The following is a 144,179-nucleotide window of genomic DNA, read 5'->3' as shown; positions in this document are numbered from 1 at the left end:
GGAGCAAACATGCTTAACCTAGAACGCAATGTGTACAGTATTTGTGCAATAGCTCATACAGTAACACAGTGAAAACATCACAAAAAGACTCTGCATCAGGTTAGAAAAATAGGTTATGATTTTATCAATGTTAGGACCAGAAGAACAAAAATTCAATGTGTAGAAGTTGAGATATGAATTGTTAAATGATAAATGCAAAATAGCTTTTAGAATCAAATAGCACTTGTAGGGGTTACTTTATGATGCGCTGGACCGGGGCAAAGTCAAAGTTTAGGCTGACAGCGATGGAGCGCAGGCCGACTGCAGGACCCACACAGGCCCCAGGGAACAAAGTACTTTTCCTGGTTGCAATAGCAAGATGTGTGTGGAGATGCTTCGATCGGACCCTCTCAGGGATGGTGATGTATCAATCTGTCCCATGCAGTGATGGCGATGTGTCAGTTCTGAAGACAACAGCTGGGGCCGAGATGCGTTGGTTCTGAAGTGTGATGCAGCAGGTTTTCCCATGCAGTCGAAGTATGCATCTACCTCCTCAGACTGCTGTGACAGCGAAGCGCAATTCTAATGCGTTGGGCTCTCAAGGCAAAGCAGCGGTTCCAAGAGTGATGCACTGATTTTACTTTCGCAACTGGGTCGATGCGCAAGTTCTGCTACACACAGACAGGAGACGTGTTCATTTCTGTGCAAGATCTCTGGGCCCACTTCCAGGGAGCCATGAACAGGAGCAGGGATAGAAACTTTGATGTCCCTGAGTCTCAAGCAACAGGAGGCAAGCCAAAAAGGCCTTGGATATCACTTGTGGAGCAAGGCAGAGTTTAACTCTCCCTCAGCAGGGTCCAGAAGCAGCAGGGAGCAGGGCAGTACAGCAGAAAAGCAGTTCTTTCAGGTCAGCAGTTCAGTAAAGTAACAGTCCTTGTTGCAAGACAGCAGTTCTTCTGACAGAGTCAGAGAACTAATTCCTTTATTGGCAGTGGTGGAGGAACTCAGGAGCCTCTTGGATCTGGGCATCTCTGCTGCTATACTTTTGCTAGATCTCAGTGCTGCCTTCGATTCTGTAGACCATTCTATCCTCCTATTGAGGATTGTTAATATCGGTAGCAGGGGCAAAGCCTTGGACTGGCTCTCTTTCTTCTTGCAGAACCAGTCTTTTCAGGTCCAGGATCAGTCATTCCTTTCAGCAAGCCTTCTGGCTTGCTGTGGAATACCCCAGGTCTCCTCCCTGAGACCTACTTTATTTAACCTCTATCTTTACATGCGTGCTCACATTTTTCAAGCCCATGGGCTGTCGCTGGTCTCATATGCAGATAACACACAGCTGGTTATGTCAATTACCTCTCACCACAACTCTAGCAGCGCACCCTTGACCTCCTGTCTTTATGAAGTTGCCAAATGGATGGCAGGTTGTAAACTGAAAATCAATTAAAAAAAAACTGAGGTCATGCTGCTGGGCAACAACCTTAGCACTCCTGCCTTGAGCTTCCTCTTAGGCAGTCTCAGCGACCTTCCTACCCCAAAGAATAAAAAAAAAAGTCTCAGAATCTGGCTTCATTCCAGTCTCACTATGGACTCACAAGCAAAAAAAAAAATCACAGCCAGCTGCTATGGCATCTTGAAACCACTGCAGAAGGTCATCCATCTACTCCCTTTCATCACTTAATCGCTAACCGAATGGTCGTTCAGGCTCTTGTCTTAGCCACATTTAATTATGGGAACGCCCTATTCCTAGGCTCCCCTTGATGTGTCATCAGGAGGGTGCAGATAGTGCAGAACGCAGTCGCTCAAGAGGTTGCAGATATTACAGAACGCAGCCGCTCACCTCCTGATGAATGTTCCTAAACATATGTCAGCCTCTAAGGACCTGAGGGACTTGCACTGGCATCCGATGGAATGGCGAGTACAGTTTAAGTCTCCCTGGTATTATGCATAGGACAGTCAATAATAAAGGTCCTCTCTGCTAAGATCTTTATCCTGCCCTTATCAACTTGGTAGAGTTATTCTATCCTCATCTGCCATGCTGCTGAAAGTCCCTATGATATACAGGTCCCACTGAAAGGGCCGGACTACTTCTTTTCTAGCCCTCAAGCTCTGAAATACTCTTCCACTGGAACTGCGTCTTCTGGAAGGCTCTGAAGACTTGGCTTTATAATGCTTGATTCTCCTCCCCTGCTGTTAACATCAGTCATTTTGCATTGTCTGTACCAGCACTGAGAGGCCTCCTGGTAGGCATGCGCTATATAAGATTGCAAGAATAGAATAGAATTGAGTCTAGTGTTGGGCCAGAAGTGTCTGATTTGGTGGGGTCAGAGACCCAGTACTTATACCCAAATATGCCTTTGAAGTGGGGGAGAATTTAAAGAATGGCTTAGAAGTGCACCAGTATCCCTTTCAGCTCAGTCCTGTTCCCCAGGGTATCTGTGAGGGGTAATCAGTCCTCTGTGTGGGGTCAGGCCACAACCCTTTGAAGTGTAAGTCTGAGGCCCTTCCTCCCTTTCACACCTAGGAAGGGCCATCAGAATGCAGATGCATGTAAATGGGTACTCAGCCACATATGACTTTCCTGTGTTTGTGGCTGTCTGGAGGGAATGCACACAGCGTAACTGTCATCCAGCCCAGACGTGTATTGGAGCCAGACTGTAAGGCACACAGAGCAGTGAGAGCAGAGAAATGTCTACTTTCTAAAAGTGGCATTTCTAAAATAATAAAGTTAAATCCAACTTTCCAGTAAAGAGGATTTACTTGGTTGTTCGCCAAGCTTGGCATTTTGATTGCAAATGTTTCATCACCAGTCGGGGTGACATCATCAGTGCACGATTCATGCACGATGAAACGTTTGCAAGCAAAATGCCAAGCTCGGCGAACAACCGAACGTCTGAACCACCAACCTGAGCTACAAATACCACCAATATTCTGCATTATTTCCAAAGAGGATTTATCATTATCATTCCAAAGACATGAAACATGATGCAGCTACAAACTGTAATAAACAACTACTCCTTTCTAATTAGAAATTACAGCTTAAAGGTATTTAAAGAAATTGTTAGCCTATGAGAAGAGTGAGCCTCACACTACTGAAAAATGAGTTTGTGAGTTTTCACTACCAGGGCATGTAAAACTTAAAAGTACATGTTGACCCCAAAGTCTTACTCTTGCGGGAAATTTGCTCCTTGCTTTAACTGAGCTGGAGAGCTCCCTTCCTGCAGTGAACCAAGCACTCCAAGCCTTTGGGACAGTCTCTGGTCATAGGGTCAATATGTCCAATTCGCAAGTGCTCAACCTCACCATACCACAGTCCATGCTCCCGCACCTCCAGGTGCTTGCCCATTTCCATTGGGTGCTACATTCTATCCAGTATCTCGGCCTCACCATTACTAACCCCCTCAATACATGGATGTGGGCGAACTGGCCGCGCTACTGCAGGGCGATACTAGAGGACCTCTGACGATGGAGACCACTCCATATTTCTAAGATAGGTCGCATAAATGTAGTCAAAATTAATATCCTCCCTAAACTCCTCTATCTATTTAGTCCTTCCCCACACCTATCCCAAAAGAATACATCCAAAAAGTACAGGGGAACTTGTAAGGCTTCATATGGAAGGAGAAACGGCCCAGCATTTGTAATGTTTTATTCATGCTCTCTAGGAACTGAGGCAGCCTGGCATGCCCTAACCTCCAGGATTACCTCTGGACTGCCCATCTTTTCTTCATATCGGAATAGGTAGTTAGAGAAAGTGATAAACACTGGCTACACATGGATAGATTGGTGGCTTGCAGGCTGATGTGGGACCTGTCCTGGCTCCTGCGGCACCTAAGCCCACGAAGAGCCTGCATAGTTACCCCATCACAAAAATTATTAGAGATATGGGATAAACTTTAAATGAGAAGGATCCTAACCATGTTCCCCTCCCCAAATACCCCCATTGCGCACAACCTTGACTTTATGCCTGTGCTCACACGGGACACCTTCCCAGCGTAGGTCAAGGGTGAATGCAGAATACTGAAAGACCTCTTTAAGGGGCAATCTATTAAATCCTTCGAGCAATGTAAAACCAAATTCCAATTTCCTGAAACCACAAGGCACCCATACTTACAATTGTGTCACTAGGCACTACACCCTTCAAATGCATGAGCAGCTACTTGCACCCTTACGCACTTTGAAACATCAGTCTGCAATGTTGAGGGCACCTGGCAAACTTTAGTCCACAATTTTAGGGCACCCAAGGCTTGGTCTGCAAGACGTATGCAGTACTGTGGCAATCCCACTTGCTCCCAGTCACCTGTATCAGAGGGAGTTGGAACTCAATAGTGCCCAGGATATCATGGGGAAACAGTGGGAGCACCTGTGGCGCGACATCACAAGAAGCATCCCTCAACAGGAAACTGCCTATAAAGTCATGACACAGTTGTACTATTCCCCTGCCAGTTTGCATTCCATCAATCCAACAGCATCAACCGTCTGTTGGAGGTGTGGAGAACAGAAGGGAGACTTTCAACACATATGGTGGATGTGCCAACCCAGTGCTCTCTTTTGGAAATAAATCCTAAGCCACATTAAAAGTACACTGGGTTACCCGATCCTTGCGGACAACTGCACAGTTCTATTAGGGCTACGTCCCCTGACACGTACAGACTGGTACTTGACACAACATATGACAGGTGCAGCAAAGCAGCTACTAGCACTGGCCTGGAAGTCCCCCAATGCTCTGCCAACAGTATTCTGGATCACAAGGCTCTGGCATACCCTAGCAATGGAGCAACTGACTCACAAGCTGGCCAGCTCTGATGAAAAATTCACACACATCTGTCAAACCCTTATAGACTACATGTCCAGGCTGGAGCACCTGAGCTTCCAGCTGCTCAGACTCTGTGTTTTTCACCAGTTTGATTAACCAAGAAAGCGGGCTGTTGTGGTTTCCTACCCCTGCTATTGAATTACTTTACGGGGAGTGCTCTTGTCCCTGAGGTGAACCGTGCTTTCTACTGCCTCCCTTATCCCCCCACTACTTCAACCTCATCAGCACCACAGCTAAAAACTTGCAGGAAAAGTTACCCCTCCATCCCCTCTACTCCTGTTATACGTTCACTTGTTGGGCAAACCTTCTCTTCCCCATAGGCATACAGTGCAAGATCTATATCCCTCTCCTTCCCTCTTTTCCCCTCTGATTACTTGCCATATATCTCTAGCTCAAGGGCAACAAAAACATCAGCCCCTTCCCCTCCTGTGTGGAACGAACTACAGCAGCTGAACTTTTTATTGCTTTACCCTTCGACATGTCTAGCAGTATTATACAATGGCTACCGGTTTCAATTACCACTGCATATGATCCCAGCTATTTCTAATGATCTTCCTGTTATACTTCGCTTGTCTTATTGTTTCATAACCTGACTGCTTTGTTTACCTTGCCTTTCCTCTGTTGTTGCATTGTTTTCTGAAAATCCAATAAAAGAGATTTTGATCAACAAAAAGTACATGTCCTGCCTTTTACTTACACAGCACCTTGCCCTATGGGCTTCCTACGGCCTACCTTAGGAGTGTTGAGGGTTTCCTTTAGTGTTTAGATTGGGCACCCTTATTTTACCTCTAGGCCCGTAGCCTGTGCCCTTTTACACACATTTACTTTTTATTTGTTTATTCATTTTATTTTAGCACGGCTTGCTTTTCAGTTTGGTTGTTTTTATATTCAAATCAGTGGCCTTTCTGAGAAAGTGTTACTGTTTGTGTTTTATATTTTTCTGAGAAAGCATATTGTTCGTGCTTTATATTAACAGTCCTTTGCATGACATTTCACCCTGTGCCCTCAAGACTGTCATGATTGCACCAAACAGTTTTACCCAGTATTGCCGCTCCAAGAATTACAGAGTCAAACCTCAAATCCTAGACATATCACTACGTTAGTTCTGTTCTCAGAACACAACACATTTTGTTATATAAACATCGCATAGGCAAAATAGGTAGCGAGCATTCCAGCTATGGCACTTTGGAAATGTACATCCATCTATTTACAGCTCTGCAGATCCTGGCCTCGTCTTTCCAGCCCACCATGAGGATTGCCAGCAGACAACAGGCAGACCCTTGCCCACCTTTCAGGTGTTGGATCGGGCCTCCTTCCATAGACCGGGACAGGTAGAAGGGCTAACACAACTGTGATCTTAGGTTTAGACATTGGTGTGTAGATAAGTTTCACAAGAATGTATGATTAGATCAGGATATCAGGATGGTGGAACTATTTATATGTTTTACTCTAGTGGTCACAGTCATCACTGTGCAATGTTTCATCTGCCTAATAATCACAGCTCATGCTTTTTATCATCAGGTGCAATTGCTTTAATAAACATTGACACACACTCTGCTTCTCATTGCCTGCTTCAGCATGTGTGAGACTTTGTATAATGGAGAGTAAGGGGTACAATGTGTTCCACCATGACTTCCCCAAGGAGTCAGAGTGTCATGTTTGTAGGATGCCACAAATCACCTTTACTTACTAGGTGTGGGTGAGGTGCTGCTAGCTAGCTGATGAAGCCAGCCAACAGCTTCTAGTTGGTGTGGGACTGACTCAGTCATCCACACTCGGTGGTGCTGCTGCCCTAAACTTAGCAGTCTTACCCCCATGGTAAGAGTCCTATGACAGGGTGACTTGGTTGTAATAAAAGAGGAGTTTAAGGCATGGCAAAGGGTTTTAAATGCCAAATCGAAGTGGCAGTAAAACTGCAAACACAGGCTCTGAGACATGGTTAAGAGGCTGGTTTTGTGGGTGGCACAATCAGTGCTGCAGGCCAACTAGTAGCATTTAATTTACAGGCCCTGTGCACAGGTAGTGCATTTTACTAGGGACGTATAGGTAAATTAAATTTGCCAAATGGGTATGAACCAATATTACCATGTTTAGGGGAGAGAGCACAAGCACTTTAGCACTGGTCAACTGTGGTAAAGTGTGCAGTGTCCTAAAACCAGAGAAAATGAGGTCAGAAAAAGAGGAGGGGGTGACCCTTCAGAGAAGGCAATTTTCCAACAACCCACATTTGGTGGTGGACATGTAGTCAAGAGTTCATCTAATATATCATCACCCGAATCAGTATCCAAATCAAAATTTGTTTTAGTTTTCACTTCTTGATTTCCTTTAATCTTTATCCTTACGGACTCTGTGCTCTCTTTGTTCGTAAGAATGGGATATAATCTATTGCCTTCCACTAAACCCTTCTTTCACAACTGTGCTCTTTCATCCCAAACTGCATCTCCAGAACATCCCATTGCTCTCAGTTCATTTTTTAAATGTTTTTCTGCCTTTAATTTGTGCCATCTTGTCCCATTCACCAGGTGCTTCAAATTGTGTAGGCCTAGGAGGTGGCTTCATTTCATGAAAAACTCCTCACAATCTACCAATGATTCCTAAAATAAATGCCCCACATCTAGGAAAACTCAGTACCCCTTCTTTTTCAGTGATCTTGCACCATTGACGAAGCCAAACACGTGTATGTAACCCGTCTTCGATCATCATATGATATGCTGGGATACCCTGAGGAGGTGCATCCTCGCCCTTCTTAACTGGAACCATTACATCACCTCTCACTAGACTCCTTAAAGCATTGAAAACTTCATGGTTTTGGTTTTATTTCATTTCAACAAATTAAATAATCAAAATTACAAAGTCTCAATTTTTTTTAATTGTTCCATATACACCAGAACACAGAAGCCCTTTTATCAAATCACAATGCAGCTCAGTAATTCAATCAACCAATGACTTTGCTACCTTTGCAGAGATTCATTTAATCACAGTGCAGTATTACACCAACCGACCAATACCAGTACAAATCAATATAATGCAAAAACTCACCCCTTGCAGCGTTTATCCTCTTTTACAGTTTTCTCCTTCTTACAAACAAACGACAAAACTAATATCTAAGCAACATAAAATTACATCAATCTTTGTTTGCTTTTTGTAAAGAAAACCCATTGGCACAATTCAACAATCAGGACTAGGTTTTACACCTTCAAATTCCCAATCCAAAATAGTTTTTCACTCACAATGATGAGTTCTTGACCTGAGGGAAATCACATAATTAGTGGTGTGTCACCTTTATGCATCAAGCTCTACAAGCACCAATTAAAATTAGTACAATCACAACAGATTATGACGTCCCTCTGAGTATGCAAAGTTGACGATGTCTCAAGACTTACACTTCTCTTCAGCAGACAAGAAAACCTCTTATTTTCTCTGTATATCTTGGCCTCTATCCTGGGATCTTAGACTACTCTTTGTCCGATAACCTCTTTATCTCTTCAACAAAGCACATAAAACATAACCATAGCAATTGTAATTCAAAAATATCCTAAAAACATTTTAAGTATATAATACGAATCACAGGATCACAAAGCACACAATTCTGACGCATCATCCTATTAATACTCACTCCTTGTAGATTTTACCAGTTCTTAAACCGCAATCTGCAACTGCTTCAGAGACGACACCTCATCAGTCCTCGCAACCAAGTTCTGGGCAATTGGGCTTTATGTCAACTTGGGCACTTTTAATTACTGCAGCTTTATGTATCCTGCCATACTATCCTTACTTCTGCTACCAACTTGTTGGGAGTGCGGAGAATCCCAAATTTATACAATACTCCGCAACTCTTAGACACCCATGAGGGGATCTTGGGTATGGGCTAGAAATAAAAGCTGCAATTCTCTATTGCAATACATTGAATGTCTCTTTTCAGAAGTAAATAATAAGAGTTTTAGTTATAGTTTAAAGTTTTTATTTATCATAGGTTTTATTTTTAATTCTCTTCTTTATTAGTCAAATAAGGTTCACAGAACATTGCATACAGTGTGTCACAAAATCTATCCCTATTCTAGTATTCTAAATCAGCAAGAGTAAATCATTTTAGTCAGAAAATATCAAAAGAAACAAGATTTCAAGAGGAAGTCTAGCCAGCGTAGCTATCAGTACTCATAAAGAATACTGTAACAGGCTCTGATAGAAAAGAGTCTAGGCAGAGAGAAAAGCCTGTCTGAGTCTTGCAGAGAGAATGAGTGTGAATCTGGATCTAAGAGTGCATGCAGGCATGCTTTGCTATGCTTGCTTGCAACCTGTTCTTTCCCTGGGACAGTTTTTATAAGAAATACAACAATATACATTTTAGTACAAATGGTTTCAGCTAAAATATTGGACAGCTAATCACGAACAAGAAAATCTGCGAGACAGGAACAGTTTCTGCCCGGATGGTAACTTCTAACAAAGAACGTCCTAACCGTAGGATACATTTGTCAACAATTCTACATTGGTTGCAACTTTCAATTATTTTACCAGCCATCTTACTTTCTGAAAGAAAAGACACTCATATAGATGTTATGCACAAATAGTTTATATCATACTTATTCTCACATATTTTAACACTAAAGCCTATTCATAAAGAAGCAAGTTTCAGAATAGTTTATCAAGTTTTGAGATTCAATGAAGCGAGTCAAGCAAATACGGATCATGCAAAGTCTAGAAAGAAAAGGGCACGTTTAAAATGCAGGTTTTTGTTAAGCCTAGATTTCAATCATACGGGGCATCAATTAAATGGATTTTATTTCTAATAAAATCTCTAGCGAACCCATTTTCGGTGCCTGAAAGTGTAAAATATAAAGTAAGTTGAGCAAGCACAATTATAACACACTTGTCATACACACTCTGGAAGCTTCTATAAATTTCTTGTAAGGTCATGCAATATTTGGCAATCTTGAAGGCCATTTCGGATCCCAAAGGAATTAGAGACAAGTCTTTTAGCCACACCCTACTGAGCAATCTGCTATGCATAGAGAACCTGCCACTCGCCTTCCAGCTTACCCGAAGATCATTCCTGTTACCCAGTCCAGTTCTGGAACTCTGCCCAAGTCAACTTCTTCTCCTGTGCTTCTCCTGTGCTTCTTTCAACTCCTTGATGACGCTGAAACCCAGAGGTACCTATAAAAGAAAGAAGAAGAATTTAGGACAACATTTCAAAAGCCAAGCATGCGCATAATAAGGAAAAGAGACTTCTTAAAATAAGCTTATCCAAAGATAAGGCTCTTATTACACTCAAAAGTCCACAGAGTTAGAATAGACTTGATTGCAAATATCAAGGTACAAAGAGACATTGTTGTGAGCAAGAAAAGATGTTGTTGCTAGAACAGAGATATTGTTGTGAACTTGCTGCAGTTGCTAATTCAGACTTGTAAGGTAAATCCAGAGCTAAGACTCCAAGACATTGTTGCAAACTTGGGACGTGCCACAGCCATTGTTACGAACATTGTGCATGCCAGTGCTGATTATTCTGATCAAAGTCACACACATTAGAACTTAGAGAGAATGCCAAAGCATTCTTAAGGTATGCAAGGGTAGGATAAATGTTAAGATTAACAATTTGTAGTGTATAACACCTCACTTATACTGTATTTATTATTCAGGCCCATGACCCATGAGAAAGAATGAGATGGCTTAGTGGGTTCACTGACAAAATATCAAAACCCTGAATATCGTGATATTGTGACAAAAGTTTTGAGCACAAAAACATTGTTATCCTATACTTATAATTGAAAATACAAAAATATCGTTTTACACTAATATCGAAAAATGTATTCAGAAATATAGTTTTTAAGATATATATATCCACACATATATGTATATACTGACAAATAGTAAACATTAAATATATTAACATGTGACAGTAATATAATGTAAATTAAATATATTTAAATATTATAAAATATATATAAATATATACTTATTTAAACATACACATACATATGTATGTGTGATGTTTATTTACAGATATAATGTAAAACTATTACTAAAATAATAATTTTAATTTATATTATAATTTACTATTTGTAATTGAATAATACACCAAATATAAATATACACAATAAATTAAAAACCTTAACAAATACCTTGATTTTTTCAAATAAAACACACTAATTTAATTACACATAAAAAATAAACAATATAAAACATACATTTTACTAAAAATATATGATATATAACAAACAGTACTAATTAAAAAACAATAATTTAAAATACACAGAAATATGATTATAATAACAATATTAATACTAATAATAATAATAATAATAATAATAATAATAATAATAATAATAATAATAATAATAATTTGGGCGTCCAAAATGATTGATTGTTGTTTATCCAAACACACCTGGGCAATAAATTGCGACTCTTGTATGGCGGATATAACAGACTCAACATTTCTTATCTGTTCCTTTTCTTCTCTATGTCTATATGCACCAGATTAATTAGCCTCCCTTTATATAGGACTTATATGCATCCCAAACCACCTGTAGAACAGTAGCTCCATAGTTCATAGGAAAAGACTCTTAGGCATCTCGCTTTTAGCCCGCAACAATCAATTAGTCCAAAAACAAAACCCAGTTTACCATCCACCTAGCATTAGTGGTTGGTATATCGAGGTCAAGGTATAGTTTCACCGCTGAGTGGTCAGATAGATGTTCCAGGACGTGTCCCACATAATTAACTTTCCTGCATAAACTTCTATGCACTAAGAAAAAATCAATCCTGGAATGGGGGCCATATTTCTTATTGTACAAAGTGAATCTAGAACCTACTCCACCCTTCCAGCGCCAGATATCAACTGAACCCAGATCTTCCATTGCCTGTTTCACCCAAGTTCTTGTTTTAGGTGAATTCACTGTACCTCTAAGGATAGACTTGTCCAAGACTGGATCCAACAAAACATTAAAGTCGACCCCCAGTAGAACTGGATGTTTCAATGTTAAGATGTGGTTATATAAGGCCTGGAAGGGTGCCGGGTCATCTAGGTTGGGGTCATAGTACCCTGCTATTGTAAACCACGACCCGTATAATCTCGCTGCAACAGTCAACCATCTCCCTCTGGAGTCTGCAGTAACATTGCCCACAGTTGCCCTTACAGATTTTTTAAAAAGGATTGCGACTCCTTTGACCGCACAGGGTTGAGTATTTCTTACACATTGATCAACTCATTTCGTGTGGTTAACCCCCTCACTGCCAGACCTTTTCCCCCTCAGGTGGCAAGCCTTTTTTTGGCTACTTGGGGCAGTTCGTGCTTAGGCCCTCGTAACCTTTTGTCCACATAAACTACCCATGCCAAATTTGTGTCCTTTTTTCCAACATCCTAGGGATTCTAGAGGTACCCAGAGTTTGTAGGTTTGCCTGGAGCAGACCAAGAAATTAGCCAAAATACAGCACAAATTTCATTTTCTTTTTAAAATTGGGAATAAAGGGCTGCAGAATAAGGCTTGTTGTTTTTTCCCCTGAAAATGGCATCAACAAAAGAGTTTGCAGTGCTAAAATCACCATCTTCCCAGCTTTTAGTAATAGGCAGACTTGAATCAGAAAACCACATTTTTCAACACAATTTTGGCATTTTACTGGGACATACCCCATTTTTACTGTTTTGTGTGCTTTCAGCCTCCTTCCAGTTAGTGACAGAAATGGGTATGAAACCAGTGCTGGATCACGGAAAGCTAAAGATTTCTGAAAAGTAGACAACATTCCAAATTCACCAAGGGGTCATTTGTGTAGATTCTACAGAAAATAACAGTTGAAATAAAAATAAATTGAAATTGAGGTAAAAAAACATCACTTTTTCTCCACGATTTACTCTGTAACTTTTTCCTGCGATGTCAGATGTTTTAAATCAATATACCGTTATGTCTGCTGGACTCTTCTGACTGCGGGGATATATAGGGCTTGTAGGTTCATCAAGGTTCACAGAGCCAATAAATGAGCTGCACCTTGCAGTGGGTTTTCACTCTATACCGGGTACACAGCAATTCATTTGCTTAAATATAAAGAGTGAAAAATAGGTATCAAGAAAACCTTTGTATTTCCAAAATGGGCACAAGATAAGGTGTTGAGAAGCAGTAGTTATTTGCACATCTCTGAATTCCGGGGTCCCCATATTAGCATGTGTCTTTTGTTACACACTGTCTTACATTTGGAAGGAAATAATGTTGAGAAAGACAAGGGGCAAGAACACTTGTTCTTCTAATCTGTGTTCCCCCAAGTCTCGCAATAAAAATGGTCCCTCACTTGCGTGGGTAGGCCTAGTGCCTGCAACAGGAAACGCAACATGGACACGTCACATTTTTATATTGAAATCGGACATGTTTTTTGCAAAGTGTCTAGCTGTGGATTTTGGCCTCTAGCTCAGCCAGCACCTAAGGAGCCCTACCAAACCTGTGCATTTTTAAAACTAGATATCTAGGGGAATCCAGGATGGGGTGACTAGTGGGGCTCTCACCAAGTTCTGTTACCCAGAATCCTTTGCAGACCTCAACATTTGGCCAAAAAAAACCACTTTTTCCTCATATTTCGGTGACAGAAAGTTCTGGAATCTGAGAGGAGCCACACATTTCCTTCCACCCAGCATTCCCCCCCAGTCTCCCAATAAAAATGGTACCTCTCTTGTGTGGGTAGGCCTAGTGCCCGTGACTGGAAATGCACCAAAACACAATGTGGAAACATCACATTTTCCCAAAGAAAACATAGCTGTTTTTTGCAAGTGCCTAGCTGTGGATTGTGGCCTCTAGCTCAGTCGGCACCTAGGGAAACATACCAAACCTGTGCATTTTTTAAAACTAGATACCTAGGGGAATCCAAGACGGGGTGACTTGTGGACGTCTCATCGGGTTCTGTTACCCAGAATCCTTTGCAAACCTCAAAATTTGGCCAAAAAAACCCTTTTCCTCACATTTCGGTACCAGAAACTTCTGGAATCTGACAGGAGCCACACATATCCTTCTACCCAGCATTCCCCCAAGTCTCCCGATAAAAATGGTACCTCACATGTGTGGGTAGACCTAGTGTCCGCGAAAGGAAATGTCCCAAAACACTATGTGGACCCATCAAAATTATCAAATACAAAACTACCTGTTTTGTGGTGGGGGGGCACCTGCATTTGTGGTCCTGGGCTCAGCAGCCATATAGGGAAACCTACCAAACCCAAACATTTATGAAAACTAGACACCCAAGGTAGTCCAGGGAGGTGTGACATGTGTGGATCCCCCAGTGTTTTCTTACCCAGAATCCTCAGGAATCCTCAAATTTAGCTACAAAATCAAATTTTTCCCACATTTCTGTGTGGGATCATCACACCGCCACAAAATTTCCTACCACCCAACGTTCCCCTCAGTCTCCCAATAAAAATGATACCTCACTTGTGTAGGTGGGCCAAGTGCCTCTGACAGGGAAGAGCCAAAAACATGTCGAAAATGAGGGGGAACCAAAACGGGTCCAAAAGGGCAGTTTGAAAAAAAAGGTTTTTAGGCTGACAAGTGGGGCAGAACTTTTATCAGTATAGATGCAACAGTGCTGGGTGGTAGGAATTATGTGGATTCCCGAGGATTCTGGAAGGTTCCATCACAAAAAAGTGGCAAAAATGTGTGATTTCCAGAAAAGTTGGAGGTTTGCAGGGCATTGTGGGTAAGAAAATGGTGCAGGGTACATGTGAAGCACACCACCCTGGACTCACCCAGATGTTTAGTTTTCAGGTGTGTCTAGGAGATTTTTCTACATGGCAGCGACCCAAAGTCTAAAAAGTGCAGCCCTCACCATTCCAAGTGGGATGATTTTGAGAGTTAGACAAGCTCTCATGGCCCAAATGTAAAACCAAAACCCAAAATAATCGAAAGTCCTCTTGCTTGCCGTGGGATAAGATGTTTTAGCGTGCGGGGGAGAGTTGAGAGACTCTTAGCCACTTTAGTTCGGGTGGAGGCATAACCATGCAGATAATGGTTGGTAGCCACCACCCCAGTATTTCTTTTTTTTTTTTTATGCCCAGGCATCTAGTAAGCTTTCTACCCCCTGGGAGTAGATCCGGGGTAATTGCCATATCTGCCCACTGTTAGGCAGAACAACTTTGTCCCCATTTATTTGGGGTGAGGGTATGGCCATACCCCCATCCTCTTTTTTTTTAAACAAATCTTCCCTGGTGTCTGGTGGGGTTTCTGCACCCCTGGGAGGCAGATGAGCCTTACAAAAATAGGCCAATCTGCCCCCAAAGAAGGGAATAAATGGGCTAAAAAAAAATTGCCCCCCCCCCCCGGGGGAGCGACCCTTGCCTAAGGGGTCGTGACCCTTGCGTGAAATTGGCGCAAAAGAAAATCCCTGGTGTCTAGTGGTTTCTGTCCCCCTTGGGGGCAGATTGGCCTAAGAAAAATAGGCCGATCTGCCCCCAAGGTAGGCAGAAATGGCCTAAAATAAATTCGGACCCCAAAGGAACGACCCTTGCCTAAGGGGTCGCTCCCCATCTGTAAAAAACAAAAACAAAAGCAAAATCCCTGGTGCCTAGTGGTTTCTGCTCCCCTTGGGGACAGAAATGGCATACAATAAATTTGCCCCCCCCAGGGGATCGACCCTTGCCTAAGGGGTCGCTCCCCTTGCGTGAAACTGACCTAAAAATACTTTCCCTGGTGTCTAGTGGTTTCTGCCCCCCTTGGGGGCAGATAGGCCTAATCAAAATAGGCTGATCTGTCCCCCAAGGGGGGCAGAAATGGCCTAAAAACAGTTTTCCTCCCCAGGGGAGTGACCCTTGTCTAATGGGTCGCTCCCCTTGCGTGAAACTGACCTAAAAAAAATCCCTGGTGTCTAATCAAATCAAATCAAATCATAAGTATTTATAAAGCGCGCTACTCACCCGTGCGGGTCTCAAGGCGCTAGGGGGAAGGGGCTACTGCTGCTCGAAGAGCCAGGTCTTGAGTAATCTCCGGAAAGCGGAGTGGTCCTGGGTGGTCCTGAGGATGGTGGGGAGGGAGTTCCATGTCTTGGCCGCCAGGTAGGAGAAGGACCTCCCACCCGCCGTGGTGCGGCGGATGCGAGGGACGGCGGCGAGAGCGAGGTTGGCAGAGCGAAGAGGACGGGTGGGAGTGTAGAAGCTGAGGCGGCAGTTGAGGAGTTCGGGTCCCTTGTTGTGGAGGGCTTTGTGTGCGTGGGTGAGGAGTCGGAAGGTGATCCTTTTGTTGACGGGAAGCCAGTGCAGGTGTCTCAGGTGGTCGGAGATGTGGCTGTTGCGGGGTATGTTGAGGATGAGGCGGGCGGAGGCGTTTTGAATTCGTTGCAGACGTTTCTGGAGTTTAGCGGTGGTTCCTGCGTATAGTGTGTTGCCGTAGTCCAGGCGGCTCGTGACGAGGGCGTGGGTCACGGTCTTTCTGGTGTCGGCGGGGATCCAACGGAAGATCTTTCGGAGCATGCGGAGGGTGAGGAAGCAGGAGGATGATACGGCATTGACTTGTTTGGTCATGGTGAGAAGTGGGTCCAAGATGAAACCGAGGTTGCGTGCGTGGTCTGAGGGGGTTGGTGCGGTGCCAAGGGCCACCAGGAGTCGTCCCAGGCGGTCGGGGTGTTTCCGAGGATGAGGACTTCTGTTTTGTCTGAGTTCAGTTTCAGACGGCTGAGTTTCATCCAATCTGCGACGTCTTTCATTCCATCTTGCAGGTTGGTCTTGGCGCTGGTGGGGTCCTTGGTGAGGGAAAGTATCAGTTGAGTGTCGTCGGCGTAAGAGGTGATGATGATGCTGTGTTTGCGTACGATGTCGGCGAGAGGGCTCATGTAGACATTGAAGAGTCGGGCTGAGCAAGGAGCCTTGTGGGACGCCGCAGATGATCTCAGTGGGGTCTGAGCGAAAAGGTGGGAGGTAGACTCTTTGGGAGCGGTTGGAGAGGAAGGAGGTGATCCAGTCCAGGGCCTGTCCTTGGATCCCGGTGGATTGGAGGCGGGATATTAGGGTTCGGTGGCAGACGGTGTCAAAGGCAGCCGAGAGGTCGAGGAGGATAAGGGCGACTGTTTCTCCGTTGTCCATCAGGGTTCTGATGTCGTCTGTGACTGAGATGAGGGCGGTTTCTGTGCTGTGATTGGCTCGGAATCCGGACTGAGAGGGGTCGAGTAGGCTGTTGTCTTCAAGGAAGTTGGTAAGTTGCTTGTTGACGGTCTTCTCTATGACTTTGGTGGGGAATGGGAGGAGCGAGATGGGTCGGAAGTTCTTCAGGTCGCTTGGGTCCGCCGTGGGTTTTTTCAGTAGGGCGTTGACTTCAGCGTGTTTCCAGCTCTCGGGGAAGGTAGCAGACGAAAACGAGCTGTTGATGATGGTCTGGAGGTGCGGGGCGATGATGTTGTCGGCTTTGTTGAAGATGAAGTGTGGGCAGGGGTCCGAGGGGGCACCGGAGTGGATGGAGTTCATGGTGGCTTTGGTCTCTTCCGTGTTGATGTGAGTCCAGGCGTTGAGGGTGATGGCTGGGGTTGTAGGTTCTGTGGTGGTTGGCTGGGTCTGGTGTCCGAAGCTGTCATGTAGGTCGGTGATCTTACGATGGAAGAAGGTGGCGAGGGAGTTGCAGAGGTCTTGTGAGGGAGTGATGGCGTTGGCGTTGGGGTTGGAGAGCTCTTTGACAATGTTGAAGAGTTCTCTGCTGTTGTGGCTGTTTTTGTCCAGTCTTTCTGTGAAGAAATTTCTTTTGGCGGCGCGGATCAGTTGGTGGTGTTCGCGGGTAGCGTTCTTGAGGGCAGTCATGTTGTCTGCGGTGTGGTCCTTGTGCCAGGCTTTCTCGAGGGTGCAGCAGGTTTTCTTTGATTCCTTAAGGGTGTCGGTGAACCAGAGAGGTTTTTTGGTGTTGGTCTGTCTTGGGAGGCGTCTGAGGGGAGCGAGGTTGTCTGCGCAGTTGGTGATCCAATGTCTGGTTTCGCCCCCCTTGGGAGCAGATTGGCTTAAGAAAAATAGGCCGATCTGACCCCATGGTAGGCAGAAATGGCCTAAAATAAATTTGGCTCCCAAGGGAACGACCCTGGTCTAAGGGGTCGCTCCCCATCTGTAAAAAACAAAAGCAAAATTCCTGGTGGCTAGTGGTTTCTGCTCCCCTTGGGGGCAGAAATGGCCTAAAAACTATTTTCCTCCCCAGGGGAGCGACCCTTGTCTAATGGGTCGCTCTCCTTGCGTGAAACTGACCTAAAAAAAAATCCCTGGTGTCTAGTGGCTTCTGAGGCCTAATTAATATAGGCTGATCTCCCTGGGGGGGAGGGAGAAAAGGCCTGATAAAAAAATTGCCCTCTGGGGAGCAACCCTTGCCAAAGGGGTCGCTCCTCTTATGCCAATTTCATTAAAAAACAATCCCTGGTGTCTAGAGGCTTCTAACCCCCCGGGGGCAGATCGGCCTAATCAATATAGGCCGATCTGCCCCCGGGGGGGGGGCAGAAAAGGCATAATTAAATTATTGCCCTCTGGGGAGCGACCCTTGCCAAAGGGGTCGCTAACCCCTTATGCCAATTTCATAAAAATAAAAAAATAAAAGAATCCCTGGTGTCTAGTGGCTTCTGCCCCCTCTGGAGGCAGATCCGCCAAAACAATATACGACGATCTGCCCCCAGAGCAGCAGAAATGGCCTTAAAAAAAAGCCCCCATAGGGGAGCCCAAGGGGCAGCTCCCCTTTCATGCCAATAACACACAAACAAATCTGGTGTCTAGTGGGCATTTCTGCAGTCTGATCGCTTTACGCTTGGGCTTCAGAAATGCTCAGAAATGACATTAAAATAAAGGAAAAGCCTTTCCTTTCTTTTTAAGTCTCTGCCTGCCACCTCCTCCCGAGCAGAAGAAAAATACATAGCATTTCTCTTCTGCATAGCGCTGGAAGCATGCTTCCAGCGCAATGGGAGGCGACCTCTGATGAGGTCAGCGATTCCCCTTCCAGCCTAGCCTTGCGGCAGTGAGGGGGAGGCCCTCGGGGGGACCATTATGTCCATGGCGGGGAAGAGGTTAAGAATATCTTCTCACTCTTCCTGCAGTAGATGGGTCTTCTAGAGAATAATCACCTCATCATCTATTGCCTTCAAGAACTCCAGAATCTTCCTCCTTCGTCTCTTAAGCCTAAGACCATTTATGTTCCAGGATAAAACCTTCAACTGGGCGTGCTTATTTGTAGACATTAGGTAAAAGGGAAGCCCTGTAAACCCCCACCTAACCCGAGTGTTATGTGATCACCAACAGTACGCTCCATGAGGACTATTTTTTTTTTGTTTTCTCCATATGCTCCCACATCCTGTGAAGAAACAGCCAACCAATTTTTTTAGACCCCCATAACCCTCTCCCCTCCCCAGGAACTCTCCATTCTTTCATTGGGAGAAACATTAAGTTGTCCCCGTATGAGCTCTCCAGACATAATACGTAATTTAGCGTGATGCCTTGATCCTTTCCACAAAGGTATAAGCTTCATTGGCATCCCTGTTGTTATGCATCTTGTTATTCCAAAAAAATATTAGAGCAGCTGGAAACCTGATTTGAACTGTTTCCCCCAAAGACCTAAGCCCTTGAATATACTTCCCTCAGTTCCCATTGCCTATCCAACTTAGCCCTGGACACATCAGATCTTATACAATAGGACAAGCTTCCTCTCGAGAAGCTACCGATTTTAAGAGCTTCTGAGAGAATCCTCTCTTTAATGGAGTATGTTACAAAATGTATCAGTATTTTCCTGGGGGGTTTTCTAGCTGAGTTTTTCTGAACGGGGTCTCGATGAACTCTTTGGATATCTTCTTCTAGATTAAGATGTCCTAAAGTAGGAATGGAGTCTCTGATTGAGGATATTACATAACCTCTAATATCGTCCCCTTCCGCCCCCTCTCGAACATTCAGCAATCTAATATTATTTCTTCTCATATTGTTGTGCAAACTTTCTAGCTTATCCTGCATAACTTTCTCTCCAGCTTTCAGCTACAGAATGTCATGCCTATTTGAGAGTACCCATCTGTCTTGTTCATCAACAACCACTTCCAGTCTGCTCATCCTTTCCGTTAGTATATTTATCTTGCTCACCATAGCAAATGAAGAGGGCCAGAGCAGACCTTGAGGTTTTTTTAGAAATCAAAAATAGGAGAAGATGGGAAGTAGTCGGTTTGCACATTATGAGTATGGGGAAGGATGTAGTAAGCTCTTACCATGGAAAACCAAAATAGACCAGACAAGGAACTACATCACCTCTATTAGAAACGAGGTCACAGGGTGCTATTGCACAGAGGTGTCTGAGATAGAGGATGCTTTTACTTCTGTCTTCTGAAAGTTATATACAGAGGACTTAGAGGCATCGGAGGATCAGATCAGGGGCTTCATGGGTGATATTCACCTCACTGGGTTAGATGGAACATCACGCCCTAAATTGGAAGTAGAGATGGATATGGAAGAGATGCATGAGGCTATAAAGAGTTTAAAAAAGGGGAAAGCACATGGCCCCGACAACCTACCAAATTAATTTTACAGAATACTCAAAGATGAGTTGGCCCCAATCATGTTAGAGTTATTTAACAAAGTTTTCCTTGAGGGTACGGAGATGCCAAAATCGTGGGATGAGGCCACTATTAGCCTGATTATGAAACCTAAGAAAAATCCGTCACAGAGCGCGTCATATAGACCCATTTTACTACTGAACTCAGATTATGAAATGTATACACAAATTTTAACTAAGAGGCTTGAGAGGGTGGTTGGTATTTTGGTGCATGAAGATCAGACAGGCTTCATTAAAGGGAGACAGCTTCACGAATTAACACATAACTTTTTGGGTGCAATAGATCTTGCACTGCAGGATTATTCTCCTGTTATATGTGCTTTGAACTATACCATGGAACCTTTACTGTTTGAGGTTCCAATGGGAATGTTGAAGGAGAATGCTGGGTCAGTTATGGAGAGACGTTGAAGGAGGTGCGGTGGATGGGATGTTTTTCTTTTGAATTCCTCTCAACCAAAGCTTGAATAAAAAAGGAAGGTAAATCTTCTCATCTTTGCGTCCATTTAACACTGGTGATGAGTGGAAGGAATCTACGCAAATCAACATCCCAGCTCCGACACAGTATTTATTTATCTCAATCCTGTTGATATATACGTGCGTATTTAAAGACTTTCCCTAGATTGAGCGTCTGACTGTGTCCAGGTGTCGAAACTCCTGTTTCCTGGCAACGCGTCGTTTGCAGAAGACGTTTACTTCAGCTCACTCTTCAGTTGCCTAGCAATGATTCTCTTCTTCACAAAGACTCTTGTTCATTCTGCTACAAACCACGCTGAAGATTTATCTGCTAGCAACACAAACTTTGACACCTGCCTCGCACACAACTTAGTACTGTGCACAGATTTACTTGTATAAATAGTTTCTCGCTCATATTGGAATCTCGCCTATTGCTCTGCTGCATACTGCGATAGGCAGGCATGAAGGATGATTCCTCTAGAAAGAGATTTCTAGTTCTTGGCCTACCTACAGCGATAGGCACACTTAAAAACTCTTTTTGTGATGCTGTGTAGACAAAGTTCATATATTCATATATGTAGTTTTACTTTATTGGTGTTTTGGACAAGTTTAGTTACAAATTTAATATGCAGAATGTTACACCTCCACCATTCTTTCTTTCCATTCCTGGAGATCCACCTGTAAAATGGGGAAAATGGAAAAAAGGTTATTACTGCACTGTCTTGGAACGGAGGTTCAAGAGGTATTTGATCACCTTCCTGATATTCCTGACAATGAAGCTATCAACTTAAATGAATATGAAACCTGCATTAGGAAGTTAGATTTACATTATCTACCAAAAGTTAGTACCATTTTAGAAAGATAATATTTTGGTAAAAGAGTACAGTACGAGGGTGAATCTATTGAGAATTACATAACTGATCTAAGACGTTTAGCTTCTTCGTGCAAATTTGGTACATTACTTGATGAAAGAATTTGTGATCAGTTTATGTAGGGTTGCAATATTGACAAGGTATGGGATGAATTGTGGTTACTTGATGATCCTCACAAAGATTAAGTAATAGCTCTTGCTAAGAAAATTGAACACTCCATGAAGTGTGTTGAAGTGATGAAAGGAGAAGGTATCAAAGATGTCAGTGTAGTAAGGGAGGATAACACTAAATATAATAAGATCGTAAGCAAAGAGTCATTTTGCAAATGTAAAGATTTGCCCAGCTATCAATAGTTCTTACTTATATTGCAAAAAGAAAGGACACTTTTCATCAGTGTGTAAATTGAGAAAATCTTAGCAAACTGTGAATAAAATTGGTGATTGATCTTGTGAAGATGAAGTTGCTTCTGACTTTGTGTGTGGACAGATAGTTTTACAAGTTACCGACAATACTTTTAGTGGTCCATTAGATTATATTTATGTAGAAGGAAAAAGAAAAAGTACTATTTGATTCTGGCGCTAAGATCACTATAGTTTCCAATGCATTTTATGAGAAAGAACTTAAAGGAAAAATCAAATTGTTGAAACCTGACATTAGACCATGTGCTTATGGTGGTGAACCTACTGATCTATATTGTTATTTAATTGGTCTGATTGAATACGACCAACAGTATACTTCGGGAAAAATTTTTGTTTCAAAAAAGGGTGACAGTATCATAAGTTGGTGGCACCAAAAGGATCTAGTAGTAATGTTTGATCCTAATAGTTTTCCACCCATAATAGTAAAAGAACGACAATGTGTAAATAAGGTGGAAAATGTTGGGTCATCTTCTGTACTTCTGGCTGATTTATACAAAGAATACTTTAATATTTTCAGTGATAAGAAAGGGTGTATGAAAGGATATTCTCACAAAATTTGATTAGTCCCTGGAGCTGTACCTTTCTGTAGCAAGGTCCACAGTGTTCCGTTTGCAGTGAGGAGTGAGTTACAGTCTGAGTTAAAAAAATGAAGGAGTAAGGGGTGATTGAAGAAGTGGAATGAACAGAATGGTTGGCTCCGATTGTGACAGCGAAGAAACCAAATGGCAATATGAGATTATCTGTGGACCTCCGCAAACTTAACAAGAGTGTGTTGGTTGACAAATACCCTCTTCCAAATATTTCTGAATTATTATCTATGGTGTCAGGGGCCAAAATATTTTCTATGATTGATCTTACTTTGGCCTATCATCAGATAGAATTGGATGAGTCTTGCAGAAGTCTTCCAGCGTTCATAACACCTTTTGGCACATATAGGTTTGTCCAATTACCTTTTGGGTTGATTTCTGTGGCCTCAGTGTTCCAGCGTTGAATGGAAAGGATTTTGAGTGGAATTGATGGCGTATGTATTTATCAAGATGATATTTTAGTTTATGGTAAGGATATGGTTGAACGCAATGGAAGACTTAGGAAAGTACTGGAGAAAAATTCTGAGCACAACTTAACCATTAAAGCAGAGAAGTGCAAATTTGCTGTTGATACCATTGACTACTTAGGTCACACTATTACGGGTGTTGGTATAAAACCCAAAAAGGACTTAGTGAACTCTATTCAAGGTATGATTTCTCCCACAACAAAACAGGAACTGATGCGATTCCTGGGGATGGCTGAATATTACAATAAATTCATAAAGGATTTCGCTAGTTCCTGTTTTAACATGAGACGATTATTGAAGAAGGGAGTTGAGTTTGCATGGAGTGATGAATGTGAAAAAGAGTTTATAGAATTGAAGAAGAGTCCAGGTAAGGCTCCAAAATGAAAGAATTTTGACCCTAATTTGCAATCCACATTGACTACTGATGCTAGTGGCAGAGGCTTGGGTGCTGTGTTGCAACAAGGTGGGTTTGGACCTGAAAACACTGTTATTTGTATTTGCAGAAGCTTGAAAGGTGGAGAAACTAAATATTCAGTTATAGAGAGGGAAGCACTTGCAGTACATTGGGCTATCAAAAAATGAAGAAATTCTTATGGGGAGGTTCATTTGTTGTAAGGATGGATCATAAGCCATTGTGTGAGGTATTCAGTTCTGAGGGGATACAAGCAGTGTCAGGGAGGATCACTAAGTGGATAGTAAGCTTACAAGAATATGATTTTGTGGTGAAATATGTTCCAGGGGCGGACAACATCTCACCTGATGTCCTGTCAAGACTGGTGCCGGATTTGAGCAAACAGTGTGATGATGATTCAAGTGATGACTTAGAACATTATGAGAGTGTGTGTGAAATGGATTATGAAATCATATCCAAAGAGAAGTGGTGTGATGAAATTCAATCTGACAGTGTTCTAGTGGAAGTCATGGAATTATTACAGGTGAGTTGTAAGTATAAAGAACAAGGTAGTGTTGAGTATAGGAATTTTGGGGGAGTTAAAGATCAACTAGCAGTGGATCAAGACTTGTTACTCAGGGGGACGAGACTAATTCTCTCTAATAAAGTGAGAAGACTTTTGATAGACCATGAACATAATAGCCACATGGGCATTTCCAAAACTAAAGAAAGATTACATTCCTCTTACTGGTGGCCTGATATGGACATTCAAATTGAGAGGGTGGTGAGAGGTTGTATACAGTGTGCTATCAGTGAGAAAGCTATGAAACCCAAGGTAAAACCCATGGTAATTAGGAGTAGACCAGGGGGTCAATGGGAGGATATTGCGTTAGATATTTTGGGGCCCATTCATAGTGAGAATTCGGTGGAGTACATCATTGTTGTTGTGGCCATCTTTTCAAGATGGCTTGTAGTGTGTTTTACCAAGAACATTGAAATCAAGAATGTGATATTGTTTTTGAAAGAATTGATAGCTAGGGAAGGAATTCCTTTAACACTTCTCTACAACTTGTTTCTAAAGAAATGGAAGATTTCTTGAAAAGGGTGTGGTATAAAACACAAACGGGGTGTTTTATATCATCCAGACTGCAATGGAATGGTTGAGAGATTTTACCGTGTTAACAAGGAGACTATCACCATGGCAAAGAGCAGTCAATTAAACTGGAAACAAGAGGTGGTCAAGAAAGCAGGGGTATACAGGCATACTCCACACACAATCACAGGACAAACACCATTTGTTTTGTTTTGAGGTAGACTAGGCAATACAATTCTTGAGCCAGACTGGGTTAATAAACTTTTGAGTATCAGAGGGAAAAATGTTATAGATGGAAATTGGAAACATAAAGAGCAGGAAAAAATGATAGCAAGTAAACTGAATTTTGATAGAAAGAACTCGGTGAAAGAAACTGTGGTTTGTGTTGGGGATTGGGTTATGAAAACTATCTAATCCTATCAGGGTGTTGAAACTTTTCTCTAATGCAGTTAAAACTGATGATAACCGAATATGGAACTTTATTAGAGTGGTCACATTTCGTGGTAATGTAAAGGCATTGGAAAAGACTTGTACACATTCTGAAGAAAGATTTGAAACTGCAGAGAATACAGCTTTGAGGAGGTCGAACAGGAACGTCAAGATTCCGTCACATCTTAAGGACTACAAGTTAAAATGATGGATACAGGAATTTTTCTTGAGTTTAGTAACACACAATGTTACTCTGTAATTCTTTTTGTTAATTATTGTTTGGTGAACTTTGTAGGTATAAGTGTAAGAAAATGATTAAGTACTTCTTAGTCTGTTATGTGAGGGAGATGTGTTATATGTGCTTTGAACTATACCATGGAACCTTTACTCTTTGAGGTTCTAAAGGGAATGTCGAGGGAGAATGTTGGGTCAGTTACGGAGAGACGTTGAAGGAGGTGCGGTGGATGGGATGTTTTTCTTTTGAATTCCTCTCAACCAAAGCTTAAATAAAAAAGGAAGGTAAATCTTCTCATCTTTGCATCCATTTAACATCTCCCTTAGCGGTTCTTACTTTTGATGCAGGTAAAGCCTTAGATCAGGTCAGTTGGCCCTTTTTACAGACGGTTATGAAGCCTATAAGTCTGGGGACATCTTCTCCAGGGCAGTAAGAGCTTTAAACAAGAATTCAGTGGTTAGAATATTGATTAATGGTAATTTGTCACAACAACTTAAGATCGGGCAAAGGATTCTTCAGGGCTGCCTGCTTTCCCCTCTTCTTTTTAACCTGTATATTGAGCCCCTTGGCTATAATGATTAGAAGGAACAGTAATATTTTGCCTTTCCAAAGAAGAGGATGGTAGAAGAAAGTGGCATTGTATGTGGATGACTTAATGATATATACTAGAGACGTAGTTGGTTCCCTTCCCAGTATTCTACTTTCCCTAGAGGAATTTGGCAGGGTGTCAAGTTATTCTGTAAACCAGCAAAAAACTAAATTATGTGCTGGAATGTCACCTATAATAGCCCTTTAGTTAAACAAGAAGTAAAATATTTGGGGGAACAGATAACAGCCAATCTGGAGGAGGTTGCTCAAGTCAACTTTAAGAAGGCACAGGCGGATGCAAGGAAGCTCCTAAAGATATGGGTTTGGCCTCCCACTATCTCTGATTGGTACGTTGAATATTTTAAAGATGATTATTCTACCAAAGTTTACCTTCTTGCTTAATACAATCCCTTTAGAGTTTAAGTTGAGCTGGTTTAAAAGTTACCTAACCTCGTTTGTATGGGCATCAAGGGGAGTCCGTATTGCTTGGAAGAAGCTATGCAAGAAGAAAGAGCACATGGGGATCGGAACACCTGATTTCTATATGTTTATTGTCTTGCCTTCCAGTTAAACAATATAAGGGGGCTACTAAATGACAGACTTAGCTTTACCCTTCTCTGGAGGCAGGAGATCACTTCTTATATAAATTTGGCCACCCGAAATACTTCAAAAAGATTTGGTTAAAAAAGACTTCGACAGCAGCTTGTAGAATATGGATTCAAGTTTGGTGTGCCCTAGGGATACCATATTTTAGTAGCTTAGCTCCCATTTGGGATTCATCAGGCGCCCCTTAATGTCTCCAAGATAAACTATTGGCTCCCTTACGGAAAAAGGGGGTGGTAAAGTGTGGACAAAATATTAGAGGATTGCATTTTGTTATCCTGGTCCACATTTACCGAGAAAGTGAGGGGTTCGATCTCTAAATTTAAGTACCATCAGCTGGCAAGTTGGACAAGTACCCTGCACGAGGAAGGGACAGGGAAGAGTACCTGGAAGAAGAGACTGCTTCAGAGACCCGTTTACCATAAAGAAGTTACTTTACGGTATTGGATGCTAATAGAGGCAGGCAAAGAGTTCCCCTCCCTCCAGCAGAAGGGAGTGGGGAAAGGACTTACCAGCTCTGAATGTCATAAATTTCTTGCAAGTATCAATGTCTACACTCTGGTTTACAGTTAAATCTGCCTCTTTAAAGAAAAAAACATCTATTTATATTACATAGGGCTTATTGGTCGCTGGAGAAGCTAACAGCCCTGGGAAGGGCTTGGAAAAATTGTCCTCGCTGTGATGGAGAGGGTGAATTATCTCCATATGTTCTGGCAGTGCCCTAGGCTTGAAGAGTTCTGGAAAGATGCTAACCAAAAGGTCACAGTCCATGTAGGAAAAGAAGAAAACCACGGCAAATCAAACAGGATCAAGGTGAGAATGCTTTATTCCTTAGTGACAAATCAGGGCTGGACTCTTCTAGTGTCAAACAAACTAGATCCATTAGTGTAGGCACACAGTGCTTTCTTCAAGTTTGTATAACAACAGCCGACACGTGTTTCGTCATTCTAGACTTTTTCAAGGCTGTAAACATATACAAGTAGGACGTATCACAAGATTTGACAATGAATTACAATCATGTTGGAATATAATGTTCAGATATGAAAAACATCGTTGAGGTGAGTAAACTGTGATGAGAGGCCCATAGTTACAAGTCATAACATCAAAAAAGAGAAAAGTACCATCATCTACCAGTATGTAAAATCAACGCAGTAGTGGGTGACCGGATGAAACGAAACATGCAAGCACTAGAGTGCATGAAAGAAAAAGCATCAAAATCTAAGAACCTGACGGGACTCATGCAAAGGAAGAAATATTATTCCCGGTGTACTACAAATGATACTCAAGCCAAGGATGTAAAATAGAGTGAGGAGAAAGAAGGGTGCGCCCAGGGAATGGAACGTGCAAAAAGAAAGGAAATACCATCAAGGCGTACCTTACTAGTTATGAACTAAGAAGTTGAAATTGAAGAACTCCAAAATTTCAAGAAATGTACAGCAAGGTGTACATATAGTGGCATGGAAATGTTCACATGAAAAAGACCCTGATAAGTCTGTAGGAAACATAAAGGGATAACGATGTAAGGGAGAAAATCAATGATTCATGACCGGAGAGACATATGATTAATTATTGGACAGCTGGAACCAAAGCGCGAGTAATGTTGAACGTTAAAAAGAGAGCATATGTCTTACTGTGTAGCTCCTTGGTTGTAAATATATAAAAACTAAATGTGGAAAAGAAAAAACCAAACCAAGGACTTGACGTGTGGACACCTACTGCATATATAGATTATGTCGGTATGTTTATTTACAAACCGAACCAGCGACTAAGTAGGAGGCTGGGAATTCTAAATTACAGAGATCGCTCCCCCTGTTAACCAGCCCAAAGAGATGTGAATACGTACGGGGAAATCGTCTCTAAAAGGTACCATAACAAATACCCGAGTCTGACCCAGCGGTAAAAAACTCCATGCGCTCGGCCGTTTCTAAAGCATGAGTAATGATCACAAGATAAGCGCAAGCTGGGGGCGCTGGGGAGAAGGAAAATGATAGAAGGAAAACCAAAAATGGGGGGGTCGCGGGAGGCTCATCCCCGTCCAGGAGTTATACGGAGACGGAGTGTGGAGGTGCTCTTACCTGTAGAGCGTATGTGCGGTCAAGTACCGAGTGCAGTTAGCGTCGTCGTAAGACGTTCGCCATCTTGGGCAGGGCCATTTGTAGTGGATGAGTTGATGCCAGATATGATAGGTCTACCAGGGGGGAAAGGTGCTGGCTTATGAACCTTGGGAAGAATGTAAATGCATGGAGACATGGGCGTTGGATTAAAAAGATATTTACATTCAGAATTAGTTAGAAGGCCTCTGTCCATCCAAAAACCAAGTGTGGTCTCTATGTTATTGGTGATTTTGTCTATAGGGTTGGTAGGAAGCTTACAGTAGGCTCTCTGATCTTTAAGTTGTCTGTCTATTTCTCCAATATAATCACTGCGGTTCATAATGACAATATTACCACCCTTGTCTGCCTCCTTAATCACTATGTCTTTGATGTCATCCAGAGAACGCAGAGCCATAAGCTCTTGTGAGCTTAAATTGTGTGACCAGGATTTGCGACCCAAGGTGTATTGGTTCTCCAATTTGTAGAGATCATCAGTAACCAATCTATTGAAAACATCAATCGCATTATCTGATGAGAAGACAGGTGTAAATCTGGATCGTGGTCTAAGCCCACTGGTGCATGTAGTGGAGCTACTAAGTCCCAGGTCATTTGCGATGTCATTGCAGGAGGGTGTAAGTCCGCTGTCATCCGGATTTTCTAAGGAGAGTAGGGTCTGTATATCCCTAATATCTCCAATAGAAAAGTCACCAGTGATTGTGTTGACAGTATGTCTTTCGTCCGTCTGTTCTTTATGGTTAAAGTATTTCATTAGTTTGCACCTTCGTGTGAATTTAAAAAGATCTATGTGCATTGTTGTGAAGTCTGGAAAAGCCGTTGGGACAAAGCCCAAACCTTTTTTAAGAACACTCAATTGTTGTTCATCTAAAATGACGTCTGATAAATTCATCACACATAACTCATCATCATGAGTCATACAGTTGTCTAGTTCTTCAAGTTGCGTGTTACTGATCTTGTGGTAACCCCGGTCCTGTTGTTTGTTTGTTCCACCCTTTTTTCTCTTTCCCCTTCTGGTTCTCTTGGATAGGTGGCCTGTGTATTTCTGTTGTGTCTCTGCCCCCTGCGGAACCTTTCCATTTCTAATAAAAAAGTAGATTTAGTATGGGAGAGGCTACCCTGATCGTGTCTAGAGCAACTCGCCTCATCACTGGTAATGCTAGAACAACTTGATAATTCAGTGTCGCTAGATGTAATACTAGATACAGGTTGGGCTAGCGGTAGTGATGCCATATTAGTCCGATTGTCATTGTTGAAGTTGTCAAATTTGTGGGCAAAGGTGAAAACCCTGCCAGTGGCATAATCGTTGGCGTCTCGTCTTAATTTACGCATTTTTTTGTCTTTAATGTATATCTGATGTTGCTGGAGTACCTTGTTCAAGATGTCATAATTTTTAGTTATGCCCTCCTTGAGGTTTGTATCCTGAATCTCTTTTTCCAATAGCTCAATATCTACGAGTAAGCGGTCCCTCTTCTCCCTGGCATCCCTAATTAGTATATCCATGATGCCAAAAGATGAACTAATGAGTAGTTGTTCCCATTCTTGTAATAATAGTTTTTTACCGCTGGGTCAGACTCGGGTATTTGTTATGGTACCTTTTAGAGACGATTTCCCCGTACGTATTCACATCTCTTTGGGCTGGTTAACAGGGGGAGCGATCTCTGTAATTTAGAATTCCCAGCCTCCTACTTAGTCGCTGGTTCGGTTTGTAAATAAACATACCGACATAATCTATATATGCAGTAGGTGTCCACACGTCAAGTCCTTGGTTTGGTTTTGACGTTTTGTTTTTTTCTTTTCCACATTTATTTTTTATATATTTACAACCAAGGAGCTACACAGTAAGACATATGCTCTCTTTTTAACGTTCAACATTACTCGCGCTTTGGTTCCAGCTGTCCAATAATTAATCATATGTCTTATTTTTCTTTCTTGCACCGCCTTTGTCTTTTTTATCGGTAATGTGACATTGACTGTATTTTTACAATTGAGTGTATAGGCTACAAGATGATGTGATGTAAATCCTGTGCCTTCTGTAGCAGTAATCATCTTTGCCATTCTGTACATAGCACTATTCCATATAGATACCGATAACCTCCTTGTTCTATTCTGAATCTCAATACTTTCTAATTATATAACCCTAATGTTTTGGATTTTGTCAAATATGTTGCTGTTTTCAGCAGCTCATTTATTATAGTGACAATGTTACATGAAACTGTCTATTTATATAAACTGCCCTTGGCACATACACAACATTTGGTGATGGGCATAATATATCCTATTTTACTATGTCACCCTTCCTCGTTGTTTTTTCCGTCCTATCTCCGCCTTATGCACCACTATTGGTCTACTTCTCACACCTCTGACTCCATTCCAATATGGCGGTCCCCTCCCCTTTTGCGGGCTCTTCTAGTCCGTTTTTTATTTTGAATATCCACTACAAATGGCCCTGCCCAAGATGGCGAACGTCTTACGACGACGCTAACTGCACTCGGTACTTGACCGCACATACGCTCTACAGGTAAGAGCACCTCCACACTCCGTCTCCGTATAACTCCTGGACGGGGATGAGCCTCCCGCGACCCCCCCATTTTTGGTTTTCCTTCTATCATTTTCCTTCTCCCCAGCGCCCCCAGCTTGCGCTTATCTTGTGATCATTACTCATGCTTTAGAAACGGCCGAGCGCATGGAGTTTTTTACCGCTGGGTCAGACTCGGGTATTTGTTATGGTACCTTTTAGAGACGATTTCCCCGTACGTATTCACATCTCTTTGGGCTGGTTAACAGGGGGAGCGATCTCTGTAATTTAGAATTCCCAGCCTCCTACTTAGTCGCTGGTTCGGTTTGTAAATAAACATACCGACATAATCTATATATGCAGTAGGTGTCCACACGTCAAGTCCTTGGTTTGTTTTTTTCTTTTCCACATTTAGTTTTTATATATTTACAACCAAGGAGCTACACAGTAAGACATATGCTCTCTTTTTAACGTTCAACATTACTCGCGCTTTGGTTCCAGCTGTCCAATAATTAATCATATGTCTCTCCGGTCATGAATCATTGATTTTCTCCCTTACATCGTTATCCCTTTATGTTTCCTACAGACTTATCAGGGTCTTTTTCATGTGAACATTTCCATGCCACTATATGTACACCTTGCTGTACATTTCTTGAAATTTTGGAGTTCTTCAATTTCAACTTCTTAGTTCATAACTAGTAAGGTACGCCTTGATGGTATTTCCTTTCTTTTTGCACGTTCCATTCCCTGGGCGCACCCTTCTTTCTCCTCACTCTATTTTACATCCTTGGCTTGAGTATCATTTGTAGTATACCGGGAATAATATTTCTTCCTTTGCATGAGTCCCGTCAGGTTCTTAGATTTTGATGCTTTTTCTTTCATGCACTCTAGTGCTTGCATGTTTCGTTTCATCCGGTCACCCACTACTGCGTTCATTTTACATACTGGTAGATGATGGTACTTTTCTCTTTTTTGATGTTATGACTTGTAACTATGGGCCTCTCATCACAGTTTACTCACCTCAACGATGTTTTTCATATCTGAACATTATATTCCAACATGATTGTAATTCATTGTCAAATCTTGTGATACGTCCTACTTGTATATGTTTACAGCCTTGAAAAAGTCAAGAATGACAAAACACGTGTCGGCTGTTGTTATACAAACTTGAAGAAAGCACTGTGTGCCTACACTAATGGATCTAGTTTGTTTGATGACACTAGAAGAGTCCAGCCCTGATTTGTCACTAAGGAATAAAGCATTCTCACCTTGATCCTGTTTGATGTGCCGTGGTTTTCTTCTTTTCCAACATGGACTGTGACCTTTTGGTTAGCAGCATACCACACCCTGTGGCTGGGTGTACTACCACTTGAGCACTCCACTCTGTCTGAATTTGACACGCCTACATGAACTTTTATATCCAGGACAGTAGAAAATTTGGATGTGCGCACTGCCTATACACAGCCACAAATTGTCTGACAGTTCTGGAAAGATGTTGATAAGGTGCTTTAGGATGTAATTAGCCAAGGAGTTAAGGTAAGCCTCCCGATGATCATTTTTGGGGTGTTTGATGGAGAAACGCAAAGTAAGGAGCTTGCCAGACACCAAAGACACCTGCAGTTTTTGCTAATACTTTTCACCAGATTAGAAATCTGTTTAAAATTGGCTCTCCCTTTGGCTCCAACTGTACAGGAATGGCTGATAGCGATTAATAACCTGTGCTGTCTAGAACATAGCGGCCCGCCCAGCAAAAGAGACAAGTTCTGGTTACTTTGGGAAAATAGCTACCAAGAGAGAGGCCACTTTGGTTGGACTATGGGTTCTGTCGTAGGGGGAGAACCACTGAAGTTTGGGTTTTCTCATCTGCGCCGTATTTTTGTTGTCCCCTTAGCCTGGAGGAAAACTATGAGGACAAATAAATAAGTAAATAATAATAATAATAATAATAATTGTAAACAATATAGACAAAACTATAAATTTCTAGAAATAATATGTATATTATGCCCACTCCAGTCTGTGCAACAGTAGGAAAAGCATTGGACGCAAGAGGGATAAAATGTCATATTCCCACTCAAGTCTGTGTAACAGTAGGGAAAGTGTTGGTCTTGGGGGGTAAAATGTACTATTCCCGCTCCAGTATGTGCAACAGTAGGGAAAGCGTTGGACTCAGAAGGGGTTTAATTTACTATTCCCACTCCAGTAAGTGCAACTGTAGGGAAAGCATTGGACTTAGGAGGGATAATATTTACTATTCTCACTCCAGTATGTGCAATATTAGGGAAAGTATTTCACTTCAAACACATACCTTATTTTAATACAAGTATTAATTTCATAAAATTATAAAACTAGTAACAAAATTAAATATATACATTAAAAAAACAAACCATTAAAATAAATATCAATTTTTAAATAAATAATATAAGAAAATGTTTTATTTAATAATTATTTCATTGAATTCCCACACTATAGTAGCACACTAAACATATATCTACATTTAAAAATTATAATATTTACACAATTTACATAGTTAACAATTAATTAATTATGAATAAATAATGTATAATTAATCAATTATTGAATTAACTTCCCACCCTATACCCCTACAAACCCAACAAACCGCACTTAAAATGTAAATTAAATATTTATAATTACACAATTCATGTAATTAACAATTCATTCATTAATAATTTATAGATAATTATTCATTAACTTTCCACCCTGTACCCCTACAAAACTAACAACCCACACCCAAAATATAACTTTAATATTCGTTTAAAAAATATATAAATTAAGTTATCCGCCCCCATACAAACGTCACAACCCACTACAACACTATAAATTACTATTTTACAATTAAATTAAAAATATAAATAACGTGAAATTGCAAACTATATTTAGAAACATTAACAACAATTATACAAACAATATAAAACATAGACAATTAAAATATTATTTAAACACAAAGAAATTTAAACAATTATGGCCCTCCTTACAACCCTGGCGGACAGGGGAGAAGTGGCGGTAATACCGCCAACAGGCCGGCGGGAAAACAAATTGAATTATGACCATGGCGGTTACCGCCATGGTCATCTGCCACTTCTCCACTCCGACCGCTGGGCTGGAGACTTCGGTCTCCAGCCCGGCGGCCATCACCAGACCTGCTGGCGGTATCAGGATCCTGCATACCGCCATGGATTTCGGGTGGTTTGGAACCGCCACAAAATCCAGGGCGGTAGGCACTATCAGTGCCAGGGAATTCCTTCCCTGGCACTGATAGGGGTCTCCCACACCCCCTCCGCCACCCTCATCCTCCCCCCACACTACTCACAACCCTGTCACCCCCCAAAGGTGGCAGGACCCCCCAACATGCACATACACACACCCTCTCCCCACCCCCAACATGCACATACACACATCCCTACATGCACACATACACTACAACACATACCCGCACACATACAAACAGACATGCACACAGACCGACCCACACATTTCCCATACACACAACACCCCCGCATGCATACATGCACTTACACACCTCCTCTACATACTCACGCACACCCACATGCACTTACCTTGTCCGTTGATACTCCGGGAGGGGACGGAATCCATGGGGGCTGCTCCGCTGCCAGCACTCCGTCACCAAAACACTGCCACACCGAATCATGGGACGTGATTCGGTGGGCGGTGTTCTGATGACGGGGAGGTGGAGCAACCTCCACTTCCCCGCCGACCGCCAGTATGGCTGCTGGTGGCTCTCCACCCAAAAAAGGACGGAGGGCTGCCAGCAGTCATGATACGCCGCGCGGAAAACCTCCTGCACTGGCGGTCTTCAGTACGGCGGTACCTCAGCGGTCTTGAGAAAAGACCGCCGAGGTCGAAATGAGGGCCTATATATATTATTTTAAAACATTGATATGTTTGTCTACGATATCTTTGCACATGATATTTATGTATCACAATATTAACACAGTTAGAGTGCAGCAAAGCCACACAGGTGACAGATGCTCACTATACAAATGCCAGATAACACAACATAACCACACCTGACATAACATATCATAATCTACTGAGACCCATTAAGACTGTAAAAATGACTGACCACACCACACTGTCACACCTAATATAGCCTAGCAGGGTCTGCAAGACTGAAACACTCGCGTGAACTCCCTGTAGGAATAACACATAATCTAATACTCACTCCCCTGAGTCACACTAGAGAGCCACAAGATCTCTCTCCCCCACAGAGCATCACAAAAGTGAAACCCCTCACCATGCCAACCACATCACCGCACTGACTATGGCCAGGGGAATGTTGGATAACCCTCACATCTCAAAAAGATAAACCACATCTGGAAACATAAATCTGCAGACAAGAACCTTAAGTGCAAGGAACTACTGAATAATGTGCTATGTCAAAAATGTGTTACCCAAAAAAGTGCAGGATTAAGTAAATGCTTATTACATAAGGACTACATTGTGTGTATAGAGTATTTCTATAGAACAAACCTAGCCAAAAGATAGCAGAGTGTTGTACATGGTCCAAGAAATGCACTGCTAAGATGACCTTCAGTGGAAAGTAGACAAAGCATTTGGAAGAGACAGGGTAGCTTTCGGAGAGGGGTGTGTCAGCAGAAGAAACTATTTAATAGTTTTAGAAACTTTAAGATGTGTTTGGGGACAGTTTGCTTCAGACACTCGGGCTGTGGTAAACCTCATATGTGGATTAAGGGGAAATGTCCTTGGGGTTCTTTGTTAACTCTGATATACCTCTGGGCACTGGTAGGGTCACACTGAGGGATGATTTTACAGAAGGCCACGAGCCTCTGTCCAGGGCACCTTGGCCCTCGTTCTAAAGGCCCTAGTACTTTGATGCAGTAATATCACCCAGGGGAAATACCATTGCCGTGGGGGGGTTTTCTATGCACTCTGGTATCACCGCATTTGTAGGAGTTCCACAGACCAGAACTGGGGGTTTTCTAGGTGTTTTTTTTTTGTGTTGTGTTTTATTTATTCTTCTTGTTCTTGTGCCATCTATGTATAGCCCTGAAGAAGCAGATATTCCGCAAAACACGTGTTGGCAACTGCAACGGATGGCAACTTCAGCTACATCTTGTGGATGGATACATTTTTGCAACTATAATCAATATATGATGTACTAGCCATGAACATTATAGGTGCAATTATGATGTACATGTCATATTATTGGTGCATTTCACTGCTGAAAATGGTATATGGGAATCAATCCTCATGATCAGATAGATGATAGACTTAGTGATTTGTCTGGTCTTTTTGATACAATGAATTTGCATTAATTGAATAATATAATTATTTTTCAATGACTTAATACTTGTGGTGTATTTATTTTGTTTTTGTGTAAATGTTTCTAGTATTGAGTTTTTTTTCTCCCCACATTTCTGCAGTACACACATAAATGTGTATATATATATTCTAGTAATACTTTATTTCTGCCAGGCCATATTGCTACATTTCAAGTGAGAATAGTTCGCCCAGTTCCTCTGTTTTCTCTGCTTTCCGGTATTTGTATTTTTGCTTTTTCGCTAGTCATGCAAAACGGCAAGTCCCATGAAAGAAACAACTGCCTGATGAACTATTAACACAGGCTTGAGACTCTTTAATGCAACATTGACATCATCATAGGTGAAACCATCATTGTCTTTCAAGTCAGGAGTGGGTGTGATCCTCCATTACAAAGTCCCTTACCACTTGAACCTTAGTGAAACACCACATATCTACCCAAAATGAGCATTGTTCCATGTTGCTCAGGTCCGTAGCCAAAGTCACCATAGCAAGAGGGGAGTTGGCAATCAACCCAGCAGTATGGGCTGAATTAGCCAGGTTTTATTTTCTCCTAACTTGTTTGCAATTTCATTTCGCTGACCAGGATAGTCTAAGCCATGATTTGTGGTTCGCTAGGATCACAGTCACTGGAATTATGTGATGTACGGCATCTGCGTTTTATGTATAATTATGCATTTGCCACATAATCCATGTTCTGCAGCATAATCTGCAGCTTTCATCCTAAAATTGTTTTGACATCAAACCTATCAAAACCTACTAAAAACGTGATGCCATATGTTACCCCACAGTGGAAGGTTCTTTGCAAAATTGAACGATTATTCTGTTGCATACATACACCCCACATAAACCCACTCAATGCCCCTTAAAGAAATCCACATAAATACACTACACAATGCCACATAATTCCAATCAACATAATTTCACTGTATGCCACACAATTTCTTTCCACACCAAACCTCATATTTCCACTCCACAACACAATTCCACTCTACTCCACATACACCCAATCCACAGCACAGAATTCCAAATCATGCCACAAAATTCAACCCCACATAATTCCACTCCACGACACAATACCACTACACATAATTACATTCAATGGCATACAATCCCACTCCACATAATTCCAGTACACTCAATATCACATAATTACTATTCACACAATTCCACTAGACATAACTCCTCTCAAAACCACACATTTCCAGAACAAACAATTCCAATCCAACCTGCAGAATTCCACTACACACCACATACATTCACTCCACTCCATAACACACGGCTAAAGAAAATGAACAATGAAAATGCCAATAGCTCTTGGATTGCCAAGACAGATTGGCTTGAACAATGCTTGGGTTGTTGGGTGTGTGCAGATGTTCGCCAGTGGCACGTGAAGTAAGAGTATATATTGTTGCACCCCGGATAATGTGTTGCATGGCTAAATTCTCATAAGGTCCCAAAAGAGAGGTCCATTGGCTATGCCAATGCTTGTTCCCTTCATACTGCCGATTTAAATTACAAAAAATACCAAATGCAAGACAGCTGAGCACACAACATCTGGAAAGGTACTTTTCTGCTCTATGTGTCAGAAGCTGAACAGAGCTGCAATTGGCATTTGTCTGACTGGAGACTGTGGAAAGTCAGTCCTCTTCGTTTTGCTAACCAGTGTAATTGCTGCAATTGAGGTGGTAATCCTTTCTTCTTTACGGTTTGTTAGACCAGGGGGAGGTAGTGATATTAACAGAAAATAGATTCCTGCCTTCACTAAAAACATTTTACATTGTATGCATGCATCAAGTCAGATTGAATTTACGACATATTTGTATTTCTTGCACAGGGGGTGTTTCTTAAGGTTAAGAAATAATTGAACACAGCAGTCTCCTTTGCTAATAAAGGGATAGGAAAGGAGGTAGTTATGTAGCGAATACTCAGGAAAACTTGGATTCAATCTCAGCTTCTCCACTTGAACGAAGCATCTGATCCTAAACAACTCGCTTCACTTCACTGTGCCATATTTTATATGAACATCATCTGAGTCAACCTTGAAGAAATTCGCTTAAGGATACATGCTATATAAAAAATAAAAAAAACTCATTTAGGCATGGTTTAATAGGCATTGATGTTGCTCTACCTACAACAATATTGCCCAGACAGAGTGCACATGAAAACTGACATTCCGTGGTTCCCTCATGGCAATGATGGCAGGTATTCCAGATGTGAAAAATAAAGCTAGAAACTATTACTTTTCACAGATGCAAATACAGTGAATTAATATAATGAAATAAAGTGAAACACAAACGTTGAAGAAATAAACTACTTTCAATCTGATAGTGTTCATTATTATTATTTTTTTTTTTTAAACAGGACACTTCTGCATGATTTACATTTTGATTGATTGGCTTTAGATTTAACTCTAGAGCCAAACCAGAGTCAGCGCTGACTTGAACCTTCATATTAATGTCCGGGCTACGTGGACTATGCATGGCCTCACTTTTGCGTGTGTACAGGACGGTGTAGCTCCACCCGGCCTGTACACGCATCGATGCCGCCTGCCCACGCAGACATTCTCCGAAGATACATTCATGAAACAGGAAATCTTATTTTGTTTGAGCATGATTTTACAAACCGCGCGGTGGCAGTGTTGACTTTGTAATGAAGAGAGGTGCGCAAACCCAGCAATTCTCTCCCAGCAGCTGTGACAGACAGTTCCGGTTTGAGACAATTAAAGCCAGGATCACCGAATTATGTGCTGGGTCCGATTCCAGGACACATGAACTAGTTCGAACCTAAATGGCACGTGCAGCCCGTGGGCTATCCCTGCTTCATGAGTCCCTTGGGGGTATTTTAATTGTCTGGCCTGCATTATGTGGATGCCAGTAGAAAAGGCAGTGGAACTGATATTGTTCCCTTTTGAAATATAAACATAAAACATCAGACACGATGAAATCACTTAAAAATATTTGAAGGCTGTCCAAATTATCCCTCTAATGATTAATACGTGGGCCGGATGGATGATTATTATGTCACAAAAACAAAACTGACCATTTTGCACAAATTCTTTGGTGCCTTCGGAAATATCAAAATGTACACACATTTTCTGGTAAAGTGACAACCCAATCCATGGGTCAGATTTGGAATTGAAAAGACATGATTAGCACACCCTCCCAGGCCCCTGAACCACATCAGACAGATGTCGAACCCAGCACTGAACAAGTGCTAAGACAGGTTGTGTACTAGTTACACTGCCCAATGTGCAATAATGTTTCATCACACAGATCTACGCTACATGTTAATATAAATGTGTCATAGAGCACATCTTCATATACAAACTACATATGCATTTCAGTTTTTGGTCTGTCACTGCAAAGTAGTGAATGTTAGAGGCGTTGCGTGAATCTACGTTAAGAAAATTATGCATGCGTTTAGTTATTAAACTATACCAGTCATGCAATAAACTAGCTATTGTAACAAGCTATGCGCTCTAATCCGTGACTCTTTATATATGGTGCTCTTGAAACGGATGTCCTACATTCATCACATCAAACATGTATCAGTGTTCCCCAAGGTCTGTGATCAGGTTTCCTTTCCATTAATGTTCTGCGCGCTCTCAGAGTGAAGTCTCTTCATTGTGTGATGCGAATCTAAAAAGAAAAAATTAGACAGCCTCTCACAGAAATGTGACATGAGGGTCTACCTATTGTACAGTTACACACCCCTCAGCACAGTACAGGGTGGGACTATTTTCAAGCAACAGAAAGCAAAAGATCTTAAAACAGAGGGAAGAACTCTGGGGCTGGTATATTCCAAGGGGCCTGCTTTCAAGGACTAAAACAAATGTTTTGAGCGTATTCGTTTACGGTGCTGATGCTAATACGACCCTCATTAAGAGTGAAAGGCTAAAATCCAACCCGTACAAAGTGTTTACACATGGATTGGGATTACGAGCTGTTCTATAATTATTACTCTGTTTTACCCTGAAATTCTGTAAGGTTAATCCTGACAAAGTGATTTGGGGAATAGGCCCAGAAAAAAGGCAAAACAGAACTGTGCGGTAGAAACCTTTTCTACATGTTCGCCACCACTTTCCTTTTAAAAGCACAGAATTGAGAGGTATTGCGCACAAGTGGCAAATGCCCCACCCGGGAGTAATGTGGAAAACGCGCCAGCCTATTCCGACACACGCCGAATGAAGGCCAGAGTATGTAGGAAGAGCGAGTCTGCTCAGGGTGCACAAACATTCAAGGGCACCTTCTTCACTGCTCGCTTCTGTCCGCATCCATACATTAGCACTCACAGGAGCAGAACCTCCCTTTGCACATACTAATGCTTCTAAAGTTTGAAACTGCATTTGTCACGTTCTTCTTCTTCCAGACTGTTAAACCAATGGTATTCGATCACTGAGTGGCTGTTGTTACAAAGGCAACATGAACTGTAAACTAAACTTCGTACTTGTATAGCGCACTACTCACCCATTAGGGTCTCAAGGCGCTGTACGCATACCGCTGTGGAACCCCTCCTGGCTTTTCCCTGTGAGGTGCCCACTCCTGGACAACCTCCAAGGTGAAGCCAGGCATCCCAGCGCTGTTGGGGCCGTTGTGGAGATTAAGCAAGCTATTGCCCAGAGTTAGAGTGGGACCCATGAATTAGATTAGGCACCGATGCGAGAATTAACAGGTCCGAGGAAATTGAGCCCAGGACCCACCGAGGCAGCCAGATTTCTTCATCAGGGTCTGCTGCTCTAACCATTGAGCCACACTTCTCCACTGTAATGCCGAATACATTGAAAAACAATCCACAAATCAGTTTACAAGTAACATTTCATAACCTGCAGCCGATTGTATTTATGAAACATTTCACATGATTTTAAACTCCACCTAATGTTAAAAGGATATATATTTTTTTTTTAGCGATTACCAGTGGTTGAGGTTCATTCAAGCACTCCATCAATTTGTTTGGGGGTGTGGGGGGGGGGGGGGAAGCTAGGTATGTTGGATGTGGTGTTGAGATTGCAAAGTATCCAATAGCAGGCACAGTATGGACTGAGTTATGAGGCGGGACATTCAAGTGTACGCCATCATCTCCCCATCCATGCACTCATCACCAGAATCTCACAGCCACAATGCAGGAACTAAGACAACAAAAAAGCCGAAGGGAAAACACAATACATTCTGTTGTGGGTTCCCTTAAGCACTTCGATAGGGTTATCTTAGCTCCTTTTAGCCTCAGGCCTGTGGCCTTTTACCTATATACACATTTTATCTCGGCTTGCTTTTCAACAGGGTTGTTTTTATATTTTAAACAGCTCCTTTGCACAACATTTCAGTCTGTGCTGTGCTCAAGGCTGTCATTGCACACAATAGTTTACTTGGTATTGCTAGTCAAAAGTTACGGAGTCAGCCTTCTAACCATAGACACATTTTGATGTCAGGCCTGTTCTCAGAGGACAGCATGTTTTGCTATATAAACACCACAAGGGCAGAGGGGACATTCCAGCTAGCCCTATGCTGCGAGCCCCTGCTGACCTTGCCTCGCCTTCCCAGCCAACCAGGAAGACTGCCAGCAGACCAGCAGGCAGACCCCAGCTTTTCTCCAGGTATGGGATCAGGCGCTCATTTTATAGACTAGTACAGGAAGAAGGGCTAGAACTGCTATGTTTTCATGTTGGATGCTAGAAGTGTAGATGGGGATTCTTAGACTCAATTTTATGTCAGGATGTTCGGACAATTTTTTTTTTTTTACTCTAATGGTCACAATCATCACTGTTACGTTTCATCTTGCTAATATCTGCAGCTCATGCCTTTCATCATAGAACGCAGTTTATTCAATAAATTTAATGAAACTTATCCTGCATTTCTTGGTTTGAATTTACGTGTCAGACTTGTGCAAATGAGAGAAATGGGTAAAATCTGTTCCACCACAACTTCCCTGAGGAGTCAGAGTGCCATGTTTTTAAGCTACCACAAATCACCTTTACTTTTCTAGGTTTGGGTGAGAGGCTGCTAGCTAGTCAAGGTCAGGCAGACCGCTTCCAGTTATTGTGGGACTGACTCAGTCACCCAAATGCAGTGGTGCTGCCACCCGAAACCAAGCAGTCACCCCCCCCCCCCCCCCATGGTAAGAATGCTACAACAATCCCATAAGTCTGTTGGTTCAATGGGCACCAACTATTTCTCAAACCTGAGTAGTTGGCCGCACTGACATTGGTGACTACAACCCTTAAAGAAAATAAATGCAGTGACTGACTTCACCACCAAGTGATTCAGTCAGTGCTAAAAAAAAAACCTATGGTGAAAGCATGGACTGTTACCCCCTTCTTAGGTTAACCCCAAGATTAGTTCATCAGCCAATGCGGCTGCACTAAACTGCTCAGATTCATTTATATGAACAGTTTATGATCCCCAACCTTTACTTTATTATTTCCAGTTTGTTAGACACATCTCTGGTATTAGGCTCCGAGCAAAGTAAAACTGAGCCGTACAAAGCATTGTGCAGACTCCTTTTGATTAAAAGGTAATGAATGAAGACAGGCTGCCGGGTGGGGACAGTTTTTTTTTTTTTTTTTTACTTTCATAGGTTTTGCACAGAACCCGAGGAGTCTTAAACTGATTGCAGAGGAGTAAGTTAATGATTTGGACAGCAAAGTTAAATATTTTGTTACACAGTACTGTTGATAAGGAAAGGGAGATAATGGGCGAGATCAAAATCAGTTTATGAACAGCAGTGTGTGGACATAAAGGTGTTGGTCTTCATCCTGCGATATTACCACACTCCCTGGAGGCGAATATCACAGCAAATTAATTTGACATGGAGCCCCTGACTTGATATTCAGTAATATAGGTAAAAACTATGACTGCAGAGGAATGACAGCAAGAGTTCTACACATTACTCTTTACATTAATGTCGAGCTGGATGTAAATACCCTGTGTTGTGCGGTTTCTATTTTGGTAAGACTGCGTGTTTAGGGTGGCAGCGCCACAGCGTGTGGGTGACTTAGCCCCACACTGCCCGGAAGCTGTCAGCTTGATTGCCAACTAGCCTGCAGTTCCTTACCCACACCTAGAAAGTAAAGATGATTTGTGGCAACCTAAACAGGACACTGCCTCTTCAGGAAGTTGTGGTGAACAGATCATACTCCTTTCACTCAGTTAAAGACTTACACATGCCAAGGCAGAATAAGAAGCAAAATGGACTTCAATGCATTTATTGAAACAATTGCATCCTATTACCAAAAAGCATGGGCTACAATAAGGCAGATGAAACTTAAAACAGATCACCATTTCTATTGGGGTAAAGGAGATAAACAACCCCACCATGTTTGTATGATACTACACCCCATGTCTAAAATCTGAGCGCAAAGCAGTGGTAACCCTTTTGCCTACCCGGTCTAAGAGAAGGGCTCGACCCCATACCTGAAAAGGCTGGCAAGGGTCTGCCTGTCTGGATGGCAATCCTCTGTTGGCTGAAGAGTCGGCACCAGGATCAACGAAGCGGTCAATGCAATGGTGTATGTCCCAGGACTGCCATGACTGGATTGCCCATTGCCCCTTTTAGGCCTGTGTTGTGTTAATATAATACATCTTGCAATGTTCCAAGAACAGGCCTGATGTGCAATGTCTAAAAATTAGGGACTGGCTCATGGAGGGGCAGTGCAAGTTAAAATAGCATGTACCAAAAATTACAGCCTTGAACAGGGCAAAGTGAAATTCTTACTAAGGGCTGATAAAATGCAGCGCAAACTACTGTCTTTTCAGAAAGCAGCAGCTGATTAAAATATAAATACAATAAGGTAGATGCTAGCTTTGCTAAAAAATATATATATTATAGTTATTGGCTTCTAAATTGGTGGAACTAAACAATGCTCAGTGTTACATGGCATCCTCATTAGGCACCTGCGTGTGACGCACCCAAGAACCCACTCAGCTGGTTCTACTCCTTAATGGATAGAACACAAGCTGTCAGCCTGGCTCCTTGGAAGCCCACAAACCCATGTGTGGAGTGCCTCAAGGTTAATTGCTCAGTTCCACACTCCAACACATGCATGATCCTCTGGCGATCATGCATATCAACATTTCCTATGCACTACACCATCAGCCTCCAACTAGTGGCCAGGCTGAACTCAGACCCAAAGCCAAGCCAGGAACCTCAGAATAATCAACAGCAAACTGGAGCTGCTAATTGGATGAAACACAACTGTCTCAAGCTTAACAGTGGCCTCAGCATAATCATTAACAGAAAACTGGACATGACCACAAGTCAACGCTGTCACTGCATCCGGCTTCCACGCCCTGAGGATGCTGAGGAATATCTTCAAAATGCTACCACACAACACTACAAAAACTGAATCAGGCCTAGTCATGTGCAGGTTGGGCTATGGAAACACATTCTATTCTGGCATCAACACAGAGCTTGCAAGAATACTAACCATCCAGAACTCAGAAGCCAATCTCATCCTCAACTTCCCAAGCAGAACTATCACACCACACCTCAGGGAACTACACTGGCTCCACATACACAAACATGCTCAATTCAAACTCCTCATACACATTTGAGGAACCATACAACTCAGGCTCCTACCTGAACAATCATCTCCTACCAACCACCCAGAAACCTCCGCAGGACTCACATAGAAACTGATCAGGGGGACGGACAGTCCTATACTGCTCCTAAAGCAGTAAACAACCTCCCACTCCACATCAGAGCCACCTACCCTTCCTCTCTTAATGCCACAAGAAGCCAGACTTTTTTTTTTTTTTAATTAACCAACCTGGCAGAGGTAGGCACACATGCTTAGCACCAAGATACTGTTGCACGCGACAATACACTTTACAAATACATAATGCAGCTTTTGAATTAAATTACTTGACCACCAGTATGTACAAAACCCTGGTGGTCTGTAATTGTACCTAGAAGCAACCTGCTTGAGTTGACATTGTATTGTCAGTACTCTATCTGGATACCACATTATAAACAATTAGGAAAAATATTAGCAAATCTGCCATTTATATCCATAATGGTCCATACAGATCAAATGATTTTATACCAAAGCACAATACTTTTTTCAATATACTGTATAATACAGAGTGCATCAAAAATATCCAAACTCCGTTGTGCCTACATTATAAACTGAGAAAGCCTTTGGTTAGGGTGGAAAGCTTTGATTTATGTTAAAATTGGAATAGGGACTATGTGAAGATGCAAAATGTTCTACTCCAAGTTCACCTCCAGAGTTAGAACTGTGGAAATATTTGAGCAGTATGGCAGGTGTGCCCAATCTCCCTACTTTTATTTTGCCCTACGAATTAAACCCCTCCCCGCATTTCTGAAAACTAGCAGTAGATGGTGCATACTTTTAGGAAATGTTATCTATTCGATATCCCTCTGTGCTGATGACATGCTCCACTATGTAAAGGATGTCAGTATTTCACGTCCCCATTAAGGGTTTATAATTTTTTTTTTTTTTTTTTTTTTTTTTAAATGGAAACTCTTGCTGGCTTTAAAATAACTTTGATAAAACCCTGTTTTCCTTTATGTAAAAGGGGAACTAGTGTTTCATTTGCCTGTGGATTGCCGACCTGTGAACCCAACTATGTTCTGTTAATTGGGCATTAAAATATTCCATAAAGGCAAAAGATATTCATGGTGCCACAATCAGTTCGCTGAACACAGGCTTCTGGGGAGAAGAAAAAACTACCCATTTGCAATAATAGGCGGGTAGCAATCACCAAGATGTTGTTTTACCAGTCTTGGTCGAATTCTCAACACTGTGCTTTAAGGACTAATTACTCAGTGAATTACTATGTTGCCAGCAAAGAAGTGTAGTTCTTTTTAGACTGAAGCTGCCCATACAAAAAGCGGGTTTTGAGCGCATCATGCTTTGAATGATAGTCTTTTTAACTTAAAGAAAATTCAGACCACAAAGGCAGAACTCACATCAGATTCCGTGGTGGTGGGTTAGATCACTTGTTCATGTGGGGGAGGATGCATTATAGAGTTCGCATAGGAAAACATTGAAAGCATTTATTTTCATCCTGTAGGTTAGTTTTGAGTGATACACATCCTGTGTGTTATACAGCTTGCGTTACAGCATACCAGATTGGTTCCTGGAGGCTCCTATTTTTTTTAGATGTGTCAATTCCTGTGTCAGCGTCTGACAGTCTTCGATTCAGCGCTGATTTGTCTTACATGTACTTATGAGGTGTTGCTTCAAGCAGAGGGCCATTCAATTACATCTCTAAATGAATTCAATTCAGGCACCTTATTTGAAAGCTGGGCTATTAGCCAATAAAGCAGATTATGAAGCTTTTCCCTCTGGCGATAGCCCCAGTGACAGAACTGTACTGCTGCTATGGATCCCTTCCATCCATGAATGTCCAGTTTTGCTCTACACTCCGGCAAGTCGATTTTATAACTGAGTCCGTTTCAACACACAGGACATTGAGGGCTTGCCTGTGCATTAAAAGTTGTACATGTTCTAGGCAACATGCTAAAATGGTTTAGGCAAAATATGGCATTGCTAGACACCTTGAGTAGCAGTTGCAATGCCCTTCTCTGTCCTTAATTAGTTAGATTTCCCTCAAAAACCTCCAACCCATTTTTACTTTAAGGATAAGTATACGGTGTATATCTCATTTTGAAGACCTTTAAACAATATGGTTATGGGGTTTCTGCACATGGCTACATCTAACTGGTTATAGTTTTTGAATTGATGAAAAACTAGAATGCAGATTAATGTTAATTCTGCTAAACTTGGTTTGGGATAAGCTAGAAAATGTTTATTTTATTTATTAAAATCAATAGTGAAGTTGGATTTATGATAAATATTTTAAAAAGTTACCTTTCCCGTTCCTGAAGGTGTATTTGCATTAGCCCATCAGCAGCTGGCCTGATCAATGCTCAGCCACACTGAGGTGTGAAAACTGCATCCAGAGCAGAGACAATGCTTCGGTCTGGTGACTGGATAGGGTGAGGTATGAGACAGTCCGCCCAGGAAGAGCGGCTGAGAAGTTTCAGGATTTTAATTTACTTCAAAGAGACAAGGGCGAGACCTGTCCAGTCAGTCAAGTAAAAAAGGGGGCAGCCAGAGGAAGGGAAACCTTGATCTTCAGGCCATCTGGCGTAGATCTGACACCAGCCCAGTGGGCAGAGGAGCTGCTCCCAGAGTCACTTTGGTGCAGCTAAGGAAGAGGCTGTTCATTTGGCTAAACACCCCTGGCTAGCCCACATACTTCCTTTCACAGGCAAAACGCCTAGGCCATTCTGGATTTCCCTTATTGTAATGTGTGAAAACTGGCCTTCCTGCAAACAGGATGTGATGAAAGTGGGACAGGATGCCTGCAGGAATGTTGGTCATTGCTTTAGGAGTGTCCACGAGTCTCTCCCATCCTCTAGCTAGTGAAACAAAAATGGCACCTCACTCAGCAGAAAACATTGGACCTGGGGAAGACTACAAGGACTAGAACTTCTGTTTGAGACCTGTGTGGATATCTGAAGGGCTGGACTTGCTCCCCCTTGTACCCAAGACTGAGAAGAGTGAACTAAGTGTCAGCAAGTGGCTAAAGGTCAGGGACATAAGCTGCAAGAGGCAAAAAAAAGTTTTCTTAAGTGTTCAGCTGACCTGTAGCAAGTGCCCCCAAGACTGAAACCGGCTTGCAGTCTTTGCTGCGGTGAGTCCTGGCCCCCTAAAGTGATGTCTGAGGTCCTGGAAACCTTAGAAGTGACCAAATTTGGAAAACTAATTTAGATCACTTCAGAAATAAATTTTGCCAACTTGTTTCTAGTTTGTACAAACCAATGCGTGTGATAAGTGATGTGCAGAAACCTTCATGTTAGGAGCACTTCTTTAAAGTGTTAAATTAGTTGATCTTATTTTTGAATGTTTTAGTGATGCTTTGAAGAATTATACACCCTTACTCCAGGGTCAGCTACTACTCAACAGCAACAACTTTTAAATGCCTATAATCAAACATCACACACAAAGCGCAGATTAATGTTATTTGTAGATTATCAAATTCCACACACCAAAATAAATATTAATTACTTTATTGAAATATTATAAAATATTACATTTCAAAAATAGAGTAGTGCTTTAAAAATTCAGGTTACATATTCCAATAAAATAACTTTCTGTACAGAAGTTTCGATTATTTTTACACAGTACATATAGAAATTTCGTTAATGAACAAGTTGAATACATAATTAGGTGTCTGCATAAATTAAATACAATATAAAAATGTACAAAGTCGATAATTTTTTCCTAATTATTTTGGTTAAATATGGACTGAACTTTGCTAAAAGTGCTGAAAAAGCCATCTTCAAGATAAAAAGCAGTTCAATTGACCCAATCTACTCTGGGCGATCTTGTGCAGCCTCTTGGAGTGCCACAGCAGCAGTGCTTCTTGACAGGAGTAGACTTCAGCTCAGACCCCGCTCTACTAGCCAAAGAAAAGTAAATAGTTAAGATTGGACCATGATCTGTGGTTAAGTTAGGATTATCCGTGGTCAGTGTTAAACAAGCATGTTGGTACTCATAACAACGAATACAATCTAGTTCTATAAAAACAAAGAAAATAGTTGTCTCCGGTGCCCACAACCTCTGTCAGGTGGATAACCATTTGGGTACACGACAATTCAAATTAACATCTGTAATGTGTATACAATTGAAGTTAGACACTACATTGCACCCCCCTCCTTGTGCTCATCCCTGCCAAGCCCCTCGACCATCTAAGCACAAGCCACTTATCTAATTTGCGTTAGGAAGGTTGTGTAGTTGTGCACTATATGGACTAAGGTCATAAATTGACTATGCAGACTCCCCACTGGACCAGGGCACCCACTGCTACCACCCCACTCAAATGTGTACACACGCATTAAACATTCACAATCAGATTGCAATACATCTTTTGAAGAAAAAAAAAAAAAAACTCCAAAACAGAATGGCACGGTCGATTTTATGTAAAGTTCTCCCATCAGAAACATACCTCCACTTGATTCCTAAATCCAGCAAAGATTACTTGCAGCATATTTTTTAGAGCTTATTTTAGTATTTTAACTTGTGCTATAGGTTAAAAGTGAAATAACTGATATTTAAATGCAGAACTAATTTGGGTAGGTAGTTATTTATGCAAGCTCAATATTTTGTTCATTATGGAGATCTTTGAAAATATTTGTTATAGTCCGCTCTCATACCATCAAACAGATCACCTAAACGCATGCAGACACTGGCACAATGAATGACAAATATTCAACATCATGGCATGCATGCAGGGAGTGCAGGAAAAGAGACAAGAAACCAAAATAATCTTAAAACTAGAATTAAGGATGTATTCAAATAGTTTGATCCAGCACCAGATTCACCACTCATTCACCTGAATAGCCACAGCCCACCAACCACCTGCATCAGTGACTGCTGGTCATAGCCAAAGCTACCTGCAACATTTTTCATGTTCTCTGGATTACCACCTAAAAATTCATTTTAAACTAACAAGATAAGCAGGACTTCTAACAACCCTCCCCCCCCCCCCAAACGTATATATTGCTCACATGATTGATTCCACACAACCACGTTCAAACTTTACAAAAATTACTGAATGTTTGAACTCAAAAGGTTTGGATCATACTAGTTTTCCCTCAACTACTACAGGCCAGCAAATAAGTGTAAAACTGCTTCTTTTCAGATAAACTACAAGTACTACTTTAGGCTTCGTGCCAATGCTAGCATCTACAACATTTGATCAGATAACCATGCAGGGTTCAAGGTTTACCTCACTTCAGCTTGGACAGCCATTGAATTGTTCTGCTCAGACCTGGGATTAGACGGGAAATGGTCCCAGGTCACCATAAAAAGCCATTGATCGAGGCGTGAATCTGAAGTTTCGGGATAGAGGGCATTACTTTACCTGCTTATTAGTATCTAGACTGACAAGGCCACTTTGTGGAGCACAATCTTGGCTTTTACTACTCAAGTCAATGGGGAGCAGGTTAAGATGGAAGAACTGAAACTTTTTCAGAAGAAAATGTGGCACTTGGCAGAGGGATTTACCAAAATCTCTCTCGTGAGATGGTTGTATTGGTCTTTCGCAGTACTGCGAGTTCAGCCCTGCGCGACTGTAGACTATTGTACAGGTTTCCTTTCTAATGGTGCTTCAAACAGATCTACACTAATGGCCTGTACATAACACCTAGTTTTATTTAGGTGGGGATAGGGCTGTGAGTGTTCAATACCAACATTAACCAGAAAAGCAATGTTAATTGCAAACACCACAAGTACAAAACAAGCTTAAAATGTTCTAGTTTCTTTCCCCGTTACAAATCAACAATGTGCACATTCAAGTCGCCCGCCATTGCCAACAGTAAACAAACTGATGTGTAGTGAAGAACGAAGGCATATACGCGCCCCTATATCAGGTCCTGCTTTCTATTTTGCCCCCTATTAGTCGAGTCAGTCAGCACCTGATATGATGTCCCCGTTGTTTGAGGAAATGAAATCTGGTAAGGCCCCCGTGTTAGGCCATATCCCGGTGGACCTTTTTATTTCTGAACCAGTCATTTGGGCACCCTACCTTACTTGCGTGGTCAACGCCATTATGGCCAGTGCGGAAATAACGATTATTCACATTTACAAGAAAAGCTCCAAGTCAGACCAAGTGAATTCTTGGCCAACCAGCCGGATTGATTCTAGCCCAAAAAATATTCTGCAAGCCAATACTTGATTTGCTACCCTGGGTCAATGAAAACGAGATCTTGACCTCGTTTCAGGCTGGATTCCACTCTAAAACCAGTACAGTGGACCATGTTTTTATGTTCCAACTAATTAGATGGAAAAAATAGATCTAAATATGGGTAGCATAGAAGCATGTAGTATGCACACAGTGACATGTGGACACTATCCTCCCGTGGGATAGCACAGCCCTCCTGTTTAGTACAGTGCTGTGGAGAGGTTAGCCAAAGGAATTGGTCCCCCAAGATAAGTTCCTCCAGCACACCGGAAATGCTTCATAGATGCATCTACCAGTCCAGAATTGCTGAAGTGTCTGTATAGAGTAATGTCACCATTTAACCCATCCAGTTCCTAGAGTCATACATTTTACACTACACTGGGGATATCTTCGGGCCGTCACCGAACTCATTGCAGTGATCCGACAGCACCATTACATCTGCCTAATAAACGACTCAAGATTATATTAATATTTCAAGGAGGTGCTGGAGAATAAATCTATTCTGACCCTCATGCACCTTTGTCTGGAGGTAAGGCTGTAGGCGATTTTATAGTACCCAGCTAAGGAGTCTATTGTCCATGTTTAGCATTAACACTTACCTACACGAGGCCACACAATGCACCACTTCCACCCTCGATGGAATGGAGACTATTTACACCTCTCTAGAAGTGGCAGGTAGGGAGCCATGCTCTAATGTTGCAGTGCAAAGTTCAACCAACTTGGGTTGAAACTGAGCTATATAGTTCTGTAAAACTCAACCAGAAGCCCGTTGGTGCATGGTGTTTTTTTGCCCCATGCCAATTCTTTAATGAGTTTTTCATCTCGTGTCTCTAATCAGGCCACCCAGAATGTTGCTCTAGTCAGCTAGGCAAACCATGTGCTTAGAAACAAGTCTATTTCAGACTCCAGATTTGCACTCTGTACAGTTCCCTATGGTGCGGAGTCAACACCTTGCATTTTGTGGCAGTAAATATTACACTGCCCATTTCATGTTTCATTCAAGAGATCAGGCCATATCTGCCCATGGAGTGTATCAGCCAAGCCAGCAATCTGCCGACTCTACATGGATTGTGTTGCAACAGTAACTCCCAGTAAGTCAGGGTTCTTAGCTGTTCCATTATTGCCACATCTCTCATCCAGTAATCTGGGCTGCATCGCCAGCACCTCTGGGAGACCCCATTCCAGCTTGTGAACAGTAGCTTCTGCTCAGAGCAGATCATTCTCCAAAGTCCTGACAGCTTGACCCACATAGAAACCCCTCACCGCCAATTTAAAGGCATCCCATCCAGGGATGTGTCCAGCTAAGTAGCAGTTAAACTAAAAATATTCCAATATGCAGACTCACAGGGGTCCCCAAACTTGGGCTCAGGAAAATCTGGGATAGAGAGCCTTTGTGTGAGCTTCATAAGAAGTGGGTTATGGCTGGCGAGAGTACAGCCCAAATACTTCACATTTGTGATGGTTATTTAGCTCCAGAGCACACTCTCAAACAAGGGGATGTGCAATTTGTGTCCGGGGATGTGAAATAAGTATTTCCTGTGGCTCCCGTATCTTTTACGACAGACATCCTGCAATCCACTCCTTGAAGTCTGTTAAAAGTTTAACCATCAGGGAATCTGCTAGTGGCGACGAAGATTAATCAAGGTTAACACCAGCAATGCAGTTTAGAATCAACCCTCTTCCCCCATACCAGCAGTGTGAGTTGAAGGGGGGGGGGGGGGGGGGGAAAGCCAGGACTCCAGGAACTGCATGACTGGTGTTGGAGCATATATGCTGCCTATAGTGACTGGTACTCCATTCAGCCTAACCTGTATTGGAGCAGAACACCGGCCTGCATCAGCAGGAACTCCAGTGGGTTCCGATGAAACAGCTTTGACCCAAGGTAGGATTCAAGAGCATATGTTCTTGCTTTTTAGTGCTCTAACAAATCCCAGGTGCTTTTGGTATCCTCAAAAACGCATGTGTTCATCAACCCAATGTTTGAGCCAGGCAAAGGCCCCTTTAACGTTTCCACTTTCATCATGTAGTCAGGGAACGTTACTGCTGTGCTGTCAATGTGGATGCAGTCTGCAGACTGAGCACTGAAATATTTGGTCCGTTTCAATGACGCAGCAGGCATTCTACAACCAGGCATGGATAGGCACCAAGGGGAGGTGGGCTCGCCAGCACCTAAAGTGCCCTCTTCAAAGCAAAAAAGCTTGAAAGGCCTTGCAGCGCCTCATATGTGCAGCCAATTCTCCAAGAAAGACATGTCCGTTTTTCCAATGTTCTTTGGAAGACCTATGATAAGGAAACATTAGTAAGCTTTGGCCTTCAGAGTCCTCTGCCCTTTGGATGGGTGCCAAAATTGCCAAAACGCCTAAGTAGCTATAAGCTGGCTAAACTCTAAAATTAACACTCAGATGCCAGTGTTAATTTCCTTAGCACATCCTATTTTCAACAGATTAACACAATTACGTTTTGGGCAATAAAGCACCAACTCAAAAAATCTGCAGCATTATCTAAAATAAGGATATTGTATTGGTGTAAAGTATTACATGAACATGTGGCCTTTCAGTTTTGAAGAAATCAGATTTTCATTTGCTTGCCTATTGGGCATTTATTCTTAAAGGCTTGATTAGATACTGCCTCATGTTTTATTATTTAAATGAGCTAAGTTGATCGTCAATCACATTCACTTGGAGTTCAGCGTTAATCATTCTACAGAGAACTAGTGGACAGGAATGTGAAAGGTTTACAATGTGCAGTGCATTAGAGGGCTCTTTAAGGGCTTAATTTGTCAAGCAAGTGACATTGGTCCAATATTTGGGTCCAATCACTGGATTAATTTGATTCCTTAGAAAATCTGTGCCTTCCCCCAATGGAGGGTACAGCTTCCATTTTCTCCTCAAAATGCTCTACAAATGCATCATAACATTCTGCTTGCCCTCAAGACTGCCAATGTCTTGAGCTCAGAGAGCACCCTCACAACCCCCAGTTAAAACTGGTCTGAATAAATTGGAAGGCTCAAAGTAGATTAGCCTCCTTTAGTATGGCAGCATGCATTTCTAACTTAGTATTCCTCAAACTGCTTTCTTCTTGCTTACCTTTTTCATATATGTACCTTAAAGTAACTGTCCTTGGCTCTTGAATCTATGCCAGGTCAACTGGGGCACAAACTGACCAACACAGGGGCACTTGCCTAGACTGGTAGTGCCAACAGGTATTGTAGAGCAGTAAGCTTATCCTAATCAACAGTGCATTCATTCCGATGAGGCTCCAGGCCTCTTATGAGAAGAAAAGATAAAGTTCAAGTAAAGTTTTTTCTGAAGGTTACTCTTCCTACTGAAGATACACTTAATGTACCAGCTGACAAAGGGATTCTAGGGACTTGATTCAAATACCTTGACCACTGTGCAGAGTGTGTCATCAAAATACAGTTAACACTGAAGACTTCAACGGGTGCTTACTTCCATGGGAAAGGCCAGGAGAAAAAAAAAATGCAAAATAGAATCGAATTTGTAAAATAGCTATCAGGAAACCGCAGTAAAGGAAAAACTCAAACACAAAGCTGATGGTGGAAAGCTTGCAAACATTCTGTTACTAACAGCCTCTAGGTCACTGTCCAATTTGTTTTGCTGACTGAGTTACTGCAGATGCCCAAGGTGTCTTGAGGGCATTTTAAGATTAGGGAATGCTCCGATCGGAAGGCACGCCCAGACTGGTAATACCATAGCCTACTGCAGATTTACATGGGGGGGGGCATGTAATGAGTCACAGAAAAGGTAAGTAAGGCTTTTTTTTTTTTTTTTTTTTAAACGGTAAGCCAATGCAGATCTCAGACTTCAGACTAAGTTTCAGGAAGATACAGAATTAGTACAGTATTCATCTTGACACCCCCAATTTCTTGGAAGGTGATGGAAGAGACCCCCACGATCTTCACCCAAGAGTCATTGGCCCATTCTGAAGCAGAATACCCCAAAAAGCAAAATCTCACTTTTTGAAGCATTACACTATATAAAGTTCCTATTCATCCAGCCCGCCACCTCCAGCAGGCAGGCTTTAAATAAGGCCAGCTCATTCGGGACCACTTTCCCGAAGTAGAAAATAAATTTGGTGTCATCTGCGTACTAAACCCTTTAAATTCCAAACTTCTCCATGACAATAGCCAAGGGTGGGATGTACACATTGAACACTGGAGGGCTAAGAGAGGCGCTCCATACTTAATTTCTTTTGGTGCCGAAGGGTGAGGTTCCAGAGACACCCACTGCACTCAGATAAAACAGACTGCACCTAGCTCACAGCCGAGCCCCTCATTTCCAAAATCCGCAAGCCTCAGTAGCTAACGCTGATGGGAGGTTGCGTCAAAAAGACACTGACATTCACAAGATTGAGGTTGGCCATGTGACTGATCCAAGCGCGATTAGATTTCCTTGGCAACCTCGGGAAGAGCGGACTGCTGTACTTGAAGCGAAAGTTTGAGAAAGATGTGGAAGATTATCTTCCGAATACCTGCTCAGCTGTTGATTTATAAGTTTCCATGACCTTGGCTGCTACATGGAGCAGAGAAATCGGGTGATCATTTTCCGACTTTGCTGGGTCAGCTGCTGATTCTCAGTATAGGAATCTCCACAGTATTCCGGCATTTACTTTCTTGGCCACACTCCAAGGAAAATTATTTAAAAAAAAAAAAAAGATTAACAGGGCTGCAGTGCTTAATTTGTAAATAAAAACGTGCCAGTGCCCAGAGCTCTCCTCTTCAACACGCGGCTGCTGCATTTAAATGTGTGAGCACTGAATACGGAGGCAGCTAATCCTGAAGTCATCTCGGGTCCCTTTAATTATTTAAAGCCACTCCCTGCCCCTTCAGCTCACTCTTGCAGCTTTCTGCTTTCTCCCATTGTGACGCTTTTTCGTTTTTGTCTTCCTCCGTCTTTCCCATGTGTGTTCTTTTGCTCGAAGTAAATGATTGAGGCAGAAAAATATGCGCCGGCCCTGAAAAATAACTGCCGGTGCCGAGCACCGGAAACAACAAGCACAAATTAAGCACTGCAGGGCTGGTAACTTCAATTGCGCATGCAAGCGCACTGGACAGGCAGGCCTCAAAAGACTAGCCAGACTTCCAAGATAAAATCGCCTCCTGCAACGCTAAAGAAACTTGGTCAAAAAGTTAAAGAGTGAGTGGCATTGTGCCTAGGATCCATGTTCAAAGGGTCAGAGCCCCGTTTGGAAACTAGGTTTGAATATTCTCTATTTTTTTCAAAAAAGACGGTGGCAAGTTTATTGCAGAGTTCCTGGGATGCGGGAATTGTTGCACAACATGCTTTGCGATGAAAGTTTCACTTTCTTTCATGCCCAGGATGATCTGCCTTTTTGATCATTAACAAAAAAATTCAGCTTGCGCTAGCTTAATCTGGTATTCTTTTAGAGCTAGTTTGTAATTGCCGTATCATCCTCTCATCATCAATGCAACAGCTTTCAAGCCGTTTGCTATGTTCTTTCCTCTCCAGGGCAAGGGCGACGACAGCCAACGCTCTGATCTCGTTTTACAAGAAGCGTGCTAAGAACCAAAGGGGGGCGACAGATCTGCTGAAGCAGAGTCAATTGGCACCCGAGACCAAGCCTCATCCGATGGGCCCCTGAGATCCTAGTGGATCTTCAAAGCCAACACAATCCTGTTCAGTTGTCAACTGCTTGCCATCCTTACTTTAGCTTCATCTGTGGTCTTTTTGCCAGTCATGAAAAATTTGAAAGATGAGGAAATAAGGCGACCAAATCAAGGGGAACAGCAGACCCTCAGACAGGTTCGAGAAGACCAGTTCAATGATATGTCCAAGCCTTCTGTGCTTAGCAAGTGATAAGGAGTCCCGTGTCACACATACAACAGTTTCGTAAATATGGTGATCAGTGTAATTCGCGCCCCGTTAATGACCTTTGAGAAGGGGGGAAATAAAAACGATACACAATCTTTTAGTACCTTAGGAGGCTGAAAATCTGCTTTACAGGAATATTTCTAACTTTCTACATTAATACAATACGAGTGCTTAGCCAATGGTGGCTGTGATGATGAACGTGCAGCTGATAAAACAAGAGGCGATGACAAGGTTGTTTTTGTTGATGTCAACGGTATGGTAAGTCGATGGTGTGGTGATAGTCTATGTAGGCACCGACAGGTGTTGATCGAAGCTTTAGGTATCTGTCGACTGTAGACATGTGTAGCTGTCGTCGGCAGTTTGTGCCAGCGATTAAACCGTTGATGGTGGAGGGGAAAACACCCTATTGGTGACTCTTTGGCTGATTTCAATGGCACTGCCGACAATGAGGATCCAGATTTCCCAGGTTTTAAATTTTTTGGAAGGTCAGCCTCCGTAGGAAATAAATGTATTCCTTTGTGAGGGGTCACAGTGTCTTTGGGAAGCCTTTTTATGACCTTCCGGAGACTCAAGTGACCTCTCCCTATATGTTTTTCTAGAGCTTTGTGAGCTCACCATATACTCATTCTCAGACTTCAGATTTAGTTTTAAGTCTCTGTAACCATATTAGCAACCTACCCTCTGTCTTTTAGGGTTTTGGTTGAAAAGGTCCTATAAAGTTTGCAGTATTTGACCTTATATTCTGGGTACAAGGACTATATACAGTCTTTAGAGGGGATCCTCCTAGTGAAGTCTTACTGCAAGATCCACCCGATCTGAAGAGCATTTTTTTTTTTTTTTTTTTTTTTTTTTTTAATAGAAGTGTCCAAAATGATAAAGAAAGTTTTCTTCGCATCTGATTTTCAGGTGAGCAGAGCTCAGGGAGACTCCCTGCCCGACAATGTGCAGTAGAAAATCTGAGGAACTTAGCCTCTTGGGAATGTTCTTCGGGGTGCTGTCATCTGATTGGTTATAGCTCAAGTTATTGTTTAAAAAAAAAAAAAAAAATTAACAAAAGGATATGGATAGGCTATTGCAGTGGCTACCCATTGTATTTTAGCATATGGTTATACAGTTACTGCTTTTCTTGTGATACCGTGGAACTCCCACTTCAACGGCGGGGAAGACTCAAGCATGTGAATCTCTGAAAGATCCAATACTGAAGAAAGTGGTTTGCACTAGTGGGGGTCTCCAGCCTTTTCTGCAGTGAGCTACTTCTAATCCATGAAAATTATGAGCTACTAAAGACAGAGCAACTTGTGCATTATTCCCCAGAGAATGCCCCCCACCCCCTCCCCCCGAAACTTAATTGACTAGGGATGAAGATACATATTTAGTGTCTTTAATACATCGCACCTTCCCTCTGAAACTGTAGTAGTCTTAGCTGGTTGGTGCATAGGTCAGGAGAACAATCCTACAGACCTGTTGAGCAGTTAAGCTGCCAGCGTACTAAACCATAAACTGCACATCCGTCTCACACCTGGCCATTCACCACACTATGTTCTATAATTTGGTACCCACCCCTTGGTGGTCAAGCACAACAAGGAAACACTTCCCACATAGGATCCCAAAATAAACTCAACTCTCCAACCACACACTTGCTGGATTACCTTGCTGACCATGTAGGTAAGTGCGTCAGTGCCCAACATAAGGGTAGTAGGCATTGTATAAGTGCTGCAATACCATTATATTACATCATGCCTCATTTTAATACTTATCACACAACAGGACCTTGAAGTCAGAGTTCAGGGTGTGCATTATACAAAAAGCGTTATAATCAGGGATGGTGGAAGTCTATTATTTCATGTTCAAAAGCTATCACTTCTAAATATACCTCTCAATGTAGAGATATAATCAAATATTCTACACAAGTGCTTCTGCATGTAGGAAAAAAGTGATAAAAAAACTGATTCATCATATTTTTATATGACGAGTCACTATTTGCATTATTTTCAACTATATGCTCATGCAGGGATGGGGCCAAAGACCTAAGCTTGGCCAATTCTCACTTCTCCCTGTAAATTTGACCTAGTTTCGTCAGAAAAATACGGCCACTGCATGGTGAGGCAAATTTAAGATAAGTCCTTGTGGGGATTTAAAAAAAAAAAAAAAAAAAAAAAAAGGTGTAACATCTGCTATGCAACAGGTCAGTGTTACAGATGCCACACCCAGGCCACAAGCCGGTCCCATCGTCCAGCATAATCAAGTTTTGGAGAAAGCTGCCTGGCCACCAAAAATGACACTACTTCAGGAAGCATTCAACTGCTGTTCCACAATCTCCACGCATGGAGTTGTAGACTGAAGACCAGATACACACCCTCCCTTACTGCTTTAGCAGAAGATTCACTTGAAGCAGCAGCTTGATTGGAGGGAGACAGTACAGAGCTGAAAATGCAAACTATAACCTCCTTAAACGTCTCCATTTGTTGTGCTGTTGGACCCGGGAACGGAACACTGGGGGGGGGGGGGGGGGGGAGGGAATCTGCTCAATAGGTGACAGAGCAAGAGCACCAAGTACCTACACATACTCAATTTCGCAGAATGAGTTTGGAGAGGACGACTTGTGTGTTTTATTTACAAAAAAAAAAAGTACTTACCTGAAGCGAAGTAGTACGACAATGATTTGTTGGCTGCAGGAACAGGTCTGTGCTCTTAATTTCAAATGGGAACCGCCTTTATGTGACTTCAGTCAGTGCTCAGCAGTGTACAGCTTGGCTTTGGAGTCTTGAATGGACTTTGGTGTCATCAGGCAACACTCCCGCACAATCTGTATTCCTGGCACGACCTCATGTGCTAGAGTCTCATCAGACATTGGTTTATGACTGTCCCTACAAAGTTTAAAACCTGCAGTTCTAGTAATGGACATTCCCTTGAACACTGAAAATTGAAAGAAGAAAGCTCATCAACTGACAAGTAGGAGCTACTTCAGGATGAGCATTTGAAGGCACAGAAAGAAAGGAGCCAACGAGCTTTGGAGAGAAGTATGTAGGACTCCAATCGTCACTTCCAGTGTCGAGAGGAGTCTATGTGGAGCTGCACAGGCTATACAGAAAAATGTTCTGGATCTAGTCTGGTGATATTCTAAAGGTGATGAATCTGCAGCTGGATTATCCAGCAGAAAGGCTTTGGTGGCAGCCATGTATCAGGAATTCCGATTACCTCGAACCAACATTACTGAAGGTTATTAAGGTTAACCAAACAGTAAAACTCATGTTGCAAACTTAAACCACCTAGTCCTCTATTTCCAAGTAGTTGATGCAAGGAGTGATTCAAAAAAGTATACTCTGAAGGAATGCACTTTTCTGCCTGCATCTAAAGCATTCTAGGGGAATACAACTTCAGACAGGACAGTTTGTTGGTTTTAGGAGCATATCCCTTTACATCACAGGCAAGTTGATGGCAACAGTCTATAACAGTACAGGATTAGAACAAGCATTCTAGTTCCATTAAATATGCTCACTGTACCTTGGAAATTCATGAACATGTTTCTTCGTCACATTGTGTACAGGTTCTGGCACTGAAAGAATTAAGTGATTAAAACAAGGATGAGTTTACTTACAAGATACTAGCAATAATTCTGAAAATCATTTTAAAATGTGCACCATTGCTACTGACCCACATTCCACTAGTTGAACACAATTTAGAATGTGTACCTTTAAGGAGTGAACTTAAGTATTCATAAACCACAACAATTGAAACTTGCATTAAAAAAAGGTGATTGCGAGTGGGGGCTCTGAGGAAAGGATACAAATATTGGCCAATATTGTATGTTTAATCAAAGCTAACTTTTCAGCGTGAAGCGCAATGCCCAATCAAGACCGCCACTACAAGATTACGTTTTCTTAAGATTATATTAGGGGTTGTATTTAAGAATTACATTTGGACTTTAGGCTGCGCAAAAAGATAACAATTGGCTGATGTAGAGCAAGGGAGAAAAGGAAATCTAGAAGGTGAGATCTGGGTTAAGATTTTATTTCTAATTGAACAGCTCCTTGATGACATTCTAATACAAATGAAAGATTACATGGGAGTGAGTTAAAAGGAAATCTTAACAATCACAAATATAACAAGGCAGTCCCACCTTTTCACAGTAGGCAGCTGCAGAATTTAATTCACTTCGCTCAAAGCCTGGTCTGTGGAAGGGACAGAGGTATGGTACCTATCCAGGCAACATAACTGGCAGGCAAATTTCAATTTGGTTTAGGTGGCACAGTTTGGAGCTGATCAGCATGGTGATGACTGCTGCTTAGGTTCTATACATGGCATATACAACAAACTCTTAAATACATTTTATCAAAAATACAAGAATATGGAAAACCTTCAGCTGAAGCAAGACAATATAACGTTTTAAAAGCATGGAAAGTTTTTGCCTCTTCCTCCTCTAGTAGGAAGTGGTCTCTACAGTAGAGGGTGGGATGATCAGGTAATATCCACCCTTTACTTCACCAGGACACTCCCTAGATGCTCTCCAGTATGTCCCAGACATCAGCCTCCACCATATTGCATGATTTCCTCTCCACCTTCAGCACCATGCCTTGTGCAGCTGTCAAACTATCCCTACCCATCTTTCTCAATGTTTATTTGGCCTGTGTGGACCACTCTAAAGCAGTCCAATATTTGAAACTGCAAGCTAAGTTTACACTGAAAAGTAACCACTGTTTCTAATTTAGTTTTCTAGTAGGCCTACAGTTTCAAATACAACCCATATCCCCACGACTGCATTTATTTGTACAGCAGTAGCCATTAAAATGAATCTGTTTACCAAAATCGGAGTACGACAGACTGCTTTTAACTTAGTTTAAACTGAACTCTTAGGCACTCCCAGACCATGCAGACCAGGTAGCATTCCAATGACACCCCCCCTCCCCCCCCAATAAGGGTGTCATCACTTCATCTATGGTAAGTATGTTTGATTGAATGCCAATCAAGACTGTTTCCGTTTCTGTAAATCCTTCTTGGGTGGTTGGAGGAAAGGAGTGCCAGCATCAACTTCTAGCAACAATATATTACAATCAAATGTTTGTACGAGACTGGTCGCATATGTGTGCTACAACATTAACTAGGTCATAGGGGCTGCATTTAGATGCAGACTACTTTAGGACTCATCGCTTTTACTTTACTGTTCACAAACTATCAGAGGTGCCAGATAAAACAACAAAGCACAAATGTAATCCTGGATAAGATATTGGGCTCTGGGCACAACTAGGAAACAGTTGCTCGATGGCCCAAATGGATATTTGTCATTTGAGAACATTTTCTGGCTGTTAACCTAAAAATGGTCCCAATCAATCCAAACATGGTGTTTTTGGGTTCAAATAATATACATTTACAATGAACTACCACCACATCAGGACCCAGGCTAGAGAGAAGTTAAACAACTGGTCTCAGTATTTTTAAGGGGGCAGTTTAGCAGCGGGTAAGCAATCTGGGTAGTGCTTTGCAGTTCCAAAATTCATTCCTACATGAATAATTCTACCAGGTGCAATCAAGAGTCCACCTTCTCATCAAGACTTCACCAGTTCCACAAATCCAGTTTCATGTGGGGTGGATACCAACTGCAACCACAATACTCCCAGCGCCAATAACTGGCTAGAATGGCTGAAAGTTCTAAAATTAGAAATCCACCATGAGCCAATAGAACCAGACCCCTTCCCTCCGAACCAGTCTATTCAAGAGTAGAAAGTGGCTGATAGACCAGATTAAGTTGGCCACTAATTCAGCAGGTAATTTGGTATTGCTGGGCTGCTGGTACCTTGTGGTTCCATAGTCCTTACTCTAGGAGACCAGAACTGTCATAGGGACAATCACACTTGGCACCATGTGTGGTAATGTGTATATAGTTAAGGTTTCAATACATTTGTTTACTTCATTTTTCATAGGTTACCACGGTGAGCTCATTCACTGGGTGAGTTCTATGTAGAATGTTTAGGATTGAATAGGGAGAGAACTGGAGAGACAGTTGAAGATGCTGGTGAGATTACTGTGGCTGCTACAATAAATAAGATTTTATCTACTCTTGGACTTGTGTTTCTTCAAGAAGATACTACTACACTGGCAACGATTGGCTATGTATTTCACACGTTTAAAAAGAAACTTCAGCACAAATACAGCAACCTAGTTTTGAGCAAGTCCCTGCTATGACTCCCACCTTGTTTTTAGCCTCAAAGCCCTTTAATACTCCGTACATTCTACTACAAAGTGCTGTTGGATTCCTCGATTACAGGACTTAAGTGCTGTCCTTTGCAAGATTTATCACGGACTTCAGAAAACTGATCATTTAGCATCTTGTTTGTGCCATTTAAGTTTACAAGCTGTAGTATTGCCACAAACTGATGTGTAAGGGCTGCTTAACCTGTCAAACATACTTCGTTTTTTTGTCACTTTCATTTTATGGACAACTAGGCCATACACTTGTGATATTTACGACACTTGCATAGTTGCTTTAAGTCCTCTAAAACACTAAAGGCTTAAATTACATTTCTCTGAGCTTTGCTCACGATGCTGCCTTAAGGTGCTCATGTTCATTATCTTACAGTATTACTATATTTAGGTAATGCTGCTTACATATTTGGTGACCTTCATTTTAGTAATTATATCTTGTGTTATAAGGGAACACTTGATAGATGTATACAAATGTCCAATATGCAAAATATAAACACCATCTCCTTTCTTTCACCTGGGGGATCCTTCCCTAATTTGGTCAAAATGGGAACAAAAAAAAAAACAAACAAAAAAAAAAAAAAAAAAAAAGTGTTTATAAATGACTTAAGGTACGCGGACCAAATTTATCGCCAAAGAAGAAAACATCCATGTTAGTTCACAGTTTAGGGGCGGAAGGTCACAATGTAAATTAAAATTTACCAATTATCAGTGAGGCAGGGGATGAAGACATGTTAGATCAATTTTATACAGCCTTAAGAAAATTAGATCTACACTATTTACTGAAGTTTCCATAATTTTGCAAAGGTTTTTCTTTGGCAAAAGAAACCAAAATGAGGATGAATCCGTTTAAGATTTTGGAACTGCTCTTAGAAAATTAGATGCCCAATGTAATTTTGGTGAGACCATGGAGGAGCACATTCGGGATAAGTTTGTTAGAATGTAGCAGTGATAAGGTAAGAGGAGTTATGGGTAAAGAATGACCCTAGTCTTCAGGAGGTTTTAACGATTGCTAAGCAAGTTGAACATGCAATGCAATACATACAGGATTTGAAACAAAAAAGTGTTAAGCAAAATGCGGCAATCCAAATCACTTGGCAAATTCAGTAGAATGTCCAGCTGTACAAGTGACCTGCAGCGTGTGTGGTGGAAAGGGACATTTTGCCAAATTTTGTAAATCTTCAACAAAAAGGGGGAAGGTAATGAAATTAATATGAAAGAAGATTACATTGTGTTACAGATCTGATGTTAATTGTACAACAAGTATAAACAATACACATCTGATTTGGTTTGTGTAAATGGCAACCGTGACTATGGATGCCTGTGCAAGATTATCTCCAACATAGATATTGACAGTTATTTTAAAGGAAAGGTTGTTTTGACAGTACCAGAAGTAACCCCTTATAGTTATGGTGGTAAGCCAATGGATTGGATTGGTTATTTTGAAACAGTTTGCATTTCATGGAAATAAAGCCAAAAGTAAAGTATGTTCCTGTCAAAGGAGATTCCATTTTAAGTTGGCCACATCAAACTATTAAGAATATTCCTTGACCCTCTTATGTGCCCACCGGTGCAAGTGAGAAGATACCTTGGCAGAATAAATTTCCCAATGTGTTTTCTGACAAAGTAAGCTGTGTAAAAGGTTATGTAAAACAGAACAATTAAGCAGAGAGCTATCCCTGTTACATGTAAAGTGTGCAACGTTCCTTTAAGCCTACATGAAGCTGGACAGAAAAAAAAAAAAAGCTGCTCAAAGCAGAAGGAATAGAAGCTGTGGAAGCTTCAGAATGGTTGGCTCCTGTGGTGGTAGCTGCAAAATCTATTGGTGAGATTGGTGTGTGGATTTACATCACCTCAAAGAGGTGGTAAAGGATAAGTTTCCCCTTCCAAAATGTGAAGATTCCTTTTGGTTTATGTTCCACAGCAGCTGTGTTCCAAAGACTCATAAACAAATCTACTTAAGAATGAACATTTGTTGTGTGAAGATACGTTAATATTCAGGAGTAATTTGGTTGACCAGGTGCCTAACATTTTTAATGAGAAGGTAGGACTCTTAAAATCATTAAATGCAAGTTTACCCAATATCAAATAACTTATTTAGGGCATGTTATTTTATGCTAGGGGTTACCCCAAGGGCATCGCTTCTGAATACAATTTCCAATCTGCTGCCAAAAAAAAAAAAAAAAAAAAACTTTTTTTTTTTAAAGGAATGGCAGAGTATTCTACCTGATTTGCTCTAAATTTCAAAATTTTGCAAGTCACACTGTTGCTATCAGAAATCTTTAAAAAAGGGATTCGATGTGTTTGGACTGATTAGTGTCAGAATAAAATTTCAAATATCAAAATGGTTTTGTCCTCAGCTCAACACTTAAGTTTTGTTCCAGGTTTGCCTTTAGTGTTTACTAATGCTTGTGAAAAGAGACTTCGGGTTGTTCTCAAGCAAAGGCGCGGCAGAGACCTAACAATAGCTTTCGCATCCAGATCTTTGAAAGGGGCCGAAGTGAGGTATTCGACAATTGAGAGAAGCTCTTGCAGAATTTAGGGCATTAAGAAAGTTTTACCAATTCCTGTGGGGTGTGAAATTTAGGGTACATACAGATCATAAGCCTTTCCAGGAATTCTTTGAAAGGGAAGCACTTGACTGCTTTCCATCCAGGATATGCAAATGGATGGTTGGATTGCAGGATTTTAAGTTTGTAGTTTCCTATTTGCCAGGCACAGAGAATAGAGTTGCCAACTGCTCGTCAGGACTGTCAATTCAGAATCTAATGAAGGACTAGATTATTGGTAGAAAGATGAGATAAGTGTGCAGTGTAACTATGGGTTGGACAGAACCTCAAATGGCGTGAGGAGATGAATAATGATGCAGTGACAAAGTAAAATGCTCAGTTTTGTTCTGACAGATGTTCTGATGAGGCAGTAGATTAGTTCCACCTCAAGGCATCAGGAATCGCCTAGTTCAGTTGGGCCATGAAGGGCATGAGGTTATCAGTAAAACTAAAGAACGACTTGGGTGTATGTATTGGTGGCGTAGGATGGATGCTGTGAGAAAATGGTTTGAGGTTGTTTTGAGTGCAAAATGAGTGATAAGAGTTCGAAAGTGAGAACTCCCATGATTTGCTGAGCCATACCTGCTGAAGTATGGGATGAAGTTGCCTTTGATATAATGGACCTATCTGCATGAAAGGTGTTCCCAAGTATTTGTTGGTTGTTATGGATATGCATTCCAGGTGGCATGAAGTGAGGTTGGCAAATGAAATTAATACAGCGGCAGTTGTTTCTTACTGAGGTTTTCGGAGGGAAGGAAGTCCCAGAGGATACTGGCAGATAATGGGCTGCAACCTACTTCTAGAGAAGAAAGTTTCTTGGAAAGAGGGGTATCACAGCAAAAATGTGTCTTATACCACCCTGAAACAAATGGTATGTTGCAAAGGTTTAACAGTACGTTAAAGGAAACTATTCAGATTACCAAAAGCAACAAGGAATTTGTTTGAGGCAGTAAAAAAAAAAAAAAAAAAAAAAAAAAACACGTTGAAGAACATGTTTTCTCCCCACTCGTCTGGGTAAAAGTTTTGTTTAAAGTTAGACAAGGCAAACCTTACACTATTGTAGATGTCCCCTTCCCCCACACCTTGGATGAGTAAGTACAAGGATGGTACTGTAAATGTTGGAGAGAAGTAGGGCAAGAGAAGCAAAACTACAGAGTGATAGAAAGTTGAAGTATGATTGGCGAAAAGCTGTTAAACCTTTACTGACAAGTGTGGGATACTTGCTCAAAGTTAAATTTCCCCAAAAAATTAGGGGCTTTGAAATTCACTAGGTCTTACACCATGGTGAAAATACTTAAGGGGCTGCTAAGTTGGATCATGGTCGCATCTGGAATTTCAACTGTATAGTAGTTGTGAAAAAATAAATATGTTCCTTATGAATTGTGTTCGTTAGTCAGATTTTCTTTTATTTGTTCTTTTGTAAAGGAGTGAGGTATGTGGTAATGTGTATATAGCTGTTAGTCTCTATGCATTTGTTTACTTCATTGTTCATAGCTTATGGTGAGTTTCTCGATTGGGTGAGTTCTATGTAGAATGTATAGGACTGAGTAGAAAGAACTGAAGGGACAGTTGCAGATGCTGGTGACAACTGTGGCTGAGTTTCTCCTCCAATAAACAAGATTCTATCTACTCTTGGGTGCTTGCGTTTCTTCAAGAAGACACTACACAATGTTTTTTATTGCACCCCCCCCCCCTACATTTTATACACACGTTTACCAAGAAAATCACTTGCCCATATGGGTTAAGTCTGGAATTTTTCCAACCAGACCATCTAATCCTTACCATCTCCAGGATAATTGGCCACAAGTCATAGCTTAATACATGGTACCCAGTTCTTATCACTGCTTTGGTAACTTAGGCAACGAAAGGGTACTTTCCCATTTAAACACCAACTGGTCAAATGACACGAGCAATGGAAAACAAGGGGTAAACCCTTAACAGCCAAATTAAATATTGGCTGCCGAGCAAGAGAGTCCATGTTAGACCAACTCAGCTTCTTGACTTTCTTGGCCCGGTTCTGGAGTGAAGACAAGAACCGGTCCTGAAAAGTTTCAAACGCTGACAGAGGTCCAATAATCGGTTGAGTCACGCAAGTAGTAAGGATATGAAACACAACATTGATAAAATGATTAGCAAAAGACCCATGTTTCCCGAAAATTACAGCTACAACCTTACTAATTTGAAGTTGTCGAGAATGATAAAAGGCAAAACAACATTCAGATAAAACGATGGGAAGACAAACACAGGGGCTAGGAAGCACAACAAAAAGTATTTAGCAACAAAATATGAAACTCAAGTTAAACATTAACTCCATGCAGTTCTAGCAGAGGATTTAACTAATTTTATCAGGTCCTTATTTTTCCAATCATAACGCCATGGGAGGTCATCTCAACCAAGCATTTTAAAAGTTTCAGGCAAAATTGTAGCATAGGACCCATACCAACGGTCCATTTGGACCACCAGGAATTAATTGTTTTCCAATGAGTTTTGTCTGCTCACCATTGACTTACTGCATGCCTTCAACAAGTAACTGAAGTACGAGACGATCAGTGCTCCACTACCGTCAAAAAAGACCAGATGATCCTAAGAGCTATCGAAAAAAGAGACCTCCTAGACAGACTATAAACAATTCACAAAATTATCGGAAGTGGGGCTGGGTAAAGAACGTCAAACTATCGTTTTTTTCAGGCATTTAGAAAAAGGTATGAACCCATTGATAATATAGCTCTGCTAAACACGTTAACCTGGAGGGCATTTCAAAACACAAACTATGATCTGTGTATGTTTTCAGGATTTTAGTTAATTTGACAGTCCATCGAGGGATGTTGTTTGAGAAGCTAGTTAACTGGGGCATTGCAGACACAGCAGGGCTATTCGACACCTACAATAGAATACAGAGGTATCCGAAGGTAAGTGATCTTAACATATTGCATAAATGTAGCCTGCAGCAGGGGTGCATGCTAGCCACACTTCTGTTCAATGTATATACAGAGACTGGGCATCTGTGTACTACAATGCATACTTTAGCATAGGGGCTTGCTAGACACCCAACTTGGTTAGAAAATGTAAACTCAGCCTGGGCATGTCAATTAGTCTGCAATGTTCTCTTGACACTAAGAGTATACCCTGGTGTTCAGTAAAAAAAAAAAAAAAAAAAAAAAAAAAAAAAACTTGACTCATTGTAGAGCTACTGATTTAGAAACTGGGAACCTCGGTGTGATTGCCAGCATCTGCTCAGCATGCTGCATTTCAGAACACCTGGTTCACTTGTGAAGCACTACAATGCCTTTAAGAAAAGTAAGCCATAAAAAAAAACTAAAAAAAAACACAAGTGCTAAATTTGATGTTTTGTTTCCATTTTCCCATTAGCGGATATGCAGACCAGTTATAACTATAAAAAGCAGAGGCGCAGTAGGCTGTTGGATGATAAACCAAAGTATTTTACACAGGATCTACACCTGCCCATGATAATTAACCTACCAACACATTTTGCTGAGGCCCATTCGCTATAATTACAAATCAACAAAATAGAACAACTCAAGGATCGCGGTGTCGAAAGGCCAAATCGATCAGCATATAACTTGTTTAAGAATATTCGCTGATAGAGCCATTCACTTATTAGAAAATGCAGCTTCCCATCACACAATGTCCTGCAGTGACCTTGGGAGAGACTGGTGATGGATTTGGGCAGCTTCAGAAATATTCATGTAGCGCACTTAGGATTTTGCACAATCAGATGTTTTAAGTTCTAAAGCAGTGTAGTTGGGCTATATATCAAAGATCATTTATGTATTCTAGACAACTAATGCACACACGTTGATACTTGTAAGTCCATGGACATTTTAGGGATATGGAGAAACCAATACAAACTTTCAATGACCTTGGAGTAATTTTCAACTAGGGCAAGCAGCATTAGCAACATTTAAGTGAATGACATTTCTATTGTTGCTGTGTGATTTGTAGTGTTCTCTATAGCTTCAATCGAACAGTGGAATAATTTCAAATAATCTACAACAGAGTTGTCATTCTGCCCTCATCACACATTTGCACCACTTTAATGGTCAGTCCTGCTAACCTAAGGCTACAGTCAAAGGTCCGGCATCACAATGGAACCAATTTACCACTGCTATTTAGCATGCAAGTATCAGACAGATTGGTGTTGTCCACTGGTCATATAAACAGGAAACGTATGAAGAAAAGTCCAAGACAAGGCAATGAGGGTTGTTAGAAATCTATATGGTACACGCCCTAGTAACATGCAGATCAGCATTCAGAGTCCAATTACTCAACTGCAGCCCAAACTACGCCCACAAAGATAGGCAACATTGTCCTAGCTGAACATCTTGAGAATAGTAATGGATTCTTGAAACACCGCCACCTCACCGAACCCAGAGCTCTACATCATACCTCTTGAGAAAGTCATAGTTGTCCTCCTTGGCAAAGGCGGAGTGGCCGGGCACGGCCCGTGGCCATGTAGACTACATTTGGGCTTCTTGGTCTCTGTACTCGCTGTCTTTTCAGTGGAAGCCCAACGGGACAGCAGTGGGTTCTGTAGAAGGTCATGGACTGAAGGTCGCTCGCAAGCCTACAATACATACATGGAAATACTTAGAAATGAGCTGTAACAGGTTGTTTACCTTACACCATTTCAATGTTTCTGGTTAACCAGTACTACGAGTCATGTATTAGAAACACCTAAAATTTCTCTTAATCATTGAATTTCAGACCAATAATAAAAAAAAATAATAAAAAAAGTCAGTTGACAAGAGCCTACAACCAATTTTAAGATAAACTGGGCTATATTTTGGAAAAACAAACCACAAATCAAGGGGTTTGTGTGATACTCTACCAAAGCATTAACGTGATAATGGTAGGTGCAGTTTCCATTTAGGCCAGAGTCTCTTGGTTAGGCTACCTTGAATGCATGTTCAGGGAAGGCTGGAAAATTAAAAATTTGCTGTGCTCAAAATTTCCTCTGGGCAGTAGAAGGCCCAATATATATATATATTTTTTTTAAATATTCTTTCTAGTGCAAGCACTATAAATTACAGTCCAATCAATGATTTGTATAGTGCAACTTCTCACATGTGGGGTCTCAAGGTGCTGGCGAGGGGCACTCAGTGTAAGAGTCAGGTCTTGAGGTCCTTCCTTAACTGATTCAGCAAGCGGGACTGCCTGAGGTAGAGTGGCTGCAGATTCCAGGTCTGCATGGTGAGGTAGGTGAAGGATCTACCTCCTACTGTGTTCTTCCTGATCCTAGGGGTGGCTGCAAGGGCTAGTTAAGCAGAGAGGAGTTATAAGGGGGCAAAGAAGGATAGGTTGGTCCGATGTTGCGCTGGACCTTGTAAATGTGTCAGGAGTTTAAAGGTGATGTGTTTTATGGGGTGCCAGTGCATGTTTCAGAGGTGGGCGGAGATGTCCAGGATAGTCTGGCCGCAGTGTTCTCTAAAGTCATTTTTGGAGTTTCTTCATCATGACGGCATAGTGTGTCGACAGAGTTTGCAGCCAACAAGTGCGTGTGTCCCCATCTTTGTTTCGATTGGGATACCCTTTAAGATCTTCCAGAGCAGGCGTAGTGTGTGGCAGCACAATGACAGCGTTGACATGGAGGGACATGGACCGAGAGGAGACGAGAATGATGCCAAAGTTGCATGCATGGTTGGTGGGGAGCAGGGGCGGTTCCAAGGTCTTTTGGCTACCAGGATTTGTCCCAGGTGGTGGGTGTGAGGGACTAGGATGAGGATCTCAGTCTTGTAATTTTGAGCTTGAGTCCGACTTGAGTCGGAGTTGAGCCAAAGTCTTTATATTAAAAAAATACAAAGCTTCCCAAGACAAGTTCAGTATTGTTTCTACCATACTTTCAGAAACCATTTTTTCTAGTGATTAGCCCTGCACAAAAAACTCACAAGGCTTGAGCTAAAATTATGGATATGTTTAAAAAAAAAAAAAAAAAAAAAGTTACATGGTGTCAAAGCACATACTATATTCTATGTAGTACTACAGATCAATATTTGGACTGAAGAGGGTTGGTATTGTCCCTGATGGTGTCCTGTAACAAGCAGAAGTGACCCACCATTGTGATAAACTATTGCAAAATCCACAGGCAACTCTTCTGAGCACCTTGCACTCTGCTTTATCCCACTATAGCAGCACTTGGCTACACTTATGGATGCTATGTTAATTATTGGCTTCCTGGGGGCTTGAAAAGGCCCTTGCTGGCTGGCAGAACAATTGGAGTAATGCCACCAGATGCAGATGGTGGTGTCATGGTAACAAGTTGGTTTCTGCCAACTGGCATATCAATTGTAGCGGGACCACAAGGTAAGAGTGTTCAATGTTTGGGGCTCCCAAGCCCCATTTTTCTATTGGGAGCTGCAACTTCAGCAGTGTCACTATGGCCTTCACTGTGCCAGATAAGTTCTGAACAGGACACATAAGAGGGATGGGGGTGGGCACATTGACTTTCACCAGAAGGTATACTGGGAATCAAAAGGGTACAATAAACAGGGGAGCCGTGACCATTTTCAGAGAGAAATGCAGCCCATTACAAATAATGGTAATGTCCCCCAAAAAAAAAAAACACTACTATTGGCTATTGAGTGCAGTCAATGCTCTTAACACTGCCATCCAGCATGCCTTGCTCTCGGTGAAAAATGTTAATCCCTAAATACACAAATGTAGTACCCGGCCATCCTAAAGTTTATTAATGTTAGAATGCATTGTATTAGGTAGTAAGAGAAACCAAAATAAAATGCCCTAATTCATTTTCACACCCAACACCTCTATAAAAAGCACCCAATGTTGCTGCTATGGTATCTGGGAACTGCAGTGCCATCACATATATATTAATATTGTTGGCACATAGATGCAGGGGGCATCCAGTCTCATAGAGCTTTTACTCTGCTCTTGCCACCACATCACAACTGCTTGTGAGACAAGGATGGAGTGTGGCCAGCCCTACCTAGCGCCTGTGTAGCTATTTGGTCTGATGTTAGTTTACCAGTTTTGCCCCTAGCCATAAGAGCCCAGTAAAACCAACTAATCATATATAGTAAATGTCCACTAATCATGTATCTCTTCAACTCTTCAAGACGTTAGTTGCTGTCTAGTGAATCTAACGCCTTCTCAAGGTTAGAAACTTGCAAGACAAGCGTGGCCAGGAAATGGAGCAAATTATTTCTTCCTGAAGAACTGCCAAAGGTGAAGGGAAGTACTTCTTCCTAGTGCAAAGCCTTTTTTGGTAAACATGAATGAGCATGGGTAGAATACGAGCTGTCAGAATCTTACTAAAGATTTTGTGATCAGAACTATGGATTGCCAAAGTCCTAAAGGGAGGAAAAATCACTGGTATTGATACAAGGAGAGCAGCTCACTTAAGTGTCTTAGCTGTGATGGCTCTTTAGTATAGGCATTCTTGTTGGAGAATTAATAGATCTGGATACTTTATAGAATTCTGTTGGGGCCAGGAAATTCACCTGAGTCAAGGAAACATGACTTTCCCAATCTCAAATTGAAATATTGACACATCTAAAACTAGACGCTGTTCATGCATAACTAGGTCATACAAACATTCTGCGGATCACAAGTTGGTTGTATACCATAATGTTTGGGCTTGTTCAGATGTGTATTAGAGGGGAGCCTACTTGTTAGACGTATCAGCCAGGCCCCAAATTATCAGCCTCTGTGTACGTCCTTGCTGCATAGTCAGCAAAGTTCAAATGCTGAAGACGCTCAAGGAGCTCAGTACGTGCTTCCATGAGTTGTGCCCTGTGAGGAGTCTTAAATCCTGCCACTCCCATTGTGGGAGGGCATACCCGTGAGTTTTAAGCAAGGTGTAATGACCGTCTAGCTCTCACCACTGAGCAAATACAGTGACCTTGAATTGTAAACTTAAATGCCTCCCATTCCACTGCTGAGGAGGAAGCAGTATTCTTGTTTGGTCTGAATTAGGAGGCAATATTTTCATACAACGTGCTAAGCAATGCTTGGTCCTGCAATAAAGCAGATTGCAGGTGCCAAATTGGAATCAAGGAGTGGACAGCTCCCAGGCACAAACGCACCTTTAGTGGACCACTCCTAAGTATTCTGTGTATTGTACAGGGACATTAAGTGTTGAAGAGCAACCTATCTGGTCAGGAATGACATGAGGATCATTGGAATGAGGTGCGGTTATGAGATCGGAGTAAACCCTTATCCCAGGGTTATGTTGCTGCCAAACATCTAGTGACCGCCATCATCTACCACTCAGTGTCTGCAATTAAGTGTTGTGGGTGCCTATGAAGTGGAGGAAACCATCTATCCATAATAGCATCCAATACGCAATTAAAATCTCCACCTAGGAGCCCAGGGATACTTGCCTATTGTGCCAGACTGCCAGATTGTGTAAGCAAGCAGCTTGGTCTAAGTTGGGTGCATATATACAGCCAATTATTAAGGGGTTGACATCTAGGCTCCCATTAATGAGGACATACAGGCACCCTATCAATGGCTGGCATGGGACTGAATTGCAGCCTTAATGCATCTCTGGGAAAATGCTGATAAATTGGTGGAAATAAATTTGACCCCTCAACGGCTTTTAGAGGTGCACTGCTTCAATGAATGTAATGCGCATTTCCTGCAGAAATGCAATTTGAGTTCCTCTATACTTAAGATAGAATAAGCATTGCTTTGTCCACTGTTGGCATACTTTTATGTTAGGATCCATATCAAAGCGAAAATCACCTATTAAATGCATGCTATAGTGTATCACACAGTAATACAGATTAATGCTGCAATGTTGCGCTTCTACACCCTCCTTGTAACCCTCCATAGATGGTGCTAGGGATAAGTTGCTAGGCATATAAACCTTGGGATGAAGGGGTAACAAACTTTTCAATACTGCAAGAAATAGGGAAACAGCCCTTCATCCAAGCTTGTTAATGTGACAGTACATTGCGTAATGGGAGTAGGTAGACAGATGTGCATGGGGTAGTGCTGCCGTAAGCTTTGCTACCGCTATTTAGCGCTGGCACGACTCCAGGAACTTCAATTATCAACAGTGCGGACACTGAAATAATGGTATTAAGTTTAATGGTCCATGTCTAAGGGTGTAAAGTACTATTCTAACAGAAGGGGCATATGCCATCACCCATGCAACTGAAGGATAAGCAGTATTCCCATACAAACAGATCATCCTATATAGTGAACATTCACTGTGCATTACAGTATTTAATTGGCTGTCTGGGGTCACAGACAAATCAGTTAAGGAAATAGGCGACAAGGTAAGTTCCTCCACATTGGAGGAAAGTTAGTCCAGGTCAGATGGCATTTTGCCTTGCCGATATTTCCAGCGCAGCATGTCCGTCTCAGCTTGTTCAGCTGTTTGTATTGCTTCTGGAAATATGTACTTTGGTGTAATGCTAGTGTTCCTCCTGCACCAGCATCTGTGTCCAGCCAGTGAAAATGGTTGGTTGAATGATGGTCGATCCAGTCCCATGCTTCTGCTAGGGAAAAGATCAATTTAGGTTCAGTGCCTATTTTGAGCCTCAATGGAAATACTGCAGACCAAGCCCATACAACTTGTGTTTAACATTTGTAAACTGAGCACGATGTCATACTGCAATAATGTAATCTAGGAATAGCATTATCTGGTTACTGTTGATTCTCAAAGAGTCATCAGTGGGCTAATCGTATTTCATCCCTATCCTTATAATGGAGTTTAGCCACCAGTGGTCATGGGTAGGACACTAAGGGTAGCATCCACGCAGGCACTTGGTTACTATATGCCTTCTGCATTTTCTCTGAGAATTTATACTCAAGTCTGTCAAGCTTAAAGTTTTGTCCATCTGATGCTTGGTTTCTATTGCACTCCCTGTACTGGAGACAGTCAGTTTTCTGCGATAATCTCTGTAAATTACATTTAAAAGCCACTTTTGATTTCCAAGGTGTCCTTGAGTGTTCTATGGAAGCCAGAATAGGGTCGAGCTGCTTCTAGGCACCCAGCCAATTGCTGCAGACTTGTTGAAAGACTGGGAGCATTATGGGGCAGCCAGCAGATGAGTGGACCTTCCCCCATGGTATTCGGGTGTTGCATTGGTTAAGGTTGGGAATTGTAGCAGTGACTTGGATGCCCAGTGTAGTCTCTAGAATTGTGCCTCCCCCCCACCTTTTGCAGGTGCCAAGTACTTGTGGATTGAACAGCACCTGCAACACAAGCAGCCCCCAGTGTATGGCCTGCCAAGGTAATGAGGCGATTTTAATTAGGGATGCTCAGACAGGGTTCAGGTAATGGTTGCTAACAGGAGGATTAGCCGGGGAGAAAGACAGCCTGTTGCAGGCACTAACCAGAAGCATATTTAACTGACTGTTGTGTCACCAAGTCTCCGCTTGTGATTTCCAGCGTTATGGTGTGGTCCTGTAGTATCCTACATGGCCTCTGGTGTGTTCACTGTGGCCAGTAACTTCCCAGTTACACCCCAGGACCACTTGTGCCTGTGGTGAATGCTCAGACTTCTTTGACTGCAATTACTGTGACCTGCACCGTTTCAGTATATCACTCGCTCAAGTAGTACCTTTAGTGTGGCAATTAGAGGCACCATTTACATGCAGGAGCCTTCCCAGCATCCAGTTTGTCCTACATTCAGTGAGGTCAGGAAGGGAAGTTGTAGTTTAGGCCACTCAATGCATGCCCTTCAAGGGCACTGCGCGGTAAGATATGGTGGCAGCCCTCAACTCTGCAGACACCCACCATGTCTATATCCTTGAGAGCTGAAATCGCCTGGTGCAGCTCCTTTATGAGCACCGAAGACTACCTCTGCAGCTCAGCCAGAGTGCAGCGCCTGACTGCTCCAGCCTCCTCCCTCAGCAGCTCACAGCAGCCTTAAAAAACAGGCTCCAGCAGGCCTCAGTATGTTCTCCCAGATCCTGTACAGTCAGAAGTGGGATCAAAGGGTGCACTTTGCAGCTCCCTCTAAGTAGATTATGGACAGATGGCATCCACACATTAGAATTGATTTTTTTTTTGGGGGGGGGGGGGGGGGGGGTTAGGGCACAAGTATTGAGGGTTCACATGACCACCATGTTAGCTGCTGTAGCCACGCACAGGGAGTAAAAGCCCTTTGTTAGGATGTGGTAATTCTTGTTGTCAAATTGGACTTCAGAACAGATTTTCCCTCTAATGTTAGACATGCATTCATTCCTCTAAACAGAAAGGATCCCTATGAAAACAGTGAAGGCTCAAATTGAGTGGGTACCATAACGTGTAACTTAATGAGACCTGTAAGGGTCCCTGAACTAAAGGGAATTGGAAATCTTCTGGAAGGAGCTTTTGAGCAACCCTATACAACATTTCTCATGTGGAATACAGTTGGTAGACTAGACAGGATGTAGATTTTTAGCAACTTTTCTGTAGACCGAAGATCACCGCATGAGAATTTAAGTGTTATAAAATACACTTTTCTAAGGAGCCAAACACGTTTCTAACTAAATAACCATGTAAATGACAGTGTGATTGTATAGTTTTGAAACAGGAGCCTTTTTACCCATTTCAAAGAACTAGATAGAAAAAAAAAAATCCTTTTTTTTTCTCCACTTACTGAATGTTATATGATGTTTTGGAGCTACCAAACAGAACTTCTGCCAAGGGCAGTGAGGAAGATTAAACTTCAACACACCAATAGGCCATTTGGTCCAAGTTTGTACAAGTTGCCACCCAAACTTGCTTGACTATACAAGTGCCTGTGCGGGTTGGCGACTTAAATGATATACCTAACTTTTATAGACATTGGGTCCAACTTGCACAGATTTGGTTGCTTTTTACATTTATTTCTGCTACAGATCATGGTGGGGAGCTTTTTTGTTCACACCTAAAAACTCTGGCACTAATCCTTGCTTTGGAGAGACTCATTCTGAAGGCTGAGCAGGACACAAATTCTAGCAAAAAAGTTTTTGGGGTGGGTGGCTCAAGCACCTCTAAAACAGAGTAGCCCTTGTTTGCTGAATTTACTGCGGTTACATTTGGACAAACTAACCTAGCTTGGGTCAGCAAATCAATGGAGCATAGCAACCCAGTCTTAATCCAAAGAGCTCAAAATAAAGTGGGTGTACCAACCAAATACAAAGCTACAAAAGGAAGGAAGCTTGTGTGTATTTTCTGGCTCCAAGTCACACAACTGTACTTAATTTCTTCCACAGCGTGACGCCAGACTTTAAAAAAGTATTGGCAAAGCCAATAGGACTGGTATTGGCAGAGATAATTTAGCTTTGCCAATGTTTATTCTAGTAAGAAAAGTCTTTATGTAGAACTAGATTACAAAAAACATTGACTTGCAACCGTGTGCATTGACTTGCACACATGCATGTGCTGCACCCCATCACCTCCCACTCCTGATCTCTGAGTGGTTTTAAACCAGCTTAAAAGATGGATGCTGCTTGCAGTGCATCAGGGATCAGTTTTCTCCTGGGCCCTTCCAAAGTACAAACCCGGTCAAAGTTTAAAACCTATTCACTTAGAAGGAAACCAATGGCTGAAGTGGACTGACAACATGCTCCAGGTGGTGGGGGAAGAACAAACATGAATGACCAATAGATAAGTTCTAGATGAAGTTCTATACGTAAAATGTATGGCAGCTTTCAGCAATGACGACAATTTACTAAAATCCAAAGGTCTTGCCTAAAGCCAGACCTAAGCGGAAAACAGCACCAAATACTTTAGAGTTGTTTTTTGGGGCAGGTGTCTAATGGATAGAGGGCAAATATGTAAAGCAATAACTCAGTAAGTTCTAGGAGAGTTCAAATATCTTCAAGCTGAGGACTGACAAAAAGACTGGCAAAGCAAGGCTAACGGCGCTTGTCACACTAACTATTCTGATGAAGCTTCAGAATAAAAATTCTGATAGCTGAATAGATTAGTATTGGCAAGGAAAACCATATATTCATTATCCCCTCTCAGCAGACTGATACAGTTGATCTCCATTTAGGGCACTTGCACAACACTAAGCTTTTGTGGCAAGATCGAAGCCGACCTACACTGTTGGGATCATCCAGTAAAGTTTGGAGACCACCTCTACCATCACCAACATGTCATGTTCGGCCCTGCAAGGCTTAGTTCAGGCACCAACTTTGGTCAAACACATTGAGCCATTAACCGTAAAGGTTTAACAAAAATAAATTAAAAAAAACATACACCTCACACTACTGTAGTAGCCTGGCACCAATAAACTCAAGACTCGAAACTTTACTTAAAAAGTTCAACATTCCAAGATATTTTCACTCCAAAATGCTGCCCGTCATGATTATAAACCTGGATGCTAGAGAACTTCCACTGAGCAAAGCACCTCCTTCTCGCCACATTCACCAAGATAGTTTGATCCCATCCTAATTTAATCCTTGAAACTGAATGGTTTGTCAACAACTCCATTTTCCAATTAGTCAGGCTTCACTCTAGTCATTCGGCACTATTCCCTCATAACCTATGTGGCCTAGTCCTCCAACTCCCACATGAACATCTTAAATAAGGTGCACTTTAAAACAAATTGCACCTTAACTCGAGGGACCATCTTTAAACAGTGGTCCATTGAGGATTTTTTGGGAACACATGTAGCCCTTCGCAAGTTGAGATTTCAAAAAAGTGTTTATTCTTCATAGCACAGCATTTTTAGTTTTACAGATTGCATGTTCCACTCCTGTTTTGGCCTAGAGCCAACAGAATTATTTTTTTCCCCAAACACAAAGTAGCATTAGGCTTGCCCAGGGATTTAGACCCCCCTCCCTCCATAATCCCACTTCCTTCACACATGAAAGAAAATCCATCTCTAAAATGGTAAAAATACGGACGTGGCATGAAAAATACCAGGAGTGACTGGTTCCTGGGACCTGCTAAGATATTCACTGCCATTTTACAATGGGGTGGGGGGGGGGGGGGTGGGGGGGGGGGGGGGGGGAGTGTTTGCCCAATTGGTGCAGACATCTTGTAGGCAAGATAAAGCGGGTTGGAAGATTAGGTTCTCTTAAATATATCTTTTCATACCTTAAGGACTTCAATTGCAACCAAAAACGTACTACAATAGGTATTAGTGTTACATGTAAAAAGGACATATAGATGACCTAGTCTCAAGAGTAATAAACTTTGTAAATAGGAAGGCACCCCAACACAGGCAACCTCAAAAAGGATTCCAAGAAGAAAGGAGACAAACAAATGGCAAGTATAAGCAGCCAGACACTATAATCTCATTGAATGTTCAAGCTGCACAATATGGAATATTGAGACTAGTTTGACGATCACTTGTGTTTGTATACCACGTGCACCATGTAAAGAAAGGAGAAAAAAAGTTTTGAATGGAGGAAAATAGCACAATGAGAGATCATGGGAAGAACACACCTGTCAGTGAAGTGTTCGAAAATAAAACCTTACCTTCAAATTAAGCATCCTCCCGATTACTCTATGCAACTCAGTTGAGAAACGATTGGGTATTGGAGAGAACTTTCCTTCCTTAATCTTTTCCGCCAATGCCACAAAGTTAGAAGCACTGAAAGGCCGCCTGAAAAATATTAAGTTTGACCAAGTCAAAATAAATCCATCAATGAGCAAATACATGCACACAGTATAAAAAAACATAAAATTCAGACTATGCCCATCATTGATTTGCCGGTTCTTGTCCGTTATTCTTTCAAACTAGTCTTAGATCATTTCAAAGATCAGACAAACCTTCAATGACTTGCAGCCACTAAAAAAATAAAAAAAACAAAAAAAAAAACACTTTGGTCTCCAATTTAAACCCTACCCTCTTTACAGCAAACTTGCTGAGAAGGCAATCTGATGGATAACATGCTTATGCCAATGGTAGTTACCAAGGGCCTTATTCCAATTTGTTTTTCACCCCAAAATCCTCTAGATACATGGACTAAATATACAAAAAAACAAAACAAAAAAAACGACATTTTGGTGTTTGTGTGAATGTCCAGCTACAGCCATAGGTACCAGACTCCCAGTATTCATGGCATCATGCAACAGCTCACATAGAACATGACAAATGTCTGGATTGCTTCTTTTCTGGTCACGAGGTGAAAAGACGTAGTTTGGGCTGGATTGTTTGGCGGAAGGAATCATGATGGTTTCACCAATAGTTGGTTCTGGAGCACGATGGCAGCCCAGCCATTTTATGGCTTGTGCACACGGTAGATAAGCATTTTGGATTAACTCCAAATATTCCAAGCTTTCCATTTCTGCCAATGAAGCCATGTAGCAGGCCAATAAGACTGGACATGACAAAAAAAGGAAAGTGTAGTACTAAAACAGATGTTTTATTGTATGTCTCAGCTTATACCCTGGTAATATGGAGATATTAGGATACTAGTTTGGCGGAGAGGATTACTCTGTCACAATAGAGACAGATAACCCAACCACCATATTACAAGTTCCATTATGTCCGATGGAACGTTTAATACGGTGGGCGGGGTATCGGTCACATTTGTGACCCAGTAATCCTTTCCGCCAAACGTGTAACGAGGCCCTTAGTCTTTCAATAGCATTTCACACTAAAATACAATGGTTGGAACCCTGCAAGTTTTATAGGATTCTCACATTTCCTTTAAGGATCCTTATAAAAATAGTAATTGTAATCACTGAGTGTTAGATGGCTGCTGGCATTCTAAACCTAATGTTTAGATTTTATCTAGTGCTTTAATCTATTATAGCTGTATGGAACGAGTACTTGTAGATAAGAGCCCATAAACCTGTGGCATCACAGCAATAAGGCAGACACAGGGCATTTTAAAGTGGGGTGGAACATTGGTTTGAAAATGTGTAGGGCTCAGACATACCCACTGCCAAAGTTGATGTTCTGAAACTAGTATACTCATACAGTCAGATAATTACTTTGGCTTCAGACATATTCCTTTAAGTGGTTCTCTTTACACTCTCTTCACATTACTACCAGAGAGTTAATCTGGATACCAGATTTATTATTATCTCACAAAACGGATGTGACACTTGTGTTTATCTAATCTGAACTTTAGGAATTTATAAGTATCAGTCTTAAAGTACTAATTTTTGATAATTTAGCAATAATTTACAATTACACTACTAATCTTGAATGTTTTAAAGATTGCTGCAATGGTCATGATTTTTTGATCCGTTACAACCATGTACATAAAGTGGTGCACGTTACTTTGAAGAGGTTGAGCAAATGGTCACTAACATTTAACTTAATTGAAAATACTCTGTTATATCAGTGCTAGTTATTTGTATTATAATATTCAACTGATTTTCAATTTTCCACATGCCATGAGGAAGTAAACTGCTGACATCAGACTTTAGGGCGACAGAAGCTCTAGGACAAGAAAAACATGGGACAGGATTACAAAATGCAGAGTCATCTGCAAAGTTTTCAGGATACTGTTTGGTCAATGTCAAGCTAAAAGTGGTGAACAAAGCAACTCTACACATCCTCCTTTCCCTTAATTGTGTCCGACTGACACTTGCAGACAAAAATACCAATCGAAAAAAGCTGCAACAAATTAAATACTTCAGAATATCTGCCTGGAGGCGACCCAGTGGCAGGAGAGGAAGAACTGTACGTTTCTAGTCTGGGCAGAAAACGACCAGCACAGCCAGTCCAAACCCTTGAGGTAGACTCCACAAGACACCTGCTCTTCATTTCTTCTTTATACTACAGAATAAGGGATGGTAGGAGGAGGTGCCTAGGTTATTTGAAACAAGTAGCCTCCACTGACAGACTACCACTACAGAAGAAAACGTTTGGAGAAAGACTCATTTTAGTGGTACCACAGAGCAAATAGGTACTTAAACCAGCAGTTTCTAACTAAGTAATCTTATACCAGATTCACTTGCTCTGCAAATTGATGTTGCAACAGCTAGAATTTGATTTCTTAATGCAAAGGCTAAAAGAGTATTCAGATTTAATCAAGCAGTGACATGAAAGACCTCTAGGTTTTGTCCCAGAGACCCCACTAGCTCCTCTGGCAAATTCCTCCTCACTGGACTTTGACCATCTGGCAAGGTTTTCTGGTATCAACCTCTACTCTGAGGTTTCTAAGGTTCAAGTCAGTCTTTGTACAGTGATCCTCTGATGGAAAGCCCTGGAATAAGGTATTTTGCTACTGATTAGTCAGTACTGCATTGACCAGTTTGCAATTCCATCTGGTCATAATGTACCCCAGGAGGCCTTTTCTGACTTCAGGCAGTTTGTAGTTATTGGTCAGAATCTGCGGGGTGAGCACAGTTTACATCTAGTGCCCAAGAGCCTCTGTACCACTGTACTAACCAAGCTACTCCCATAGTACACTTCTCTCAAATAGACTCAAGCAGTCAAGGTAACTTTAAGAGGGTTTGTGTAGGTATAGGTATTTCAACACGAGTTTCAATCTTAAAGTCCAGCCGAAATGGTCTACTGCATAGGTCTCATTTACAGATCGGACAATAAAGTATTCTGAATAAAATAAATTAATTAATTAATAAAAAAAAACCACACGAGCAGCACACCTTGAGGCATATTTATGCTATTAATATGCATTGTGTTTAAAGGCAGGGAACTAAATTTTAAAATAAGAAGCCCTAAAGCCATTGCTGTACAGGACAGGCTCTTTCATCCCTACCTTCAGTGTTAATATAGTTTGTCAGCAAACCATGCAAGGTATGTTTAAGGAACTACATCCAAGTAGTCTATAAACATGAAATTCGGGTGTTGGGGGGGGGGGGGGGGGGGGGGGGGGTGGAGAATGGTAATTCAGAGGCTAGATACCTTCCCTGCAAGATCCAAATGAATCAATTTGCTTCTGCAAAAAAGGCCAGATTGTGAAAATCCTGAATCTTCAGCCTAAAGCAGTGCAACTTCAACAGATCAGGTTTGCCCTAGTTCTCCACACGTCTTTGGAGCCAAACTGTTACAAGTCCAGGTTTTCAGGGTTGGTAGGAATACACTGCGACACCCGTAGGTCCGAGAGTTATGGACAACACTTGGGAGTAAAAGCTTTTTTGAGTTTACCATTTAACCTGTTTCACATAGGGGGCAGCGTTCATGTTGGTTTTCAACATGCGGGCTTAGTCTATATAGACCTCCCAATTTGTTAGAAGTGCGCAATTCTCCCAACTCATTCTCTGGATCATCGCATCTTGGCATGAATCGCCGTATTATGTAGGGACTATTTTCCTATTTCCTTACTCAAGCTGGCATAGTCTACTCCGAGATTTTGAGTAAATATTGGAATCATGAAAGCTTGCCAATATTAGTGACAGATCACTCCTTGGTTGCAGAGCGCTCCAGGTTTTTATGCTGTATTTCTACACCCTAAAGAAGGTGGTTCCAGCTCATCTGTTCCACTGAAACGCGCTTTGTGGGACATTACGAGGGTCATTTTCCTTCTGGAGTGCATAAATACATACAGACGTATATACACACACACAAATAGGTTTAATCAGAAGAAATAATGTATATGTCTGTCTTGAATAAGTGACCGCACTAAAGTGTTTTGTTCCATGTTTATAGGAATGCTGTATTTTTATGTGACAATGAGTTGTGCACTAGAGGTGTGGTATGACTGGAAAGGATGGTTGTGTATTTTTAAGAATGTCGAGGAGTATGTGTTGTGACTATATCTACATACACATATGTATATCATATCTTGATTGTATATTACTTCTGGAAAGGAAATGTGAAGATAAAGCTAATGAGATTTTATAAGTAAAATATTATGGTATATTTATTTGCGTTACATACAGGGAGTGCAGAATTATTAGGCAAGTTGTATTTTTGAGGATTAATTTTATTATTGAACAACAACCATGTTCTCAATGAACCCAAAAAACTCATTAATATCAAAGCTGAATATTTTTGGAAGTAGTTTTTAGTTTTAGCTATGTTCGGGGGATATCTGTGTGTGCAGGTGACTATCACTGTGCATAATTATTAGGCAACTTAACAAAAAAAAAATATACCCATTTCAATTATTTATTATTACCAGTGAAACCAATATAACATCTCAACATTCACAAATATACATTTCAGACATTCAAAAACAAATCAGTGACCAATATAGCCACCTTTCTTTGCAAGGACACTCAAAAGCCTGCCATCCATGGATTCTGTCAGTGTTTTGATCTGTTCACCATCAACATTGCGTGCAGCAGCAACCACAGCCTCCCAGACACTGTTCAGAGAGGTGTACTGTTTTCCCTCCTTGTAAATCTCACATTTGATGATGGACCACAGGTTCTCAATGGGGTTCAGATCAGGTGAACAAGGAGGCCATGTCATTAGATTTCCTTCTTTTATACCCTTTCTTGCCAGCCACGCTGTGGAGTACTTGGACGCGTGTGATGGAGCATTGTCCTGCATGAAAATCATGTTTTTCTTGAAGGATGCAGACTTCTTCCTGTACCACTGCTTGAAGAAGGAGTCTTCCAGGAACTGGCAGTAGGACTGGGAGTTGAGCTTGACTCCATCCTCAACCCGAAAAGGCCCCACAAGCTCATCTTTGATGATACCAGCCCAAACCAGTACTCCACCTCCACCTTGCTGGCGTCTGAGTCGGACTGGAGCTCTCTGCCCTTTACCAATCCAGCCACGGGCCCATCCATCTGGCCCATCAAGACTCACTCTCATTTCATCAGTCCATAAAACCTTAGAAAAATCAGTCTCGAGATATTTCTTGGCCCAGTCTTGACGTTTCAGCTTGTGTGTCTTGTTCAGTGGTGGTCGTCTTTCAGCCTTTCTTACCTTGGCCATGTCTCTGAGTATTGCACACCTTGTGCTTTTGGGCACTCCAGTGATGTTGCAGCTCTGAAATATGGCCAAACTGGTGGCAAGTGGCATCGTGGCAGCTGCACGCTTGACTTTTCTCAGTTCATGGGCAGTTATTTTGCGCCTTGGTTTTTCCACACGCTTCTTGCGACCCTGTTGACTATTTTGAATGAAACGCTTGATTGTTCGATGATCACGCTTCAGAAGCTTTGCAATTTTAAGAGTGCTGCATCCCTCTGCAAGATATCTCACTTTTTTGGACTTTTCTGAGCCTGTCAAGTCCTTCTTTTGACCCATTTTGCCAAAGGAAAGGAAGTTGCCTAATAATTATGCACACCTGATATAGGGTGTTGTCATTAGACCACACCCCTTCTCATTACAGAGATGCACATCACCTAATATGCTTAATTGGTAGTAGGCTTTCGAGCCTATACAGCTTGGAGTAAGACAACATGCATAAAGAGGATGATGTGGTCAAAATACTCATTTGCCTAATAATTCTGCACTCCCTGTATTGTTGTAGCTCCAATGATTATATTAAGAAAAATTAGGTAGGGGATTTTCTCCCTTTTTCAATTATGGTGAGTGAGAGCCTTTGCTTTTTGATTATTTTTCTGTGTCACTGCAGCAGAGGGCCACAGTGGGCCCCAGGGCAGATCAGCTTGAACTGGTCGGTTTGGTGTTTACAAAAAAAAAAAAAAAGGCCTCTTGAATCTTGCTGTGTCCTGAAGAAAGAACTGGATATCAGCTTATGGCTGTGGGAGTCCACTTTTGTCCCGAGTACATGAGAACAGTTTCAGGCCTCTTGGGTCAGACAGCAAGTACAGAGGTGTGGCCAGGGAAATTATCAGCTCCTACCTGTGATCAATCTGTTTTTGGGAAGCTCATCTCCAGTTACAATTGTAACCTGTTTGGCTGAGGGAACAAAGGTCCATGCTCGGGCGTCAGCAAGCATGTGTTTGGGACAGGGTAGGCCTTTCAAGTCAATCCAATTGCCAAGCCCAGACCACTAGTAATCCTATCCAAGGAACCACACCTCTGCAACAAGTGTCTGTTTCTGCTCTGGAAGAAGTTTTCACACCTCATTCAGGGTTTGAGCACTCCGGGACTGCATTTATAGGTGAAAGCCAATTAGACCCCAGAAAGTGTTTGGCAGCTAAAAAAGGTAACTTTCTAAAATAACCTTTTCCCTAATTAAACAATTTGACTCCATTTGAAATTGATTTTTTCTAATTAATAAAGTAATTGAACTATTTTTCTAGCTGTTGCCTAACTGAAGATACCTTTTTATTAATGCGAATGCATCAGTTTTTTTTCCCCCCTATGGAACACCCAGCCTTGCTACAGTGAAAATAGATGAGGATTAGTTACTGTAAAGATATCCAACAAATGTCTGTGTCCTAATTCTAAATACCATGCTCCATACCTTAAGGGTTCCAATGCCTTCATAGGTTGAATTGCAGTGTTTACAATGCCGGAGTCGGGGTACAACTGTGGGACCAACTCTATGGTTGCACTGTAGTGGATGGCACAAGAGGTACTGCAGGCAACTAGTGAAGCTTCTTTCACAGGCCCTGGGAACACGTACCATATATTAGGACCAATCAGCAAGTTAAACTTGTTAATTAGGAGTATGCCAATTTCATCACATTGAAAGGAGGAGCACAGGCACTTTATCACTGGTTAGCAAGGGTAAAGAGCACAGAGTTGTACAGCCAGCAAAAAACCTGGTCACAAATCTTGAGGTTCACTACACAAAAGATTGCACTTTCACACCCTCAAGTTGGAAACAGTTAAGGCAAGGATAAACAACTTTAGTTTTCAAAAAACTATTCCTTCCATGGGCCAGAAGTCTGCATCCGCACAGGCCCTACTTCAAAGGGGAAGTAGAGGATAAGGACTCCTGTGGAGTCCAACAAATGCAGGTGGAATGAGTGCAGGAGCTGGACTAAGACCTGGAACAATGTTCCCGAGCAGTGCCAAACTGAAGGTACCCATATGACAGAACAAGTTGATCAACTTTAAGAATGAAACATTCAGGCAAATATCTATCTTTAATTTCAGCCATTTATGTAGGATTTTGCCAGAATGTACAGAGACTTAAGACATTTGGACAACAGCTGGAGCCAACAGGTCACTTAGCTTAACAGCTGCACATAGTCTTTTTCCACAACTTCGAGGCCAATGTGCTTTCTAATCCCCCTGCCAGCTCCCAAACCCCTTTAACCATCCTAAGAGAATCGAAAGTGGGAGCCGCAGCAGTGAGATTCTTCTGTTGTAGCAACTCTACGCCTTGGTAAAGAGCATCGTTTTCTTGGTGTTGGCAGTGCTAGATCACGGAAGAGCTTTAGATAACACTGTTTGAGTTGACAGAATAGACCAGATGCACGATTTCTTACTTTTCTATGATAAGCTGGATATACGTTAGAACAGACAGGCTTTGATGTTGCCTGTTGCTGAAAGATCAGGTTGTTAAGACTAATCCGAGGATCACTGGGCTTCTTCAAAGTCGAGCAAACCTTACACCTAGCTAGCAATATCCCTACTTGCCATTCTGAGTGGGAGCCACAGATAGAAATTAGTGTGAACTATTTCCAAAAGTATTCCTGATATGTCTGACGATTGGCGTGCTGTTCTTACAGATCTATATTCTCTCCACATAACCTTCTGTTCGTCAGCCTGCTTTTTTACCAACCCTTTCCATTCCTGTATTCTGGAACCAATAGCCACACATTGTTGCAGATCTCCTGCATAGAAATATTAAGGTCTTATGGAGTTTCTTTAGAATTCCAAGCAGGCGACCAATGGGTGATTTAGGGAGAGCTATGCCCAAAAGATGGTGTCCGAGTAGAGGGCTGGAGCTACAGTTAACCCTAATCATTTCAATGCAGCCGAGAACATTATTCAAGACCGTGAGAGATGCTAGCGCTATGCACTCAAATCAAAGGGCATAGTAAAAACTTCAAGGCATAAACATCTTAGCAAAGGAAAGTGCCTCAAGCCATCAATTCCTTTCTTTCCATTGGAATGGAGAAAAATTATCCAGACCCAGGAAACACTGAAGGCTATTTGCAACCAGTCCTGAAATTGAGACTCAGTAATTTGTTGCTGCTGAGAACTAGCAAAGAATAGAATGGAGATAGCCATGACAATTCCAGACTTTGTAAAAGGAACCCTACTTCCCCCTCAGAACAAGGATCACCCAAAGTAGGGTCAATGTAACACCCAATCAGGCTAGGGGAATCAAACAAAGTTAGATTTTTTTTTTTTTTCTTGGCTCGATGTCTTAGCCTCCATGTTGTAGGCCTCTTCACAATGTGGAAAGAGATGCCCAAACACAGATTGTATGAAAACTATCAAAACATTTTCATCCTGTTCAGCAAGACTCCAGCCATACGTGTGTTAATTAAAAAGTTACTCACAACATTGAAACTGTTCTGGAACTTTGCTGAACGCCCTTTATTTTTCATTATTCCCCTGCACGGGATGCAATCTTTCACAAGAGGTGTTCCATTTGCGTGCAAATGTTGTTCTGTTCTCTGCTAGAGGAGTACATCCATTTTGTACACTTGCCTCTTGTCCCTAGTGGCCATTGCCCTTACATACTGGGCTGAAGAGGTACCTGTACATTGTTTCGGGATGCAAGCCTTTTACTTGTACCACTGGGTGGTATTTCCCCCCACCAGCCTCTTTAGCCCTCCAGATCCAGAACTGTAATTAACACTGCATGCCTGATCAAGATCAGAATTCCCTGCTAAGTGTCCTTCCTTCCCTCTGGACTCAATGGCCTGCATTTTTGTCTGCTACCTGTACTGAAACGGTTTGCCCCAAGTAGAAGCGTTCGGGCCACTAACCTATTTTGGACTTAACTCTCACCCTTGTTTTGAGCTCACTGTTTAACAGCCACAGGCCTAGAATGAGCCTGCCTAAGGCACAACTACACTTTACAAGGTAATGCAATTCACTCCTGTCTTTGCCACTGCTCTACAAACCAGAGGAAGATAGAGCCATTTAAAATAGCCAAACTTTGGGGTGGCCTTGGCTTTCCTCTATGGAAAGAAAGGTGAATGCTTTGACCCCACCAAGCTAGTAGGTGGGTTAGTTTGGACCACTGAAGGACTCACTGATACTACAGTTAATGGTTGGGAATGACTGAACTGGAACAGTCTGTTTAGAGCTGGTTTGCACTTATGAGTTGTTGAGCTGACCAGGAATGTCAGAGCAAGGCCCAGCTGGTTGAAGCCATGTAAAGGGTCCTATGGAACCAAATTTCATGGAACTCAAAGGATGTTACAACCCAGCTGGCCAGTACCATATGGATAAAGACCTGCAGAGTATTCTAGGACAGTAACTTTGGCCACTATGCACTGTCCTTTACCCTGTTCTCGGCCTGGTACAGACTTAAAAAACAAACAAAAGGAGCCACTTTGGAAGCAGCACAGCAAAATAAAAGGACAGTGCTCCAGCAGTTCTAATTTTGAGACATGCAGAGGCTCCAATCCTGAATATTCCTTTCTCCTGACATGAAGTAGTTTTCTTCACAAGACAAGAGCTCGAAGTTTAACCCCCAGACTAACTCAACCAGCTAAAGAGACTTATGCTGATTTGCCTACAGGCATTGAACTGTTACTTTAGGCAATTGATTTTACCCACAACTGTCATTTTTTTGCTGCAGCCTTTCTAAAGGGCACTATCCTTGCAAGGTCCTGATACAAATGTAATTTGAAGTAAAATGCTACCCATATCAATGTCAGTCATTGAGTACATTCAATGAATTCCCTATTTTGAAAGTGATGACTAGACGCGAGCCCCGTTCTCAGCTCCATAGAGACTCAAACTAGACATCTCCCATGAAGAGCCTCAAATGTCTTTGGAGGTGTTCAAGATGTGTGCATATGTTCAGGACGGACAGTCCCTCAGAGCCAGGGCCAACATTAATGTATATTGAGGCTGCACAGACAGGCACCCTCAGATTAGCATTCGGTCCAGAACGAAGTAAACTCTAGCGTGCAGTTGTGTTACACCTTTTCAACTAGACCTTCCCCGAACAAACAGATTACACAGCGGTTTACTGAAATAGAACACTATAAAGCTATATGTATATTGTATTGCGCAGCAGTTTGCTATAAACAGATGAACAGTCCGCATACAGCGGAGAACGATATAGCAATATTAAATGTAATTTTAATTACCCAACTTAAATTACCAAAGGTCTGCTTCAGCAACCCATACTTACGACAGTGCACATAACTCATACACCACAACTCCTAGGGCCCAGATATCGGACTTCTCATTGTAGAGTTCAGAACTCATTTGTTCCTAAAAAAAAAATATAAAAAAAAATGCTTAGTTAGCCAAAATTAAGTGTTTACCAATTTTGATATGACGTTATTGGGGACTTCGGGTCTTAAACAGCCACAAAGTTACATCTCTACAGCATGCGTAAAGTAATCAAGAGGGCATACAGTACATGTGCATTACAGGGATGATTAAGTGCAACATCCTCGATGAATTACTGATGTTTTCATTAATCAGCTTCTGTTTTCTCCAGTATGTATGGATTGTTGTACTCCAGCTAAAAGTAAGGAAAAACAAAACTAAAATGGCAAGCCCCTTCTTGATAAAACCTGGTATGTGCTAAAGGTGTACCAGCAAACTGAAGGAGTCTGGGTGCGTGAAAATCAAGTGGAGCAATTCATTCACTTAAACTTTATTCCTACATTCTGAATTTGCAGCAATGCAGTTTTGATTATGTTAAGCCCAAGCCAAACCAAAAATTAAGTTAGATACCTTTCAGCCGTCTAGAAACAGAAGCAAGACATAGGCCCACGTAACGAAGGCAACAGCAAGTTTAAATCACCCAAACTGCATTAAAAAAAAAAAAAATAAAAAAAAAAATTACATTGCAACTGGTAAACTAAACTGGCGCCTATAAAAGATGAACCCTCCTAGAAGGCCATATCCATTACTGGAGGGGTCTCCAACATTTATAATAAGGGTTATTTATGTTCAATTAAAGTCATTGTGAGCTACTAATATTACTGTAATAGGGACAAAGATTACATTAGTGGTCACCATACACGATTACTAGCATTGCTCAACTCAGTGAGTCAGGCAGCGCTTCCAGCAGTAGTGTTAAAACAAAAGATTTGTAATGCCTATACATGGCCAATACATAAGAGCCACAGCTGTGATTCCCTTTGCATTAAAGGAATTAGTAAGAAGTCTCCCCACATGTATTTATGTTTTTTTTTGTTAACAGCTTTAAATATTTGGAAAATTTAGCCATTTTTTAAAAACATCAGCTTATAAGTTCTGAAAAAACACTGATTTTAATACCCCATTTTGCATTTTGGCCTACATATATTAATCCAACCAAACAAAAGTTGTAAGAGCAGGCTGGGCTGCACAAGGGAGCGCTACTTACAGGCAGTCGAACAGCTACCAGTAGTTCACGGCATCAGTTGGATAAGCCTGTACCACTGACTCCAAAGGAGAGCTACTTACAAGTAGCTGGACAGCTACCAGTAGTTCTAGCTATGTGTTGGAAAAGCCCGTATTACTGCTACAAAAAAGGTAACAGGAGGGCACTATATAAAACGGTCCATTAAATCATACAACAGTGTGTAAAATAATCCTCAGGGCTAAACATCACAATTTACCAATTCAGCCGTGACTAAGGCGAGATTACAAATGCACAGCACATCTCTTGGTCACCAAGAAATTTGAAATCCGTGTGTATACAGCACTGGACATGCCAACAAGCACAAAACCATAAATAGCAACAAAAAAAAAAAAAAAAAAGAGTGGTAAGGGGTAAGACCTCACAGGAGCAACAAAAGGTTGCAGTTGTAGCTTAACTGGGTAACCACCTCACCTCCTGCAATGTAAAGAAACAAATGTAACCCACTTGGTGACAGGTAGTTCTTCAGTATATCCAAAGACACTTGCCAGACTGTCTTAATGCAGGAAACCCATCTAAAGGGTAACAGATAGGGCATTAGACCGGAAGGGTTACTCCTTACTGGCACACTTGGGCTTCACCACCAACTTCAGGGGAGTGGGAATCTTGTTTAAGATAGCAGTCCCCTAAACACCGGGTACAACATGGAGACCCATGGAGCAGTCAGGCACCTTTGGAAGGGGTAAGGGGGTGGTGCTGGAGGAGGTTGGGGTAGACGGAGGTAGGCCCACTTAAAGTTTGTGGAAGCTATGGGCTTAGTGGACTTGTGACGTAACCATCACCCTACGGATAAACACTACACCCACTTTTCACATTTTCATCCAATCCACTCAGAAGGGACAGTTTCATGGGACAGGCAATCTTCCACGTGGAATATTGGCTCATTCCCCACAGTGGTCAAGCTGGTGGGTCCAGGAATGGGGCAAACGCTGCCGCACAGAATTGACCCCTGGTACTTCAAAGACCGATCCTTTCAAGACAAGATGTGGGAATGGAGGACCCAATACTTCAGAGAGAATGAGGTAACAGTACTCACAGCATTTTGAGGAACACCTTTAAGGTGGTCCTGCGTGGGTATGAACAGGACTTGATCGGGGAATAAGGGCAAAGCACATCGCTAGAAAAAGCAATTGCTGCTATGGAGGCGGAGGTGCTTGGTGGGTGATTAAAGAAAGAGTGGCCTAGCCCAGAACAAAGGCAAAGGCAAAGGCTCCAGCTGCAACAATGGGAACTCCAGGACTTGGCCAAAAAAAAGAAGGCCAGGGCATACGCAGTGGCGACAGCGCTACCTGTGCTATGTCTGAGACAAGACGAATAAACTTCTACCTTGGCTGGAAAGAAGGGATAAGGGGAGGAATTGAGTTGTGGCACTATGAGATGCATGGGAGGAAGGGGGGAGCCCACTACCAGAGAAGCCATTGCAGACGTTTTTTGCCACATACTATGAGCAGATATACAAGTCTCTGTCCACCCATATGGAGAAGTAATAAGTGGATCTTTTGAAAGATCTCCGTCTGAGTTCTCTCTGGGAAAGAAAGGGTGAATCTAGAGCATGACTTACCCGTGGAGGTGGTTGGGGATGCGATAAGGGAACTTCAGAGTGGTAAGCCGGCAGGTCCCAATGCATTGTCCATCAAACTATATAAATGGGTGACTAAGGAGGTGGCGGGCACATGCTGAAAATGTTCACGGAAACCAGGTGGATGGGGATTCTCCCAGCAGACCAAAGAACGGCCACAATAGTGTTGATACCAAAAAATAAGGCAAGAATCCAGATGCACGTAGTTCATACCGGCTCATCACTATTAAACATTGACGCTAAGGTACTGGCTGAGGTTTTAGCCAACAGACTCAAAAGGTTATCACTACCCTGATACACACGTACCAAGCCAGATTCATGCCTCACAGGAGTACAAGGCTTAACCTGAGACAGTTGCATGGGGTCATGCAGATGGTGTGGCCGCTGGGCCACGAAGACGCGATTCTACTGTCGCTGGATGCACGAATGGCATTCAACAGCATTGAATGGTCATACCTCTTAGCAGCTCACCCAGATGAGTTTTGGCCCCTCTCCTACCTGGGTTAGGCTCCTACACCAGACTGAGGGTGCAGGTAAACTGGGTGACCCCCTGTCCATTTGCCCTGCGGAGGAGAGAAAAAGGCAGAAATGTCCCCTCTACCCAATGCTCTTTGCCCTTGTATCCAGGCTGCAAGTGGCTCCAATGCAACAGGACCCACTGGTGACCAGAATCTTACTATATATGCCACCAGCCCACGCACCATAGTGAATAGGTTACTTCACAGCTTTCAAATTTTCAGTCCTTACTCAGGGTAAGGAATCAAACTGGGATAAGTCCCTTCTCTTCCCCTTTGTGTGGAAATCTCCCGTGCTCAGAGCGTTGCAGGGAACTAGTGGCAAGCAGAGGATTCAAATATTTGGGCATATACATTACACGATCGGTTGACGCTTTCCTTGGACATACCCTGCATCATCAGCTAGAGCACCTCTGAAGGGACGAGGCACACTGTCGAACTCTCGGTATCCTTAATGGGGAGGGCAGTCTGTTATTGCAGCCTGGGATGACCCAGCATATCGGGTAGACAGGGAGGCAATGGGAGATCGGGGTTATCCATCATTTCTGTATGGTGCTGGGCGTGAGTGCCAAATTCTGATGCACACCCAATCAGTAGTATGAACATGGAAGGAGGCTAGCAGATTTCTTGGTTGGGTGGATAAACTGACATGCCGTACACCTATCTGGAGCAGCACACAGCTGCATGAGGTTGGGAAACCTCAAGGATTTATGTAATGGGGGCTGATTGGCATAATTTTGGGAGACTTGGGGCGGGGGTCACTCCTGCCTTTTGCAGATCTGGCAAAAGAGCATGGCATGGACAACTCAGAGTTTGATACTTGCAACTGAGACCTACACGGAGATGCCACATCCCTGAGGAGAAGCAGCTAGAGGATAGGTTCCTGTCTAAGCCCATGATGACCAAGGCCATCTCCCCGATATATAGGAAGCTACTCAATTCTTCCGACCTGAGGGAGCCGCATTTTTTAGAGAGTTCCATGAGCCCCTGAAAACACACTTATAATTGTTATGGATACCAAGTTACCTGGCTAGGATTAATATATCTTGTATTATCTGAAACATGCATTGTATGCAGAGTATCGCTTAATGTGACCTGATCAAGAACCAGGGGTGTGGAACTCCTATAGCCCAAAAGCCAGGACATATTGTTTGGCGTCAAGGACAAGTTTATATGTTAAGTTTGTCCTTGGGACAAATAGGCACAACCCCCTGCAGCACCAACCCTTTGGCTGCAAGTTTACAGTACCAAATTATGGATCAGTAAATGACATTGTCTGCAGTGAAGATGTGTCCATATATTAATGCTGTTCGAGCTTGTATTTATGGTTCATTAATCCAAAATCTTTATTAGTGTGAGCACTCCAAGTAATTCCAGTATAACAATATGTAGACACGTTAGCAAAGTTGAGGCTGTATAACGCTCTGCTTGGATAAAAATATCGGCAGAAGATTGAAAGCAAGAGTGATTCTTTACTTTCAAAGGAAAATGTTCATTAAAAAAAAAAAAAAAAAATGCAACTAGGAAAATAAAACGTTTATTAAAACATTGGAATGTTGGCCTTCGGCTTGGGCCTTTAATGCAGGAGCGGGCCTTTAATAGCCGGTAGAGCCCACTATGGAGGGTTCTAAGCCTATAGTAAACTACTGTGAAATTATAGGTGCCATTTCTTCAAAGCTTCATTTAGTAAAGTGTGTTGATGCATGCTAGTATTTCCAAAGAAATATTCTTAATGGCAAAATCAATGTAACCAATTTTAACAATATTATGGGAAACCTGAAAACAAGCATTGGTAAAGTCAATAGGTCCGACATTGGTCAGCCTTTTGGTTTTGTCAATGCGTGGCTTGTTTTGACATGCTTTTTGTAAAGTGTTGCCATGGGAGCTACTGGGCCCCCACCATCATGAACACTGGCAAAAAGCAAAAATATGTTTTGGTCCAAAAAACACATTGCCACAGTAGCACTGGCACTGAACAACTACTTTATGTGCCAGCATGCTCCTTGTGAAAGTTTTGTGAAGTTAAGTTCTCCAAGTTAAATTCCTTGCTTCCCAAGTACCTTCTTTTTAAAAACCAAATGAACAAATAAAAACCTCTACAGAGGTCAAACTGAACAAATTGAAGAAGCCCAGCAGATTGTTCAGTGCCCCAGCATCAAGGGATCTGTTCTACAGATAAAACTACAATGTCCTAAAAGTAATTCGGTGAAGTCCATTATTAGGAGTCCCAACAACGAATGCAACTTCACACCTATGTGAAATGCACTGCCTTATACAATTTACTATGACAAGTGCGACCACAACACGGAGTGGCGCAAGCTGCACAGAACAAAAGGGTTGATACATTATTCCTATAAATAAAGTCTGCAAATGCAGGGCATGACAGCCACTGTTTTAGAGAAGTGTTTAGAAGAGTCATGAATAGTCTTCCAGGTCTTCAGCTTCAGAGTTTGTGTTCAATGGATTTTCAGCAGAAAGGCCAAGCGTTCCAATCGCCATGGTCTCCCCTACGGGAACTGCAAACAGCAAAGTTCAACGTGAAGCTCTGCCTTTTGAAAGCTAAAAGGGCTGGATTCCTCTTCAATGTCCCTATGGTTAACAGCCTTTTAGTACCCGAATGAGTCAAGTTTGAAAAAGCTGGCAAAACAGACAAAAAAAAACATTATAGAAAGCATGAGTCAATTAGCTACCAGAGTCCCTGTTACCCACTGACTTGAGCCACTGAGGAAGGATTGCCAAGAAACCACCAGACAGCAGCAGTGCTCCGCAAGCCTGATGGTTCCAACTAGTGAACATGTACTGTGATTGGAAGCAGTTTAAGAATACTATGGGTATGCAAAACTTTCTAACAAAGCCTTATACAAGGCAGGACTTCCCCACGCATAATATCCAGCTGGGTCTCGTACTGGATGAAATCAAACAAGTAATGCATAAAAACTAATGGAGAGGCTGCAGATCAAGTTGTTCAAGCATTTAGCTGAACAAGCTAGGCAACTTTTTAGCAACAGGCTAACCACATAACCTTGTTTAGTGATCTTTTCAAGGAAAAGCAGCATTTTACCAGTTTTATAGTTTGGAGAATGTTAGACATGAAAATGTATTGAAAAAATATCAGTAACAGAAAAAGGGTATCCGGCGTACTTACCGGAGACATGTAATATGGAGTGCCGACAAATGTTTTGGCAAAACTGTAGTCGTGGTGCAAGATCCGAGCCAATCCAAAGTCTCCAAGTTTCACATTGTGTTTAGAATCCAGAAAAATATTTGCTGGTTTCAAGTCACGGTGAAGTACAGTGTGGCCTCCAAAATTTCGTCTATGACAGTCTTTCAATGCTGAAGTCAGCTGAGCAAAGACACGAAGTACAAAGTCTTCTTCCATGTAACGGCTGTAAAGGGGGAAAGACCAATTAGCTTTAAAGCGACCCCATATTTAGCTCTAACGCAGTTACTTTGCTGGTTCTCCGGCGGGGGTGGGAGGGGGAAGAGACAGGTGTAAGTGTCTTCACATTGGCGTGTCTAATAAATAATGATTCGGGAGCCCCAGAAACTGCCCAATCGGAACGCCTTGATATTCTACGCTGTGTCACTGGAGTGAATGAGGCAATATTCTGTATTAACTGGCAATAAAAGCTCAGTACTTTACCAATGGCCTGGCAAGTACTCCTCCACACACAGTAAGCAGGCAAGGAGACAAGCCCTCGCAAATGCCACTGTAGATTTGCAAAACAGCAGGTTTAGAGTAAATTAAGTTTCCAAAAGTAATCCAACACAGAAGATATGCTGATGAGTTTTACCAGAGCAGAATATAACTACATGCACATCCGAGTCAAGAAAACATGCAGAGTCCAGCATATTTGATCTGAAATGGCGTCTTCCTATGATCACCTTCTAGGACCTTTACCCCAAAATCACACCTCGCGTTGCTCCAGCTTTATACAGACCTTGCCCTGGCTAGACACAAGAGCTTTTGTAGGCTGCCGCTGGGCCAGGTTTCGTTTGCCACAGGAGCAGCAGCACGTTACATACATCAGCTTCAGCAGTGTTGGAGGGAAGACTGCATAGCTGTGACCAAGCTCCTAAGTAAAAGCATACTATAAGGAGTCTGCAGAGGTGTGCAGGTTTTTTTTTGGGACGTAAGGATGTTTAAAAACTCCAGAGTAAACGATACATGGCTAATTATGTTAAGTCAATAGGTCATTCAACTAGTGGGTGTTCAGATCTAAATTATGAAGGCACCCTTACTGGCTAAACAGCAATGGTTCAAGGATGCATCTTTGGCAACCCCCTACTGTGCTGTGGAACTTTCTACAGTCAGACATTCCCTCGCCCGCAATACTGGCTTCTTGTAGGTGGTGTGTGCATTTAATCAGAACATGAAGCGTACAATCAATCTAGCACAGACCAGAGCAAAAAAAAAAAAAGTCAACTAAGCCAAAAACATGCTTTCAAATTTATTAAACATCATTATGACCAAGGCATTCTTTAACTTACAGCACTCGACAGATCAGATGCAACCTCATGTGCCCACCACATCCTTGAACTAATTTGAAGATTAGTGAGAATTAGAACGGTCCACCCATTCTTGCAGCCAATTCTATAGCACTCAATACATTTTTACCAGTCTCATTCAGCACGGATATTTTGGGATAATTAGTCAGGCCGGACACCAGTATATTTAGATTTCCATGACACATGGACCTTACTGCTATATGCAGTCAGATACTGATACCAAGAACAGTGCCCCAGCCGCCAATAACAGCTTCGTACAAATAAACACAAACACACACCTACATATGGAATGCTTGAATTAATCTCAGCCACTGGCAATTACTCTGACCGCATCTTGGTCCTTTGTTTTGCACACCGACACCACAGGCAACGAAGCAGGTCCTTATTTGACTGGTGACAGGAAATTGCTACTTTTGAGTAAAATTAGCTGTGGCTCCCCTGTCTCCACTATTCTGTATTTCCTGGTATGGTGACCTGCAAAATCCTTCTCTATTAGAACATACAAAATGCTGAAATGATCCACCCATTCACTGGCATCACCCCCCCATTTCCAGACATTAAGCTTCTCTTGATAGCCCAGACTACATAAAACTGCACTTTTGTCTTGCACAGCTAGCTTAAGTGCTTCCCATACTCGGGCGGTACCTGCAGCAGCAGTGTAGTGCTTCTCTACTAGGACAAATTGAAACCATGGACCATTTATTTCAGTTGGGGCACTTTTTTGGAGATAGCTGGTCATTACAGAAATGGTGCAAGGTTTAAGTTGAAGGGGGAAGCAAGCATCTGAGGCATTAGACCAAGTGCCAACGCTCCTTCAACCAGGTCCTCTGTGGCACAAATAACCTTCAGAGAAAGCCCAAAAGGTGACAAGTGGAGGCCCCCATTCCACCCAATCGCAGGGGTGCAACAAGTGAAGTGGGTAGGGCATACCCAGACACCTGATTAAGTGTCAGCAAATGCTGTACCACAATTCTTCAACTGCACTATAGGTAGCTTTATCCTGCTATTTAGTATTTTCTTCTTGCAAGTGATTGCTTCTAAATTATTTGATAGAGAAACATGTACAGTCCTAGAGTGTTCAGATTAACTTAAGTCGCCTAAAAAAATTCTAGAGAATAAGGCATTTGATGAAACATGTAGAATTGTAAGAATTTAAGGTTTACAATCACTGGGAGCTAGCATACAAGAACACTCAAGACCATGCAGAGGAGGGCCGAGTTTGCATGGATAGCACCAGTAATTGCATGGTGACAAATTAGTTGAGTGGCTGTATACATCTATTAGGTCTATGCTAGCTACAACAGTTAAGCAGAGTACTACAACATTACATAAACTAGGTTATGCAGTGTGTATCTGGCCCAGGTGGTAGCCCAGTACACACCTGGTCCAAGCCCAAGCAAGCAGTGGGAATTGATAATTCAGTGAGTCCATATATTAATTTGGTAGATTAACAACAGTGGTTGCTAGATGTTTAGGCCAGAGCACTGGGGTATAGACCCAGAGAAACAGAGTTAACTGTTAAATTAACATCTGTATAGGCATGCAAGTCATACACCATCCAGGATTAACGACAGGCACACTTACAACCGGCAATCTAAACTAGCATGGGAAACTCGGTCTACTGCCTTACCTTTGTTTAGCATGCCTCTCAATCAAATGTGCAAGGTCTCCCCCTTCACAGTACTCCATCACCAAGTACAGCCTGCCTTTTGCTCGGTCATAGATCCGGTCATAATAGCGAACAATATTCGGATGCTTCAGGTCACGAAGTAAATTAACTTCAGCAGTTAACTTCTGTCGCTCAGATTCTGGTAAGTGCCCATAGTCTAGCTCTTTCCAAACTAAGATCTAAGGAGAAAATAGTTAAGTCCACTTTAGTTTAGAGAGAAATAAACTGGGATGAATAGAAAACTGGGGTGAACATCTTATGACATACTTCTACAGCAAGCAAAGTTCATCAGCAAGTGGCTCAACTAACCTAACAGATTTCCAGATATATAAATCCTATGCATCACCAAATAGTTTACAATGCTGTGTCATACCCTATGTTTGACACTCAAAATCTTAGTCTTTAGAAAAATAATCCTACTGAAGCCAATGTAACACATTTCCATTTAAAATTGCAACAAAAAAACAGAATTATAAGTTTGCCAGTCCACGTGCCTGGGAGAGGAGAGGGGCAGGGGAGGGGGGGTTTATACCATAGGGTAGAAACTGGTTCACAAACTGACAGTGAACTATTATCCACAAACGTCAGTTACTGATAGTTTTGAATCTTCGTGCCTTTTTTAAAAGAAAGTTAACTGCAGCCGATTAAATTATTGGCATCTTTAATTAGGATATGTGCTAAAAACTCAATTCATTGTTCAGAAGTCTCTCGCGAATATACAACAGTGTTTTTCACTGTACATGGACACTACGTTACCATACGAGGTGCCCATTACTGAAAAGGAGTTAGTTTGCAAGGGCTGAGCAGGGGCAGCTCCTCCACTAGGGCGGAGGAGCATCAGCACCCCACCCCCTACAAGTAGCAGCTGCTACCCCTTTAATACAAAACAATAACTATGCTAATTATCGAATAGCATTGAACGAGGTGGGGCCACGGACTGATGAGCACTGAGAGGAGTGCACTCCCGTCAGAGCACGTTTGTCTGGCCAAACACATTCATAGTGTGCTCTCTCCAGCCTGAGATCATTGGCCTGGCCTTCCCCGTCTTTTGCCTCTGCTTCCCATGTTTTACCTGTGTGCTGGACTGTTTGTTTGCTCTGGACACTTTACCACTGCTAAAGTGCAAGTGCTCCTGTGTAAATGTATCTGAGTGATTGGTTTATCCCGGATTGGTAATTCTGATTTACTGGTAAGTCACTAGTAAAGGGCACTAGAGGTGCCCAGGGTCTGTAAATCAAATTTTATTAGTGGGCCTACAGCACTGGTTGTGCGACCCACATGAGTATCCCTGTAAACCAGGCTCTGACCTGCCACCGCAGTGTGTGCAGTTTTAAGCTGTCAATTCGACCTGGCAAGTGTACCCTCTTGCCAGGCCTAAACCTTCCCTTTTTGTACATGTAAGGCATCCCTAAGGTAGGCCCTAGGTAGTTCCATGGGCAGGGTGCAGCATATGTTAAAGGTGGGACATATACTTGTGTTACACACGCCCCAACAGTGAAATACTGCTAAACCCAGCTTTTACTGCTTCAAGGCCTATCTCCCTCATAGGTTAACATGGGGGCTGCCCTCAAATGATATTTAAGTGCAGATTCCCTTACAGGGCAGATAGAAATTTGGAGTTTGGTGTCTCTGAACTCAATTTAAAAATACATCTTTTGGTAAAGTTGGATTTTAAATTGTCAGTTTGAAACTGCCACTTTTCAGTAAGTGGACATTTTCTTGCTTAAACCATTCTGTGACTCTGCCAGTTTGTGGATTCCCTGTCTGGGTCAGAATGGCAGTTGGGCTGGCGTGAATTCCCTCTAGACAGTGAGACAAAGGGCGCTGGGGAGTAGTCTGCATATCCTGATGGGTCATCTGAGCTGGAGCGGAGGGAGGAGTGGGCACTTACACCTGAATGGGCTGTGCCTGCTGTCTCACAATGCAGTCTCCAACCCCCTGGTGTGAGCCTGGCCCAGGCAAGGCAGGATTTTGTGAACAGACACTTTCCTTTGAAGTTTGCCAACTTCAAAGGCAGAAAGGAGTATGAGTAGTGGACCCAAAACCCCACATTTTTTTATTTCTTCAAGGATTCAAGATGAACCTCTGCCAAGGAGAAGAGCTGAAGAGAAGTGTTGCCCATGCCTGGGACTGTGCTTTGTTGGGGTATCCTGCAGTTGCTTCTTCTGCCTGTGAAAGGGGACAAAGACTGGACTTTGTTGTGCATTCATGCACAAGAATCTCCAAGGGCTCGAGTTAAGCTTGCCGCCTGTTGTTGAAGTCTCAGGGCCAAAGACTTCACTGTCAGCCCCTGGATTCTCTGGTGAGACTCCTGTCCTACTAAGTGGTGCCCCATGCAGTCCCTGGACCCTTGAAAGGTGAAGCTGGTGGATAAGGACTGAAATCCACACAAACACCTCTGTGCGGGGAACTCTGATGCACCTTCCGCAACGTGGCTGATAAACAAAATGCCGCTGGCTTCGCAGCTAAAATAGACGCCTCGCCTGCATGGCAGCTGGGAGATTGACGCAGCGCAGATGGAGAAACATGCAACACTCACTTACGGAGGCTGATAATGCCAAACCCCACGCAGGGTGGTTTTCTGACACAGTCTGACCAGATTTCAATCAAACATCTCTAGGCGTGAAAGATCGATACAAAGCCTTCCCAGATCTGAGGTGCCCAGTCCGTAAATAGACTTTGCTCTTATGAGGGGGGAAAAAAAAAAAAAAAAAAAAAAAAACACGCATTGCTGAAACTACACGGCCTCGCTTGCGACCAAGAAACAGACACATCACTGACTTTTCTGATGCATGCTCGTACGTGCGGTTTTATTTTTGATGCAAACCAGGTACTTGTGTAACAGCATTCTCACTTTACCAAGGATCAAGACTTACTCTTTTTAAAAGTTAATATCTTGACTTGTGTACGTTGGATTTGTTGTTTTAGTCTTGTTTGATTTAGATAAATATTACCTAGTTTCCTAAACTGGTGTGGTGTCAATTTTGTAGTGTTGCCACTGTATTACTGTGTGTTGGTACAAATACCTCACACATTTCTTCTGGGGTTAAGCCTTTCTGCTTGTGCCAAGCTACCGTGTGGGGGGGGGGGTAATGGGGGTTACCCTGGTGTGTTTCTCCTTTACCGTGACTAGAGTGAGGGTCCTTTCTTGGACAGAGTGCAAAATGACTGCCAGAGACCCCAATTCTAAAAAATAAATAAAAAAAAACACACAAATCATCCAGAGTATAAGGGGTTAAGTGAGCAGGAGAAGTTAGTCTTTACTTATTGCCAGGGCCACTAGAATTATGCAACTGTTCACAGCATTGGCGATTATAGTTTTGTTGCATTTACCACAATCATATGCCGCATAATGTGCAGATTGTAACCAAATTAGATCGTTTCTACCTCAAACGGTTGAAGAAACAGGAAAAATTCAGCGACACATGTTGCCCCCCCCCCCCCCAGCAGTGGAAAGCAGTTTACAAAGGTTGAATGGTCACCTTTCTGTAGCTTATTGCTATATTTAATGTTAAACTGGTGCTAAAGAGGTGCAGCCAATGCCTAGGCAAGTTTAAATGACAAAAGAATGTAGTACTATCACAATGCACCACAAGATGTTGCATAATTTGCCTTTTTTGCAACATAATTTACTCAATTGCGCAGCGATTGCCCCAGTGGCCCCGAATATGCACCTTGCTTATTTTTTCTCTGTACTTTCAACTAGATGCCTGTTGGACTAGCCGAAGCAATATCTGGAATGGAGGACACATGAAGGCAAGTTTCCCGAAAAAAGAAACATCAGGGTTGTGCTCATTAATAAATCATTGGCTATCTGCAGTCTTGAAAAGGAGCTCACACTAAAGTGGAAACAGCATTACTCAAAAAATTTAAAAGGGTGTTTCATAACACACCCATCATGCATGTGAAGATCATTCATACAAGAAGTAGCATCTTGAAGGAAAAAAAAAAAAAAAGGGGAAGTAGGAAATGTAATGCTTAGACAATATAACAGCCCAACAATATTCATATCCTGTAAAAGAGGAGATTAACAGAACTCACCAGTATAATTCACTGCATACAATCCATTAGATGAAAAAGAATACCAGAGAGGCAGATTCAGCTGACCACGTGAGCTAGGGGTGGTAGTCTGGTTGCACGCAGACTGCCTTGCATTTGGCATGCCACTAGCAAGCATGCTGTGCAGATGCACAACAGACCCATTATTAAAGCTGCCAACATTATTGCATTGCCTTTAAAAGCTACACCACTGATAGCTGGAACTCTTCAGAGACAGTGCCAAGTTAGGGAGGACAGACTACAGGTTGTCAAAGAGATGCAGGTAAAGTACAATTAAAATGAATAAAGGACTAGTAAAATTGAGCGTCAATCTAATTTGAGCAAGAGGGTACTTCCATGTTTTTCCGGTCATTAACATCAGTCCAGCACAAGACTCAGATGGCAATTACTGTTCCAGTAACTAAAAATGGAAACCACTAATGCAGCAAACCATGAACCAATATCATTACTTGATGGTATTGTGAAAAACCTACAGCAAGGTCACTCTAAAACATATGCAAGAATGGTCAGATAACACTCACCAATATCCAAGTTGGATTTGGAAAAAAGGGTATGTATGATCAAGTAATGAGATCAACTAGTTTGCGCTAAATACTGACAATGACACCTCTGTTCCGGACATTCATTCATCTGGTCTGTCCTCTGCTATGGTCTGCGTTGAGGCTTTGGAATGTACCTTGGAGAGATGAATTTCTGTACTCCAAAACTAAGAAGCAGCAAAATCTCAACTCTTGATTACTGATGATGCAGTATTCACTTAAAGAGCATGGTACGCATTGGCTCCTTTAGGAAGTTGAATGCTGTCAGAAAAGAAGGCTAACAATCAACACCAATAAAATACTAGGCCTCTGAATCCCTTAAGGCTTTGAATAAGGGATGAAATATATTTTGGAAATGAGCTCACCGCACACGGTTCTATTTTGGGTTAAGCTTCACACGAATCCACTTGCTGAACACAATGAGAATGGAAAACGAATGCAATGCAAGTAACTATTGAATGCAGAAAGAAACCTAGAGGCTTGTTTGAGGAAAGACGGTCTTTGCCTGTCCGTGATAAAGATGGCCACGACTAAGACAAAAAAGCTTTGTCTGGACATTTGAAAAAACAAACATGCTAAAAGGTTAATAGTCCACTTCCTGTCAGTGTAGGAAAGTTAATCATGCTTTGAACCATATTTTTACTATGTAACACAAGATGCCCAGTATATGGTGTTTAAGGATTAGTTTGAAGACTGCGCCTAGCTGTGCATACAAGCAGAAGTGGAATCCAAGTGACAGCACTCAGTCAGATTACAAGACAGGTAGACAAATCAATTGCTCACTTTTATTCTGTACAGAAGCAGCATCCGTCAGCTTTGGCTCCGTCAGTATCGTCGTTTAAGGCATACAGCAAAGAAGCATTGCAACGCAGTGGAGCTGTGCTACAGGAGTGACTTGGGCACTATCTACAAACCTGCTGTATTATGCAAACGCTGTGCATTGCTGGTAACCAGGTGATCAATTTGGCAAACCACGTTTAAATGCACATACATGTATCTCGAAACTCGTCTCGGCTTCCGCTGGTACCATTTTATTCACAATGGTCTTAGTATTGCCTTTAGGTTTTGGCACGTTTTCTATGCATGGCTTAATGCCGAAACAAAAGTTGAAATTGAGCAGAGGTTGACTGACATTTAAGGACGTGCAGAGCCCAGGGCAGGATTATTTTGAGGCCCCTTTCGGAGTAACTTTGAATGTATTACCCCTTTTCCACCCATTCAAGCACTTGTAATACTAAACAATATTGGGTTATACATTAAAACTTCTGTAATGGGCCACTCCACAACAGCCAAAAACTCAAGCAGTCGTATATCAAAAGAAAGCTGGAACAAGCTTTGTAAAAGCAAAATAAAAACGAAACACAAACTTGAACCACTGTCCAAGCATTCAGCAGTCACATTTAGAATGTTGTTCGAAGAATGCTTTCTATAACATGTTTACGTTTCTAAAATGACCACTTAAGATAGAGATACTTTGACTTTTGTTTGCCAACTATAAAGGAAGGAGCGGTGTAGGAACAGCCATCTCAGCTTTGTGCAATCGCAAGTCATGAAACCTTTGTAACAGAAGTAATTGGTTATTTCGCAAATGAAATTTCTCACAGAACTCTTGACTTTAATAGTGCTTTTAGTTAAGATAAAAGTGATGTGTTCGAAAATTATATCTTTTTACAATACGTACCCAGGATTTGCCCTTTAGGGAGGCAAATTGGCTACATATGAAATGCAAATTGCTTCAAACAGGGGCCTTGAATTTAAGATAAGGGGTGAGCACAGACACCCTTGAAAAGTCATCCTAAATTACTCTGACAAACTTATCTTTCCTTCAAAATGTTTTTTTCTCTGTGAAATGTAGATGTTGCAGCTGCATGTAGATGAAATAGTGCTTGTAAAGCAAACCAATGAGTGTTAAAGCCTATAAAAAGGTGCATCCCAACTTAACAATGAAGCTCACCTACAGTCTGTGTAGCGTCCACCATGGGCTAAGGCAAATAAACCTTTGCTTCATTTCATCACCATGACTGTTCATTTCTTTTCAGATATTTGCATTGACAATTTGGTGGCCCATAGGGGGATAGACTGATATAGTTAGACAGATGACTATGCTGCAGTCCCGGGCCAGAGTGAGTCCAGCTGTCTCGGACACTCACTGCAATTATCAGACTTTGTTCCAGTAGTCCAAGACGAATGACTCCCTGAACACCCTGCAATCCCCCCCCAATCCTGAAGTACGTGAACTTATCAGCTCAATGCGAACAAACAGAAGTGAATTGCCCAACAGTCACCATGGACCAGGTAAGACCAAAAGGACTGGGTTTTACAGTGTAGGAGGGAAACTGGGTTTACAGCTCCAGATGAGAGAAACAAATCTGGGATTCTGTGTGTGGTCGAAGGTAGGACCATTAGACTAAAAATGCCTTATTTTTGTTTAAAAGGGACAAGGTCTCTGTGGTGAATGAAAGCTATAAAGTCCACAGCATAAACAAGCTTGAAAGACAGCTTTATTACCAGCGCGACCTAGCGTCCAGCCACTCCGGAGAGCACAGGTTCAACTGCCAACTCCCGAATGTTCAGACGCTTGCGTTCGCAGGAACGCGCTAAGAATACACACACATAACATTATCCTCTTCCCTTCACATTAAATAACTAATAAAGGATGCTAAGAAAACTTATATTGTAATTATAAAAAGAGAACACATAAGAAAAACAGAGAACATCTATGGCAAACCAGTTGTTACATCATTATATAATCCTTCAAATAATTAGGACATTTCCGAGTCCTCATCGGTTGTTCACGAACAGCAACATTTGTTTGATTCTTCCCCTCTTGATTTGCACTGGTACCTTGTGACTCACACCCCTCAGTTTCATGACCAGAACCATGCCTTACACCAGAAGTAGACACTTCCTCTCCTCCCCAGAAGAAAGAGCTAGAACATTCTTCCTCCCCCCGACTTAAATCACACTCACCACCCCTCTGGTACAAGGCTACATTCCTCACATTCCACTTCTCTCCTCCTTCGAACTCAACATGAAATTTTCCCACCTTCCTCACACAAAACGGCCCCCTAAATTTAGAAACACCCCCCTTCAGTCTACCAGACTTGACTTTGACCCAATCTCCAACCCTCAATCCATGCTTGTGCTGAGAGGGTACAGAAGTCTTGCATCCACCAGATGCAACCCACTCTTGAAGCCAAGAAGGAATCAATTTAGTCCCCACCGATCGTCCCCTCATCACTCGAAAAGGAGAGCTACCAGTAGCATTATGAATCGTGGAACGATAAGCTCGTACAACATCAATTATCATTTTCCGCACACAACAATGATTAGCCAGAGCTAGTTGTATAGTACCCTTGATTAACCTGTTGATTCTTTCAACTATTCCATTACCCTGTGGATAATATAGGGACGTCCTGGTATGACGCACTCCACAATTCTTCAAAAATAAACACATCTCATTTGAAGTCAATTGAGTGCCATTGTCTGTAATAAGAACCGTGGGAATACCTTCCTCCATAAAAATATCCTCCAAAACCTTTATGGTTGTGGTCGTGGTGATATCACGTACAAATCTCACCACTAACCATCTTGAGTGCACATCTATCACCACCACTGCAAAACGCATTTGAAGCGGAAGTTCCAATAGTGGACCGATAAAATCCAAACAAATTGTGTGCCAAGGTTTCCCTGGATCCTCAATATGCCCTTCCACCCTGCCCACACCGACTTTCAACCTTTTTTCACTCTCCTTACACAGCCTACACTGCTCCACCCAACACTTAACCTGACCATCTAAGCCTGGCCACCAAAAAAACTCCTTCAACCTCCTACTTGTCATTCCCTGACCCAAGTGACCCTCATGAGCCAGAGAAAATAATTTAAACCTCAACCCAATTGGTGGAATAAAACGCTCACCCCGCATCAATACACTCTCCCCACAAAACGACAATTCATCCAACACATCCAAAAATGGCCTCACATTCAGTGGAAGAGAACTCCCTCTTCTAACCCCTAAAGAAACTAACTTAAAAACACATTTCAGACAATCATCCATAGCCATCTCATGTTTCCATTCTTCCAATGTGAATGTACCTAAACCCCACTCTACCACATCACCAATGGAGGCCACAGCATCATCAGTATCACAACACCTTATCGATTGAGAATCAACTCCCTCCCAATCAATAGACAACCTAGACAGGCAATCCGCCTGAACATTTTTCCAACCTTGAACATACTCCACACGATACAAATATTCTTGTAATCTAGCAGAAAGTCTGGCCAACCTCGCTGACCCCTTTCCCACACCACCAGCAGACAGTATCCTTAACAGTGGTTTGTGATCACTCCTTAGAGTAAACTCCAATCCCCACAAATATGTTCTAAAGTACTCTGTTCCCCAGACAGCCGCCAAGGCCTCACGTTCAATAACAGAATAGTTACGTTCTGTCATGGTCAAAGTTCGAGACGCAAACGCCACCGTTTTTTCACCCTTACCATGCATTTGTGACAACACCGCTCCCAACCCTGTGCTACTGGCATCCACAGTCAAAATAGAGCGCATATTAATATCAAAAGCTGTTAAGATACCAGCTCCACAAATTTCTTCTTTGATCCCATTAAAACACAACGCCTGCTCATCCGACCAACAAAACTTACTTCCCTTCCTCAACAATTTCCGAAGATCCTCAGTTTTGCTTGCAAACTTATCTACAAATTTAGAGTAATATTCCACAAGACCCAAAAAGGACCTCAACTGTTCCTTATCAGTCGGAGCTGGTGCCAACTTAATAGCTTCTAATAAGCTTCTCTTTGGCTTGATACTCCCATTCGAAATAGAGTACCCTAGGTAGTCAATTTCTTCTACCAGAAAGGTGCACTTCTCTTTATTCAAGCTCAGACCAGCCTCATCAATAATCTTAAGAACTTTTCGGAGTGTAATGTTGTGTTCACCAACTGTTTCCCCCATCACTAGCACATCGTCCTGGAAAAATAATACTCCTTTAACATCCCCAAACAATTTAGCCATCATTCGCTGAAACACACTTGCCGCAGATGCCAAACCAAAAGGCATGCGGGTAAATTGAAAAGTACCTTCTGGAGTGATAAACGCCGTAATATGTTTGGATTCAGAATGAAGCCTAATCTGATGATAGGCACTTCTCAAATCTAATTTTGAGAAAAACTTACCATCCTTAACTGAGGTTAACAGCTCATTAATATTTGGCAAAGGATAGACATCCACCACAACATTCTGGTTGACAGACCTCAAATCCACACACAACCTCACATTGCCATCTGACTTCCGTGTAATAACAACTGGAGAAACCCATGGAGAAACCTCCACAGGTTCGATGATACCCTCTTTCAACATGTTGCTTATTACTTTCTTGACTTCATCCCTGACAACAAATGGTATTTTACGAACCTTGTGTTGAGTAGGGTAAGCATCATCCTTCAAGATAATCTTATGTACATAACCTTTTAAACATCCCAACTCTTTCTTAAAAACATTACCAGCCCCCTTTAATATATCATCCAACTGTATGTTATCTATCAACAAAACCTGATTGGATGTCCTGGGACTGATAACTATGTTGAGATCAAATTGATGCATCCAACCTAGGATGGGTGGACCTTCAACTGCCACATAGATTTTCCCAATAACCTTTCTATCCTTGAATTGAATTTCTTTTAACATATATCCCAGCAGTTGAATTTCCACACCTTGATACCCACCAGGGGATATATCTTTTGGCAACAATTCTTCCTTCGCCCACCAACATTTAAAGAGACTCTCAGGGATTATGGTGTACAAAGAACCAGAATCCACCATGAGATTCACTTGAATATCCCCAATATAGAATTGAGCCATTGGTCTAGAGCATCTACGGTCACTCACACACACACTCGGAATCCTTCCATCCTCAATTGCTAATATCCTGTCCTCACAAGTTGATTCACAACAGTCTTCCACAATATTTATGCTCGGTTTCAACTCCTTAACAAATCGGTTACCTTCCCTGCACACACGAGCATAATGCCCCCTGCGACCACATTTGCGACATTCCTTATTGATAGCAAAACATTTCTTGGAATCCCCCAAGTGTAAAGTACTGCCACACCGAAAACACTCCTTTCCTTTGCTTTTAGTACCCCCCACTTTCTTTGTTACAGTTCCAAGTTCCTGTTGAGATCCAGTAGACTCGCTTGATAAAACCATAACTTCTCCAGTTCTCTTTCCTTTCTATTTCTTTTATACAACGCCTCGATTCTTCAATAACTTTCGCAAGGTCAATCGCTTCTTGCAAGGTGGGATCCTTTGCCGCCCACAACCTCTCCTGAATCCTTTTATCACGGCACTGAACGATAAGTTGATCACGTATCAGTTCATCTGTCATAGTACCAAACCTACATTTGACTGATAATTCCCTCAGCCTGGACACAAAATCGTCAATAGACTCATGAAAATCCTGGGGTTGCGTATAGAATTTATACCCAACTAGTACCAAATTGGTTTCCTTAGCAAACCTATTCTCCAACCGTTTAATGGCCTCTTTAAAAACATCATCCATAGGCTGTCCATTTGGCCCCATGGAAGGAGGAAGATATTTAAAAATCCTTTGACCCTCACACCCCAAAGTACTTAAAAGAATAGCTTTCTTCCTTAGAGAAGAAAAACCTTGTCCATCCAACGCTACAATATAATTCTCCAACATTTCTATCCAATCTTCCCAAGGAAGAGATGGAACCCCTGGAAGTGGAAGGAATAATGGTGGCGGAGAAATATTTGCCTGGGTAGCCATGGGTCCCTGTAGTGCAAGCTCCTTTCCTTCAACCTGTGTTCCTGAATAAATCAAAAGATTTCCCTGTTTGTTGCCAAGTAGACGCTAAGGCTCAACAAAGTAAAGAGCGTCTAAGATTTCACGTCGCTAGAATGCTGTCACATTACCGGCCAAAATGCAGTGTGTCTAAATTTGCCACGGAGACACCAATACTCTGACAGGCTGCCGGCCGATGTGCGAAGCGCTCCTGGTTGCCTAGGAGACGCTGACACACTTGCCGGCCCATAAATAAGAAATGCTGTAGGAGCGCAGTAATCAGCCCCTTCCACAGTAGCCAGCAAGAAGAAACAGACGAAAGTATGGCCAAAATGACCCCAAATCCGTGTTCTCGCACCTTCAAGCTGCTTCTTTGAGACACCGCTGCTGAAAGCCGCCGCCAGGCAAAACAGGATCCTCACGACCAGCCGCTACCAACAACCGGAACAAAAGAACAGCAGAAATAGAATCCAGGGCTGACCTAGGTCGTGCAAAACTCTCGTCGCCAAACTGATTCGCCAAACTCTCGTCACAAATCTGGGATTCTGTGTGTGGTCGAAGGTAGGACCATTAGACTAAAAATGCCTTATTTTTGTTTAAAAGGGACAAGGTCTCTAAATGGTCAACTGACATTTTTTAACAACCGATTTTTTTGAAAATGTTAAATGTTTTTGTGGATCAAAAAAGTAGACAATCTAGGAGTCTCGACGAGACTCAACCCACACCAGAGTCCAGGACTCCGGCTTGGTCTGTGGTGAAGAAAAAGGGTTACCATATGGCAATGTTTTAAGACAAATGGCACCATCTGACTTGTGATGACCCTTCGGGCAATGGCCTAAAGGAGGCACGTTTGAGAAAAGCAGGATTGATTATTTAGAAGAATGTCTGAGAGCAATTGAAAAGAAGGGCAAGAAGGTGGGGTTGTTAGAATGGGACACCTATCCTGCATGGAGAGACTACGCAAGAGAATGGATAGAACTGAAAAATAATCATGGGAAATTGATGAAATGAGCGAGAAAAAGAATGAAAGATGCAATGCAGCATGTATAGTGAATGAAATAGCAGTAGAGAAATGTTTTGTTCAGAAGGTAAAAGAAAAACAGATTTATCCATCTGCTCCATCACCTGATGAATTTGGGAGGGGAGGTATATGGACCAAATACTCCCAAGTCATCCTCAACCCTCGCCGTACACTGGGGCTAACATACTAGCTAAAGAATCAGGTGAATATAGGGCAGTTGCAACTCCACAAGTGAGAGCAAGAGGAACAGGAACTAGTTGTATTTCAGGGCATGATTGACGATGCAAAGAAAGCAACTAGACAGCAAATGCATCAGAGTTATAATGAGGCAAAAACCAATAGGTCAACAAGCTTTCCAATGAAGGAATGGCTATGTGGGAAAGTGACCAACACTTTGTGCTATTTTGCAAATATATATATATATATATATATATATATATATATATATCTCATGAATCCTTAACAGATCATTAAGGCTCCAGCACTCCACGATGGTTTCAGGGGTTTATTTAAACAAAGCAGGAACGCGTTTCGGCATGACCGCCTTCTTCAACCTGCGGGCCGCCATTTTGGCCCCCTTTATATATCCTATGTGTTACCATTCATTTAAAGCAATACACTGCCTTTAAAAACGTAATAACACCCGTGATACAATACATGTGAATATTTTATTTTGTCACATGTATTATATAATTATGTGACAAAAATGTACCAGTTTATAAGGCAAAATCACTAATAAATATTTACCAGTCTAAATAAATCTTAATAAATCTGTTTAGATTACAATTAATCACAGAGAAACTAATTACGTGTAAATCTCAAAAGAGATCCACCGAGTCCAATCTCTTTTAAGATTTATTATATTTTGTCACATGTATTATATAATTTTCACATGTATTGTATCACGGGTGTTATTACGTGGAGTGCTGGAGCCTTAATGATCTGTTAAGGATTCATGTTCTAAGTAAAGACGAGGTGGCGTGCGTCCCATTCCAGCACCATTGGCGATTAGGTGCAGAGAGAGAAACGCCGAACGAAGTATGTATGTATGTATGTATGTATGTATGTATGTATGTATGTATGTATGTATGTATGTATGTATGTATGTATGTATAAATAAAATATAGCTTTTGGTATTGGGAAACATTTCCACAGCAAGAGCAGTATGTTCAGATATTACCAATACAAAGGGATGCTGAACCAGCAAATAAATTAGATACTTGGATGATGGGGACAGATTAAGTGTCACTATTAGATATGCAGCGTGGTTCGCAGACGCAAATCGCACTATGCGGAAGAGTAGTGAGATTAAGGAAGAATGACCGGCAAAAAGAATCACCCCAGGCAGATAGAGAATACCGCAGAAAAGGATATAGGGAAAAAGGATACTACATTTGAGAGACGCACCAGGTTATGATGAAGATCATAAAATAATGAGGGTGCATGTACCTTGGACTCCGAATTACATAGGTTTGCTGTTCAGTATCCTGACTACCAGGACAGGGAAGAATGGTACAGACAAACTAACATAGCACTAAACAAAAATGTCACCTTACCTCAGAATTAGATCAAATGTTCTCACTTCTGCCAGATGACATCTGGAAGAACGCATTGGGGAGGATAATGCGGAACAGAACGTAATTTGGGCAAATATAGACGCAGAAAATAAGAGCACAGCCAAGGAAGGTATAAAAATGAAATACAGCAACTAGAAGACAAATTGTTGAAGCAAATAGATAAAATACTACCGCAAAGGCAGATAAATTACAGCAAAATTAATAACTGCAAACAAGAACGGGGGGAAGATTACTGCATTCTTTTGAGTTCTCGGCATCTAGCAGTTTAGAGCCTTCCATTGGCAGCACTCAACACTCTTTGGGGTCCTACATTGTGAATAACCTGCAGAAAAATATGAAAGATGCCATTCATCAGCAGAATTCTTCATGTCTCAAACAGATACCAGAGTTATAGCAGTTCTCAATACTATGAAGAATTACAATTTGAAAGAAGAAGATATCAAAGATAAAAAGCACAAGGACTTAAAACAAAAAGGTGCTCATGCAGCAAGCCCAAGTATTCAGTGCACCTATAAGGGGCTTGGTAGAGGGGAACTACCTAGACCTTCCCTTGCACAATTACATGCACCACCAAATATATTTAATACAACACCTGCACATCAACAACAGAATTGCTATAACTGTTGGGTAGGGCCACTGGATCTGGGATTGCCCTCACCCACACAGGCAAAGAGGAAGAGGGTTCATGAACAGAGCAGATCAGCGGCATCAAAATACACTGAAATTCCTAGGGACAGCCGGCTACTGCCACCATTGGATTCCTAATTTTTTCATTGTTGCCAAAACTATTGTTGGCCCTAACCCGCAAGGACACACCTGAGCCACTGGCGTGGATATCAGAACATGAACATAGCTTTCTGCGAATCTCCTGCTTTGGGGCTGCCCGACCATTCTAAAGATTTTCATCTTTTTTTTCATCAATCTGAAGGGTGTGCTCCGTCAACAGTTCAGCAATTACATACAACCATGCGCTTATTTCTCTGCCACACTTGATAACGTGGCCAAAGCGTTGCCAAGTTACCTTAAAGCTGTTGCGACAGCTGCAGTCGCATTACAACAAGCAGAAAGTTTGATAATGGGACACACTGTTCATTTATATGTCCCACACTCAGTGGATGTGATACTGAATAAAACATGCACTCAACAGCTCACAGATGTCAGGTTGACACATTATAAAGTCTGTTTAATCCACATGTGCATATACATAGATGCAATGTTTTTACTGCTTCATGCTGAAAGTGAACAACAACACTTTGATGATCACGATTGCATTTACCGAAAAGAGGTACAGACAAAGGTCAGAATAGACATGCAGTATACACCATTTGATGATGAAGGGGAACTATGGGTCGATGGCTCATGTCTTAGAACAGAGGATGGTACAACATCTGAAGCCAAAACACTATACACTGGTTGAAAGTTGCAGGATGGGGCAATCCACGCAAGCAGCTGAAAACATTGCTTTAACTAGATCATGTTAAAGCATCTCCCCTCTGCCCCATAATAAACTAAGTTTATTATCCTTTCGCTGTGAAAGGGGCAGGCCATGTGGGACGTCAGGGATGAGGGGGTGCACTGTGCTCTCTTCAGCCCAGTACTGTGTCACTGGGCTGGAGATAGCAGGCACAGGCTCCCAGTCTGCCTGGGAGCATCCCAGCCAATCCAGGAGCCTGTGCCTGTGGAGGAGACAGATGAGCAGCAGCATGGAGGTAAGTTTATTTTATTGCTGAATTTAATGTTTTTGTCCCCTGCCGCCCCTTCAAAGGGGAGCAAGCAGTGACTAGGTCCAACTGTAAGCAGCCCTGGTGGAGCAGTCCTGAACAAGTCCTGCTGGCCACACAGACTGCTGTCAAGTGCACCAACAAGAACTGGATTCACGCATCCCATCTGAAGAGGGAGACACCACAAGCAATGCTGCCACCATCTACCACGACCACAGCAGCGGAAGCTCAGCAACACCCATGACTCCTCAGCACCAAGACAGCACCATACAACCAGAGATCACAGAAGTAGAACATCTAAGATATGGAGGAAATGTTTGTGCTGATATCTGAAGAACTAAAGATCCAGTAGTCACTGCTCATGCTCAGCCTGAAAAAGAATTAACTGTTACAACAGACAGGTACATACTCGGTCCACACTTAACGCTGTAGGACTAAGAACATTAGAAAACAAAGAAAGTGATGAACAAGTACAAAATGAAACATTAAGCTCAAATGGAATTCCCAGACCGTAGTACATATCTGAATATTGACTAAAAAGCAGGCCTAGAAGGAGATGGCGAAAAACGGAGACCAGTCTGGCAATATCCCTCAGGTAGGATCTCTCAGTGCTCATGCCACTACAGCTCCACTGTTGCAAGCCATTCGCCATCCAGAGACCTTTCCATTGCACCATTTAGGGCAAGTCGTGGTACGTCCCTAGTAGTACCCCTCCAGGTCATTAGTGTGGCCTAGAACAACCTCTGCCAAACTTTAACATGGGACACAGGCAGTGCTGGCTATGAAAAAGAAATAGATTAAGAAAACAGAGGAAAAGGTGTTCTGCATCCCACTTGTTTTCGCTCTAAACTATGTTAGCCATGATTGCCATTTTCTTCTATGAAATGCATTATCTGCCTGTAGAGAGCCTTGAACATGGTGTAGAAGGGTTAGACGTGCATGCTCATCATGCAAAAGAGTATCACAAGAATTTTGCTATACAGACTATGAATGTGTATCAGAAAATAATGTCTCAAATTGCTGGATTTGTCTAAAAATGCTGCCAACTGTTGAAGGGAATGCTTTTCTTGCACCTACCATTGCCATACAATGACTCATACATCATTATATATGTAATGATCACATGGGCCCCACGAAGACAGCAGGTTGACCTACAGAAAAAAATACAGGTCACAGATAATTATGTCAGGGTGTAAGAGCTACTTGCAGAGACCACTTTAAGATGCAGAGGGGGACTCAGCCTATGCTTCTTTACCTCAACCTTACTATTTTGTCCAAGAAATCTAGGGACTTCCTTCTGCAACAGAATACAGAAGTAAAAGCCACTCACACCCACTTCATAGGCTGTCAGCTAACACTACAGGTACACTTTGCATACATGCCAATGGGTCACAAACAGCAGCGGGGGTAGTGTATGCAACACCACATTTTCACTGATAAATGCCTCTTGGCTTAGCATACCCTTGCATACAAGGGATGAAACCTACTGGATATGTGGACTAAAGGCCTACTCTTGGCTGCCCCCATACTGGACAGGTACTTGTTCCCTCAGGGGAGTATTTCCTTGTATCCAACACCCTCCTAAATAGCATGTCCACAAATATAAATTACACAATAGCCTTGCAAGAGGAAGGAGAAAGGAGGACCAGACAGATACCTCAGCCAAGATGGCAGGAGTTGTGGTGCTGGGCCAGTTTTCCGCAGCAGGGGTAAATCATTAATTCCAAAAGACTGCAACAGTTATTGGAAGCAGCTATAAATGAAACTGCTAGTGCTTTAGAGAACATCACACTGGAAATGACGGCTATGAGACAAGCTGTAATCCAAAAATCGTATTATTTTCGACATGCTCCTCGCCAAGAGCGGGGGGAGCCTGTAGGATGATCCACAGTGTTTAATTTTCATTCCCAATGATGCCCCAAATGTTTATAAGGCTATTGAAAAATTGCATGACAGTTCAGGTACATAACTTCACTGAGCGAACAACATGGGACGTCGTCTCCTCGTTTCGGTCATGAGGATGGAGCATTCTTAAATGGATAATAGTAATAACAGGCCTATTGTTAGTCAGCTGCTGTGTACAGTGTTTCCCTGCTTTAGTGAGCACTTGTTTCACATGCCTTTCTGCCTCCCTGCGGCAGAAACCAGTTAACATTGTCACGACCAATGTCATGATAATACAAGATGCTTCTCACTGGAGAAGTGTGTAAAATAGAGATGGACTAAAAGAGGTAACGTTTATGCTTGAACAAGGGTTCAAAGGGTGAATTTGTAACAGCAAAATAAAATTAGACATAAGAAGTTGAACCAGTGTCCAAGCATTCAGCGTTTATATTTGGAATCTTGTTCCAAGAAAGCTTTTGGCAACAAGCTTACATTTCTAAAATTACCACTTGAGATAAAACGTGATGTTTTTAGTGTCTTGTTTGCTAATTATAGAGGCAGGTGCTTTGCAGGAACAGCCTTCTCAGCTTTGTGCAAACGCAAATCATAAAACCTCTGAAAGGAAGAGAAATAATTGGTTAAGTCGCAAATGGAATAGAACGTTTGACTGTAAACTAGGGCTTTTAGTTAAGATAAGTGGCATGTTCATAAGTTCTTTCAACACTATGTAACCAGGATGTGCCCTTTAGGGAGGCAAGACTGCTACATACGAAATGCTATTTGCTTCAAACAGGGGCCTTGAAGCTAAGATAAAGGGCAAACACAGGCCCGCTTTAGATGTCCGTCATAAATTACTCTATTGATAAACTTACGTTCACTTCAAAATGTAATTATTTTCCTGTAAAATATAGATCTTGCAGCTGCTTTTAGATGGTGAAATAGTGCTTGTAATGCAAACCAATGAGTGTTTAAACTCACAGGCGCATCCCGACTTAAGAAGAACGAAGCTCAGTCAGTTTGTGTGGCTGCCATCTTGGGCTAAAGCAAATAAACCTTTGCTTTGTTTTATTGCCATGACTGCGTTCCGATTGTTCATTTCTTTTCAGATATTTGCATTGACAGCATTGATAAAAAAAAAAAAAAAAAAAAAAAAAAAAGTTTGTTTGGATCTAGTCCTCCCCCCTCACCATTCCACCTTTTATGTGAAATTTACCATCTCATCAGTTGTTTCCAATGTAGGAAAAACATGCCAGGAGTGACTTGACAGATATTTAGTGGACTAGTGCACAATATTACAGCATGACATAATTGCACTTAGTGACTGAAAGTGTAGCTTTAGGGGCTGAATAGGTTTTAAAACTGCATCTTCCTTCACTCCTGACGTTCATGCTTGGAGTGAAAATCAAAATTGCAGAGCGCGACAGAGTGAGTGAATACGAAGTAGAAATAGTGTTCAGATTAACTAACGAAATGGCAACTGCACAAGCATCACAATTGTATAGCCCATTAAAAATAAAAAGATAGGTATGAAAATGTTCTCATATACACAAAAGGTGTCAGAAGGCAAGTGGCTGCAGACTGACAAATTGAAGACAAGCATTTGCAAAGCCAGTACACTGGCAAATTGCTTTTTACTCTGTCAACGTTTGCATTGTTAACCATTATGTTTTAAGTAAAATTGTGTTTTTGTGGGGTTGGAGGAGTACTAGGGGATCGGCCAGGTATTCCCAATATAAAAGTAACATTGGCTGAAAGGTAAAGTATTTCTTGATTCAAACCGCACATTACCACACTAGTCACTGAAGGAACTAGTTAGTGCTTCATGTGAAAGGGCGGAACGCCATCGCGGACACTGAAGTTAACCAGCGGCTGAAGGGGCCCGACACTGCCCCGTGTAGCAGCAGTTGGGAGGAAGACTAATGTGAATGGCACTCCAGGCGAAGGATACAGAGTGCTAAAATAAAAAATGTATTGGCTAACACTAGACCTAAAGAAATTGCAGTGAACCGAGACGAAACAGACAAATTGAGATGCACTCAAACTAAGGAGGGAAAGTTATGTTGAGTGATAGCAACTAGGCGACAGTGGAGCAAAGCAAGATAGAACGGAGTGGACGAATGAGAAAAAAATTAGAGCGAACATGGCAATTTGAATGGTGGGGTGAAAATGAAGGCTATGAGAGAATTGTAGGAGTTTGACAGTAAAAGAGCAAGAAGGGAGGCAGAAAAGAGGAACAGCTGTAAATATGGAGCCGAGGGGTGACCGTGAAGTCTCACAGCGGAGGTACAGAGGCAGTGGGTGGAGTGGCTCAGCGAGTGGGTGGAGTGGCTCAGCGAGAAGGTTGGTAAAAAGAAATCGCACAGACAATACACGGAGAGCAAAGGGCTGAACGAAAGAGCAAAGTAATGAGTGAAGTCACTGTGGAAATATAGGAACGAGCAGAGAGGTGACATTCGCAGCTGAGAAGATGGACACTTGAAGAGCCGAGGAGACATAAAAAAGGAAAACAAAGGGGCGCCAGCATTGGAGGAAGAAAATGTAAACGTAAAATATTTCTGAAAGGACAAGTTTTTTGTGCATGACGTGTGAGGCAATGGTGTATATGAATTATACTGCACCGCCCTTCTCAAAAAGGTTGGTGGGATTTCTAGTAACAATTTTCTCTCAAATGCGGCAGTCCTGCTGGCATATAGTAGGCCTTCCATGCGAGTTATTTACAGTGTCGTCGAAAACCGAAGTTTTAATATTATGGGAGGCGGTTAAGAACCCATCTAGTGTCCAGCTGAGTAAAAGAGACGCGTGCAAGGAGGTTCATGTTAATGGCTGTGGGAGCCCAGAGACCGCAGCTGAACAACATGCTGAATGGTAGGAAAGTTTGTTGGGGGTTTGAGAACCATTAAGCCCACAATGCACCGAGGTTCTTACCCCTCACGTTAGTGCCCCCACTTCCAAACGCACCAGAGTCCAAACATTTCAGCACATTCATAAAAATGCTGAAAAAAAGCCAGATCGGCCCTAAACATCATGCACTCCACCTCTATCGGAAAATTGATTTCTTTTTCTCCCTTTGATCGAGTTCCTTCTACGGCCCTCTCTCTCCGTCTCTTTCTCGCCCTTGAATGCCCCACTAATCTGCTGCAATTAATCCAAAAGCGTAAGGGGGCGCAAGAATGAATGGCTTTGGCCTTTCAAAACTGACCTCCAGCCCACCCTGGAAATGCTCAGTGGAATAAGGGGTTAGGCCGGCCCTAGCGATCAACAATACACAAGACACAGACAACGAGGCGCTACGAAAAACAAAAAGCAGTTTCTACATGTAATATCATCGGAACTAATTTGTGCGAGGGCTGCTAACAGTACTGTAAACTATGACATGTGGGATCAGTTCACCCCCCAAACAATAGTGTATTCGTTAAAATGCACCGACACGTCCCGGGCAAGCAAATTGGGGATCTGAGAGGTGAACTTTGCAGCGTTGCCTCTTATAGCCCCAGAGGCCCTGGCGCACCTTGTTGTCCGCCTTCCTCACCACCTTCTTGCAGGTCCCGAACGAGCCCCGGCCCACGACGCGCATCTCCTTGTAATCGTCCAGTCTGGATGACATCGCTGCTCTGCTTCTTGTCCCCGGTACCTTGCGCCACCGACTCACAGTGCGCGCTCCGACTAAAGGAAAACTCCTGGCCTCGCCGAGCCGCCCTTCAAATGGCCGCGCCTCAGGCGAGCGTGCCTGATTGGCCGGTGGCCGCGCAGCGCCGCGCGCTGTCATTGGAGGAGAGGATGTTTAACGAGGAACATAGATAAAAGTAGGTACGGCTTCGGTCGAGCTTGCGCGTGCCGCTCAGCGTGAAGGAGGACCGGGGGAGTACTTGCGGGGATGGGAAAAAAAGAAGCTGGGTCGCCGATAGCTGCTTGCAATATTCCCAATCTCCTTTAAAATGAAAGAACAGCAGCATTACAGACGGGCATTTGATGTCATAGCTGCAAAGGTTTGCGATTGCTGTGTGTGACATTTTCATATTTTCAGCTTAATTATGAGTGACATTTCAACGACTACGAGTGACACTTTCTTGCGAGCAAAATCAAGCAATAAATACGTGGCTGCTTAAATGCAGCCTTGCAGCAGTGGTGTAACGAAACTTGAGGGGGCCCCCCTTGACCCAGTCAGTGACGTGCCGTCCGTGCACAGGGTACTTGGGGGGAGGGGGGGGGAAGGGTGTTGGCATGGAGGTCAGCCCCCCGCACCACGGGGGCCTTTGGTTAAGGCACCACCTGGGGGTGTTTCCCAAGGGCACTATAATGCATGACTAATGTATTTTAGTTCAGAGATGCGTACACCTGCTCTAAAATGCGTTAGTCTAACGCCTGATGTGTGGCACTTGGCAGGGCTGTAATATTGGTGCTTGGTCTGCAGCAAATTAAAATTAAAATGTTTTCATTTCGCATCTGAAGGTCTGTCCTTGGAAAGGTGGTTTTGGTACAGAACGGCGATGTGCAAACAAGTAAGCCAGAGTTCCTCTGGCATCAGTAATTTGTTTTGGAGGGGTTAGGAGGTGGTAGGATGTGCTGAAGAGATTACTAAAGCTCATGGGAAAATGGGGATAATGTTTCTTCGGGAAATCCTACTTGTTTTCAGGTGAAGACTGTGTTTTTGTCTATGGTAGGGTTGCTCCACTCCTGCGTCTGGGTTTACACCAACACACATGCTGGGTGTATAAAATGCCTCTGAAAAATTGATTATTAGTGGGTAAGGATGTTACTTCTACCCAATCATTATCAAAATCCTGTCAGGTCACACTTGCTGTTCTAATAATTTACCCCTAGTTTCAGTCCCTGGTAGCTATGGCACAGAGCAGGCATATAGGAAAATGTGCAAAGTATTTAGCAAAACTAAAATGGTCAAACATTCAAACCACAACTCAATAAAAATCCCACAACAAATTCCTAACAACTAAAAAAAATGTATATAAAACATGATACTAAAATAAAAATCCAATAAGAAGAATCAGAGAGATGAACTTTTAAAGTTTTCAGGAAAAAAGTAGTGAGCACCAACCAAAAATCACTGTTAGTGGTTGATCAGGACCTAAGCTCAATTTTAGGCCAACCGCAATGGAGCACAGGTTAGACACACCAAGCGGGTTGTCCGTGATGATGTTTTTTACCCTCTGACTTAGTCTTGTCAATGGAAATTTAAATACTCTAGCAGGGCAAGGTTGAAGGCTGTATCCTTGAAGCCATCCCAAAGCCAGATAGCCATTGGACAAGGTCCTGCTGAAACTGGTGGTTTTGGCAGAAAAGTAGAGTGCAGGAGAAATTCAAATTTCATGGCTGTCACAGTACTCTTGTGGGGCGGATACCAGTTTCTTTTCACTTTTTTGCCTGACCAAGAGTTTTATGGATCTCAGAATCCTCCAGCAGAGCAAACCTGAAGCTGTATTTTACAAAATTGCATTGAAATTAGACACCTTTGCTGCAAGGACTGGCTGACACTATGGAGGGCTTGGAAGTCCAAAATTTTTCTAACTCCCATCTTTTCCAACTTTCAGTGTTTCGTGGGATCTGATATCTTGGCTTTGTAACATAAGCTCTCATTGTGAGATCTTTGTTTTAACTTTAGGTCGATGGTTTTAATTCTGCGATCTGTTTACCTTTTCATCCTTCAAAGAACAGTAACTGAGTACCATTAAATTCAGTAATAACAGCACCTTTTACTTAACAGCACTTCATCTTGAACACATTGTGGCACTAATTGCAATATAAACCTGCAATTGTTATCCATTTTTTATTAAGTTCAAACATCCTTTTCTATTGTTATTATCTCTAACACTCCTTTTTATCACAAACTGATGTTTCCAACATCCCCACCATAGGAACACACAGTAACCATTACTCTAATTCTAGTTGTTTTAACCTTTCAAAATAAGGTAGCTGGAAAGTACATAATTAAACTGGCGCTGCCTTTGTTGAATGAGGTGTGTACAGATAGATTTGTGTTCTGTGGAGTGAAACATAAAGTTTTAAAGGCAAGGGCATCTGGGTCACAATCTCCACCAGAGCTCAACCTAATAATTCCTCACCTGCCTCCAACTTGACCTGCTCTCTAGAAAGTCTTATTTTGTTGTTTATCAGATCAAAACAGAGATGGACATCCGTGAGACTGCCATACACACAAAAATAAGATTTTAGATGCACTTATCTGACTTCAAAATCTGCCAGTGGTTGCACTATATGTAATGATTCATGCATAGTGTGAGAGCAAAGGCAGTGCAGCGACTAAGAAGAATGTATAATGCTAAAGGAAAATGGCAGATTAGATGCGTCTAGTGGCTGTTATCCTCTACTAATAAATATTCAACAATGCTGTTGTGTTTATGTGTGCCTCGGTGTGTGTTAGGAGCTGTGTATCATTTTAATATAGAAGAAGAAAGCGTTGGAGATTGAATACAGTCGGTCAAGAAGAAGGAAATGGTGAAACAGCTGACTGGGATTGTCTTGTAGTCTTTATGTTTTATTGTTCTCTATTTATGTATGGCTCCAGTAAATGCAGCTGATATTTGCAGGGCTAGATTAATTGGTGGTGGTCTATTTCTTACAGCTATCGGTTTGAATCTGCACAGATGGCACCAGGCTGTGCTGTTTTAATGGGTTGTATGTAATTTTATCATAGAAAAACAATTTAATTGAATACCATTACTGAAAAACCATTTCACCTAAACAAATTAATGGAAATTTGCCATTACCATTTCATAGAAACCAATTCATTTTCAATGCTTATTTGTAAGCTGAAAAAGCAATTATTGCAGGTATCACTTTCAGAAACTTGTGTGTTGGAGGTATGTATTTAAGTGAATTACTTCCAGGGACAATATTTGAGGTTTATTTGTTTGACTTTGTCAAATAATCACTTCAGATGCATAAATAGGCCGACTGTGCACCGCCCCTAAATATCATCCATCACTGACCACCTCAAAACCCGTAAACACCATCCATTGCTGCCCTCTAAGAAACCCTCATCACACTCATGTTCCATCCATCCCTGAATCCTAAAATCCCTTGCTACTCTTAAACTCCACCCCTTACTGAAGCCTGCAGCCCCTTTCTGTACCTAAATCTAACCCATCCGTGAACACCCAAAACCCCTAATCACCCCTAAACCCCACCGATCACTGAACCCTAAAAAAAACCCTCAGCACCTTTAAACATTCCTTAAAATTATTTCCTCAAAATTGGATTTCCATAATTTGATTTCCTCCAATGTGGTTTCTCAGTTTTCATTTTTCTTTTAGTACACATACATGAGGTTTAATGAACAGCATGTTTTAGCCCAGTTTAAAACCATATATTTTATTGAGATGACCACACCACTTTTTATATGTTCAAGTTAAATGGAACCCTCTCTTGTCTCTGGTTTTCTGAATTTTCTACAGATTTAGAGCTCATTTGCAGACAGTGAACATTGCGAGGGTGCTGGTGCACCCTGAGGGCTACAGCGTTGCCGCCGGCTCGATTACGGTTTCCGCCCGACAGCCTAGCGGGAAACTCTTAATGGGGCCAGAGGAGAGGTAGCCTGTGTGGCGACAACCTCCCAGTCGGAAGTTTAGTAGATGGTATAAACAATCCGCCGAACTCGTAATGACCCCCTTAGACATCCAGTGCTTCCCGAACTGAACCAATCTTACTGCCCACTACTGCAGCTAGTGACTCTTTGTCATGTGTGTTTACAAAAATCACCTATCCTTTATGACTTGCATTTGACCCTGTTCTTTAATGTCTCCCTTGTATTGCCATTATTGTTTAAAGAAGTTCAGCATTAGTTTTGGCCAATTATGCAGCTTTCAATTAAGATTCTCACATTAATTGCACATTCTCAATTTTCAACCTTTCTCTCCAATATTCATCTTTCTCTTCAGTTACCCTTCTCTGCATTCACTTCAAAGAGATCATATTCCTTTCAGTAAGCATCCTCTTTCTTCTTGTTTCATAGGTATTGTATGCAATGTCTCACACCTTTCAGACACAGCTATGATTTATGTGAATATTTCCTACTGTCTTGGTGCATGACGGGCCATTCCAAGATGTTAGACCCGTTTTTAATCCCTATAGCTATGTGTTGCCCTTACATGTGCATGTTTTTCCCTAGGTACCACCACCCTGACACACAAACACAATGCACACAACGGCAGCTTAAGCCGCAACCTCCCCACACTGGGTATTTCAAGGATTGCAGAGTGGGATAGGTTGCCAGTAGTAGCCCGCGCTGGACTTGTACTCAACCAGTTATACAGCACTATGTGCAGTTTCCTCTGCAATACCTGAGAGGCACAAATTGATTTCAGATAGGGTAAGATAATATACAAACTGACAGTCACTATGTATGGACACAGTTTGTTTGCGGTGACTTCCTCTGAATGTTTTATGTGTGTCTCGTCTAGTTTATGAATATGGATGACACCGTAGTCAGTCTGTCCTTGCCGCCATTATAGAGCCCCGCCTTTTCATTCATAAAGGGTTGCTCACTGTGTGTCACAAGTTCTGTATTGTTCACTGCTGATATCTTAGGTTGCACTTCACATCAGGTAGGTGCACCAGCTAATATGCTCCCGCACTAATAGGTAGGAATACGTATACTGATAATGCATATCTGTATAGAATTGTTTTCTTTCTATTTTAACTAGTTTATAAAAAGGTTCTTATTTTTCCACACTTGTTGGGTGACTTTAGGATTGTGCACTTAACCTCATTTGACTACTGACCCGATACTATGTAGGTTAGGTTTAGAATGGTCCTGACAAATTGCCTTAGATCATCCATGACTACTTTGTTGGCGTTGTGCTGTAGGATAGTTTTTCACGTAGCTGAGAAAAATGTATGCAAGCTTCATGGTTCATATATGGAGCTTACATCTCTCCCCAGCTAATTCATTTTTGGATATTTTTGATGGTGGCTCACTGACATTGGTAGAAGTAAAGTGCGCTTGTTTACAGAATATGATTCTGCTCCTGGGGCTTTCATAATAATTTTCGGAAACCTTGCTGATATTGTTTTCAAAACGGTTGATGATGATTGCATTCAGTTTATGAAGCAGTATAGTATTAATTTAATTTCGGGAGACCACGACTACCACAGAGTATTACTTCGAAGGCTATGCTTCATATACAAGACCTGCTACCCCTTCTTTATCAGGAAGGACAAAAGAAGGATTAATTATGTGTTTGGTGGTTTCTCTGAGATGTAATGTTTGTGTTCTATAGATATGGTCATAAAATATTCACATCCTCATTTTAAAGTTTAGAAACAATCATATGTTTTGTTTTATCAGTTTATATAATGATAATTTTACTCTATCCTAATCAGTTCATTTTGAAAGGTTATCCTGTGTTGTAAAGAAAGTAACAAAATATATCAAATATGGGACTGATAGGGGTCTTCCTGTTATCCTTTCTGATGAGGTAAATGTGAAAATGGGCAGTAGTCCTGATTTTGAATTGTACCTATGTAACAACATATGCCAACTTGCCATTGTAGGTGGGTGATAGTCAAAGTGAGATCTTAACTTGATTTAGTTGCAAATTGAAGTCATTGAAATGCCAATGAGAACTTCTTTCTGCATGGAACTCCCTCCAACATTCACTGTCTGAAGTTGTTCAAGTATAGTTGCTAATATTTTTTATTTCTTTTGAATTGCTGGAGTGCATTATTGACTATTCTGTTATTTTAAGTGCTGTAGTGATTACAACCCTTTAACTTTAGTCCTTCAGTTGAGAGACTTAGTTAATTGGAAAATTATTGTTTCCCATTTATTGAGGCAATTAAGATAGTGGTTTAAGGTTGCAATTGGAAATGATCACCCCAGACACAGCTCTGAAATATTTGGTAGATGAGTGGCTATGAAACTATTGTGAGAGCCTACGATTCGAAATCCTCTACGATGTCCAGTCTTCTGAGAACCCCACCAACCATGTTGCTCACTAATAAGGCTTGTAAATGGTTTGATCATTCATGTTCTCTGACTGATTGCAACTCACACCGGGCCCTGAACCACTCACTTTGTAATGAAAAATAAATTATTTATTGTAGATCAGTATATAAGAAGGTATTTGGAGAGCACCAGATCGCTAAAAGGGATAAAGGTTGGGAAGATTTGAAACTAGCCAGTGCCAGCAAGGACTGGAGAGCTTTCTGGAGAATTGTGACCAGCCCCTTTTCCCGGAAAAAAGGATATATAACCTTTTTAAATCTAGCACTCAACATCATGGTGTTCAGTTGGATAGATACCATATATTTAGTCTGCAGCAAGGGATTGAGGCCCTTGGGCAAGGTCCGGAACCAGATTGTATCCCTAATGCTTTTTAAGAAACAATCTGGACCTCTTGGGCCCTAATGTCAGTGGGGGTGTTAAATGCTGCAAGCAACTCACTCACTCTGATAGCCTCTCTTGGTCACAGTTTTATTGATCCAGTTTACTAAAAAGGGAGTAAAGAATACTCTCTGCTATCACCCAATATCTTGCATTGATTTTATTGTTAAAGGCATTGGCGAGAATTCAAATGTCATCGCAAGAAAAAAATATTTTTGGTGAAATCCAATACGGCTTTAGAGCTGATCGGAGGATAGTTGAGTTGAGTGTTCATTTGCAACTGCTGGTCAGCAAGTACACGGCTGCACTTGGAGTCTCCTTGAATATTATCTTTTTGGAAATTACTTTGGCTTCTGTTCAAGTAAATAAATCCAAATTGTGGCCCATTTTAGTCACTATGGCAGTGGATTATAATATTCAAGGCCACCATGTTGACGGTAATCCGACCGCCGCATTACGACTCACACCGTGAAGACCGCAAAAAAACAGCCACAAATCCAACACCACCAGGAGACAGGAGGGCAGGAAAAAGGCAGTACCACCACCAGCATCGCCATCCCGACACATTTCCACTCACCAGATTACGAGCCACAATTCAGCACAGCAGTTATTTCACGGTGGAAAACCATTGGTGGTGAGAACCGCTGTGCTCAGAATCCACCACAGTCAGAACACAACACCATATAGGATAGTTTGAACATCCCAAACCTGACACACATACACACCAAACACACCCACTCACAGCACTATATAACACCCCCCCCCACACAACCCAGAATTCCTTGCTAGAAAATTGAATTACACATACACAGAGAGCAGGTAAATACACCCATATAGCACTGTTACACTATAGGCACAGATACACATCCTACCCAGCCCACACAACACAACTGCACTACCAACACAAAACACACATAACAACCACACACACACACCACAATCGTCCATCACCAACTACACACCACCCAAACCCCATCAATCAATGAAAGTCACCCATCTGGTATGGTATGGTATGTCAGATGTTAGTCTGCATGCAGATGCACAGCATGCACAGACAGCAGAATTAACCTTGCATACTCCCATACCCTCCACCCACTGGGACATCATGCTGCTATGGCCAGCCTTCTACCACTCACAACTACCAAGCCTGAATAATCACTAGCTAACCGTGCAGAATGGTCATGTGAACTATCAGCATGTACAAGTACCCATCCACACAGCCAGATGTACTAAACCTGAATGGCACTAACCTAAATGGAGTATGGTACACATGTCACAGACCACTACCTAACACCAATGGTATGCTGTGCAGCATCTGTCACTATCATTGATGGGAATCATGTCAAGCCACTGTATGCATATGATGAAGAGTTAACCAAACACATCTTCAATCTGTAACTCCCTCTCTCACTCCATCCACAGGTACCCCTACCAGTGCTACTATGGAGAAGATACAACCGACTGTCAGCCCACCACAGGATGAAGTCCCCATTGAGGACAACACGCCTGGATGTCTGGACACTGATGATCTATCTGGGACACCTGGTCAGTCACTCCCTGCCTCACTCTGCCCACATCAACCTCCCCAAGCCTCAAGATCACAGCCTACTCTTTGTCCCCAAACCTGTGTCCCAAGAACAGATCAAACTATTGTGTGCCCCACAGTACAGGGACCTGAGCCGACCCCTCACACCCCAGACAATGAAGGTCCTGCAAACACTGGGAGCGAGCACACCTTGCCAGGGGCACAGACACATGGGGGAAGGAGGCGTGGGAGGGAAGCTGTAGGCCACAGGATGGGGTCCTCAAAGGATTCTACTGACCAGGCAACCATCTCCCAAATCCTGGGAGCATACCAACAGTCCCAGGACAGGATGGCCCAGATCATAATCATGTTGTGGAAAACAAAAGGCTGCAGAGGCAATACCATAAGCAGGTCATGCAGCAGTGGCAGGCACACAATGCCATCATGGCCTCCATTGCAGGGGTGCTGAGGGATATTAACGCCACCCTTTGTGCTTCCACCACCCACCAGCAGGCCGCTTCCGCTAGCAACATAACATAAGACCCATCCACATCAGCAGTAGCCAGTGGAATGGAAGTCCTGCCAGGGGAACCACAGCCCTCAGACACCCCTCCCTCTGTAGCTGAAGAACCCCCTGCAAACGTGGATGTCCATCCAGACATTCAGCTGGTGCAGATGCCAAGACCACACCCACTGACAGGAAGTGACCCTCACCTGATTTTTCTTCCTTGTGTGTCACTGAGATACCCTGTTGACTATTCAATGACATAACTCCATCTCCCAATAGGCAATTGGACACTGCACCTGTGCAACTAACAGCTGTACCACCTACTCTGATGATTCCATCTACCATAACCCCACTCATCACCTCTTGGGCAATGTTTGCACCATATATGTTTGTTACACTATCAATATATGCACAATAAACACTAATGGAACACAGTTACTGTATACGTGTCTTCATTACAATATCAACAAAAGTCATGATTGCTATATGTGAGATGGCTATGCACACCTACATCCAACAGGCAGTGCAATGGACAGGAGAGGGAGGCATCCTCAGCAGGAGACACAGTACAACAGAAATGTTCCAAGACACATGTCAGACAGTCCAAACTCCTGACCCACATAAGAGTATAGTCAGCATGCAAACCTGCAAAAAGACAATTACAGAGAGTACCATTAGGATGGAAGGCAAAGAGGCACACAAAGCACATATGCAGCACATAGAGGTTGTCCCCAGTACACATTACCCCCTAACCAGGGCCCCCCAGTGATTACCTATACAACACCATTCACGGAATAATCATCATTAAGCGCTGTAGTTGCCATCTGTCATTTACAACTCTCAATTCCCAAATTACACTGCAATGGCTTGTGACTATAAAGGCCTTAAGCAATAGGTAGCGGAGGCACATATTTTCTTACCACAGGCAGTAGATGGAATGACATGAGTACAGGAGAATGCAGCACACATTGCTCATTACTGGGCGGTACATTGGAGATTTGATTCAAGGAAACTTGTCGTCATGATGGTAGGCGGTCGCTACCGATGTGCAACTTGTCATTGGTTAACATTGCTGCCTGTGGGGGATTGGGTTCAATCGCGATGACCACCAGTGGTGACGGTCCTGTACGTGCTGGCCATGACGGCCATTTTCTGCAGCCTTGCTCACTTGGCTCCTGACACTGTTGGACCTCCACAATCTCAGCTGCTGTGTACTATCTCTGGGAGCCATCATGCCCGTCCTTCAGGTAATAGGGCCCCAGCCTTCACACCAGAAGAGCTGGAGAAGCTTGTGGATGGGGTCCTACTTCTGTAGGAACAGCTATATGGGGCACTGGAGGAACTGGTGAGCCCAATCCCTTGGTCATGTGTGATAAGGGTGAGTGTGACAGTGAATAGAGGTAAGTGTACCGGTAAGGGAGTATAGATGCATGCAGAGGGCATGAAGTGAAGGTATGCGGGCAGAGAGTATGGGTAAGTGTGGGCACTTGGTGAGTCTGATGTTTATAGGCCTCTCCTGTTAGTATAGTGCCAGTGTATATGACTTTCTCCTTTTGTTTGTGTCATCCATGCAGGTGAACGCCCATCAGAAGAAAGGGATCTGGCGTGCCATCATCAAGGAAGTGCAGATCCTGGGGGTCCCTAGCCGGCGGAGCACCCATTGTCGCAAGCGGTGCTGGGCCTGGAAGACCATGAAAGCCCAGCTGGGCATGTCCTCCCAACGAGGGAGGGGTGCCCGTCGGACTCTGACCCCCCCCCAAGTGGCCCGCATTTTGGCAGCAGCCCACCCAGAGGTGGATGGGCATTTGAGGGCAGCACAGCAGCCACAAGGGGGTGAGTACCAACTGTATCCTGGGAGTTGGCTTTGGGTGTATGAGATTAATTGCCCCACTGTATCTTATGTGAAAATGTAGTCAATGCAACATGTATGTAGACTTGGGGGGAATGGGTAGTAACCACCCAGCCTGAGCATTAGCTCTAGATGGTTTGCTGTCAATGGATGCACATCTTCCATATCCAGTATTCTATATGTCTGAATTGTGGAGATGGTCAAATTATATTGGGACATGTGTGACTCCATCCTGCCTTTACTATGGTTGTGAGCTTGTGTACCATCCTATCCATTGAGTATGACCTGCTCCATCCCTCGTCATTTGTGGCTCTAAGGTGTCAGTCCACTCACATCTGCATGGCACACCTATATACATGCAGCTGTGTGACTCTGCTTTTGTCACTGGGACAATAGAAATCAGGTACTGGTAATGTTGTTGACTCCATGTGAGTCAGCCATTACATTTCCACCACAGATGTGGCTTGTGTATGACTGAACTAATGGCTTGATAGTTGTATCCCCATATATTGAAAATCTGCTATCTATTGAATTTGTGAAGGTTGGTCAAGTAGGTTCTTTTGAAATGTAGCTTTGAAATGGTCTGATTGCAAACATTATGCATTTCTAAGTGCTTGACTTGTGGGGATGAAAGCTTGAACACAATGGGATAGTACTAGAGGTGGCAAGTGCCCAGACAGACCTCACAATTCACAATGTGTAATGTTAATGCCATGTATGCCAGTGTCCTAGCAATTACAGTGCTACATAGCTTATTGGCTGCCTACATCATGTCCCAATTGTTACTTGGGGGCACATCTGATGAAGTGTGAACATGTCAACTACCCTTGGCCTAGCTGATGTGGGTGATTGGGACAGGATTGGGTATTATATGACTAATGATATGTTGATGGAAAATGAATGTTATATTAGCTCTGCTGCAGCAGCCCTATGTAGTAGTGTGGTATGTTGTCAGTGCCAAGGCGGTGGTATTGGGCCATGTATGCATATTGCATACATGTATTGACTGTCAGAGATGTGTGTTGTCAGAACTGAGGTAATCAATCAATCATTGTATTTATGAAGCGCTCTACTTACCCGCGAGGGTCTCAAGGCGCTGGGGGGGGGGGGGGGGGGTGCTGCTATTGCTCAAAGAGCCTGGTCTTGAGGCGTCTTCTGAAGGTGAGCAGGTCTTGGATTTGACGTAGGCTGGTCGGGGGGGGGTGTTCCAGGTCTTGGCGGCGAGGTAGGAGAAGGATCTACCACTGGAGGTCTTACGTTGGATGCGGGGAACGACGGCAAGGGAGAGGTTTGCGGAGTGGAGCTGTTGGGTGGGGGTGTAGAAGCTGAGTCTGTTGTTCAGGTAGGCTGGTCCGGCGTTGTGGAGTGCTTTGTGTGCGTGGGTGAGGAGCTTGAAGATGATCCTCTTGTCGACGGGGAGCCAGTGAAGGTCTCTCAGGTGGGGAGTGATATGGCTGCAACGGGGTACGTTGAGGATTAGTTGGGCAGAGGCGTTTTAGATGCGTTGTAGGTGTTGCAGGTGCTTGTCCAGGATGCCTGCGTAGAGTGTGTTGTCGTAGTCTAGCCTGCTGCTAACAAGGGCCTGTGTCACTGTTCTTCTTGTTTCAGTCGGGATCCACTTGTAGATCCTGCGGAGCATGTGGAGGGTGTTGTAGCAGGAGGAGGAGATAGCGTTGATCTGTGTAGACATAGAAAGGGAAGAGTCAAGGAAGAATCCAAGGTTGCGTGTGTGGTTAGTTGGTGTCGGTGGGGTTCCCAGCGAGGTTGGCCACCATGAGTCATCCCAGGTGGAGGGGGTGGGCCCAAGGATGAGGACTTCCGTCTTGTCCGAGTTCAGTTTCAGACGGCTGCTTCTCATCCGGTATTATTAAATCTGGAATGGTGTGGTTGAGGGTGGTGTAATGGTGTTGTGCAGTCCCATGTGTAGTGGTTAAGTATGTGAACCATGATGTCATGTGTGTGTTCCTGATGTTCATCAGTTGTGATACCCAGTGGTTGGATATGAATTTGTAATGTGTGCAATATGGGCCACTGTAGATGCACTTAGATTTATGATTACTTCTGATACATATGTGTTTGGTGTCTGCAGATCTTCCGCTGTAATTGGGTTAGACTAGTCATATGCCTGAACCCATTACTTGTAGTGTTCACATCAGATGTCACCTTTTTGGCTGTCTAACTTGTAGTGGCTTAACCAGTTATCAATAACAAATTTCCATGGTTGTACAGAGTGTTATGTCAGCCATGTAGTGTGACAGGCAGATGCTGTGTGGTGTGTGAGTGTAGTTGTATTCACTCTCATGGATATATCACAAAAGACATGGACTGATCAGCTGTTGTAACTGTATAGGCATGTTGTGTTTGGTTCAGTCAGCTGCACTTCCAATAGGTGATATTCAGGTTGACGTCTGTATTTCATCCAGGGCATGATGTGCATGTAGACATGGCTATTGTGGTGATCATGTGGATGACTTAAGTCATGCAGACTCACTTGGATGTTAATGTAGGTGTGAGGATTGGCATACAGGGGTGGATAGTGGTGACATGTTGTGACATGATGTAGGACATGTTTATTGCCACCATAGATGGACTAGGAAGGATATGTATTGTCACAGATGTTCATGTTTACAAGTGAGGTATGTGTTAACTCTCTCTCTCCCTCCCTCCTTCTCTCGCTCTTTCTGTGCATCAGCAGGAGAAGGAGAAGGGGCACATGCGAGTGTGGATGCTGCATGTCACGGGACCCAGAGTGCTGATATCAGCGACAGCGAGGGACCCAGTGGCACGGAGAGTGAGGGTAGTGCCAAAAGGGAGACTGGATCATCCACGTCATCTTCGGAATCCTCCTCCAGTGGACACTCCCTGGTGGTGGCAGACACTTCTAGCACCACCCCAGCCTCATCATTGTCTGCCACCCCCCCTTACTACCACCACCCTCCCTGTAGCTCCCCACCCAGTTGCCCATGCCCGCTCACCCGGGAGGGTGAGCGTCTCCTTTGCTGCAGGCACATCAGCCCCTGCCCCAGTCAGCCCAGCTGCCCTCAGTGAGAAGGATATTGACCTCCTGAGGTCCATATTTGTGCGTCCATCGACCATTGTGAATGCAATCCAGGGACTGGCAGCTCAAGTCCAGCAGAGCAATGCATTCCCAGAGGGTATTCACGGTTCAAATCTGGTCTACAGAGATCCTTTCAGGCTCTGACCTCCACACTGACGGCAGCCAGTCACCCTTTGTCTACCGTCCCCCTGCCAACTACCTCTACCCAAACACCTCTTCCCAAACCCAGCCAAAGCACACAGATACACAAGCAGGCATCCACCTCAAGAGTCAAAAGTACCACTGTCAAACACAAGCACCGCAAGACCCACCACCGGCATGCACACAAACAACACCCACCTGCAGACACACCAACATCCACTACCTGCACAGACTCCCCCACCACCCCTCCTCCACAGACACTACACCAGACACACCTTCAGCCACCACACCAACATTGACAGATCCAGCCACAATTCCCATCTTACCCACAGTCGGCACAATAGCAGACCTGCAGACATCCATCCCATTCACCACTTCTGCAGCCACCACAACCACCGACACACCCACATGCAGCACATCTACCATACTTGCAGACACCACCCCAACAGTCACCCATCCCGCATAGCATCACCCAGCATCTCCTATCCTCCTCCTCCCAAAACACATAAACACCCATACTCTCCCACCTAACAGACACCCAGCACCCACAAACATTCATCGCACGCACTTGCACCCAAGAAATCCACACCAACACCACTAACAACCACCCCCTCTACCTCCACTCCCAAACCTATTTGCCATGACCATCCTTGTGTGTCTATAAAGCATTTTGGAGTTTTCCCTGTTCCCTACTCCTCTCCCACCCCAGGATATCCCCAGACGGTCTGTGTCCCTCCCCAAGTCCAGCCCTTCCACCTCCAAGCCCTCCCCTGCACACCCTGTTAGTACCATGCCCCTCCCCTGCCAAGAAGTCGACCCCTCCCAAGCCTAAAGACCCCCTCCCAAACCCAAACAAACCTCCCCTCCAACCGCTGAGGTGCCTGCCTACCCACTTGATGCCCCTACCCTGTGGAGGTCATTTGGCAGTCAGGAGTCAAGTAGGGGCACACAGAGGTGCCATTTGTGCCTTTGGGACTTTAGACATTGGACTGCCCAATGGGCTGATTATTGTATATCGTTATTTATTTTCTTACCAACACAACGATTTTAATACATCTGGTCCAACCTGTTGTTGGATTCGATGGTAACATACCTGTCTTACCTTTCTTCCTACATGGCTGTATCGTATTTGGCGCTTTTGGTTTGTTTGTGTGTGACAAGTGTTTTTGTGTGTTGTGCTAGCTTTAGTGTCTGGCCTGCATGTGTGTTTTTTGTGGCCCTGGCTTTTATCCTACTGTGATGGCTGTGTTTTGTGTGTAGGATATGTTTGTGTTTGGTACATGCATGTAGGTGGACTAAGTGTGTATTGTTTGTGTTGAGATGTATAATGGTGGTGTTGTGTGCCCTTGTGTGGTTGTTGTGTGTGCATGTATGTGTGTGGTGATGGATATGTCAGATGCGTTGTGTGTTGTGTTAGCGTGATGTGACATACAGGGAGTGCAGAATTATTAGGCAAGTTGTATTTTTGAGGATTAATTTTATTATTGAACAACAACCATGTTCTCAATGAACCCAAAAAACTCATTAATATCAAAGCTGAATATTTTTGGAAGTAGTTTTTAGTTTGTTTTTAGTTTTAGCTATGTTAGGGGGATATCTGTGTGTGCAGGTGACTATTACTGTGCATAATTATTAGGCAACTTAACAAAAAAAAAATATATACCCATTTCAATTATTTATTATTACCAGTGAAACCAATATAACATCTCAACATTCACAAATATACATTTCTGACATTCAAAAACAAAACAAAAACAAATCAGTGACCAATATAGCCACCTTACTTTGCAAGGACACTCAAAAGCCTGCCATCCATGGATTCTGTCAGTGTTTTGATCTGTTCACCATCAACATTGCGTGCAGCAGCAAACACAGCCTCCCAGACACTGTTCAGAGAGGTGTACTGTTTTCCCTCCTTGTAAATCTCACATTTGATGATGGACCACAGGTTCTCAATGGGGTTCAGATCAGGTGAACAAGGAGGCCATGTCATTAGATTTCCTTCTTTTATACCCTTTCTTGCCAGCCACGCTGTGGAGTACTTGGACGCATGTGATGGAGCATTGTCCTGCATGAAAATCATGTTTTTCCTGAAGGATGCAGACTTCTTCCTGTACCACTGCTTGAAGAAGGTGTCTTCCAGGAACTGGCAGTAGGACTGGGAGTTGAGCTTGACTCCATCCTCAACCCGAAAAGGCCCCACAAGCTCATCTATGATGATACCAGCCCAAACCAGTACTCCACCTCCACCTTGCTGGCGTCTGAGTCGGACTGGAGCTCTCTGCCCTTTACCAATCCAGCCACGGGCCCATCCATCTGGCCCATCAAGACTCACTCTCATTTCATCAGTCCATAAAACCTTAGAAAAATCAGTCTTGAGATATTTCTTGGCCCAGTCTTGACGTTTCAGCTTGTGTGTCTTGTTCAGTGGTGGTCGTCTTTCAGCCTTTCTTACCTTGGCCATGTCTCTGAGTATTGCACACCTTGTGCTTTTGGGCACTCCAGTGATGTTGCAGCTCTGAAATATGGCCAAACTGGTGGCAAGTGGCATCGTGGCAGCTGCACGCTTGACTTTTCTCAGTTCATGGGCAGTTATTTTGCGCCTTGGTTTTTCCACACGCTTCTTGCGACCCTGTTGACTATTTTGAATGAAACGCTTGATTGTTCGATGATCACGCTTCAGAAGCTTTGCAATTTTAAGAGTGCTGCATCCCTCTGCAAGATATCTCACTATTTTTGACTTTTCTGAGCCTGTCAAGTCCTTCTTTTGACCCATTTTGCCAAAGGAAAGGAAGTTGCCTAATAATTATGCACACCTGATATAGGGTGTTGATGTCATTAGACCACACCCCTTCTCATTACAGAGATGCACATCACCTAATATGCTTAATTGGTAGTAGGCTTTCGAGCCTATACAGCTTGGAGTAAGACAACATGCATAAAGAGGATGATGTGGTCAAAATACTCATTTGCCTAATAATTCTGCACTCCCTGTATGTTTCGTTGAATGGCTGTGTGATTGTGTATCTTGGTTGTCAGGTGTTACGTGTTGTAGCATGTATGTGGTGTCATGTGGCATTGTGTACTGAAATCGCATGACAAAGCTTTTGTGTAGTTATGGTTGTGGTGTCGTTGTGTGAATCAGTGGTGTTGTTTATTGTTGTGTTGGACAGTGCCGGTGCTCTGTATCTGCGAGTTGCTCTGTGTATTGCACATGTGTGTTGGCCGTGGTGTGTATAGTATGGGTGTACGTGTGCGTATGTAGGTGTGTGTGGTTACTTCTGTGTGTCGCCGTCGCCTGCCGCCCTGGATGTGTATGTTGTGTGTGCGTGTGTACTTTGGGTTTTCCCTACAGTGTCAAGTAGGTGTGTGTACTCACGATTGTTGTCTTCGTCGCTGGTTCCGGAGTCGTTGTGCAAGCAAGAGCAGTGGGAGGACTCCCAGTTTGGGTTCCATGGCACCTCCAGACTGGTATGTGCTCCAGAAGGTGAATGCTTCCTTTTATAGCGTTGGTTTCCGCCAGGGTTTTCGTGGTGATGCGACTGCAGTGGAAACTTTAGTGGTGTGCAGCCTTGTAATGTGTCCGACGGGAATATGGTCCCAGCTGGCCTGGAGATGGCTACTGCCGTCTGTGGCGGCAAGTCCGCACTGGCGGTTAATTGGCTGTCTTCTGTTGGGAAGACCGCCATGGTCATAATTTGGCGGTATTCTCTGCCAGCCCGTTGGCGGTACGACCGCCAACATGGCAGTCATGGCACTACCAAACTTGTAATGACCCCCTGTGTGTCTTTTAGGGAGATACATGTTTTGGGCACAATGTTTCCTAGACCTATAACTTCACTGCAGGCCTGATATATTTTCTGGATCGTTCTAGAATCATTATGTTCACTTTTGTAGACCCCCGGCTCTAAGGACTCAGTCAGTGTGCCAATTCAAAACAGAAAACCACTTGGAGTGCAACCAATGCAAAACCTACAGAGCAGTATTTGAGTGGTGTGTTTCTTGTAGTGATCAATACCATGAGTCATTACAGGGATAGTTAGTGGAGCCCCAAACCCTCTTTCATTAATGCATAGCAAGCACTCTTAAGAACAACAGAAAACGAGGTGTGTATTTTAAAATCTAAACTGTAATCTAGTATGCACAGTGTGAATTGTAAGCACAATAAAGATAAATAAAATGTCAGCAGAAACATCTACTTGAAGCATGAATAAGAGGAACCACTCTATCGTGATTGCTGTTGTAATTTTATAGCAACTCTACCTCTATTCTGCTACTTCAAAGCCCTAAGCTAATTCTAGCACAGCAAAAAAGAAAAACCTGTTTTGAGTTTCAGCGATGGTCTCACTGCCATACCATTTTCAATTGTAGGTTCAGTGAGCAAATGCTAAGTATCTGTCTTGCTGGTAGCCTTCAGTTAGAAGCAGTGATATGATTCTGCACGGCCTGTCCAGTTGTCACCTGGATGGAAGATTTCCTTCTAACACCTCACTCTTTGGGCCAGCTTTTATAACATTATTTAATTGCTGGCAAAACTCTTAGGCTAAGGTGGTCATTTCGAGACTGTCAGTCTGTGGACCACCGCGGCCCGCCAGATAATGAGCATAGGGATGGAACCGAGAGAACACAGCCAAGTTGCCGTCTGAACCGTCATTGCAGGTGGAACGCCACGGCCTACGGTAGGCAAATCCAGGCTGGCGGTGAGGCTGTTTCCCACGACCCTATTACAAGGCTGCACACCGGCAGGATTTCCGGGGCAGTTGCACCGGCACAAAAAGTCTGGCAGAAACGAAGTACAGAAAAGGGAAGCCTCACCTTCAGGAACACAGTCACATCTGCACGAGCCATGGCATGCGAATTGCAAGTCTTCCCAATGCTCCTGCTGGCCATTGAACTCCAGGACCAGCGACAAAGACACTAACCATAAGTGCAACCGCCTAGCACACACTGGAGGGAACGACATTAGTATACACACACACACACACACACAGCATGGCAAGCAACGCCCACACACATGCAAACACCCGTATCAACACACATATACACACGCCACTTTGCATATACAGTATACGACACACATGTGGAAGGACAGCCCAGACAAGTTCGTCTCCATTGACACAAACGGTGCAGTAATGCAGATATAATAAATAACTTAAAACTATAGGAACTATGTACAGAGAGGGCCAAGGGCCAGTCCAAAAAAGACCATTGAGGGCCATCCCACACAGAGCAAAGAATTAAACCCCAACTTGACTCCTGACTGCTGGCCTCAACTAGGCAGGGGCATCAATTGGGCATGCAGGTGCCTCAGTCGGGGCAGGGGGCCTTGAGTTTGGAAGGGGGGTCCTTAGGTTTGGAGGGGGCCTTTATGTTTGGGTTTGGAGTGGGGATCCTTCGGTCTGGGTTTAGAGGGGGGGTCCTTGGGCTTAGAGGGGGCTTTCAACTTCGATTTTGGGGGAGGGGGCTTAGCTTTAGGTTCGGAGGGGATTGACTGTGGACTTGATGGGGTGCGTGTCTTAGGTGGGGGAGGGGCATGGCAACTACCAGGGGAGGACTGGGAGGTGGGAGGGAGGGATGTGGGAAGGGTGACAGGGCACTGGGTGGGGGGGGGGCAGAGACCAGGTCACCAGGAGGGAACAGGGAAAATTATCTCAGGAATCTATTTTTAGGGGCACAGGGATGGTCATGGCAGAAAGGGATGGGAGTAGAGGGAGTGGTTGAGAGCTGTGTATGTGGAGGTGATTTGGGTGCTGGTGCATGCGTGTATGCCATGTGTGTGCTGTGTGACTGTTAGGTAGGTGACTGGCCATTTCAATGTAGTGGTAGGAGGGGGAGGAGATGCTGGGGGATTGCACGGGGGATGTGTGAGTGAATGTTGTGGTGTCTGCAGGTGGGGCGGGTGTGCTGCAAGGGGGGAGTGTTGAGAGTCGTGCTGAGTGCGCATGTGGTGTATGGGATGCATGTATGCAGGTCTGATATTGTGGTGACGGTGGCAGTGAAAGCACATGTGGCAGAATCTAGGACTGATGAGGTGGTGGTTGCAGGTGTGAGTGGTGTAGTGTGGGGGGAGGTGGTGGTTAAGTCGGTGTAGGGAGTGGATGTTGTCATGTCTGCATCTGAATGTGTGTGTGTGCATGGCGGTGGTGGCGTTTGTGGTGCTTATGTTTGTCCTTGCTTACCATGTCTGTTGATGTGGATGCATGTGGGTCAGGATATGTGCCTTGGATGGGTGAGGGGAAAGGGATGTGGGATTGGGAACAGGTAGCTGGAGGGGGACTGAAGAAGAAGGGACACTGGCTGCTGTCAATGAGGAGGCCAGAGCCTGAAACCATCTCTGGAGGCCAGTGAAGACACCGTGAATGCCTTCCAGGAACACATTGGTTTGCTGCATCTGCGACGCAGGTCCCTGGATGGCATTCACCATGGTTGACTGCCCCACAGAGATGGACCTCAGGAGGTCAATAGCCTCCTCATGGAGGGCAGCAGGGCTGACTGGGACAGGTGCAGAGATTCCTGCGGTGAAGGAGATGCCCACCCTCCTGGCTGAGCGGGCACGGGCAACTGGGTGGGGAGCTACAGATAGGGCAGTTCTGCAAAGGGGGGTGGCGGTCAAGGATGTCACTGGGCTGGTCCCAGCTCGGTCCGCCACCTCAAGGGAGCCGCCATCGGAGGAGGAACCAGAAGATGGTGTTGACGATCCTGTCTCCCCCGTACCACTCCTCTCACCCTCTGTCCCACTGGTCCCCTCGGCTGCTCTGGAATCAGCCTCCTAGGTCCCATGGGCTGTAGCTTCTCCACTCCCCAGTGCCCCTTCTCCTTCGCCAGATGATGCTGATGCACACAAAGCAAGAGAAAGAGAGGGAGGGACATACCGTGGGTTGGAGAGCAAGACAGGGTACAATGGGTCAATGCCAGCACAACAGTAACACAGAGTAATAACATCATCATCGGCTGCCATGCCTTGGCACGTCATGCCCTCACCTATACATGCTACAACAGTGGGACACAATGGGGGAGACCACAGCTATGCGGATGTGAAATGCTGATGGAGGTACAATTGCACTTATGTACTTGAGGTGAGTCACACTTGACCAGTACTTGGCTACTTCTCATGTCCTTTTAGGAAAACAATCCCTATCTCCAGAATCAACTGAATCCTGCATGGGTAGGTAGCGTTCCTACTAAGCCATGGACACCTTGCACTCTGACACCTTGGTCCACCCTGCCTCACTACACCTACACTACATGGCAGCAGATTTAGGACTTACTTATCTCCCCTGGCACAGTGGTAGGCAAATACAGATGACAATGCCCCAATTCCCCGACACCTCAGGTGTACTGATGACGTTGGTAGGATCTGGGTTCCCTAACTTGGTTGAGGGTGACCACACAAATTACACATTGGAAGTAATTGCCCTCATAAGTCACTGTCTGCATGTTATGGGCACACATCTGTGATACCAATCCTGCCAGGGTGGCTGATATCCATAGTGGACAGGCATCATTCTAGTACCTAAGCTACAGCCTCCCAACAGAACCTAACCCCCACCCACCTAAGCAACACAGTTACTGTGTGAGCGTGTGCATTTACCCCCTTGTGGCTGCTTTGCTGCCCACAAGCACCCATCCACCTCAGGGTAGACCACATCCAAAATGTAGGCTGTTGGGGGGGTCAGGGTCTGACAGGCACCACTCCCTCGTTGGGAGGGACGTCCCCAGCTGGGCCTCTGTGGTCTTCCGGGCCCAGCACCTCAGATCCTGCCGCCTCTTTCTGCAATGTGTGCTCCGCCGGGAATGGACCTCACCATGGAAATCATCATGGTAGTTACCCTAGCTGTGGGTAGTCCTGGTCCAGTATAGTGGCCATGGGAGAACGGAGAGATGACAGTGTACAGTCAACAGGGTGTGTCAGTGGCACACAAGAGAGAATGTTCAGGAAAGGGTCACTTCCTGGCGGTGGTGTTGGTCTTGGCATCAGATCCTGCAGGATGTCTGGATGGACGTTCTCGCTTGCGTGGGGGTCCATCAGCTACAGGGGGAGAGGTGCTGGTGGTCGGCGGGTCCTCTGGCAGGGCCTCCATCCCACTAGCTGCCACTGATGTGGAGGGCTCTGTTGGGATGTGGTTAGTGGAAGGGGCCTGCTGCTGGTGGATAGGGGACTCAGGCAGGATGGTGTTCAGTTCCTCCAGCACCCCTGCAATGGAGGTCATGGTGGCATTGAGGGTCTGCCACTGCTGCATGGCCTCCTGGTGGTATTCCCCTTGCAACCTCTGGCTATCCTGCAAGGTCGCAAGGATGTGGCCCATCATGTCCTGTGCTATGTAGGAGTGGTTGTTGCCTAGGAGGTGGTGTTGACATACCAGAGTCGAGCCCTCCAATGATTCCAGTCAGGCCCTCCGGATGCATGATATCTAAGACCTTCTCCTCCCAAGATGTCAACTCAAGGGGAGGAGGTGGAGGCCCACCACCAGTCTTGTTCATGGCGATCTGTTGCCGGATGCCATGGAACGCACTTTCTCCCATAGGTCGTTCTTCCTGATATCCTCCCTCGTGTGTAGATGTGTGCCCACTGCGTTGACCCTGTCGACGATCCTCTGCCATAAATCAGTTTTCCTGGCCAGAGATGTTTGCTGGACCTGGGCTCTGAACAGCTGTGGCTCTAACCTGAGGATTTCATCGACCATGACCCTCAACTCATTGTCAGTGAATCGTGGGTGCTTTTGGGGTGCCATGTTGGGGGGGTGTAGTGCGTGTTGGGTGTAGTGTGGGGTGGTTGGTGGTGTGGGGGTGTTTGGATGTGGGTGTAGGTGTGTTGTGGTGTTGGACAGTGTGATGTGTGCCTAGTGCAATAGGTGCACAGGGGTGTGGAATTTATTAAAATATCTACTTGTCCAGGGGACAGGTTGCTTCTCAAATCTACTTGTCCTGTAAAAAGATCTACTTGTCCCTTTG

The 144,179-nt window shown here is 42.8% G+C and overlaps 1 protein-coding gene across 1 annotated transcript; it reads right to left on the bottom strand.

Moving 5' to 3' along the window:
- Positions 1–48,431: 48,431 nt before the first annotated feature.
- Positions 48,432–121,474, bottom strand: LOC138297233 (serine/threonine-protein kinase Nek2-like). The gene is made up of 8 exons (XM_069236709.1): positions 121,298–121,474; positions 100,126–100,343; positions 97,132–97,372; positions 90,666–90,748; positions 80,083–80,209; positions 70,101–70,278; positions 60,451–60,502; positions 48,432–48,808 (listed from the first exon to the last, which is right to left on the bottom strand). The coding sequence occupies exons 1-8, from the start codon at positions 121,391–121,393 to the stop codon at positions 48,709–48,711; spliced, it is 1,095 nt and encodes a 364-aa protein (XP_069092810.1). The 5' UTR covers positions 121,394–121,474; the 3' UTR covers positions 48,432–48,708.
- Between the last annotated feature and the right edge of the window lie 22,705 nt (positions 121,475–144,179).

The sequence above is a fragment of the Pleurodeles waltl genome, chromosome 5 (assembly GCF_031143425.1).
Source record: "Pleurodeles waltl isolate 20211129_DDA chromosome 5, aPleWal1.hap1.20221129, whole genome shotgun sequence".
NCBI lineage: Eukaryota > Metazoa > Chordata > Amphibia > Caudata > Salamandridae > Pleurodeles > Pleurodeles waltl.
This window is presented reverse-complemented; position numbering and strand designations above follow the sequence as displayed.

Bases quoted from the DNA above. Each gene is read 5' to 3' on its own strand.
- LOC138297233 (XM_069236709.1), bottom strand. From the start codon at position 121,393: ATGTCATCCAGACTGGACGATTACAAGGAGATGCGCGTCGTGGGCCGG. The intron at 97,373-100,125 runs GTAAGGCAGTAG...CCCCCTTTACAG, and splicing joins GAGAGGCATGCTAAACAAAG to CCGTTACATGGAAGAAGACT. The intron at 48,809-60,450 runs GTACAGTGAGCA...TTTGGCTAGTAG, and splicing joins CATGTTCATGAATTTCCAAG to AGCGGGGTCTGAGCTGAAGT.